This window comes from Xiphophorus maculatus, chromosome 4 (assembly GCF_002775205.1).
Source record: "Xiphophorus maculatus strain JP 163 A chromosome 4, X_maculatus-5.0-male, whole genome shotgun sequence".
Taxonomy (NCBI): Eukaryota; Metazoa; Chordata; class Actinopteri; order Cyprinodontiformes; family Poeciliidae; genus Xiphophorus; species Xiphophorus maculatus.
In genome coordinates, this window is record NC_036446.1 from 20950583 (window position 1) to 21072478 (window position 121896).

At 37.1% G+C, this 121896-nt stretch overlaps 5 protein-coding genes across 12 annotated transcripts; 4 read left to right on the plus strand and 1 right to left on the minus strand.

The window, feature by feature from the left end:
• Positions 1-5324: 5324 nt before the first annotated feature.
• LOC102233157 (ephrin type-A receptor 6) lies at positions 5325-58143 on the plus strand. The gene is made up of 20 exons (XM_023332982.1): positions 5325-5506; positions 14436-14500; positions 24095-24223; positions 24711-24860; positions 24948-25109; positions 25220-25448; positions 33302-33424; positions 34596-34940; positions 46261-46385; positions 46551-46713; positions 48315-48420; positions 49483-49550; positions 53910-54035; positions 54688-54873; positions 55101-55162; positions 55276-55485; positions 55574-55723; positions 55838-56031; positions 56650-56799; positions 57361-58143. The coding sequence occupies exons 1-20, from the start codon at positions 5428-5430 to the stop codon at positions 57473-57475; spliced, it is 2937 nt and encodes a 978-aa protein (XP_023188750.1). The 5' UTR covers positions 5325-5427; the 3' UTR covers positions 57476-58143.
• Positions 58144-59028: 885 nt separating this feature from the next.
• On the plus strand, positions 59029-64739 carry LOC102233419 (ADP-ribosylation factor-like protein 6). Its single transcript, XM_005806746.2, has 8 exons — positions 59029-59234; positions 60492-60640; positions 60888-60949; positions 61105-61173; positions 61248-61342; positions 61668-61797; positions 62019-62074; positions 63703-64739. The coding sequence occupies exons 2-8, from the start codon at positions 60521-60523 to the stop codon at positions 63726-63728; spliced, it is 558 nt and encodes a 185-aa protein (XP_005806803.1). The 5' UTR covers positions 59029-59234; positions 60492-60520; the 3' UTR covers positions 63729-64739.
• A 3069-nt stretch (positions 64740-67808) lies between these two features.
• LOC102233675 (high-affinity choline transporter 1-like) lies at positions 67809-74738 on the plus strand. Its single transcript, XM_005806747.3, has 9 exons — positions 67809-68084; positions 68765-68990; positions 69237-69350; positions 69638-69793; positions 69912-70060; positions 70256-70399; positions 70867-71020; positions 72527-72744; positions 72839-74738. The coding sequence occupies exons 2-9, from the start codon at positions 68807-68809 to the stop codon at positions 73508-73510; spliced, it is 1791 nt and encodes a 596-aa protein (XP_005806804.1). The 5' UTR covers positions 67809-68084; positions 68765-68806; the 3' UTR covers positions 73511-74738.
• Positions 74739-83856: 9118 nt separating this feature from the next.
• On the plus strand, positions 83857-85305 carry LOC102217280 (BTB/POZ domain-containing protein KCTD12-like). The gene has a single exon (XM_005806768.2). It carries the CDS (start codon positions 83926-83928, stop codon positions 84712-84714), a length of 789 nt encoding a protein of 262 aa, XP_005806825.1. The 5' UTR covers positions 83857-83925; the 3' UTR covers positions 84715-85305.
• Positions 85306-98639: 13334 nt separating this feature from the next.
• Positions 98640-121158, minus strand: LOC102217534 (LIM domain only protein 7-like). 8 transcript variants are annotated; one of them, XM_023332842.1, is made up of 32 exons: positions 121038-121158; positions 120768-120868; positions 118312-118382; positions 117883-117952; positions 116516-116622; positions 116132-116162; positions 115644-115757; positions 115378-115543; positions 114188-114329; positions 111304-111363; positions 110242-110410; positions 109792-109940; positions 109504-109657; positions 108798-109427; positions 107375-107656; positions 105346-105460; positions 104554-104715; positions 104242-104417; positions 104088-104151; positions 103953-104012; positions 103373-103408; positions 102737-102762; positions 102506-102613; positions 102342-102425; positions 101270-101457; positions 101063-101107; positions 100760-100812; positions 100514-100691; positions 100242-100430; positions 100028-100136; positions 99337-99439; positions 98640-99131 (listed from the first exon to the last, which is right to left on the minus strand). In XM_023332842.1, the coding sequence occupies exons 2-32, from the start codon at positions 120834-120836 to the stop codon at positions 99112-99114; spliced, it is 3930 nt and encodes a 1309-aa protein (XP_023188610.1). In that variant the 5' UTR covers positions 120837-120868; positions 121038-121158; the 3' UTR covers positions 98640-99111. The 8 variants fall into 8 exon arrangements, with proteins under 8 accessions (XP_023188610.1, XP_014327149.1, XP_023188615.1 ...); XM_014471663.2 differs by lacking the exon at positions 103373-103408; XM_023332847.1 differs by lacking the exon at positions 100028-100136.
• Between the last annotated feature and the right edge of the window lie 738 nt (positions 121159-121896).

Below are 121896 nucleotides of genomic sequence, written 5' to 3' on the forward strand. Positions count from 1 at the left end.
CTTATAAGGCAAACACACACACGCACACACACACACACACACACACACAATGTTAGCCTTTTCTAACGCTCAACTAAGCTCAGCTTGGGGAGTAAATATTTGTGCAGTGCGAGCTCTAGACTGTGGAAGGTTCCTCACCTCAGCAGTGTGCCACCATATCATGAAATATTCAGAAAGAGGAGGGTGGGAGCAAGGAGAGATGGAAAGGGAAGAGTTGAAAAGAGAAGAGAATGAGAGGAGGAGGAGGAGGAGAGAGGTCACATAACAGGACAAGGCAGATAAGTTAGTGGCTGGGTGACTCTAAAAACAGCAGAAGATATGAAGGGCGATTTGTGCTGAGAAAGAGAAGAGAAACAGAGACGTTCAGGAAGTTAGAGGGATGAACAACAGAGCTGAAGGCTAATGAGATACAGAAAGGAAAGATGCTACAGAGTGTGACAGGATGAAGAAATGATCAAAAAGGAAGATAGGACAAATGTGGATGGCAAGCAAAGATTGGGATCGACAAGGCAAACTACATTAGGAACAATCAGGCATGTTTGTCTGACAAAATCTGTGTTGTCCCACAGCAATTTGAGTAAATTGACTAGAGCAACGATGCTCCGAAGCTCTTAATGGTCCCAGTCAGTCTGCAAGTGGAGAGTGATAATCCCTGCCCGTGGCTTAATGAGGGTTTATTCTTCACAGGTCATACAATCCTGTGATGCTGGAAGATCACAGGACTGTATTTATTATTTGTCTGCTGCAGCCACTTACTTATACCTACAACTTCAAAAGACCTAAGTGCATTTCAAAGTATTCTGCTCTGTGTAATAGTCAGGTTTTAACCAGGCTTTTAAAGTCAGGAGCAACCATGACAATTAGTTGCTACGTAGGTATAGATTTGAAATATTTCTTTTTTTTTTTTTTTTTAGTTTTTCAAAGGTCTTAGGTTAATTTATCCATTTGATTATTTATTGTGTGATTTTGTGTGTACCTTCTCTGGTCCAGTGTTTGTACCACTGCACAGCAATTTGTATTACACCTGACTGTATGAAAAATAAAATCGCTGAGATTGGGGACAATCTTAATAATGTGACACACACGCATTATTTTTGATATGACTGACTTAAATTGTAGAGAAAAGGACTTACCCTTCTTTCAAATGTTGTCTTATATTTTAGCAGGAGTTACAAAACTATTGTTAATGAGGTTAATATCCTTAAAAGCTCTAGTTAACTTTCCTTCATAAGAGTTCCTCAGCAGTGATCAATGACAGTGACATTACTTAATCATATCCTTTCAAGGATGATTAAGACCTAAAGCTACACATTATTCAATTCAATCTCTATTACGTTTTGAAAACACCCGCAGTGCAGCCAATAGCAAGATGTTAATCATTTACATTTAATTTAACTTTTAATCTTTCTGCGGGCATATTTTTGTCAAATATGACTTATTGTAAGAAATGGTATCTGTAATGCTTTTGCTTGAAGATACGAGATTGTGTGCTATTTTTAAAAGAGAAAAAAAAGTTAGTTTAAATGTTACTAATGTTACTAATGTTGCAGAAAAAGTAAAGAATGAAATAATGTGAAAATATAAAGATTACAGCCATGTTGAAAAAGTACATTTTCTCTCAATCTTAGGATAACATGTAAGGTGTATAAGTCTTACCAGGCTCTAAAAAAAAACCTAACTTCAAGTGCATAAAACCACACACTAATGATTACAGCTATTTATTAAACAACAAGCAAGCTCAACTAAAACACTTGTGAAAAAATGGTGTACGTTTTTTTAAACATTCACTTCAAATTTCAATTTGTAGCAAAAAGATTCAGACAGGTGTTGCATGTATATTGAAATAGTAAAAAAAAGGGAAATTTATTTTGTAGCAATCACCTCAAAAGTTCAACAACTCTATTTCACTGCTCTCTGCTATAATACATTATGCACAACAAGATTAGGGGAACCTGATACTAACAGTATACAATCAGTGATTTATTTATCTGTGTGTGTGTGATAATATGACATGATTAAATTTCAATTTTCAACCAGTTTAATGTTTCAAGAATGAAGCTAAAAGCTGAACATAAAGCCTGGTTAGGTTGGTTATGTTTGGGATTAAACAATGTCATTTTCACAGACTGAATGATTAGTTGCAGTTAAAATGATAAATGGTATTTCAGCATAAATCCCCACTTTGTTTTATAAACATTTTTATAACGCATCTTTGCCCCATAGCTAGAAATAATTCACTGGAAAAACTACAAATACTCTACAGTGTTTCTCAGAACCTTTCAGGGCATTATCAGGGCATTGTGCTTTAAACAATGCCACGTCTACGACAAATAGACGGCGCTTAAAGATCAAAAATAGTACAAACACATCTGCAGAAACTGTTCTCCTTTCTCTTTCTGTTGCAGAAATAGATCCACTGTTGACCACAGGAATCAATAGCCTTTTACTTGGAGTTTTTCAAACAGTCAAAATGATTCTATAGAGGGAGAAAGATGAAACAGAAAGAAGAATATTAAACAAAAAACAGGTCTCTGGGTTAATTATATTTGCACTATCGAGATATAGTTTTATATGAAGAGAATGTTTGATATAGACATGAAAGATTTAACATAATCCCTTAAAACCTGAAGTGGGAAACTGTAATTTAGTTAGCCAACTCAAATATTTGCAAGTGGAGCACATACAGCTGCAATCTTTGGCAACTGTCACTGGAAGGAGAGTGAATGTAATACATACTGATAATTTTAGGGAAATCTTTTAGTCTTATTTAAACAAAGAATTTTCTCTATTCCACTGAGGTTAGAGTGAAACTTGCAGAGGCAAAGCAGCTTGAAGGTCGATGTAACTGTCCTTGGTGCTGAAGCAGATTCTGTTCCCACTGAATGACATGGAGAGAAGAGGAGGGATTGTTTTATCTGAAAATCTCCATTGAGCTGTGTACAGGGCTGTGTCGAAACTAGAGATGTACAGAAACAGGGTGGCATGACGGTGGGAATATTTCGCTTAATTGTGCTATTAATTTTAACCTTAAGATTATTGTGAAGAGAAGCCAAGAGTTCAAATGGCATTCACAAAGCGTCTCAATAGCCACTGCACAAAGATGCATCCAGGACACGAGCTACAACCGTCATGTCAAACCACTTCTGAACTACAGACAACATCAGAAACATCTTAACTGAGATAAGGAGGAAAGAAAAGATTGAACTACTGCTCAGTGATCCAACTTAATCTTTTCAGATGAAAGTAGATTTTCAGTTTTTGTTGTAAAATCCAGGTGTGGAGCGGAGAGAAACAGAATTGAAGTTGCTTGAGACCCAATGAGAAGCTTCCACTGTTAGTGAGGATTTGGGAAGCCTGCTGGTTTTGGTCAACTAATGTCCAAAGTAGGACATTTTGATTTATTATTTTTAATCTTTTGATTGATTTCACTATTCAGCTCTAATTTTTTAGATGCAAATTGGCAAATAAATATTGTCAAGTAGTGTTTAAATAAAATATTCTAGATTATTTATAATTCCATCCAAGGAGTATTTTGTCATGGTGATTTTGCTCACACTGGAACTGTGATGATGACTGTGATATATTGCATAGCTATATTTGGAACGGTTTTATCAACCATCAAGGAACTGCATATGTGAATTAGCTATAGTTTCCTGGTGCAACACTTCAATTGGTGATATTTATGTTTGGGTTTTAGATAGCCCCTGTTTAAATAAAGCCAAAGTTCAAGTTCAGGCAGAAAAAGCAGCTCATGCGGGATTTTTTTTAATTTTTTTTTTTTTTTTTTTGAGTTTCATAATGATTAGAATAGGTTTGTGATTATATGTTTGCTTTCATCTAAAATGGCTAAATTGTCAACAACCACAGATAAAGGTCAATGCAAAGCCTGACACAAAACCAAGAAATCCATTTAATTTCTCTTTTTATGTCTTTGACCTTTATTTAACCAGGAATCCCACTGAGACTCAACATTTCTGCCTTTTCTTTATTTTTTATAAACTCACCAAGATAGCAATGCAGCAGCTTGACTTCAACAAGAAGCCAAGAAAAACCTTGCCAAGTATATGTTATGTTTGTTTTCTTTCGTGAATTCTTTGTGATTGAGCTTTTCCCAACTTCAGAGCAACCAGCAATTTCACCCCCCTCTCAGCCAAACAGACGGAGAGTGACTAATGTGACCCCAAGCACCTTATCAGCTGAGCTCTTACTTTGGAGTCCAAAAGGTCACTGCATCTCCTCCCTGACTGGGGATCTCAGTTGACTTTTATAAAGAGCCACCTCTGGTATTGCGAAAGCTTGTGGGGTAATCAGCCAGGACTGTTGAAGAGAAGATAAAAACTGGTCTTTGTTTCGACTAATCCTTAAACAAAACTCAAAAATGGAGTTCGTTTCCCCACTGCTCTGTGTGCACCCTGAACCCACCGTGGAATTAGTTGCAACCCATCTGCCTCGTCTGCCTCCCTTCCTCTTCCACCACCACAAATAGAAAGTGCCCCAGACACATTACTATTCCTACAACATAATTCAATGCAGGTAAAACCCAGAGCACAGGCTTGATATGTCAGTGTAATAACGGCTTCATATCCCCCCCCCCCCCCCCCACCCTTCATCTCTGCAGCCGCTGTGCCCTGTTCAAATCAATAACCCCGCAGACTTTCCCTCTGATGGAAACAACGCGTTTTCAGCGACGAACAGTGAGAAATATCGCTAAGGACAAATTATTTTTGCACGTCTGGACTTGGCTCCAGAATCTCTGGCTGTGGAGTGAGAGGGGGGGGGGTTGTTAGCCTGCGCAGGAGCATTTCTCCCTTCCTGAGAAGAGAGAGGGAGAGAGAGAGAGAGAGAGAGAGAGAGAGAGAGAGAGAGAGAGAGAGAGAGAGAGAGAGAGAGAGAGAAAGAAAGAGAGTGAGAGAAAGAGAGAGAGAGAGAGAGATGCAAGAATTGATACAGAGTCACAGCGAGGGATGCACTGGCCGAAAGTGAGGCGGAAAGTCCGGATTTTCCCCCCTTCATGTCTTCCAATTTATAACATATTTTGAAATAATAATAATAATAATAATAATAAAACAAATTAGTAAAGTGACTCTTCATAGCCTTTGTTGACCAACTCTAGAGTGTTTTTCTTAGGTTTAAATTAATCTGTTTTTATAACTTACTGCAACTCAAGCAGCCATTTTTGCACTTATTTTTTTTTTGGGAGGGTCATTTGTCAGGGGAATCCGGGATGCCCGACAGAAGAAGAAGAAGAAGAAGACAAGTCCTGTGGATTCAGCCGTGACTTCCCGACTCTGGATATTGGAAAGCTATTTTCACCCCGCTCTTTATGAAACCCCCATTTCATACTCCATTTCAACTTTTCATTTCGTGGATCTATTCGGGAGATTGTGCGACGGTGTAGTTCAAAGCGCGCTTGTGTCTGACTCAACGATGCGCTCCGCTGGGAAATACTGCGTGTTTCTCCTCCTGCTTAAAAGTGTCCTGGCGGACCCGGGAGCCTCTAACCAAGGTGAGTGGTGCCGTGCAACAACAGCGCACTCAGAGCGAGGCTGTAAGCCAGATGTAACCATTTAAAGTAATTAAAGACTTTTCAACTATGCGCAGACACGTCAAAATAGAAGTAGACTCCAGAGTCTCGATCACGAATCGGGACTCTGTCATGCAACAAAGCATGGAGTGCCGCAGAAATACAAATATCTGCACCCTGGTGGAACACGTGCTTTGTTATTATTAAATGCAATGTTTGTCTAATTTCGGTTTATCTCAGTTTTATTTTATGTATTTTTTGTAGTATTTCCCCGGAATTAATAAACAAACAAACAAAAAAGCAATTACAGTCTCAGCTCACAAAATAGACCAGGATAATGTAAAAACACTGATACATTATCAGAATAATCAAATCAGACGTACTCCTTCACCTCCACAGTCTGAGAGCAGTAAACATCCCCACTGCAATAGGGGCCACTGAATGCTACAGTAGATGTAAGCCTCTGGCAAACTCTGTCAGCTGGTGCTGTGGAGGTGCATCTGTCTGCCTCCTGATGAGTTCATAGAGAGTATAAAAATATCAGAGGTTTCTCCCAGTCTGAAGAGGATTGCTCATACATGAAGACACACCATCTGACTCTTTTTTTACTTCATTATGTTTGCCTACTTTTGACAAAATTCACTTGAGCAATCTCTCACCCGCCTCCCCTGCTGTCTCGTGGATGTAGCTTGTGCAGCTGCATATGCATGAGAAACACAGGACATAATAATGTTATCCCTCCTCACCCGCAGCGTCACACGGGCAAAAAAAGTTGCCGTAATGTAATCTGTTCTCGACATCTTCCACTTTGCACATTTCCGAGGGTGAGTTCAGCATTCCTCCTTTGAATGCCTAATTTTTAGGACACACATTTTCCAAGACGACATGAGCCTTCTCACTACAGCCAAATGTCAAAGTCTCTTTTACTTGTTTTCTTTTTTTCTTGTGAGTGTATGTGTATTTTCCCACCAGGACGCCTGTCTGCCGGTGACAGGTTGGAAGAAGAGCAGGTACACTCAGGGGAAACTTGAAAAAAAAAAAAAAAAAGACAACGTGAGATGTTTAAAATGAAGTGAGAAAGAGTCAATATGTGCCACTTAGCTTTGTGATGGATGTGATTTCCTCCTCGTGATTTGAGGAGTTGAGGGAGGAGAATCATTTGTTTTTATATAACCGGTTATTTATAGGTGGTTTAGATTTTTGAGGTCAGGAACACTTTAGGTGGTTTTACCGTGTATAAATAAATGTTGAACCTGAAATTGTCTTTGTAATAATAGCAGCCTACTTCAAGGTCAAGATGGGACATTTGAAAACACACTCATTTCTGGAGTTTATGTTATTATGTCAAACCAGTATAAATAGGTCACACATCCCTTTGCTTCTGCACATTTGAAATATTGGCTTTAAGAGCGTGATCTAACGCAGCATATTCTGGCTAAAAAGTTTGTTTTCATTAATCAAGTCTCCGTAATGCCGAACCACAGAAAAGCAGTTTTTTATAGTTATGCAACAGATCCATTAAGCATTTACTACTGGTCTGCTCAAGTCACCTACCTGTTCTAAGGGCTTTTCGCCGTGTTTTTGCATTGTACTGCAAATGGACTCTTAAAAAGCATTTTGTCAGCGGGGATGGTTCTGAGTGTCTTTGTGTTTAAACGACGTTGTCTAAAAGCCCATGGTTCTGGCCTTAAACATTGGTAGACCTCATTGTTATTCATAAATGTTGACCCAAAGTTCATTTCCCCTCTACAGCACTCCACGCATTTCGGTATAAGATTAAAAAAAAGGCTGCATAGCCACAACACAAGTTTTTTGCATTGTTATTTTGTTAACGACAAACAACTCACAGCGTATTTCAGCTAAGACGCTCAACCTTTCATGTTCTAAGCCCTTTCAGTCATTCTCTTTTACATTTGCAGAACAGCACTGCAGTCATCTCTAATTAATTTTTACATGATAATAATTGACATCTTCTGTTTCTAAAGGTTAGCATTTTATTCATGGATTTCCCCTATTTCTGATCGTTTGGGTTTATGACGCAGAAAATAGACATCTGCGATGACTCTGAAAGGCTCCTGAGGGACCCAGTGTCTTGAAATTCACTCCTTTTAAACTTTTTCACATTTTATTAGAACACTTCACTTTATTTTATTGAGATTGTATGTGAAAGACCAAGAAAGAACTGTAATTAGTGTGGTCTATGATTGGTCCACTCTTGTGTTAATCCTTTGTAGAATCAACTTTTCCTTATAGGTTCAGTTCTTTTGGGGTTTGTCTCTGCCAGGTTAGCATTTTAACAAACACAAATCTTTGTCTTTTACAGCTCAGTTTCAGTCAAACTGGATGAAAAGTTCATGTAGGTCTAGAACTTGACTGTCTTATTTTATCACATAGTTATGGTGTTATCTAAAGCCTTCAATCGTTGCTCTGACTTTATGTTAAAGGTTCATATTTTACTGTCTTTCATAAACTTAAACACTAATATATTTTCTCTTCCAAGATTACATCATAGACCAACTCCCCTGTCTCTGCTGCAAGGGATGACATGATGCAGCCACTACCATGTTTCACTGACTGACTAGAGTTCAAGCTGATGCTTAGTGTTTCTTTACCCCCATGGCATTTGGCGTGAATCTTGTGCAGCTTTTCTATTCAAGCAGCTTTAACCGGTCCGGTTCTGTTCCAGTCCATCCCAGCCAGATTCATTACTATCCTCAGGGCTAGGAGATGCCAAACCAGAACATGCTCTTGATTGACAATAAACTTCATTTGATGACTGACCATTGATTTATGTCCCTGCAAACTCCAAACAACATTTCAGCCACTGCATTGCATTGGCGGACATGCCATCTGCCATCAGAGAGCTGCTCAGTGTGGAGGAGCGTAATTATGAGTTTAATCTTAAGCAGCGCCAGGAACAAATGCGTCAACTTTTGCAGCAGAATGACTGTGATTTCAAAGCCCTGCAAGCAGCACTTCTCTCTGAACAACAGGCGTGCAACGGAGAAGTGAGGAACTGTGCAGCTCCGGCCAACTTTCTGTCAGATTTATAATTTTGCTCCTACCAGTGTGAAACTCAGGAACTACATAATATTAGTTTGGTGTGCAGTTTGGATTTCACCTGACAGTGCTTGGTAAAATAGTTTTTTTTCCACAACACTATTCTTTGGAATTTTCTTTGAAGTAAAGTTCATTTATGAATATTGGCTTACATCTTTTGACATTGTATAAATCAAAGGTTGCATGTTGAAAAACAATAAAGTGCTGCAGCCTGGATATATTTATATCTACAGCAACATAATCAACTAATCTGAATTGTTTTCAATATGTTTGAGCCATCACTGAACTTCTTTTGGGCAAGCTGATAATGTTTGGTTTGCTGAGTGTTGCTGCTAAGATCATCAACTAATAGACCAAAACTCCTGCGTGATCCCGACCCGCCGAAATTACACGCCCACAGTAGTGAGGAACAGAATATAACGGAGATGCTCAGAACTGGGACCAAACCAGACATTAACTGGTTAGAGTGAGATTTGACAATGGAGAAGCAACTTTAATCTGACAAGTTCCCATTTTCCCACATCCGATGTGTCCCCTACATGGCCGTTGTTACAGCTTTCCTCTCAACGTTGGCTCACTTCCTGCCTCTCTTCTGTAAAGGTCATATTTATGAACTGCATGATTAATAGTTGTCCTGCAATCAGATTCTCCCACCTGAGCTTTAGATCTGTGGAGCTCAACCAGTTACCATTGGGCTCTTGATGTCTTTAATTAATGTCCAATCTGTTGGTTTGGGTGGACATTCATGCATAAGTAGGTTTACAAATATGTTTTATTCTTTCCATTTTCTAGTTATAGACTGAACATTGATCAGTGAGATAATCAAAGATTTGTATATTGTTTGAACATCTAAACCTGCTTTAAACTTACATTGTTTAAGTCACAGCTTGACCTCTGACCTGGGTGTGTGCTTGGTGTGCTCTTTTGTCTTGACGATGCCTTATGTTTACCCATGTTCTCCAACAATAGAGTGTAATTAAGTGAGACGCAGGTGGATTGTCATTTAGATGACATCTGAAAGCATTTGGTTGTGCTGGATTTTATTAGTAAAATGACTGAATACTCATCTACTCCACAATTTTCATATTTTTAGTTTTTATTTCACTTCAAAACTGAGGTCTATATCAAATTACAATGAAACAAGTTGGAGATTGCTGTTACAACATGCCAAAATGTGACGTTGTGCAGGAATGTGAATACTTCTGCAAGTCACTGTACACAGCTTAACTGACTAAAAGATGTTGCCTTAAATAAAAAATAAATAAAACTGAAGACCTGATGCGTAAGTCAAAAAGTCTTCAGGTCCTTAGTTTGTCTCTTAATAGTGTAACCCACTTCACATGGGAACTTTTCCTTCTGGCTCAGCCTGTGGCTCAGTGTTCAGCCGCTACACTTCAGTTAGTTTTAACACCTCAAAAATAAAACCTTCAATATGTATAAAGACTCACCTTACAGCTTGTGGTTAGAGGTGTGACGTTGTAAACACTGCAGATATGTTCTTCATCGCTGATTTGGGGGAAAGAGTTTTCTTTTAATAAGCGTTGTGTTAATCAGTCAGAAAATAAAATGATAAGGGGATTTTGAAATTTTCAAAACATTACCTTTGTCTTGACTTGTGACGTTTTAGGTTTCCCTTGCTGTTAAGCTTAGAAAGTAAAGAGTATTTCCTAAAGTTACAAAAAAAAAAACTAAATCCAGTTATATATCCGTAGACTGCTCAGGTTAAAACATGCACTCCAAACTCATTACCATACTTTTTGATTGACTACTTCCAGCAGAGTCCCACTGCTGCAGAACAGCAAACAAAACACAGATCAAATTATTTGAACCTGTTTTACTTAAAAAAGTTGTGTTTAAAAAATATAAAATGCATGAGAGGCTGTCGTTGCCTGTTGTTTTTTTAATTGTGTAAAACAATGTGTTAAAGGAATTTCTGTAATTTATCACTTCCTGTCAGCTCTTTTTAAAAAAGCTTATTCTTATAAACTCATGAAGCTAAGCTCATTTTAAATGCACATGTAATATTTCATAATTTAACCACTTACAAGTCTTATACTTATTTTAATAAGTATAAGACTTTACTTATACTTATTACAAAAACTAATCGTGTTTTTTTTGTTGATCACATCCTAAATTATGTTGACACTTAATTGAATATAGCACCAATAAAATACAAATATAAAAAAAATGTGTTTTTATATTTGTATGCAAATTGGTGATGTAATAATTGTGTGCACTAAATGGTGGTAACGTTCTGCATATGTGTATGTGTAGAATATACATGAAGAGGCATTATACATACATGATGCCACCTGGTTGGTTTAAATACAAATTCAAGACAATCATCTATAAGGGATTAAACCAATTTAGATAACTTTTCTGGATCTGTTCTTTAGCTGTTTACATCATACATCACCTGCATGAGGTAGATTCTTTATGAGGATACAACATGTCTACTGGAAAACAACATGAAGCAAGACAGTGTTAATTTTGAAAGTAATTTGGTCAGACACAAAATGTTTTATTTTTATATTCTGCTCATTACCAGCTGTAAAAATTAGGGAGAATAAATGTGAAGCCAATCAGAATCAATTAAACTTGGGAGTCTGTTTATATAAATGCTTTTATATGAATTCATAGGACTGTTTCTACTGTTTCACTTTGTGATTTAATAACAGTAACAGACAATGGGGTGATAATTTACAGGCAGGTAGAGGCAATGTAAAATATGTGGCCATTGACAAACTACCACCAAAATGAAATATCCAGTGAATCAGAAAATATTTTGACTATGAGGATTTAATCTACAAGCTCACGCTGGACATCCCAGTACATCCTGTTGTACGTCCAAGAGTAAAAGATTTTTTGAGCATACCACTGTTTCCAAAACACTCAGTAAACCTCTGAAGAGACAGTAGCAGAAACTTATTCTTCCAGATAAAATACTCAGACGAAACTAACGTGACCCAGCCTCTTGCTGTATTGTGTGTCTGTGATCACTTTAAAAAGTCTGTGCATTATATGTACCACTTCAGTCTTGCTTCATTGTTTCTTGGCTCCATAGATATTTTCTGTATTAAATAATTTTCTGACTGCATTGTTGTGCAAGTATATTGGTATATATTTGAGTAGGAAAAGGATGTACAAAGAGAATAAGTGGAAAAATTTGCTACTGTCAAACATGTCATGGGACATTGCTCCTGATTATGAAAGATTGTTCTAATTTGGTCAAGAAATCAATATGATTGTGTCTCTCTGTCTGTCTCTCCCTCCCCTGTCTCTCTTTTTGTCCTCCTTTCAACATAGGGAAGGAAATCTTATTATTATTCACTACTTAATTACCAGCAGGGAATTCAGGTTAAGTGAAGTCTCTGTAAATACTAAAGTGGTTAATTTAGTCTCTCACTGCATTTATCTTCTCTGGTTATCTGGGCGGTTCTTAAAACAGCCCGGCCCCCATTAAAGAATCTGGGTTTGCCAAAGTCTGTGGTGCACCGGAGCGACGGGTCATCTGAAGATGTGACTCTTTGGTCTATAATGTCGACCACTGAAGTGGGACATACTTTATTGATAGAGATTGTAATTAACTGGCTGTGGGGAGACAAAGGAAATTGCACATTCATCACATCAAATTGGCTCAGGGGGCTTATAGCACGGGCCCTATAATGGTTCTCCTCATGCCGGAGCCGTGACCAGAGTGCAGACAGCTACAGGCGTTATGTTTGTATGTACGCCATGCCATTTTGGATTCAAGAGAACAGACGCTAGTTAACATGCTCATGCGAAAACACCGGCAGGCATTAATACTGAGATCAGACTCTGCTGTTTGTGCCTTTTTGAAATGATCAGCGTGTCAGATTAGCTTTGAGAGGCATGAATTATTGGCATGGCTGTACGGTGGTTAATGATGCCACCCCAGAGCACCAACTGATGTTCGTGTTTGTGATCACAGCGTCATGAATAAAAGCAAGACACAAGGTAAGCCTGTAGCTGTGGGGCTTTAATATGCACTCACAACAGGTAAAGGCACACCCACAGGTGTGATTTAATGGATTAATTTTCCCAACTGGCGGGTAATACTGTCACACAGATTTGTTAGATGCTAAACAAAGCCAATCTCCTTTTTTATTATTATAGCACACTACACCTAATTGTCCTTCTATGGGTTATCAATGAAATCAATAAAAATAATGTCAGATATCATTAATAAGCGTTTTTTTTATCTTCAAGCGTAAATTTTTTGTCATATTTTTTGTTTTTCTCTAATCAAAATCACCAGTGTAATTAGATTATGTTGCAGGAACCCACTGCTTTTAGTTCATTCTCAAGTTTGACACATTTTTCTGCCTCTTCCATCTCATGAAACAATCTACAGTCAAACTTTGACATGAGTATTATTTATTTTTAAATGTTTTAATCTAATCTGTTTAATAGTCTTTGCCTAGTATCTTCATTATGGCTTAAAATGATATATTAATTTATAATTTATCATCTGTTAAGTGTTTAATTTATATTTTTTCTTTGCTCTGTTGTACCAAAGTCTTTGCATCTCTTCTATCTGTAGTAAATTCAAATTAAGTCACAACTTGGTGCTTACATTGTAATTAGAAAGAGGTTTTGCATGAGTTTTAAAGATTCATTTAAAGGTGAAGAGCTGGCAGGTTTATAGAAGGTTTGGATATTTGACAATAACTATAGTTGGTCAAAACTATGTATTCTTTGTAAAACATTTAAAGCTTTAGTGGAATTAGCTTTTTTATTTCAGGGTACCTTCATTTACTAAAAACATATGTTTGTTTGATTAGCTTGTAATTGTAAATGTGTTAATCCATCTCTTAATGCAGTAACACTTTAACTAGACTCAAACTCTCAGTGGCACTACATGGTAAAAAAAGAGAAAAGAAGAAACTACTCTGCATCTGTACTTTCTTTGTTGATTAGGACAGATTATGCCAAATCCTGACAGAAATTGTGACTCGTTCACATGTGTTTATGTCTTTTGTTAGTGTTTAATGTAGCAAAAAGAGCAAAATTCTTTTTCCCACCTTATGAAAAAAAAGATTAGACTAGAGGTACTTTACTTGTCACAAATGACAGCTGTTAAATATCGCTTTGTGACAGAACCAAACTTCTGTTTTCTGTTCACTGTGTGAAAGCTGCCACTCGTCAACACACTGGAGCTCTCTTTACTAGTTTTTAAACGCACATCTCTTCCTGCTAAGGTGAAGACTGGCTTAATGCAAGCGTATAATCCCAGAATGTCAGCCTGAGATTTTAGACATAAACTAATCACTTTTCTTCACTACCAGAAAAAGCTGTAAAAGGGTTGTGTTTATTTTTTATATTATTTGCAATTGCTTCCATTTTTCACAGTGGAAACCTCTGTATTTTCTTAATTTGACTTTTATTGTCTCTCTAGTGCTTCTGTCTGTCCCCGGTATTTCTGTATTGTTTGTTTTTGATATGTTGCAAAAAAAAAAAGCTTGACCTTTGAAAAGGAAAGTACTAATTTTGTAAGCTTCAGCCAGAAAGAGGATAGATCTGTGTTAGAGTTGTCCTGGACTTCCTTGAAAGCTGTTATTTCATAGGTGGTTGAATCTGTTAAGAGCTTTTCAGCTTATGTAAGCTTCTCATTGACAGCTTGATAACTACTGTGTGCTCTCTTCCTCTTTTGTCACCTTCATTTCTCCCCTTCCTTAAATTCACTGTACAACCTCTCTTGCACTTACTCTATTCTCTTTTACGTTGCCCACTGTCATTTTGTCTTCTTACTCGGTTGTTCTTCTGCTCCACCAACACATCTCCCCTATTTTGCTTTGCGTTTCTCCCCTCACCTCTTTTCTATCTGCAGTGGTTTTACTGGACACCACAACAGTACTGGGAGAACTGGATTGGAAGACGTTTCCAGTTAATGGGGTGAGTGAAATTACCTCTCAGAGTTTTTCTATCATTTTTTTTTTCTTTGGACTGAACAAGAAAAAATCTTTAAAAATATAAAGATAAATACGGCAATCAAGATTAGTACTGAACATGCCAACACTTATTTAATTTCTGTCTCGTGAAGCTTGATTCAAACCAGATGTTCAAGTTTATTAGTAGTTACAGACTAGAGCAATACATGGGATAATCTTCCTCATATGAAATATTTTAAAGCTATTATTTTTTTTAAAAAGTATTTTCTACTATAAATTATCTGGAGATCTTGAATGGTGTTCTAGGTTCAACATCATTGTTACCTTTATATTAGGAATCTACATTTCTCTATTCATTCTTCTATTAGGGTCTCAATATTGTCACTTCCACATGCCAAAAGACATGATGTCCTTATCTCTAAACTTAGCTGTTGTTATACATCAGAGAAAATGTATATCACATTATCATTGATACGTTGTGGTGATGCCATTCCTCCTCTAAACATGGCGCGTACACTGAGATACGAAAAGCTAAATTCTGGTCTCATCTGACCCCGACGTTATTTTTCCTGTATTTTACAGGTTTGTCCAAAGGTTTTGTCACAAACGTTTATTGAAGTTTAACATAAACTTCAACATGCTTTTTCTTCAGCAGTGGAGTCTTGTGAAAAACTGTCTCTATCCCTGCTAACACCGGTGCTAAAGGATGACTTTAAGGCTGTTCTTTTAAAATGGAAACATAGCTTATCTTTGTTAAATAGACTATATACCATGCTGGTGTTTGGAATCTGGGCCCTGACCTTTTCAGCATAAGTGAACACGAAGCACAGGACAGCAGGGAGTGAAGAGTAACAGCACTAATTTCCCCCGAGGGAAAGGCAGACTCAGAATCCGGGATGGATGTGGGGCTTTTGAATGTCTTTGTGAACCGTGAGCAGAGAGCAGCAGCCGCACACGAGCTTTCAGTTCAGGTGTGTTGCAGATTCCATGTTATAAATGCAGTGGTGTTGTGTTATTTCTTGCCTGACTTGAAGAAGTCCCAAGTGGGGTGTCCGCAGATATTAAGTGCTTTATTAAAATTGGTGTGCTCCTTTTCTTCTTCTTGTGCCTTAGCTGGGACATGCTCTGCCTTGGGCTTTGGGGTTTTCATGCCTCCCCACCGAGCCTTTCATATTTTTAGGGGACAGTGGGAGTATAAAAGCAGGTGATGGCTTGTGTGTGTGTATTTCTATAAACTTTGGTGTTTACCTGAATGTCCGCAATGTGCTGAGCGCAGCACAAAAAGGCAGCCTGTTCCCCTGGCATCCTTTCTTTTGAAGTTGATGCTACTGTCCGCGGAGTTGATGTGCTTTGTGAAGTTTTCTGCTTCTTGGGTTTTGATTTTGACCCAGCTGTCATCTTGTATCTGCACCACTAGCTGGTTGTTGTTTCCCTAGAGAACTGCACGTTGTTTTCACTTCCCCTAAAGTTAGAGGGTGGTGGCATAAAAAATTGTTGATTAAAGCATATTTTGTATTTGTGTAAGCAGCATGTGCTTGAAAATATATTAGGAAGAGAAACAAAAGTAAGTAGATGTCATAGAAATCTTAATTATAGCCAGGTGTTTGATGTTGAGCATGCTAATTAGTCAGGTGAATGCAGTTTTATTTAAAACTCATTTAAACAAAGCTTGATTTTCCAAAAGATATGAGCGCACACAATATTTTTGCCCCATGATCTAGAAATACTACAGCACTAATAGGGGTGTAATTTTACATGCTTTCATTCCAAAAAAAATTCTTCCTGTGTTTGGTCTCCGCATGTACCAAACAAGTAGAGTGTGGTTTATGAAAACATTCAAAATGTTTATGTGTGGAACTAAAGGCACAATCCCACATTCTGTAGTGCAGCTTTAAAAAGTGACACAAAACCAGGGCAGAGAGACGACTTCCAGCTATCACTAAACTCCGCTGTTAGAGAATGTTATAGTTTCTCATGCAATTACAGATAAAAAATGTGGAAAGTCAAAACATAGAGTACCTCACTATACATATTTTTCAACAGCAATAATATATTTTGGCTCACTCTGCACTTTTTCTCTTGAAACAGCATCCAGCTGAATGTAAACTTCACTAGTAAATCAGCTAATGTCCAAATTCAGCTGCCTGCAGTATTCACACAGTCCTTAACGCTGCACAGCATAAGAGGCAACAACACATAGGTCCCTTTGTCCAGAAGAGAATTCCCAACACTGAAGTATTACTTTAAAACCAAAGAACATGCCTAATTGGTTATTGTGTACAATTTTAAAGATGCACGTGTAATTTTTTTCTAAACATGTGGATGTACTTTCTCAATGCAAAGCGTAGACTCTTAGCAGCTATGTCACCTAATCACATTGCAGCAAAATTACACACATTTGAAGTGAGGGACGAGAGTATTTAGCAGCGTGATTAAATGGTCTGTGTAAGTAGCACACTTAGTTCAGATCATAAAAGCAATATTTACAAAAATTGGAAGTACCTAGCATAAAACATAGCATGTTTGTTGATTTGATCAAATTGCCAACTTTACCTGAATTCACACCACATAATCTATACCACTGACATAAAAATGCTGATTTCCCCTCATACCGGAACAGACTTAAACGTATACAAATCTCTAGATTTGTACCTTTTTTTGTACATTGTAGACTAGATGATGATGAGGTAGAGTTAATCATTTTACCTCATGAAAAGCTTTTGCTGCAAATGTGCACTAAGGGCTGCCAGTCCTTTTGATTGATGGCTGCTAACAATCATATTATTTCCTCACCAAAAGGATTACGATTAAAGTTTTTACAAGTCAATTGTGCACAATTGTCCAAATGTGTAGCTGAGTGCACAGCACCCTATTATAATTTCTGCAGTGAAATAAAGTTAATAAAAGCAGTATTTGGCCACCAACAAGCTTTACAGGAGTGAATGCACATATAGGTTGTTTTGACTTCCCTCGTGGTGGAGTGGGCCACTTTCTGAAGATTGACATCATATGCAAAGGGCCAATAACTATAATCATTGACAGATTTGTTTCAACGATTAACCACAACATGTTAACTTTATTCTATGTTAATCTTTTTCTGCTTGGGGAGGCTCTTTGGAGACAGACTTGATAAGATAAAAATCCAGTTTTAGTTTGAGATGACAGACAATTTGGAACCATGTTTGTGACTTTACAAACTTTTCCAAAAGAAAAGAACACTTTTTTTTGAGGTGGCTGATAACAAACTAGGTTGAATTTATGTGGTAATTTTTGTAGCATTAAAACAATTAAATGCCCTCAAGAAAATAGCCCATTTTTTCCTCCTCAAAACACCTGAAATACAGAAGCATTGAGGATGTGCAGGTAAAAACTAATAGTAATACCTTAAGATTTAGATTAGAACACGCAAGACAGTATAAAACCACTCATGCATTTTCTATATTTACCTATTCACCGCAATTTTTTGATCGGGATGGTGCTAATCTAATGTGGTCAGATGGAAAAGGTGTGGAGTAGACACTGGACAAACTACAAGACCTCTACAGGGCGACATGCTGACGTATGGCACATCACTCACAAACATACTCTGTATTTGAACAGAGCATCTCTTTACTACAAGAAAACAGAAAATAAAACCAGTAAAAATCCAACATAAACAACTAGGAGAACACAAAAAATCTCTGAAATCATGTGACATTAAACTAAGCACTTCTTTTAGGTACAGCAAGTCTAGTCCATAACTCTCTTTGTTATCAAGTATAAAATAAAAATTTGCTTTAAATATAAGTAAAAATGTTAAATCAGGCTTAAAAAGCAAAGCAAACACATTCTCACTTGTATATCTGCTTTTATAGAAGCAAGGGCAATGTTAATATGTTGTACAAGCATAACTGAAAGAGCTAGTAAAATATCCAGAGATTAAACTAATTTGATTGTATCATATTATAATAAGCCTAAAGGGAAACAGAAAAAAAATCTGTGAAGTTCATTCTTACAAATATTTCACCTGGGACTGAGAAACCATAGCAACAGCAGTGATTTTTTTGTGTGGTTTTTTTGACAATCTGTACAGTCTAACACAAAGTAATATGTGTGTGAGAGAGAGTTTTGGGGTAAATGTTGGTGTTTTTAATCTTTTATTAAAAGCTTAATAAATCAATTAAGCAAGACCAATAAACACAAACATGTTTTGTAGATCTTTTAAAAGTGAAAACTCCTCTACGGACGAATCTACTTGTTTCTCTATAAACAGACTTTATTGCAGTGGGGACCAACAAGAGCATTAAGTGATTGAAGAAAAGCACAGCACGATGCCACCCAGATTCATATCAAATCAATAATTCATCAAAACTACACAGATTTAATGATATTTCCATAACAACTACTCTCTTTCTTCCCTTTAGTCTGATGAAGACAAATTGCTTTGTTTTAATCAAAAGCTCAAAACCTCTGCAAAGGGATGAGAGCCCCCACCTTTGTTGCTCAAGCAACGCAGCATGTCCGCATTATTGGTTGGATGGTGTGTGTGTATATATGCGTCTCTAATTTTCTCAACATCCAAATGTCTTAATATGAAATATTTAAACCCTTACAGGAATGTCTCCAAAAATGTTGAATTTTTTTAAATTACTTTTCCCGTTTCTTTATGTCCCCTTCTTGTTGTTGTTGTTGTCTTTGATGATGTTGTGTTAAAGAGCAACAACAGCAGATTAAGATGTTCCACAATACCGTTAATCTGAGAATGGGTGAAGATGACTGTAGACATGTTTTAGCTCAACAGCACAAAACATTTTAGCGTTCTGCTGCAGTGATGTGCAGACAGATCTGCAGTGGTAGATAATGAGTTTGTGCCACTGAGCATTTATGTGGGAACACACAAAAAAACAGGAATCCAAACACACCTTAAGGACTTAATTCTTGCTAGATACATCACGGTTTTTAAATTCTGGATTCTGTGATTGACAAGAGACAAACAAAAACGTCTGATCATCTGTGACTATGAACACAACTTTATCAACAGCCTCGACTTAAATCCTGACTGTGAACCTAGAGACATTTTGTTGCATAGCGTCATTGAACACATGGGTCTCCCTCATGTCTGATGTGGTTCTTAGCAGTGTCCTTAGGAATCTGTGAGACAAAGTTGCATCTGAACTTTAATAACTTTAGACAGAATAAATTCAGTGGCTGTCAAAGGCACCCGTCAGAAACTGAGAATATAGACCTTATACTGCTGGTAAACATGATGAAAGAAAAAAAAAATGTATTTGTAGGAATGTCTGAACATCTCTGCACAATGATGTGGCTTTGCGCATCAAGAAGTCAAGGAGAGAATCTGAAGGAAAGTTATTCAGGAGGTGATATAAGATGTGTATGTTACCTAAGATGTTAAGTGCCCTTTCTGGAGTCCTGGTTATAACATTAGGATTTATTGTATACACACAATGTGCTGTTTGATCCTTGTCTAGTTGGTTTAGTTATTGTCTTTTTTCTGCCAGTCCATCTTAATATTAAAATTAACAAAACAGAACCAAATAAGTGCTATACATGAACAAATCAAGGTTTATAAATTCAATGAGCAAGACTGAGAAATGCATAAGCTTTTCAAAAACATCACTTGGCATGGTCACGACATTACGCAATCTGTAATTCTTTGTATAGGTATGACAGAAAGACAAATAATCAAATGTTTGAAAAAAGCCCGATAAGCTGCGTTCCCAAGGACTTTTGTCTCAAGGTTGTACGTCTTATACAGAAGTTAAAAAACTAAAAAAACCCTGAACAATGCAAAGTTATGATGGAAACCGAGCTGCATCGCAAAACAGCTTTTCCTATTTTCAACTTTTTGAACCCTTAAGTTTTTTTTTAATTCTCTGAGACTTATGTGTTTTGACTAACTGTTGTATTATTTTTCACCCTTCTTCGAAAAATGAATGCGAACAGTAAAATTAATTACTGTGCTGCAAGCATGAATAAATCTAGTATGGTCTTGAAAATATTTCAAATGAATAACCACAAGACAACACAAGCATGGGTACAGAAAGCGTCCTTACGGTAGTTTTGATCTTAGATTCGTGTTTTGTGATGAACTCAAATGGAACAATCACAAGTTAAGTTTCAGTGTTTCATCACATTACCAATGCAAAGTAACCTGTAGGAATGAAAGTCTCAAAATATTGTACTGAACCATCCTATTGCAACATTATTACGAGCCTCTGTACATTAATTTGTTCTCCTCTTGCTCTTAAAATCTGTGCTACTGTCTGCTGAGCTTGTTACTAATAGTCAAAGCGATTAGTAAGCGCAGATCTGATCGCTTCTTAGAGTCTGAGCTGCAGCTCATCTTTCATACTCATCGCATTTGTTTTATCTGCTCGGAACCATGTTTCATCCCAGGGGTACATTTTCAAAGGCTGGGGCAAATGCAGTGACAAATCACCATTTTTGCTTGTTTGTATGCATCATGGAACTCTAATTACTTAATGCTGATCATATGCAAAACAATTCTTTTTAGATCCTCAGTTTTCTTTTCAAGTTCTCCAAAGGAGGCACTGAAATGAGAGAATAGGCTCCTCTTACATAAAACATGGGAGCTGTGCAATGAGGCCCGATTCGGTTTTATTATTTCTATTTGACATTTAATTTTATTCAGTAAATGCATCCTGGTATTGTAAAAAACAATAACAATGTTTTTTAATATGGAATATGAAAGTAGATAAAGTAAAGTTGAAATAATGAAAAATCTATCACTGGATGAATTGGTACAAATCATGACAGACTGATAAAATGTCAGGCTTCAATCAGTCATCCTCAAATAGTTTTTGTTATATTAGCTGCATTCTTGCTTATGAACAAATTAAAAGCTAAAGTAACACTGCTAATGTCACAGCAACACTTTTAACGCCTGTAATCTAATCATCTCTCTAACACTTTTAATTATTTGTAATCAGGACAAATCACTCAGTTTTAACCCGAGTTTCATGCAATTCCCTTTTAGTTGCTGTCACTCCACTTCCCAAAGACACTTGTTAAAAAAGTTTGGTATTTTTGACCTTCTGGTGACTTTATTTTCATGCAACAGTGGTAATACAGAAAATGACAAAGAATGCTCCAGTTAGTTATTACAAACTGCTTATGTATTTTTTGTATATTGTATATTTTGATTATTTCCTAAACCTTATTAAGATCTTTTGTATTTAAGCTGCCAATATATACATGTTTTTATTTTAGAGTTTGAATTTCTGAAATACAAGCGGTAACTTAAGTTTTCCAGTAACTTTTGTTTAAGACACTGCTGAAAATAAATGTAACTATAACAGGTCCAAATCAGTTTGTCTCCATATTTTTCATTGTAGTGTTCCACATTTGTCCCTGAGAACACGTATGTTTTTTGAAAACGTAAACAAACCATTTTACAGAGCAAAATGACAAAATTGCAAAAGTATGAAATGGTGAACTGGCATAAAGACCAGATTCCTTCTAAAACAGCTTACATCCCTGCAGGCATCAGATTATTTAGTGAGGGGAAAAACAGTTGAGTTAAACACATTTGATGCATTTTTAATGGTTTGAATTAATGAATTGTATATAAAGGGTGTATTCATGCAGAAAATATTGTGAAGCATGAACGCTGCAAAACCAACCATACTCTTATTTTTAAGTTAACACCACAAAGAACTGCACATAATTACAGTCTAACAAGTTTACTAAGCATTATTAAGGGACAGGAACAGCATTGTTAGATGACCAAAGGACCAAGTGAAAGAGAAAATGAGTATGATTGATTAATCATTTGGCCTGGGGGTGTCACATAGAGATAATTTACATAGCTTAATTAATATAAGATTAATTGCTTTTGGTGCACTCCAGTCAAGGTTAAAGTGTTATTCAATAATTTATAATTGAGAACACTCTACCTCAGTTGTTTAATTTCCTGTTTGATTCTCAGAGTCTCCGTGCTCAGCTTTAAATATTGTCTTTTAATTTATTTTGAGGCTATGATAAACTGATATTAGTCATATTTTAAAATTTACCTGAGGTACTCTGTATGTATCTTTTATGGCTTACTGTATTTTTAATAATTTTCTCTCCTTCTACATCCATGATTGGCTGAATGCCTGATCACTGAAATTTACAGGAAATTTTATTACATAAAAATATGTAGATGTTTTTTATTTTAATAAGCTTTAATAGATTAGGGAAATTTGCTGGGCATAAATTCCCATAAATTCTGGTATTTCTTTTTTATTGAATATATTGTGAATGCATCCTTGTCATCCATGACAACACAGTATAAGATTTGATCACTGTAATTTTCATTTTGATGAAATAAGGTTTAGTCATTCAGAGGAAAAACTAACTTATTTATATCTTATGGATTGCAGACTGTGAATGGTATAAGTGAGAAATTAAGGAATTGATCAAATTCTCCCATATTTTGTAAGCTTGTAATGGAACCCTAAAGCCCATCTGACAACATGAATAAAACCATCTTGGAGAAACATTTCCCCAGCTTTTATTTAAAATACCTTAAGTTGTACTAACAAAACCACATTTTACAATTTTATTTATGTAAATTTATTCTGCATATGTATGTACAGTATATGTGTGTTATGTTGCTATGTTGGTCAAAGCATGGAAGTGAAAATGATTTTGTGGGACACCAGGCGTTGTTACATCTTTAAAGTCTGTGTGTTGCTGTTCATAAACACCCCCAGATAGAAGGTGTGTGTGTGTTGGTGTAGCAGGAACAAACTGTCAGGTGGTGGTTACTTTCCCCATCTCATCACGCTGATTCTTTTTTTCAAAGACTTAAAGGTACGATAAATAAAATGTTTCACGGCTTCAGGGTTGGGATAGTGGATGGGTGAGCTTCCTCAAACAGATCATGAGTTTATAACATGTCCAACACAGAAACCCCTCTTCCCTCCACAGGTTAATTTGAGTCACCAATTAATCTAATTAACCATGCTTGATGATCTGTGGAGGAACACCGACTGAAAATGCCCTGAGAAAAATGTTGCAGTGTAGACTTCACTCTGTAGGCTATGAAAGTAAATACAAATAGTAAAGCGTTTAAGTTGCATACAAAAAGATTTTTAGCTTGAAATTAAAATATAATTCCCCTTAAAATGTGTTTAAAATTGAATTCCAGAAACTTAAAGTTGCATGAAAACTGTCATTGTGATGTTTAATATTGCCATTCGTTCTCCGCAAATAGAAACAAAAACATCTTCATACAGCTGGACATTATTGCTCAAAAGTCTTGGGTACAAAAAGCGAATGTTCTTGAGCAATAATGTTCTGTACAAGTGGCACAATATCAGCTGCTGTATTTCTAATGGATGAGTCTTGCCGATGTTTCAGGGCTTTTCGAGCTCTGATTGTCTAAGAGGAGAAAACAAATGAGTTTGAATGTTTGATGTTTAATTGAAAACTTTAGCAAAACTGATTCATGCTCTCAATTTTCATGATTTTCTGTATGTATGAATATTAAATATATAAAAGTTATGTTGAACATTTAAGAAGACTCACAAGTTGAACATTGCATTAACTACTTACAGTATATGTGTCTGTTTTGTCTGATGCTTGTCTGCAGTGGGATGCCATCACAGAAATGGATGAACAGAACAGACCCATTCACACCTTTCAGGTTTGCCATGTGATGGAGCCAAACCAGAACAACTGGTTGCGATCCGGATGGATCCAGCGACAAGCTGCTCAGCGGGTCTGGACCATATTGCTACGCTAGACATTTTCTTGTGAAATCCATTTGGAATCAAGTTATGCAAGAGCAGGGTTTTGCTTGTCACAGCTTAGACAGAGGACATGTCTTAATCCCCGGAGGGAATTTACTTTTTGACATCTCGTACAAGAAAAATGATGGGCAAATTTTAGAATAAGAAAATGTTGCTCTTGAAAGAATGCTGCATCAAAATAAGTAGGAGCGTGGATATTATTGTAGACTTTCGAGTGCTTCCTATTTGTTTTGCACATTTATAAAATTAAATAATTGTCTCCCGAGATGTTTGCGCACAGTTAATTATTGCACTGTTTATGCCAACATTCTAAATGCAGCCAATTAAATAGTAGAATTACAGGAAGCCAAATCTGTTCTTGAGCCAAAGCAGACATGTTTACCCAAACTAAAATGATGAAAAAGATGCTCACAAATTATTATTATTTTTTCTGTTTCTGAAAACGTTTCTACTCAGGTATATGTAGAGCTACGTTTCACACTAAGAGACTGTAACTCCATTCCCTGGGTGTCTGGCACGTGTAAGGAAACCTTCAACCTCTTTTATCTGCAGACGGATGAACCGCTTCCTGGAGGAACGCGGTTTCGCCCTACTGACTATGCCAAGGTTAGCTGATTAACAATGTTATATTTCTAAGGTACACTGCTGTCATATCTGAAAACCAAGCACAAAGTATTTGTTGTTGGATTTAAGGTGGACACTATTGCAGCAGATGAAAGCTTCACACAGACAGATCTTGGAGATCGTGTACTTCGTCTCAATACAGAGGTCAGGGAGGTGGGGCCCGTGACAAAGAAGGGCTTCTACTTAGCATTTCAAGACGTAGGGGCTTGTATTGCCCTTGTCTCTGTCAAGGTCTGTTGAACTGGACTGTGTGACATTTATTTGCATAAGTGACTCTCATCAAATTTTCCAATGATTGTCAAATCCCTCTCAAAAATTCAATTTGTGCTGTTTTGCTTAAGGTGTTCTACAAACGCTGCCCATCGACTTTAAGAAACCTGGCAGCATTTCCTGACACCGTGCCACACATGGACTCATCTTCTCTAGTGGAAGTGAGAGGGACTTGTGTGGAGAACGCAGAGGAAAGGGACACGCCCAAACTTTACTGTGGCGCTGACGGAGACTGGCTTGTCCCATTGGGTCGCTGCATCTGTAGCATTGGCCATGAGGAGCTGGACGACCACTGCCGAGGTAAGGAGTTGCATTTTGCGCTCTTCTGAAATCGTTTGCGATCATTTCAGAGCAGTTCAATTTTTAAACAGTATGCAAAACTGTAAACAGAAGGAAACTAATGAGAAAGGAAAGCCTTACATCACACTATCAGGTCTTCAGAGCCCTTTTGGAAATTAGGAGAAGTGGGAGCTCATAGTCTCCCCTCATCTGAGATTAGGCACCCTTCCTTGTGTGTTCCTTTCAATCCAAATTTCTGTTTATTTCATTTTTCATCATCTTCCCTCCTTACTTGTCCACTTTGTTTACTCTTCATTTTCCCCCTTTGTTATAATTGTCCTTCAGTTGCTCCTTGATGAGTCAAACTCTCACAAGTTTCCTTCAGGAGATAAACACTATAACACACACCATTACTTTAGCAGGAACCAGTTAGAATTCAATGTACACACAGACGTCCACATGTAAAAAGCGGTGATGAACGCCACAACGTTTCAGCAAATGGCTTTTTAGGGTGCTTGTTCTCTAATGAGTACTCTCAGCATCACCTGAAAGTAGCGCATTATGAACTGAACACATTAATGAAAAGTTAAAGAAACCATTTGCTTGTTCCAGATAGTCTTTTGGCCTGGTTTTTCATTTCGACTGTGCAGCCAGACTGGGAGCTAGCTGGCTAATTGCCTTCATTTGTTAGTTTCACAGATAATTTAGCTTGCACCTAGTCTTTTCTAAAACTCCCCCATCCCCCTCTTTCATCCCTGCCTGACTCTTGTAATTAAGGCAGTAGCTAAATTGAGCCACACTGCGTGATTACAATTACAGTGCCCTCCCTGTTTCTTACTGCATTTCTGCAGACTTACAGCAGTCTCGGCTGGCTGGGGTGAAATTCATGTTGTACCCCTGTGGAGATGTAGTTGCTCAGGGTCTTGCAGCTCAAACACTCATTAGTAGCTGATATGTAGGACAGTCTGTAATATCTTCTTTATTTGCTCCTCGGGTGTAATTTTTCTTCTTATCTTCGTCTCTTTTATCTGCTTTTTATTTATCTTTTCACTCACTTTCACACTCAATCATACCAAGTTAAACAATGCTGAAGTCTGTCAGGAGAGATTACCAGTGAGACGGCGGCTTAGAAGCAGCCGTCTCATGAAGTCTCCTGTATACGTCCCAAATCTATGCTCTCCCTGTTCACTCTTTTGCTGACAGTGGTGGCTTCTCCTGATAGTTCAGTAGTTGCAACACCCTAGGCTGTCTTAGCAGCTATATGCCCGTAAATTGTGCAGTTGTGACCCACTTAGCTCTGTGAAAACAATGTGACAGATACCTCAGGCAATTGCTGAAGTGTTGTCAGTATACACTGCAAAGCTGACTTATGTTTATAGTGATAAACTGTACTTTCCAAAAATTATTTACTTTTTTGCCCCAGATGGATGTAACGGCAAAATAAATGGTCAGTTTTCATTAAAACCATAGTTGGTTGATTTAAGTTTAATAAATTAAACTGCTGGTGTCATTCCAACAACTTTCAGATGTTTCCTTTCTCCTACATACTTGCATTAAATGGCTGAAGTGCCTCACTAGCATGTAGTTTAGCTCTACAGAGCTCTGCTAATGAGCCAATATTGGAGCCAGATGTGCTGAAGCAGAGAGATATCTTGATGATCCTTTTCCACAGCCTCTGCTCTACCTGGCTCCATTCTACCCGACCTGCTTAGCGAGCGTTTTGCTTTTACACTCTCTGCTCTGGAGAGGGGCCTGCCGGAGATGAGTATGTACTTTATTGTCACGTAAACTTACTGCTGTTCACTGATTGGCCGTGGAGGGATGGTCAGATGTAGAAGCAAAGAGAGAAGAAACTCCTTTATTTAAAAATGCTCCAAGAGTCTTGTTTCTGGTTCAAAACAAGACAGCAGCCCCTCAAAATGTGATAAAGCATGAAAAAAGGTGTCACTTTTGAAAAATAAAAATGTGTATTTGTTCACATCTTCATAAAAATGTGTAAACATTATTTATACCTATCACAAGAATCGGTGATTTACAATTTGTCTTTGATTGTGAGCTGTAAGTCCCTGCCATTACCATGTCACCTTGTTTACCTCCTCCACAGATTCAGCACAGAATTCAAAATGTTAACATTACTTCCAATAAGAAAAATGTTAGTTAAATAAATTAAAAGATTAAAAGATAAGATATAAGCCTCAAAAGCTTTTCAACACCTGAGTAAAGGACCATTTTAGATCATTGTTCATTTTGCTGAAAAACCTCAGAAATATGCACGTGCTCAAAGGAAACACATTTTTCCTAACGGATCTTAGTTCTCATATTTCACTACACTACGGTCACAATCAGAGTTTTTTTTTTTTACTGAATTCTGTTATTTGTCTGAACAATATTTATTAAAGTATTCAATAACCAATATATTTAAAAAAATCTGTTGTGGAATTTGCAAACAGCATCCTCCAACTCACTGTAATTAGTCAAAAGGACGTGTGTGTAGTAACAACACAGCATGGCCCTATGATCAATTATTTACTGCCTTAACGGTTTATGTCCAATCTTTTTTTTTTCTTCTTTGGATGAATAATTTCTATATTCCTGTCAGGGCCTATGCTGTTATAAAGATATGCACTTCAACAGTAGTTGCAGGAAGTTTAGGCGTGAACTTTCGATGACTTCTGCTTTCTCCTCGTTTTCATTTTGGAACACGGCTTCAAAGGGTGCTGTGATCAAAGCTGTCTGAGAGGCAGCATGGGGAAAAAAGCAAAAGAGGGAGAGAGGGAGCGAGAGGATGAGAGAGTCAGAGAGAGAATAGGGAAAACCCCAACGCTCTCAAATATAAGCAGAACTCGGCACTAACATGTCCATCTTTCCCTCCCAGCTGCCTAAACAAAGGCGTTGGGGCTTATCAAACTTGGCTTTCCACCCCAACAGCATTCTACCAGACTGTTCTGACATCTCAATCATGCACTTTATTATTCTATTGCTTTCCTTCAGTGTCAGTCACAAGAGGATTACTCAGAGATAGGCTGGTTATATCATGACCTAGATAAGGCAACATCATAGAGCTGATTCTATTTGTTCCACATCCTTTCGTCACAGCACAACATTCAAAAGGATGCAGCGAAATACATTCAAAAGGATGCAGCGAAATACATTCAAAAGGATGCAGCGAAATGCGGGGGGAAGCTAATAGAGATGTCTTTTCAAATTCCATTTGAATCAGCGCAGATACTCTGCAAAAAATCAAAAACCCACCAGTTGCATACGAGACCAGACCAAGCAGAGACATTCTGATGTTTTGGGATTAAACATAGCAGTTCTGAGCTTCTGTATCTTGATTGTAATTCATACGTGTGCCTGATAGATATCCTGTTAATGTTCATTTAATGGTATTTGATTTGAGGGTGACACAATAAAATGTGTATATTTTGGCCTAAAATTGAATACATAGAAGGCATACAATGCTGCCTTCTGATCTTAAATTTAAGGTCAAATGGAATAGGAAATGAGGGAATCGATAAGGTCTTGGTTATGTTTGAGCTGCTGTGCCCCTCTTAGGTCCATTAAGGATTGTTTACTCGGGCCTGTAACTCAGCACAGGCAGGCAACCTAGAACATATCTCATTCTGTGTGAACTTCCCATCTGCATATCAAAGCTGAGAGACCAGGCAGGGTAAACATACTCTCTGGCACCATCTGTTTCTGACAACGTAAAGCCAAGAGACAGCTTATAACCTTGGACGGTAAACTCAAAATTACCTACAATGCATTCTTGATAAATACACAACTGATGTTCTTTGATGGACCACTTCTTTGCAGGGTGACCTGCTGAAACTGAAGTTTTAGTAGAAATACTCAAGCTGTAGTCAAAAGATGAGCTTGATGACTGTGTAATCCTTCCTATTTTTATTTATGTTGATTCCTCATTAAAAGGGAAAGAATTAGCAGATTTTTTTATTTGTGGAGGAAAATGAAGTTTTTTTTGCATCCTGGAATGTGTTTTAAAATTAAGCACCAGAGAAAATTAGTTGTTGATTTCATCATGTGCAGAAAAAAGAAGCTTGAGGTCAGCAGATCTGGAGCAAATGAGATTCCACAAGCTTTAGCATAAATTCAAACCTAATTTACCAACATTTATTGTTACAAGATGTGGATGTAGAGCAGAGCTTATATGGCTTTTACTTCATCTAGACTTTTATTTGCAACAGAATGACAAAACAGTCAGAATGAACACCAACATCTGGGGATGTGTCTGAGTGTTTCATGGAATGTTTCCCAGTGTTTTGTTAACATTTGTTGATGAGAAATTAATTCTGTGGAGACACCTTCTTGGCAACATTTTCTGGCAGAGTTTCAATCATCTTTACTGACTGACAAGTTCTATAAAAAATATGAATATGGCTAGGCGTGCAAGAAAGCTCTAAACAAGATACGTGATTTTTAAAATCATGTGTGGTGTCAGAAAAATAGTCCTCTTTGTTTTTTCAGCCCATTTAATCAGCAGTGGTTTCTTTTGTTTCATGCCAATATTTGTTAGATGTATAAAGAAGTACATGTCTTATCAACTGCATTAAAAATAATTTTCAATACTTGCAATTATGTTTCTCGTATGTCTTTTGGCTAAACGTTCAGCTAAAAATGTTGATTTCTTATACAGTTTCTCTCACACATCTTGTGAATTTATATACACAATTCATTATACAGTACACTGTGAGTACAGACATGTTGATCAAAATGAGTCACAGTGGTCCAAATATTCTGCCTCTTCAGTCAGATACCTTGATGCTTTCTTTGTGACAGTGGAGCCTGATTCTGTGCGTTGCTTTTTCCTGAGTGTGGAGAATAGTTTGCACAACCTGAGTTTTCCAGTCCATACCTCCAAGGAGTTTGAGTTCCTGGTACTTTGGTCTGCATCATGTTTCAGAGAACTCATTCAGTCAAAATATAACTTATTTTGATTAACGTTAGTTTGTATTATTGCACTACTTTGAGGAGGTAAAGCTTGTGATTTTATAATGGTTTGTTTAGAAGTTATTGGTTCTGGAGGTAAGAATTTGTCTAGCTTTAAAACTAACTGAGCCCAAACAATGATACCTTACTTGAACTCTTTTAAAATATTTTTGTAGCTTCTTTTCCATTTTTAGTTAAATAACTGACATATGCAAGTCTCAATAGATGGATGAAAGAAGTATTTTTAAAAAAAGTTTTGTTCTTTGTGTATGTGTACTCGAAGTTCTGCAATAAACAAGCTACTGATGGTGCTTGACTGTGAAAACTGCTTCTTCCTTCTTCATGCTTAAGTGTTGGTCTGATTCCAGACCCTTCGTTTGTTCATTTGTGCTTTTCTTGTATTATCCAGAGGTGGTGTTCATCGGCTTGCTATGGGGTGCTTTGTTTTTTTTTTTTTCACAGAGATGGTTAGTGCTTAGATCAGCTGAAGGCACACTGTGTGGACTGTCCCCCAAGGGAACAAGGATAAATTTCTGTTCCTGTGACCCCGTACATGAAGCAGCTGTAGAAAATAAATCAATGGATGTTTTTAAACCATAGATTTGATCTTCTGGATGAATGTGTATGTTAGGATTACGCCCAAAAATATAAAATCTACAGTGATTCAAAGTTTCAGTACTAATTACTCAGGGTGGATTTTACTGTAATTTCCATTATAATAGCTACCTACTTCATATCAGGGGAGGGGGGACAGCTGGAGATATTTTAGTACTGTTTGTTAACTTATGGAAGGTAAAAGGAGATTGACTAAATCCAGGAGCCATACCTCCCATAAAAAGCTCGTTACTATGTCACTTAGTTGTTTTCCAATTTTTGAATCTGGTTTTACTAAATTGCACCTTGAGATTTAAACCTAAGGCGGATGTTTTGTGTCATTTTCCACAAGTTGACATTGTAAAATGCAACACATTTAAGATTTTGGATTTTAGATTTGTACATTTGATTCTGAGGCAATCTGTGCCTCACCAGTCATGAAAATCATAATGCAAGATTTGCCTAAGGTCCCACATCACTCTTCCATTACATTTAGAGTTCTTTGTTGTTTATTCAACCAGCTACAAAACGGTTTACTACACAGACCTTGCTTGACGTCCTGGAATTCAGAAAGACAAGGAAAGTGTAGATTTACACAAATGATAAATCTTTTTGGGGTAATTTCTAAATCATTGTTCAAAAGGTTCTACATGTCTAAGAAAAGACTAAGCCTACTCCTCTCTGATTACAGGAAATAAATTAGGACGTCCAGGAACAACTTAGGAATCACCAAATGTCAAAGCTGCCATGAGCAAAAAGCTGCTGGAGCACCACTGTCTAGGTTTAGACTGTGCACAAAGTCATTTTCAAGTTCATGCTGATTGTATGTCTACTTCTGAACAAAGCTGGATTGTAGATATTGCACACATCAGTTATTTTCTAACCATCAAATCTTATTAATTGCCTGTATTTTGTTGTATTTTATTTAGCTTCAATTTAACATGTAAATTTTAATTAGAAGTTTCTTGCATAACACACAAGATGTGTCTGGATTAATGAATATATGTGAGGCAGAGTGAGAGAAAACAATTCATGTGACCCGCACCCTGTTTTCTGGGTGTTAATGGTTTTGCTCTATCATTTCGTTTCCTGTCCAGTAGCAGGCATATGTACTCGCTAATTTTGTAATTGTTATCCTTCCCAGGAGCATACAATGTTTTCCCATGCAAATCGTCCTGAAAAATAAATTCCCAGAAATTAAATAACCACTGTTATTGCTTTACTTTTCATTCAAGGAAGTTAGGTAAGATAGGAGTAAATGTGTAATGGCTATTTCCATCTTCTGATAAGTTTTGAAAAAAAAGGCAACAGAGAGTAAAGCAGGGAGGCAAATGGAAGAGGAAATGTATTGGAAGAAAGATGACAAACAAGAAAAGGTGAAAACGGAATAGCTACATATGAAATATTGAAAATATAGAAAATATTGACAGAAAAATAGAAATGGAAAGGTAGAATTTTAATTTGGAAATTCAACAGCCGAGCTGTTTAAGGATGAAAATTTGAGAATACCTTGGCCATCTGATAGAACTAAACATCTATCAGATGTTCAGCTGTAATTATTTTTATTTGCTTTAGTATTTTAATAGCACTCAGTTATAAATGGACTTTCTTTGACTGTTTTCAAAGTATTCTCAGTGTGAAAAATCTTGTAATCCAATTTAATGAAAATAAATGAGCTCCTCACAGCCATCATTATTACTATTCAAACTTGGTCTGTGGCTTTTGATCTGCCATTTGTCATCATTGTTATTGTATTTTTTTTACACAGTTCACGGGGTTTCATCAATTCAGTACATCAATTCAGTGTGTAGCGGTAAAGAGTCAACATACAAAGCTCTTGATTCGAAAGAGTGTTGATAAAGAAATATGATAAGAAACCTGCACTTTCATTACACCTAAGCAGTGCCACGGGCTGATAATAGGGAAATATGAGCTGAATGAAATCGTTGGTACATGCAGCTAAAATGAGCTTCCCTGGAGATGAGTAGGAAATCCAGAGGTTGTAGGTGTCTTAACAATCTCATAGTGTCTTTGTTTTCTTTTCACTTCAAAACATGTTAGTGAACTGTGAATTGAATTTTGAACAGAACCTTACAAGCACAGCTTCAAAAATCCGAATGTGATGAAAATGAGCCATGAGTTTCACGTTCTGAAATGAGTGACAAAAAGTTTGGAAGCTTTAAAAAAAAGATAAAAATTTTTGGAGCTGCGCTTGTACAGCTTTGTGCCATTATCTAGGTGAGCAAATAAGTAGGTGCTCTTCAACCACGGTACTTTACCTTTGGATGCTAAATTTTCCCAACCGTTTTGTTTTGTCTTTTTCTGCTCTCCAGCTTGTAAACCTGGCTACTTCAAGGCGTTTGCTGGGAACACTAAATGCTCCAAATGCCCTCAGCACAGCTCCAGCCATGACCAGGCTGCCACAATCTGTCACTGCGATAAAGGCTTCTACAGAGGTATCAAAGATCCTTCATCAATGGCCTGTACCAGTAAGTAGAACTATAAATGAAGGAAACATTTCAAGTTGCAGCCATTTTAGTTTTTAGAAGGGAACAGAGAATCCCACAGACGGGTAAAGATAGCATCCACAGTATGAATCCAGAAGGTTGGATTTTCCCTTGGATATCTCAAGTTTACATTTTATGAACTATGATATATTTTATTGTATTTTCAATATATTTTTCATTTTCTGTTATCAGTGGTCATCATGATCTCATTAACTTTTGCTATAATCAGGACTGTGGGAATCCATTTCCCTACTGTAGTCATTTGCATGTTAATGTATCCTCCTTCCTACAGTAGCCACATTTATGTATATCCTTATAAACACTTTAAGCTTTCTTATCATACTCACTTGACATTGAAGGGGCAGTATTATGTAAAATCAAATTTTTTGAGCTTTACATGACATTATAAAGTTTTTTTCTCATCATAAACATACCTGGGGTGTTGTCTTGATTCTTTAATCCATGTTTGAGAAATCCTTTAATCTCCAGTGGCGGACATTTGGCTGCGCAAAATGAGCGGTGCAACCACTCCAAGGCAGCGCTTCAACGAAGCTGCAGTTTCCAAGCTTTGAGCAATGTTTTAATTCATTTAAAATCTTATTTCATTCTAACTTGTGATCCTCAGTTTAAACATGGTTTTACGGTGATTTTCATTACAGTCTAAGTTGTATTTTTTTGGTTTCAAAAGCAGTTAAAAACAAAGTACTCCATAACAGGCATGGAAATTTCAGATATTTGTGTGCGAGAGATTGACAAGTTGGATGCTAGAACAAAACATTTAAAACTCTGTGAAAACCTACCACCCACACAACTTCACACAGACATTTAAGGACATGCTCACAAAACTTCACATTTCTTTGCCAAATGATATCATGGACAGCTTTGGAAGCTAAAATAAAGACGAGGAGCGGCTGATTTCTATCCAGGACCAAAGATATATTTATCCTCAACAACCTACACTCTCATTGCACATTATTTGCCTAAGTTTTCAGCAACACTCACTGCCCCCCCACTTGTCATATGAGGAGCGAATTTAGGATAAGGTTTTTGTTTAAAAAAATATGTTTTATTTTTATTTTTATATGAATTCCTGTGTTCTACTGTTTGCGCTTCTCTTCAGGGCCCCCATCAGCTCCAAGAAATCTGATCTCGCTAATCAATGACACTGCTCTCTTCTTGCAATGGATGCCTCCAATCAACACAGGAGGAAGAAGCGACATCACCTACAACGTTCTGTGCCAACGATGTGATGGTGGTGATGTTGGTGTGAGCCAATGTGAGCCATGTGAACCAGACCTGAGATTTATCCCCCGACCGCTCGGTATAACCGGTACCTCTGTGGCAATACTGGATTATGCGATGCATACCAATTATACCTTCCACGTTGAAGCTGTGAATGGCGTCTCTGGACTGGGTGTGGCTCCGCGATCACTGGCAAATGTTACCGTCAATACACACCAAGTCGGTGAGTGAGCTGTTGTCGCAAAATCGCATATTCTGAGAATAAAGCTCTCATCAAAGCGCTTTTGAATATTTTACAGACTTCATGTTTTGAGTAGGGTTAGGGTTAAATTTGAATGATGTAAACACACTGCTGCATTCTTGTATGTGATTATTCTTATGTACTTTATTTATAAGATGTGTGAATAATTGGAAACTATCTTTAAACTGAAGTTGGTTTTACTTCTGGGATGCCCAGCAATTGGTGGGTCACTGGTTCAATTCCCACCCTGTTTGCCTCTGCTGTTGTGCCCTGGGACAAGATATTTACCACCTTGGCTGCTGGTGTTGGTCAGAAGAACCAATGGTGCAACATGGCTGCCTCGTTTCTGTCGGTCTGCCCCAGAGTGATTGTGGCTACTATGTAGTAGCTTACCATCATCTGTGTGTGAATGGGAATGACTGATTTCTTTGTAAATGGTCTTTGAGGTTCCTGAAAAGTGCTATACAAGTCGGAAGTCATTTTATTTTATAAAATTATTACACATTGTGTCTTTTGTATCGCATGTTATGATCTCAATCATAGTTCCTCTTTTTGACTTTTTTCTGCAGTTTGGTTTTGTGCAGTTTATTTTAAAGAAGTCTTCCACCTTTACATTTCAGCACATTTTGGATGGTAGTCTATTACTTTAAACCATAATAACTAGGTGCGAACAAATTTTTCTATTTGTGTATGCACCTGTATGTCCAGCATTTGTTTCATCAGAGACAGACAAGTTACTGTTTTCTAAATGAGGTGGAAGTAAAGGGTCAAAAGCACATGCATATTTTTATGCAAGCCAAAATCACAGCGCCATTTAGTGTCCTGGCATAACAACTACACCAGGTTCAAGGTCAGATGACTCTGAAACGTCAACATCTGAAAATACTGGCAGTTCCCAGACAGCAGTCTCATCACATAAGTTCTGGGAAAATGTGAGCCTAAAAACAAATCCTTGTTTTTAGGCTCACAATGTCATAACAACTATTTTCTTACTACGAAAACAATGGTATAAGTAGAACTTCCTGTGCCCTAGCATGAATGTGCAAAAGGTAAAGTTCAGACTAAGAATGAGGGAGAGACGGTGAAGAGGTATTTGGTTAATTTGCTTGCAATAGTCCCAGTGGGTTATCCTGCCTGTCCAGCCATGTGGAGACAGATTAAAAATTTTCCAGATTTTCAGGCGAGAGTTTTTAATTGCTGAAACTGATTTAAAACAGTTTCTTGTTTTAGGTACTTTATATACAGATGCCTTCACAAAGTTAAATTTCATGCACTAGATTTACTTAAACTTTGCTTTTCTTTTTTGGGTCAATACTGAATTGGCCTTTAATTACTTTGTGCGTATTAATATGTAAATGTATGTGCTTCATTATGATTCATACTTAAATAATGTTCAGTTTGCAGCTCGTAGTGATACACTAGAAAATTAGCAGTTTTGCTTCCTGAGCACCGTGCTCCCACTTGACCAGCCTTGTAGTCCAACTTAATGAGTCAATGTGTGACGCATACTTGTGACCCTCGAAGAGCTGACAGAGCCTCTCTGAGCTGAACCTAATTCTAATTAGCAGAACCCAGCTGACCTGAAGTCTGCTGCGCCACGGGTTCACAAGGGATCATTGTCTTGGACTTGAATGAGCAAAAATAAAAACACCTGAGGTCTAACCTCAAACTTAAATTTCAAGGGCAGAAATACTGAAGGAATAGCTGATTAATAAAGTCAAAATGAAGGTGGAATGGGGTAGGTTAATACATTATTCCAGTGTATTTGTTTTCCCCTAGCAGCATATTACAATCTGATCAGTTCTCCATTTGCACCAAAAATGTATACAGTACATCTGTGATAAATCCTATGACTGTCTTGTAACAGATCATATGAATTTCCTCATATTTAGCCTGTTGTTTTTTAATAACACACCTTATAAGGATGACAAATGTCTCCAGTGGTGGAATACAATCTGATACTATTATTATTATTATTATTATTAATAACGATAATAATAATAATAATAATAATAATAATAATAATAATAATAATAATAATAATAATAATAATAATAATAATAATAATAATAATAATAATAATAATAATAAATTTTCCAGTAATAAGTAGTGATGCCTCTTTAATATCATACGTTGGCATGTGTGTTTTCATTTTTTCCGGGAGAATGTTTTATTTTGTATTCTTTAAAACGTTAATTTGTGACATTTGATGCAATTCTCCTAACTTATTAAGCTCTAATGATGGAAGTGATTATTAGCGCCAGGCAACAATAGAAACCACCCACTGAATGTGTTATTTTCCAATGAGGAACACTCACACCACAGTGAGCCTCTAGTGGGACAAAATAATTTTTCAGACTCACAGTGTAATTTCTTCTCTCATATGCTGTGAGAAGCTTACTATGAATAATAAATGCCTGAAGAACATCCACCTCTTGTACATTGATCCCGTTCATCAGGGTTTTATTATGCAGCTATAGCCATGTGGTCTCTGAGGATGGAGTCAAGTATATACTGTATATATAGATATAGATATACACATATCTATATCTATAGATAGATAGATAGATAGATAGATAGATAGATAGATAGATAGATAGATAGATAGATAGATAGATAGATAGATAGATAGATAGATAGATAGATAGATAGATAGATAGATAGATAGATAGATAGATAGATAGATAGATAGATAGATAGATAGATAGATAGATAGATAGATAGATTGTGCAACATTCAAAGCTTTTATGTTTTAAACTCAATGTAGATCCTATAATTATATTTCTTACAATGCTTCAGAGCTTTCACTCTAAGTATACTCACCAATATCAGTCATATCTTATAGTTAATGTTGTAATAAATAGCTACAATAATCATTAGTGCTTTCAAAATCAAGCTTTAGCTTGTTGCTGTGACTTTGGATTGCAATTTGTGGCAGTGCGTTTCGTTTTTCCTTCAGTTTTATTCACTATGCTGGCTTGAGCTTTTCATGACCCCACAGATGTGTTTTGCTTGTCAGCCCTCTTTGTTCATAGACTCTTTGGTGCCACGATGTCAATGTCAGATTGCCTCTGGCCAAGTTTTCACCTTTCCACATAAAACAGTCTTTTACAAAAATAAATAAATAAACATTGTCCATGCATATGGATTGAACCATTGAAAAGTCCAATTTATACAAAATTAACTTAACTTTATATAGAGTGAAAATGATTTGTTTTCTTTTTCTGAAAGTTTAATTTAGTTTAGTTTAGTTTAGTCCTCTGGCAACTTTGACAAGTAAACTATAAACAACTGACATCCCTGTTGTCTCTTAAGGGAGAGAAATCTTCCATTATTCTGCAGGAACAGTGATCTTGATCAGAACGTTCAAATGCACAATGCAGGTCTGAAAGGGTCCAAAACAAACAAAAAATAACTCTGAGTTTTTCAGTTTAATTTAATCCTGTTTCTTTCCAGTCTATTCTAATTCAATATTACGACCCAAAACAATCCGAGTTATAATCTAATTCAGTTCAGTACTGCCAGTTTCAATAAATCAGTGGTTATAAAACACGAGTTTGTGAAATAGTTGTGTGTATGAAGAAAAGAACAGACAGCACTTCAACTTTACTTTGAGCTTTTTTGATGTCACATTGGCATAAACCACATTACCATTTTAGTCTCCTTGTATTGCTTCCAGTTGTCTACTGAGAAGTACCTCTGTAATTTTTAGAAGAGTTTGAGAAAATATTTTTTTTTTAACTGAAATTTGGCCTCCAAAACTTCAGAATACCAGTAACTGCACCTTATAGTTTATTGAGCAAATGGGAAAATAAACCTAAATAAATAATTAATAAAATAAATAAAGCCATGTTTCAATTGTCAGTGAATGCATGTTGTTGAACGAGTAACATTGCAGCACAGTGTGCCATTCAGTTGTTATACCATTAGTAAGTTCCTACTGGCAGGGAAAATGCGATCCTTCAGGACTTTATTAGTACAATCTCAGAAAGCCATTGGACCTGTTTGTTCCAAAACATGCATCATCAGTTTATGTTGTAGCAATTTCACTAAAGGAATCCATAGCAATATCCATAAGTGGAAAAGTGGAGGATTTTGCTGTTATGTGACTCAAGTAAGATGCTTTGCAAGTAATTAAGTCATTATATTTTTAAATAGAAATTTGACCAATTGGAAAAATATTGTTTTGTTTTTTTTCACTGTCATGAATTAAGCCTCTGGACATATTTAGATTGTGTTTTCATATAGTAAAAGCTAATCGTAAGATTTTTTCTAATAATTTATTGTCATGTTTACCCAACTTTCATTTATCCAGCCGTGTAGGTTTTAATTAAATTGCTTGACTAAGCTGATGTAGAGTCCACTGGTGCTAACATAATACCAGGTTTTGTAACCGTATCTCTACCTAATTGCCTTCTAGTGCATAGAGAACAATAATTTATAAATCTGTTTTTAGAGTAGATATGCTGCAAAACATTCATCTTTCTGTAAAAGCAGATGTCGGCCGTATGTGTGTCACCACATTCCAGTCTCCCTGGCAAAAGCTGCTAGACTGATGGGAGGATGTCAGAATGCAAAGTAATCTCCACAGAGGAGAACAGGCAGTCTGTGGGGATGTTCCTATTAGGATGTTTAGGCTGGATTAAGTTGTCAAACTGCTTTTCTTCAGCAGACATACTGTATGCATGCACAACGAGGCACATATGTAAACAAACAAGATTCATAAAAATGACATTTGCACACAATTACCACCTACAGATATGCATATTGTTTTCCAAAGATTTTTTCAGTGCCATCTTTGGATTCTAGCATTTTCCTCCTCCTAACAAGATGCACTTTTTTTTTTTCTTGTGGCTTTAAATCTTGTTCTTTAAACCCGATTAACAAAATTTGCATATAATCACTACAATTATTATTTTCATTGTTTAACTTTAGATCTCTAAAGCTAAAGCTCTTCATATCATATTGTAGGTAATCCATCATACAAAATACATAATTTGATATTTTGGATTTTGTAGACTAATCAGATTAAAGTCATCTCTGTTAAGCTACTAATTCTCAACAGACTTTACAAGCTGCTTGTGCATCTGTGGCTGCATAGCTAGTTTTATGGTGAGCCAAGATTCTTCCCGGCCAATGATGGTCAGCTGTCATCCTGACGTTTCTCAAAGTAGTGGCGCAGCGCTGGGAGAGCTGGATGATCTCTCTATTTATGAAGACTGAGCTGCGCTCTGCCCAGAACACGCTGTGGGCTAGTTGTTGCTCAGCAGAGCATTTGTCACTGAAGATTCCTCCCACTTATTTCACTGCAGCGCTCTTTGAAGAAGCATAGAGAAGTGAGTGCAAATTGGTGCAAGGGGTTTGCTGCACAGATCAGAAATGTGCAGCACCAACAGGAATTCACCAACATAGCCTCCCTCTGTATGAAGCATATCAGAACAAATATGATCTAGTTTGTTGTGCATTTGTGTTCACCCCCCTTTACTCTCATATCTCTGAATATAATAGAGTGCAAACAATTACTTTCCTGAATCACATTAGTAGTAAAGTTGTTCTGGGAAAGCCTCCATGGTTTGTTACAGAATATTAGTGAACAAACAACATAATTAAGATAAAAAAAAAGACTGGAACACTATTGGTCTCTTTTATGCCTTTAGAGAGGAATGTCCAGAAAAAAAGCCATGCTTGTTTCAGGTATGTTTAAAGATTGTACAAGACCCAGCAGGAATTTCAAAGATAGTCTCCTGATCACATGAGACCAAAATAAATCTTTCTGAGCAAATGGAAATCACTAAGACTAACATTGGACTTTGCCTTGAGCACAGCATCCTCACAAAGAAGCACAGTGGTGGTAGCATCATGCTGGGGTATGCTTTTATTCAGCAGCAACAGGAAATGTGGTTGGAATTATTGGGAAAGTAGATGAAGCTAAAACCAGGCAATTCTATAAGTTAACATGTTACAGGCTGCAAAAAGACCTGAGAAAACAACACAGCAATAATGCACTACACACAGGCAGATGTACAATAGAACAGTTTAATTTAGAGGATATATGTGCTGGGTCCATAGGGAAAGTGGCAAAGGTTGAACACTGATGTTCACAGACAGCATCTGTTCAGTTGCTGAGTGTGATCTATTTTGTAAAGAAGAGTAATTAAAAACTTTGTGTCTAAATGTGTAAAAATGGTAAAGAAATAACCCAAATAACTTGCAGCTGTAATTGCAGCAAAAGTTGGCTCCAAAGTCTTTACACTAAAGCATTTAAAACCTACAGCTCCCACACCTCACAGAGATGTAAAAACCAGGTTATTTTTCTTCCATATAGTGTATTATTGTGGTCTATCTCAAAAATTGCAACAAAATACATTGACATTGGAATATGAATACTTTTTAAAGGCATTGTATATTTTTAGCGTAAATAATATAAAAACTGTTGCGTAAATGCACTGTTACCAGGATGAAGTTTTAAAGTTTTATACTTTTTTATTTAGATTATTTATCTAGAAGAACATACTAGACTCTAACCATAAGTGTACGAAACCATGCAAGAGAACCCACCTGTATTTGTTTATTAAACTAAAGCAAAGCCAAAATGGAGATGCAGTAAAAACCTGAGAATACCTTTGCTGCTTCCATCTCATTTAAAATGCTAAGCAGCAGCCAAGTTGTGCTAATGAAAGCAATTCATTTATCGTTAGCAGCTCTAAAACCGTCTATTAAACTAGACATTTTGTCTGGAGTGAATAAATGTGTTTTAGAGCAATGCCAGGAAGGATGGGCATCAGCACTGATCTAAGAGAAGCATTGATTCTGTCTGTCAATCTGTTAAAAGTTATAAGGCCTTTTTCAAACATTTTGAAGTCCATCGTTCTACAGTGAAACAGCATCATTCACAAGTGGAAAAAATTTCAGGAAAGTTGTCAACCTTAACGTTACTGTGCCTTGTGAAAGTATTCACCCCTTGCCATTTTGTGTGTTAAAGTATAATGCATCTGCATTATATACAGTATTCTAGGTTGGTGAATTGAAATGAAAAATACAAACACATGAAAATTGTTTTAATGAAATAATTGTAAATTGTCATATGCTTATGTATTCACCCCTTTTCCTATGAAGTCTCTTAAAAGTTCTGGTGCAACCAATTAACTTAAGAAGTCACATGCTTAGTGAACTAAGATCCACCTGTGTGCAATCTAAGTGTCACGTGATCTTCGGTAAATACACACCTTTTCTAAAAGACCCCAAATGTTGCAACGCCATCACTAACCAAACAACACCGTGAAGACCAAAGACATCTAAAAACAAGCCAGGGACATAGTTGTTCAGAAGTAATATAAGGTTTAGGTTTTAAAAATCATATCTAAATCTATGATGGTCCGCAGATTATCGCAGATTTAGATATCACAAATCCATTAGATATCATAATACCACAAATTCCATTATCGTCAAATGTATGGTGGAAGGTGCTTTGGTCAGATGAGACCAAAATTACATTTTTCAGCTACCAAGAAAACTGTTTGGTGCAAAGTCAACACATCTCATCATCCCAAGAAAACCATTGTCACAATGAGACATGGTGGTGACAGAATCATGCTGTGGGGACATTTTTCAGCAGCAGGCACTGGGAAACCATTCAGATTCAAGGGGAAGATGAATATCCTTGATAAAAAAAACGGTTTCAGTCTGTTCGTGATTTAAGCTTTGGATGAAGGTTCATCTTCCAACATGGCAGTGACCCTCAGATGCTGCCACAGTAACACTTAAGTGGGAAACATGTAAATGTATTGGAGAGGCCTACTCAAAGCACAGACTATAATCAAATTGAGAACCAGTGGTCAGACTTGAAGAATGCTGTTCACCAGTGGAAACCGTTTAACTTGAAGGAGCAGTGTGACTTTGAGGAATGGGGATAAATCGCAGTGGTAAGATGCGGCGAACTCATTGAGAATTATTCAGAAACTTGCAGCTGTAATCGCTGCAAACTGCAGCTCTAAAAAGTACCAAATTTAGGGGGGTGAATAGATATGCACGTGAAAGTTTTCAGTTATTTTGTCCTATTTGTTATTTGCTTTACAATAGAAAAATTACATGTTCAAAATTGTCTGCATGTTCTGTAAAAGAACAAAAGCTTTATGTCTGTGACACTCAGTGAATGTTTGGTTTGAGCCATATATGCCTTCATTACAGTAATGATTTGGGCTTGTTTAGTAGCACCTGAATCAAGTTTTAGGACACTTTCCAAACGACTGACTCTTTTCTAATGTTGGATTATGCAAACAGTGAAATGTTGTAAAGTAGATGTGAGATTCCATGTGAGATTCATAATTTCATACAGAAAACAAGACATACTTTTTATTTTCCTTTTGTTTAATAAACAAGTCCAGTGTGCAATCTCACATGTTAAGTTAGGTTTATATATTTTCAGTGCATGGTGAAAATCTGCTCAGTTTTATTATGATCTGATGCATAAAACTTTAGAAATGATAAAGTGTGACTGTACATGCATAATGCATCTAATTTATTCTTAGCAAATTATCTTGACTTGTAAACTTTATTGCTCTGCTGCTCCCATTAGAGTGATCTATCCTTTTGTAGAACAACTGGTCTCGTGAACGTTTTCCACTGTTTTGGTGTCCTGATTCAGTGGAGGATTCTCACTCTATGCTTTTCCCCCCGTTCCCTTCAGTTGATTCTCCTCTGTTTTCACCCCCATGCTCTGGGAAAAAAAACAAAAAAAAAACTGTCTTCTATTTTTATGCTCAGATGCTGGGGAGATGCAACCTCATGGGATTTTTTGCAGCTCTCCCTGTTCACTCATTCGCTCTCTCCTCTTGGCTTCCTTTCCTTCGTTTTCTTCATCTTGTTTAGCATCTGCTAAGGTTTAACCCATTTTCACATGTTTTCAGATTTTCTATTACTTTAGGCTGAGAGTTCTGTAAATAAATTAAAGCAATTTTCCTAGAGAATCTCATAGATGGAGGTACCTTGAAAGGCGATTGCTTTGAGCCAAACTAAAATAGGCTATTGCATAAGAAGGTATGGTTTTTTTTTTTTCAAATATTCAAATTTGTTTTTTTAATCTTGATGCACATAAAGAATTTTTTTCTGTTGGATTTGAGCCTAAATAATAAACTGTGCCAAAAGCATGCTGAGAAAATCTTGCATAGCAATGTCCCTTATATGGTTTACGTACAGTATGTCTTTTGTGGCTTTAACAGCTACTAACAACTAATTTTCTATTCTTATTCAAAGTTTCTGAGCGCTACTGAGTTTAAGATATTTTTCAACAGATCCTTTCAAATCACAAGAATTAATCTCATATTATTTCATGCAAGAAGTCCCTGAAGGCCTTAGAGCCCAAGCATTATGCATCTCCATCACAAAAGCTGACAAACTGTCACCACGTAAAGAAAAGCCTCCTTTCTGCATGTGGATGTTCTGCCTCTGTGGGTTAAAGTTAACCCTTTATATTCCCTGCTAAAGTTTTATGGATTTCCTAGGCAATGCAGAAGTAAAAACATTCAGTGTTTCATTTTCAAGAATTTGAAACGTGAAATTATAAAATAAACAGAGTGGACAAGACTATATATTTTCATTTAACTGAAAACCAGAATTTGGTCACAGAACTGCAAACTGAATTTGTTTGCTTTCGAACTTTGAGTCATGAAACAAATGTTTTTTTTATTATTATTATTCTTTTACTTTTGTCAATAATAGCAGCAATACTGGTCAAAAGAGTTGGTGCTTTTGACAGAATGTGATCCTGTTGTCATGAATACCAATTAGAGCAATGTAGCATTTTCACCTCATGATTAGCTGAAACCAAATATTTTCATACACTGTGTGAAAAATATAACCTTTTTCTCTGTGTCTGACTTTATATAGAACTAAATTCTTCTTAATTCAAGTCTGTTAGGATTAAGAAAATTATTTATTTATTTTCCATATATCAGAATGGGAGAGACTTCTTATTCAGTTTTATTTTTTACTTGCAACAAAACACCCCCACAACATAATGCCTCCAATCCCCTTCTTTAGGATGGTTTCTTAGGGATACACAAGCCTGTCTCCTAAAATGTAGGTATTCTCCTCAGAATACATTTGTAAGCTTTAATCTGACTTTTGAACCATTACTCTTTTGGAGAAATTGTTGTGGCATTTAGTAAATAGAAATAATTTTGGTATCTTTAATTGGCTGAAAATAGCTCCAGTCTGTTTTAATGTCAGACATTGAGGGTAAAAAAAAAAGGTTTATGTAACCTTTTAAAGCTTATAAATAAAAATATGTTTTCGACTGTATGAAACCAGACTTGTAACAAAAGTCAGAATTTCTGTGTGCTTATATGAAAAACTGATATTTTTGCAAGTGTCAGCATTCGATTCCTGCTTTCGGCGAGCTCCACTTCTCCTCTGCTGCTTTTTTAAATGTGAGTGTTTGAGCTGCTGAACTGTGAAGTGTTCTGTCTGAGCCGAGAAAATCTTGGCTTCACGACAAGATGGGAAAGTTGGGTCTGCAACACAAGCACGAGTGAATGAATGTAGCGACGTGTCGCAGTCTTTGAGAGACCTGTCCACTCTGAGTCTGCGGCCATCTGTCTGGACCAGGTTATCTGCTTCTCTGAGCGTGAGAACCCTTTAGGAAACAAGTCTGGTCCTGAATTAGTATTCCAGTGATAATCCTTCAAACAGTAAGCTCAGCAACAGAGCTCTATTAGTTTGTTGAATCTTACCGCACCAGCTCTGAGGATAATTGGTGGTAAATATTTGAACTTCTGATTGATGATTTGATCATGTTTGTAGAATCCTTTTGCACAAATTCAAAGGTGATGCAACCATTTTCAACAGCACGTATGTGTGGTGATAGGGAAAAAAAGACTGAATAATCTGCACATTATACAAGCGTTTGGTGGTAAAATAAGTGCTTGTTCATCTTTTTTACTTTTAGGTTTTCTTGAAATCTGGTAAATTGCTTTGAAGTTGTTACATCATTTTATAAAGATTTTCTTCTACAAGTTTTGAAGTGACGATCTACAGGACCCGGCATTTCCCAAAATCACTACTTTATCTTCTTGTTGTGCTATTTTAGCTCTTAGAAGTTTTGAAAGGTTTTGTTTAGTGAGTGACACTGTGTTCTGATGACTTGAACTCTTTTAGGTCATTAGTTTCTATAGTCTGCTGTTCTTCTTAAGAAGGACTCTTCTTGAGTCAGCTCCAAACAGACTAAGGAGCATTTCTTCAGTTTTTTTGTCTTTCATGTAATATTTCAATTCTCTAAATTCCCTTCTTTTCTGCTTTGACTTAGGTCCTGCTTTCGTGGGAATAGTAAGGAAAGACTGGGCCACCCACAACAGCATCGCCCTCTCCTGGTCAGAAGTAGAACAGCCGCCTTCAGACATTGTGGACTATGAAGTCAAATACTATGAAAAGGTAAAATTATTAAATATCAGTAATACTTTATTACTTTTATCGTCTGATTTTAAAAATATTCAGATAAAAAATTATGTGTCTTGGTCTCTGATAACAAGCAGGAGAACAACCCAGTTATCTAATTCTTGTTTAGCATTTACTCATTATCTGTTCACGCCCGTCCAGGAGCAGGAGCAACTGAGCTACTCGTCAACCCGGACCAAATCCACCAGAGTGGTGGTCACAGGCCTCAGACCCTCGACTGTTTACGTCTTTCATGTGCGGGCTCGCACTTCAGCCGGCTACACAGCTTACAGCCCCAACTTTGAGTTTGCAACTGCACCTGAGGGTATGAGGGTGAATGTTGGAGTTTGTGTTCATAAAGGCTCGGTCTGAGGTAGAAAGATGGCATGTTTTCAAGTCACAAGCTTTTCAAGCAATCCATTGGATGCTCAAATCATTATCATCAGCTAAATCCTTACAGAAATTTGTGGTCTTTCTTTGCCGCAGATCAATAAAACTAATTACTGTTGTTCAGCTGTGAGCTATACCACAAGCTCAAAACTTCTTCAAATCTGCTTTTGATTTCATTAGAAATATAATATAATACAACATAATATAATAATATAATGTAATATGACTCTTCAGAAGTTTAAACAATAAACTCAAACATATAATTTTGGAGATTTTCATATTTGTTTTTATATAAATTTTTTTTACACCAATTGTCTGCAAAACCTATTTCTAGCAACCGCATCTGAAGATTTTTCTTTATGTTAATTGTAAGATTACCCTTTGGTGTATGTTATTTGCTGTTGCAGCCCCTCCTCAGGGAAGTGATCAAATCAATGCAATGATCTACAAACTGTACTGCTATCTATCATAGGCAGATCACCCTAAATTGACAGAAGCTACCTTGAGAATTTCTGTCAACAACTGCAGCTGAATTAAAGATCAGCTGGGATCCACCAGCATAGATACAAATAAAAGTAGAACCTCTAGGGGCGTGCTATGGTGGCGCAGGGGGTTAGCACGCCCCACGTTTGGAGGCCTTAGTCCTCGACGCAGACGTCGCGGGTTCGACTCCCGGTCCCGACGACCTTTGCCGCATGTCTTCCCCCCTCTCCTCACCCTCCTTCCTGTCTGCCTACTGTCGAAAAAATACGAGCCACTAGCGCCGCAAAAATTCTTCGGAGGAAGAAAAAAAAAATAGAAACTCTAGAAAGAAGAAGACAGCCTGGATATGTACAAGTAAAGCTCAAAAAATGCGAACATTGTGAAAGATGTGGGCTATGCACTGAAGGTTGAGTGGAAGGAAAAAAAGTCATACAAAATGGTTCACCAGTAACGGCAATAACCATCTGGACTCGTACTGAGTTCCCCTTAAGAGCCATTCAAGAATGTTGAGGAGCTTTACAAGGGAACATCAGAGATATCGTACAGGGGCTAAGGAGAAAAAGGGCTGCACTGAAGCTGAGTGGTCCAAAGTTTTCTTTTCAGATGAAAGGAAAGTTGGCGTTGCATTTGGAAATCAAGGTCTCATTTGGAGAGAGAGTGGAGAGGCACAGAATCCATGTTGCTTAAAGTCCAGTGTGAGGTTTCCACAGATAGTGATGGTTCTAGTTGCCATAACATCTACTGGTGTTGGTTCACTTTTTTTTTCTTTTCTGAAATGACACTTGTGTTTAAAATATCCAATTGTAATTGGTCTTATTTATTACTCAAATTATCTAAGACTTTTTGAATATTGGGTTTTTATTATAAGCTACAAGGTTATGAAATATCTCAGTTTAGGTGTAAATAAATCAACACTATATTTAACTTTCACTTCCTGAAATAAGTGACAAAATTTTAATAAATTTCATGATATTTCCATTTTTTGTGTGTTGTGCTTGAAAACGGCTTGATCATTTTTCCATCATCATCTTTTACTTTCCTTTCTTTCTGTAGATTCAGACATTGCTGATCAGGGTCAGGTTCTGGTCGTTGTCACAGCTTCTGTTGGCGGCTTCTCCCTCCTGGTCATCCTTACTCTCTTCCTCCTCATCACAGGACGGTGAGGCTTCTTCGTTTTCTTTCTGCACCGACTGCTCACACATTTGCCGTTCTGCACAAACACCATTCCTTCTCCAACTCTACAAAGTAATGCTTCAGAAATCTGTTAATGGACTCTTCTTTTTTTTGCCACTGAGCAGATACTCTTATTTTCCAAATGGCTGAACCCATTTTCTGCCTAATTACCCAGCATGTAACACACGTACCAGCAGTTTGCTCCATTCCATTAACCTCCACAGGTTTGCCCAGGCTGTTGTCGTCTCTTCACCTCTCGTTAACAGGGATTTACCTTTAGTAGCTCATGTTAAAAAAAACCTGTAAAAATTAACAAAAAAATAAATAAATCACAGCTGTAGTTCTAATAATTATCTGCTCAGTTTACCTCTGGGCAGTGATGTAAACTGAAACTATCTGAGCTCAGAAAATTGTTGTCCTTCACAAATGGTGTGGCTATTTTTTAATATGCTAACCTTTGTTCCTGACTGTAGTCACTAAAATTTCCATTCCAATTTTACTTGAATTTCATTGTATTTGAGTGGTAAAACGTTTATGGTAACATTTCTGTTTCAGTGCATATTACTAACCAGATAGGAATGAAAATTGTTTTGTTGCACTTTGTACTCTGGGAGAGATGCAGTACCAGCTTTTATGAGTACGTGTCAGAAAATGTATTGCATGAAAATGACCTTTACAATCCATTATATTTGACCTGTATTTAAGCATCAGTGACTCAATAAAAGTATGTAAAACTATTTACATATATGGTCACAGCAATAATAAAAAGTCCTGCTGCATTTTAAATCATGACATTTTCAAAGAGCAAGCTTCCACTTTTTCTTAAAAAAATGCCTCCTTTAGTTTTATTGCTTATTTTGTATCAATTTATACCAAATAAGGAATGTGCTATAAGTACAGATTCTAGGTAGAATGCTGGCTGTATTAGCAATTTAACTATGTGGTTCTGGAAAATCCAAAGTTCTCATTAGCAAAAACATCTCTTGAAAGTTGTTCTTATCAGATTTAGGCCAAATTACACTTTTCTTCATTTGGTTCTTCTGTGCAGGTGTCAGGGGTACATTAAAGCCAGGATGAAGTCAGAGGATAAAAGAACTCGTTTCCACAGTGGACATGGTACTGTATATAAAGTTGTGTTTTTTTCTCTCTCTTTTTCCCTTGCACAAATGTGTTTTTTATTCTTAGTTTGCCTCACACTGGTTAGTATAGTAACCAGAACCTTTAATTTCCACATAAATTTGTGCAAGAGACTCTAGTTTGGAAAAGATGCATTCTTTATCTTTTCAATTTAAAAGCAGGTGCTCTTATTTGCACTCTCAAATATTTTACTCGTCTCTCTCAAACGTCTGTCCTCTCATTAAAAAACCATGTTTGCTTGCAAATTTGTCCTGTCTTTCTGGACTCGTACTGAGTTCCTCATGCATACATATTCTTTCTTACTGCTTTCCTCCTGTTCTTCACACTCAAACATGCCCTCCTCAGATTTAACCTAGGCAGGGCTTGATACAATCAATGTCATGTGGCTGTATAAACACCCCAAAGAAGACAGTGGTGTCTCAGGTCTACCATTTTGGTCCCACAGACCCAATTTGCACTGTCAAAGAACCCAGACTGTTACTCTGCCTGGTTGTCCCAACTAACAGAATGACAGCATGAAGGTAACATCACTTATTTTGTTTGGATGTTCCTGTGACAGAGCTCACAACAGCAAACTGACTGAATTTGGGTGCTTTGTACTGATGACTGTGGACACTTACTCATGAGAAAAATATTTATGTTTTAAATATTTTTATATTTACATAAAAAAACTATATGCGCAATATTTTCAATTAAAGAATACTGAATGGTGTTGTTTTAAATTTCCATCTAAATGGAGGAATGGAGGTTTGTCTGTCCCACCTGTAAAGACAATTTGTAAAAGATCACGTTGAAATTCTGCAACAAAAGATGGGTTTGTTGAAGTTGTTAAAAAGGTCTATATTTAAATGAATATTTACATGCAAATATTACCAGTTATACAATCAAAGTTATTTAATTATGTAGCATAAACATCCCAAAGAAGGCAGTGATGTCTTAGTCACCACTACAAATGTGCAATACTTGTGCATTTTTATATGAGGATATGGATTTGAGAGAGATATTTACAATATCTGAGTGCGGAAATGGAAATGTTGCTGTTAGATTTAACATGCAATGAAAGCTTATATCCTTTAATACATGTTGTCTTTATTTATCTTTGTTTTCTGTTTGTTGAAACATAAGTAAACCAGAAATATATATTTTAAGTCACTCTGAAGCCACAATCCCTTCTTTCATGCATCACTTGTTGGAAAAAGTTAAAATATTGAAAAGAAATACAACGGTTGTTTGGAGCTGGGTGACATTTTAGTTGAAAGGATTTTTGAGGTAGCATTGACAACTAAGGAGAAAAGGATACAGACAGTCTCAAAAGACTTGAAGGAATTACTGCTTACAAGAATAACTAAACTGAATTTATTCAGAATCCTTGAGAAAATGCCTAAATTTCTCAAACATCATTCACGTAATTTCAAGTGATAATCAGAATAATATCTCTAAAGATTCCCAATAACAATAGATTGAAGCAGGGGTTGATTAGCTCTAAGAAGGCTGGCAACATAAGTTGATATGTGAGTCTTGGCATACAAATTGAGAAAGACATGTTGCTTTATAGTTTGAGAAAGCTAAGTGACTGAAGAAGAAAGAGAATTGATCAGCAGCTGTCTTTGTTCACCTTATAGAATCAGAGAAAAATCTGAGGAAAAAAGAAATCTGCTTTCCGAAAGTGAAGGAACACATTAGCAAAATGGGCAAATGACCAAAGGATACATCAGATGAACAGTAGTAGTTGTGTAGAAAGACTGAACAAATCCAACTCACTTTCAGATTGTCGCAAAGTGGAGTTTAAAATATTATATAATGAAATGTAAATTACATCAGCTGTAGTATGTGCCTTGTATGGTTAATTTAGAAGCATATCCAAGAAAACTGCAATGAGACACATCTGCTTTGGAGAGCTTTTGTCTTTTTCCTACCTTTCAAACATCATAGTAAACTCCTTTTATTGGATTTTTACAAAATACGCTCTTTCCTTTGAGAATTGCTGCACTGGCCATATTATGGGGCTAAAATTACAGATAACTGAGAGTTATTGATTTCCCTGAAGGAACAATGTATCTTTCTTTGGGAACTAAGTGATCCTCCGTGTTATACTGAAACCATTTGTGCCGTGGATTTTCAATTTGATTCCATCGGGGGGGCTAGTCAGGCTCTTGAGAAAGCTGTTCTGTCTTGTTTGGGCCGGATGGCGAGATATTTGATTGATCTGAAACAAACAAGCAGGACAGTGAAGATTAATACTACAACACAGGGAATTAACCAATATATTCACAGATCTGCTGTGCTGTTGCATTAACCTACCACAGTTTCTGTTTGAGCTTGCGATTATTGTCTGTGTTCAGTTTTTCTTCTCTTAATGAATAAAGACTGTTTTTTTTACTGTTTTTTTTTCTTCTTGGTTGACGATGATTCCAAAGATTAAAGTTATCTAAATTTATTCACTAATTTGTTAATTGCATAGTGTTGAGGCCTTTCATCAAGTATTGCACATTTATGATTTTGCCTCCAGTAGGTTATGTAGGCTGATTTAGATTCAGTTTGGCACATTAAACATACATTGTTGAAGGCAAACATTTTATTTGTTGTATGGTTATGCTTTCTTTTGCAGTTGGCACTTTGAATTTCTCAAAGAATAAAACACAAATTATAAAACATGACATATAATTTATTAGATACTTTTATATCATTTTATTTAAGCTATTGCTTACAAGTCTGAGTTAAACAGTAATACCAAAATTGATTTATTTTGTTTCATAATTGCTAAATGTTTTTGCAAGTAGATACTTTTTTAATTTGATGAAAACATAATTATCATATTTAAAGAATAAAGTCTTTGACAATAAAGAAATATGTTTTGATTGCATTTTGTTTATGTTGTGAAATTCAACCAAGAAATTAAGTATCGTAATATAAATTCTTGTGATAAATTAGATCTATGCTAACCTACTGTGATGTGCTGCGACCTGTCCAGGGTGTAGCCCATTGCCCAATGACTGCTGGATAGGCGCAACGATAGACAGTGGATGGATGGATAGCTCTATGTTAAACTACATTTAGCTCAGAAAGTAGAATGATATTGTTTCCATTTATTTGCTGAAATCCCTGAAAGAATTTAATGTTATTTTGATAACTGTAATTCTTGCCTTCCCTGGTATTTCCTTGCTTGTTCTTTCCTGTTGTTTTTACTGGAGGCTCAGTCAGGCAGGTAGTGCCAGCAGGCTCAACAAACTAGTAAAAAACAGCTTCTTCTACTTATTCTTCTACAGACACCCCAGAGGCAGAGGTGCAATTCAGACTCCAGACTTGAGTCTGTCTCAAACAAAGCTTTCAACTTTCTGCAATGTGAGCTGACAAAGCTATAAAGTACATATTGTCCCAACCTCTCCTGCTAGAGGTGTCCCATGGTCTCCTTCCAGTTAGCGTTTGTGCCAGTCATCATCTACCCTGCTCTGCAGCAACATCCCAAGGCTCGCCCAAACAGCAGGTTGCTGGAGTCTGGCTGCCTCTAGTATTGGGGTTATAACTTTGGGGATTTTTCTCACCTTCATACTTCATATTTATTCCACAGTTGTTTTTTTTTTCCATTTCTTGACAGAAATACAGCAAAGTTAAAAGATAATAGAAACAAGTACTCCACCAGTTATTGGCTTACAAATTTCTTTGGGACTTTCCCTGACAGCATTTGAAAAAAGATGTCTAGGTTGAAAAAGCCTTGTCTCTTAAGAAAAAATAGCCCACATATAATGAGCAGCTATGAGCTGCTATAAGCCAATCTTTGAGAAGTTTTCTACTTCATAATTTGAAAGTTGTTGGGAGATCTTAAGGTTCAAGATTTGGCACATACTGCTCAGAGTGATTAAAAAATATATATTTTGAAACTAACCCAAGGCTCAAAACAGGGAGACAGAGTCAAATTAAAAGATATGTATCTATAAGATTTAAAAAAGTAATTTAAGTGTACAAATTTGTGATAGTTACTATATATATTTTCATGTGCAGACAGACCAAAGCAAATGACAAACTCTAGTGGAAAGAGGACACTAAAGAAGCTCATGATGTATAAATATCAATATCAAAAGTACATGTACTGAAACAGTATCAGAAAACAATTGCTTGTCAGCTTGTGATTTAAACACACATTTACAGATTGATTAAGGAATGAAATATGATGTGCAGCTCATGTAAGTGGTTCTGTGTTATTACAGAATCTCTCTACTTTGCATGTATATATTGCGTAGTTTTTTCATACCAACATTTCCATGATAAACATCCACAGAAAGTTTGAAAGAAATATCTAATATCATGTTGTAATGTTCATGTATGTCTTTTATGCATCAGTCCCATTTTCTGGAATAAAGACGTACGTGGATCCAGACACATATGAAGACCCGACACAGGCTGTGGAAGAATTCGCAAAGGAGATAGACCCTTCATACATATGCATTGACAGAGTGATTGGTGCTGGTGAGATTATTACTAATCCTTATCAGTAGATTGCTACAATTTGTGAACTTCTACACAGTGCCTGGAAGTGTGGTGTCACCTTAAATTAGGTGCTGTTTTCTAAAAATATTACACAAGTCTGCCTCAGCTGTCTCAGTTATTGTTATTGGGCACTTGAGAAAGAGACATGATCTCATTTTATGTCAAGGAAGATAGTAAAAATTAATGATTAATACTATAAACATGTCATTGAAGGTTTTTATGGGGTCTAATTGTAGCTGTTTTTAAGGAAATTTATGGTTTTGTGACTTAGACATGAAAAGTTGAAACTGCGGACTGCAATCAACACCTTTCATTAAACTGAACAGATGGACTAAATACCAAGGGTTTCTGCCATTTGATGATTTCCTGTCACACAGTCTCCATCTAGTGGACAAGAAGCGCAATTACCAATATTCAGGATAAAGTCGAAATGAGAAAGTTCTGTTACAGTTTTACATGAAATGTTTAATATTCAAATATTCAAATATTTTTTTATTACCCTATTATGTAAAGTTGTGTCTGCTAAAGCTCAATATACAGAGTTCATTAATACCATAAGGAAAATAACTGTAATACATTACTAAAGAGTCTGATACAGTACACAGGAGTTAGTCTTGATTTGTTTTAACAGGTGAGTTTGGAGAGGTGTGTAGTGGGCGCCTGCGTATTCCTGGAAGAAAGGACGTTGCTGTGGCAATAAAGACCCTTAAAGGTGGCTATATGGAAGAGCAGAGACGGGAGTTTCTGCGCGAGGCCTCCATCATAGGACAGTTCAACAACTCTAACATCATCAGGCTGGAGGGAGTTGTCACTAAGAGTGAGCTGAATTCATTTTTTTTGTGTAAAACCATTGTGTTTTATTTTTATTCTTAAAAACAATGGTTTTATTATCTTCTGGTATTTTACATATCTTACAGACAGTCCACTTATGTTTATTTGTAATTACCTTTCAATAGAGGCTCGTTTTCAAAATCCAATCCCCTTTTGTTTCCTTCATGCATCTTTCAAATCGTTTTACACAAGTACTTTTCTCCATTCTCTCAGGTAGACCAGTGATGATAGTAGTGGAATACATGGAAAATGGAGCACTTGACGCTTTCCTGCGGGTATTGAGTTTTTTTATTATTCAGATATTTATTTGTACATCATCATAGTGTAAAGAAAAAAACACTCACTTATTTATCTTGTTTTCTCTGTTGTCTGCATCTCCAAACTCCAGACCCGTGAGGGCCAGTTCACTGTGCTCCAGCTGATTGGCATGCTGCGAGGCATTGCAGTCGGCATGTCATACCTTTCAGACATGGGCTACGTTCACAGAGACCTGGCTGCTCGCAACATCTTGGTGGATGAAAACTTGGTGTGTAAAGTGTCAGATTTTGGCATGTCTAGGATCCTTGAAGATGACTCTGAATCCGCTTACACAGCTACAGTGAGTGTGGAAATGGCAGCTCAAAAATAATTTTATGGTTAAACAAACTCTGAGCGTCAAAGGATGATTCTGTGTTACTTTGAATCAGGGAGGAAAAATACCAATACGCTGGACAGCACCAGAGGCTATTGCTTATGGAAAGTTTTCTTCAGCTAGTGACATATGGAGCTATGCCATTGTTATGTGGGAAGTGATGTCATATGGTGAAAGGCCCTACTGGGAAATGTCCAATCAAGATGTAAGTTTCTATTTACATACAATCAATAAAAGCTGCAAGATTATCAAACTGATGTCATTTTAAGAATAAAAAAAATCTAATCCAGTAGTTGTTTTTTGCTGACATTTCTCTTAGGTTATTTTATCAATTGAAGAAGGGTATCGTCTGCCAGCACCAATTGGCTGTCCTGTGACCCTACACCAGTTGATGCTGCACTGCTGGCAGAAGGAGTACAGCCAACGCCCAAGCTTTAACGATGTGGTTTCTTTCCTTGACAAACTCATAATTAATCCCAGTAGTATGCTGACTCTGGTCAATGACGCTCTAAGGTAAATGTCAGTTTATTATAAATGTCTGTGCCTGAGTTCAAACCACAAACAAAGACGGAGTACTACGACAATACTAAGAAAGAAAGAAAAAAATAAATTACGAGAATAAAGTCATAACATTTTGAGAATAAAGTTATAATATTATGAGAATAAGGTTGTATTATGAGAATAAAAGTCATAATATTACAAGAATAAAGTCATATGTGAATAAAGTGGAGATAATATGAGAATAATGTCATAATATTTTATATATAATATAATAAAGTATAAAGTCATAATAATGTCATAATACTATGACTTTATTCTTGTAATATTTTTTTTCTTAGCATAGCCCTAAGAGCAAAAATTACAATTACACTTTTACAAAAAGTAGTTATTTTTCAGTTTGTTTTTGTTCTTTATTAATAATAATTGGAATATATTTTCAGAAGTGAAATAATGAAAAATACAGTACATCCTTTACCTCAAAGTGAAAGAAGAGTAGCATTTCTGAAGCGTATTTATTTATTTATTTTAAAATCATTTTGCACTATTAACCAGCCAAATAAAATCAACCATTCAGTTTGTTGGCATGCCAACTTGACGTTGTATCAGCTAATATGCTGTTTGTCTTCTCAGTTTTTCAGACTCTCCTGAGGAGATGCCAGACTACCCTCTTTTCATCTCTATCGGCGACTGGCTAGACTCCATCAAAATGAGCCAGTATAAGAGCAACTTCCTTGCAGCAGGATACACTACATTGGATTCTATTGCAACTATGAGTATAGAGTAAGTGGAGCTAAATTATAAAGAGTGATGCTACACACAAATAGAATAAAAAATTGCATTAAACTCAAAGAGAAATGGGAACACTGTCAAAGCATTGCATCAAGAACTGTGAGGATTGTGCAAAGTGATGTATATGAGAAGGCATGTAGTTGATACAAAAGGTTAAAGAAGGATGCTAGTGGTTTTTGTCATGCCAAACAAATGTATGGAGGTCTGGTTTGAGTTCACATTAAAAGCAGCTAAATATACAACTTCATAACATGTTCAGGATCCTTAATATTTTTATATAAAATTTTATTTTGATGTTTGTTTTTGTTCACCCTTGTCCCCATGACACCCTTGACAAGGGTGAACAGAAAATGGATGGATGGATGGATGGATGGATGGATGGATGGATGGATGTTTGTTTTTATTACACCACTCCTGCTATACTAAATATGTAAACATTTTAGACCTACCTTTCTTCAAAGTTCCTTGATTTCAGCTCTTAAAGTTCAGGTTTCTGTCCAAGCAAAGGTTTTGTCTTATGCTCTTATTTAAAATTCTCCTTCTCCTCTTCAGAGACATCAAACGCATTGGAGTCTGTTTGATTGGCCACCAGAGGAGAATCATAAGCAGCATACAGTCTCTTCGACTGCAACTTCATCACATCCATCAGAGTGGATTTCAAGTTTGAGACCATGTCACACAACCAGACTGTGTTTTTACACATCCAGCTGCCGATCCTTGGCATCGTCATCCAACCAATTGCACAAACACTGGACTGTTAGGTGTTGCCAGTACTACATGCTGCTCATGAGGGAGGGGTCTTGGTACTAGACCCATGGCTGCCCAGATAAGTTGCACTCATAATCCCAACTGTCATCTCTTCGGACAGCTTCCACAACAATCAACCTCTGTCAGCATTGGCCAAACCAGGTCTTTTTATTATCTCAGCAAGTACTAGCATTCACTTGAATTTAGGACTTCATGTCTCTAGTGTCTATTCAAGTGTTCACCAATACCTCTTATCTTTCCGAGTGACAATCCAATGGTTTCTATTGACTTTGAAAGGTGTCAAGTCAGTTACCTCATGACCAGGGAAGATGAGGAGAGGATATATACCATCTGGTGATGTATGAGAAACAATGTGGTTCTAAGATATCCAACTGGTTTTAAACAAAAAAAATTCCACAATGATTTTTGAACTGAAGACCACTGAATGTCAAACGTTTTTTTTTTTTTTTTTTAGAAATGTATGTTCTCTCCTCATGATAATGCAGTATGTCTTGTACAAAAAAAGTCTTGTGAAAGTCGTATGTTTTATTCTGTAAGTTTCTTCCTTAATAAACAACTATATTTTAATGCTGCTTTTTGCTCAAACTCTAAAAAACATCTTTGTGCCACGCTGGCTTTGTGGTTAATGCACAACAATAAACGGGAAACTTTAAGCACCTGTAGACGATCATCTTCATGTGAACAGTCTCCAAGGCATGAAATCTTATCAGGTATGTAAACAGACACTTGAAGGTCATATGGTGATAAGTACATGGTCATAGTCCTTTTTTGCTTATTGATCACATGGTGCAATCTGTTTTTGACTAGATGTAAAATCATTTCATATTTTAAATATTTTCATCTCAAACAAACAGGCGGGTAAAAGATGAAAATCAGGACAGGATGCATAAATTTCACCCAATATCACTCTCTTCTCAATTTGTTTTAAATCTTGATTTACATGGACATTTTAACCTTACGAGAAACTCGTTTCTGTATGCCATGAAAACAGGTTTGGTTAGTAATGTTACTAATTTTATTATAATAAAGTATATTTTAACAACAATTAAATCACATTGCAGAACCCCTGCTCTAACCCTACCACCACCCCACACGAACATCGAGACTAGTAGTCATACAATTTTAATTCACTTTTCATTTTTTTATTTTGTGTAATTTAGTCCTAGCTGACAACAGAAGTGGAAAATTGCATATTTTCCAAGTTTTAGATATGTGCTTTGTAGGCTTTTTAAAAATAACAAACGGGCAATAAATAATAACACTCAATTTGCTCCTTTACAGTCATTACGATTAAAGGTTTTAAATTGTGGGTTTCCCAAACATCACTGCACCTCTATCCATAGATGTGATTACGCCGCTATCAATGTAATCACAGCAGAGTAGACCAATCGTTGCCGAGCAACACAATGACCAATTACGGCAGACCCCTGTGCGGCTGACGTAGAAAACCAGTACGTGCTTTCCGTTGCCCCGGTGATCCAACCTAGCGGCAAGACAGTGGTCTCCCAGCAACGTAGTGTAAATGTCCAGTTATATTTTTATTCCAGGTAGTATTAGAGAGCATCAGAGAAATGAATGAAACATCAGTTAGTTAAATACAAAGACTGGGACTGCACTAGCTGACCCAATACTAGCAACATAGCACGGGCGATTTACAGGTAAGTTACAGCTCTACTTAACAATCTGCGACAGGATAATACGGGCTAAAGTTAGCGATATCGTAGCTAGGCTAACAGCGGTGTTGGTATTAGCTACAATTGCATAACTACATTTGGCTTATTTAGAGTGCAAAGATATTGTGAACTTTTTGTAGGAAGACCACGGAAAGCACTGTTTATGTCGCATTGAAATGATTGAAGTAGTTAACTTTCAAACAGCTAACGGTTAGCAGTGGCTTGCTAGCGACTATCTTAACAGATTAAATAGCTGTTAGCGTGTAGTAAATGCGACCAAATCTGGGTAGAGCCACCAAACACCTATGTGTGTAGATAATGCTCTTATATTCTTTTTTTAATTACTAATATAATCATAATTACATATAGATTTAATACAATTGTGTGCTAAATGTTAGTTTGATGTTCATAGAAAATAAAGTGGTTGCTATTTAAAATTCCTTGTACATTCATTATTAATCAAAGCTTTATTTTGCTCTGCATGATATGTTTTGTGAAAGATTCTTAGCACCATGAACATATTTTCTGAATGGGTCAGCTAATATGAGGGATATGGACTACTGAACGTAACAGTACCAGAGATTTCTCGTTTTTTAGTTAATTTCTATTCCACATTGATCTTTGCTCTGTTTTAGGATACACTGGGCTTTTCTAAACGTAAAGGAGGCTGTAGTTTTCCTTAAAACATTTTAGCTAGCATCCAGATCAGTGTGATGCATCTTTTTTTGCACTTGCACAGTACATGTTAATTTTAGTCAGAGCTGGTTGCAGGTGTCATTGATTGTAATATCAAAATTAGACAACTTCCATTCTTAAAGTGTGACTGGATGAATGTAGTCGTCGAGTAGCCGTAATGAATGGAAAGGCCCTATATTAATTAATTTTGGTAGTTGAATAGGACTCTTATAAAGTAGTGAATATAATATGCTATAATATTAGTAGCCAAGGATCCACGTTCTTCAAAGCATTAATATATTTAGCCTGTTGGATGGACGTTACCCACCTACATCTTATTTAAATCTCATTGTTTGAGATACTAAAGGTCACAAGAGGGGAAGGCGCATAATGGTAGCTGAAAACAAAAAAGAGAAGAGAAAAATATGAGTTCATTAAAACTCATATCATCATTGCAGCTGGGAAAGTGTGATCAACTTGTGTCTATTACAGATTTCTTTTCTGTTCCTTACCTCTTCTTATTTGTAATTTTAACCTACTGACTTTTAATTTTTTTTTTCATTGAAGGCTCACAGCCGATGGTTGCTTGCTAGCCAATGGGACTATTTGACAAGTTGGTCGGATGGCTGGGCTTAAAGAAGGAGGTGAATGTTCTCTGCCTGGGCCTGGACAACAGTGGCAAAACCACCATCATCAACAAACTCAAGCCTTCCAATGTAAGTTAATGATCTAGTGAAATGTGTGCACTTGTTGTATTTAATACAGCTCGCACAGACATATGCTGTGCATGTTCTTTTTGTGTTTTAAATGTGCTGTCCTGTAGTTATGTTGATCTGCTGTTGGACAACATTATTTACAATGGAATTAAGTAAAAAACAAAAATCCTTTCTTACATGACAATAAAATGAACATTGCCTGTGTGAGCCTGCCTTTGAGCCATTCCTGAAAGTCTTTTTCTTTTAGGCCCAGGTGCAAGACATTGTTCCAACAATTGGCTTCAGTATAGAGAAGTTCAAGACATCCAGGTAGATACTTAATGCCATATAGTAAAAATGTAATGTGTTATTGTTTTACCACCTTGTTTTAATTTGAACATTTCATCTAGTCATAGAATATTTGCTCCTTGTGATAACTTTTAGGTTTCCAACTTTATTTGTTTTATTTTTTTTCTATTCTCCAGTCTTTCATTTACCGTCTTTGATATGTCCGGTCAAGGCAGATACAGGAATCTTTGGGAACATTACTACAAGTGAGTGCACACATACAATCTTTTGCCTTTTTGGTGATTATACATGCATTTTATTCCCATTACTCTCTTCTCAGGGAAGGGCAGGCTATAATATTTGTCATTGATAGTGCAGACAAGCTAAGAATGGTTGTAGCCAAAGAAGAATTGGACACATTATTAAATCATCCCGGTAAGCTCTTTCTTATTTGTCTACACAGTTTTTTATATTGTTCTGTGTCTAAACCATGCAAATACAAATGCAGATTTTTGGTTTATATTTTATAAAAAGATACAAACATCAATGACTCCAAACCCATTTTATGTTTCTTTGTATGTATGTGTGTGTGGATGGAAAACAAAGTATTCCACGAGTGAGAAACACAGTGAACCACTTTGCAGAACACATACTAAGCGATATTGTGTCAAATATTAAGCAATAGTGTCAAAATATTGTTCTTTTTTATTCAGCATCACAACTGTGGGTTGTTTACACTTTACTCACCGTTTTGCTGCAGATATTAAACACAGGAGGATCCCCATCCTTTTCTTTGCTAACAAAATGGATGTCAGAGATGCTCTGTCTTCTGTCAAGGTCTCACAGCTGCTCTGTTTGGAGAACATCAAAGACAAGCCCTGGTACATCTGGTATGAACAGATTAAAACTCTTTGAAGTACTTGTCTCATAAACTGTACTCTACTAATAATAATCTAACATAACTATTAAACCACAGGACTGTAGTCATAGATATTTGTAACATTTTTTGGGATTTCTTAAAAGTGTTTTTTTTTTTTTTTCTGCATGGTTGGTAGAAATGCCTGGGTGGCTGCAGGTTTTTGCTTTTCAGAACAAATTTGTTGTTTTCCAGTGCCACTGATGCTATCAGAGGAGACGGTTTACAAGAAGGAGTCGACTGGCTGCAAGGTAAGAGACCTAATGTGCATAATTGAAGACTAAAATGCTGTATGATTGTTTTTTCCCCCTAGATTAATATGAAGTTTACTTTACTATCTACTTTATTCTTACATGATTACTTTTTAGCCAATTTGAGACCAGAATAGCATTCAAAATCTAATAAAGTAGCAAAAACACACATTTGGTCATATTCCACGTTTTTGTTTTTTGTTTTTTAGACTTTGTTGAAGTTTTAAAATATCGAATCTGATTTTACCCAGTGGCTAACGTTTGGCTGTGACAATGAGCGGGGAGTAAGGCCACGGCATATTTTCCAGCAATAAAGTGTCTTGTACATTTTTCTTGCTCCAACTTTAATTCCTCAAAATTTGAACGTTTGACCAATAAAAACTGAATGGCTTTGTTCACATCCTCTGTTGTCATTACCAAACTACAGTCACAACTCCTCCTTCTGTTTTCTTGATTGGTAAGGTTAAAACACAACCGGAGAAATCCAGGTCAATGGGAGAAATCCCAGTGGATCACTGAAGGCAGATGATAATTAAGTAGAATTGCATAGAAAGGCAATGGTCAGGCTAATTAGGCTCCAAAGCTGAGGAAAAACTTCTCACAGCTGGTTTTCATACACAGAACAGAGTTAGAAAGTTTGGGAAGTGCTTTTATTTATTTGGTTAATTAATATACCAGACTGCCAATTTATTCGAAGCAGCTGTTGTAATATCAAATTAACCCACCGCTACTGTTATTGCCTATTTTCTAATGTAACTGCAGCTGTTCAGATTAGTTTCCTATCCACAGTAATACTCCAGTTTTACTTTTTCCAACCTAGTTAGAGTTCTGTTAAGAAATGGTTATAATATCAGGTTAAGTAGGTGGAGTGGTTGTGGGTTGAGGAAGAGATAAAACAATGAGACATTTAGTTCTAACCTGAATAACAGGGAGCAGTCATGTGAATGAGGATTATTACACCATTTTTGTCTTATCATTTATTGAAGTGTCTTTGTTTCTGCCATTTCCTCATTGCTATCTTGACCTATAGATATCTAAAATTTCAAGATGTCTTTATTTCTTAACAAGACAGAGTTATTTCTCCAAAGCATGTTCATAACAAATATGTTTCATTGTCCAAGAATGTCCATGTCTTTTTTTCTGTTATGTTTAATGCCCTCATTCAAATCCTCCCATAGATCAAATTATACAGTGAGTACTGGTTGCTTTTTAATACTACTTTTGTTGAATTGTATTTGTTTAGGATTTATAACTGGTTCCCTTTCCTATGTTGTTGTATCCTAAGTACATGAGTTTACATGAAGCAATGTATTTAAGCTAGAAACCTAATAGTATCAAACAATTTGATCTTAGTCTTCTTGGCTCTTGCTAATAGGAAATCCATGAAGGGATTGTGGTACCTGAAGAGTATCGTTACTGAAATGAATATTACTTAAACACATAGATATTATTTTATGCAGTACATTCAGCAATAGATTTAAATTAAACCCACCATGTAAACTCTTCATCCTGACCCATCTTTGTCCAGTTTTCCTTTGGTAATTCTGAGAATTCAAAGAAACAGCTGACTGTTATTAAAATACATATGTGTTACATTTTGCTGAATAACCATTTTCCTCCTTTTCTAGATCAAATCAAAACAATGAAAACATGAGCGCATGAGGAGCAACCACCAGAATAACACCAGGATTCACAGATATTTTTTTAAATAATTGTTTTGCTGTTTTTGAGGCACCACTTGAAGCAGATGCTGTTTCTGATGATATATCAGTGTTAAAACAAACAAAAAAATGCAAATGTCCAAAAGGCAAGTGGACCAGAGTTTCACTTGGTTAGAGAAGTGCACAAAAAGCAACAGGTGAACGTGGTAAATGCTTCCTATAAAATGTTTAAGATTTGTTAAGATGCATTGTTGTTTGGGTAAATTTTACTTCATTGTAAAATTATTGGGAATCAGAAGAAGAAAGAGGCAAAATGTGTTCAGATCCCTGCCTTTTTCAAAACTACATTGGCTGTTTTGTGCTTACACTAATAACAGGCATTTTGTCCTCACTTCACATAATTTAGAATGGAGCTCTGCTCAATTTTAAGCAAAGTTTCTCTACGATAATAAACCAAAAAATAAATAAAAAATGAAAAAGAAATTGTAACAAATTTACCTATTTTAAAGAAAATATAATACATGTGTAATAATACCAATTGTAATGTGCCCTTTTAAATACAACATAGTTAGCTGTAATGGTCACATACAAATATTAAGTTGGTATATATACAGATGTGAAATAAGTAGGTGAAAACTGCAAATATAAGTCAAAATGAGTCTCTACAAAGCTAAATTCCAGCCACTGTTCTTTTTGGCTTGATTCCATTTCTACTGAACAAGATGTAATCATTCAAAAAGGCTGCTTTCAGTTCACTCTCAGTACTTCAATGAATCAAAGGCAGACCAGAAAGCATAAAATTACAGTCTATACAAAAGATAGTTTTTTTTGTTGTTTGTTTTTTTAAGGCTTTGATCTTTTTATATAGACTGACCTAGAGCTTACCATAAAAGCAGCTTGTTTTGTCCATGTTAGCGTAGGCTACTTCAGCCCTGCTTTCTAAAAATGTTTTCTGTGTTTTTAAGCCTTTTTTGGTTAGAATTAATCAGTATTGGATGGATGGATGGATGGATGGATGGATGGATGGGTGGGTGGGTGGGTGGGTAGAAAAGCTTAACAGCTAAGCTCATAGATTTAAAAGTGGCAGCTACAAAGGCTTTAGGTTGCATTTATTTCTGAGAAATAACCTGACTTTAATGCACTAAATTAAAATCAACACATTTCTTTATTTTAATCATTTATCTATGCTCTGTCAAAGGTTTGTGAATTGTGGCTAAATAAGGTTTAGCAGCAAAAGCCAAACAGAAACAGAAACAACTTTTTCTATCATCATTTTTAATGTTGCCCTCCTGCAACAACTCAGAAAGTAACTGTTCCAAAAGCAAGACTTTATTTAACTAATTACAGCTTGTGGTCTGTCAAAGATGTTTTCCTTAATGTGAATGACATGTAACTAAAATGGTGCAGATGGAGGTAGCTGTTTCAGTAACAATCATATCGAAGAGTTACTGAGGTATTTGTAAAACATAATGGTAGATGTGAAGTAGCTCGTACTTGTATAGCTAATAAAGTTCAGAGAACCCCAAAGCTCTTCACCCATCCTCACAGACATAGAACAAAACCTATTAACAAAACCTTGTCAATTTGTTTAGATAGTTAGGGAATATATGCTAAAAAGTCTGTGATATTTGTCAGGAAAGCATAGCAAAATATGTTGTAATTTATGTTAGTTATTTAAAATGTTATATCTGACCCTCTGATGCTGTTTTTGTTGTGAAAACCTGGAGCATGTTAGTCTCATACATCAGCAGGCAATGTTTTTTCTTCAGCGCTTCATCTGTGAAACAACCAAATCAAGAAAACTCCTGCTTACTATAACAGTGGAAACCATGTGGATTTGGAATATTTCTGTGATTGTAAAATATCTTGACTTGCTGTGAGGAGTTTAGTCAGTATCTTGTAGAGATCTCAGATCATTTCTGAAGGTCAGCTGTCCTTGATTAATAATGTTTTATATTTTAAACTGATATCATTTCTAGATTATTTGCTGAAACTGCATTTTTGCAAAGGCCTGTTTCTATTCTATTCTATTCCATTCTGTGTTTTAATTTTCAAATAATAAATTTCGTGGAAATCCAACATTTCTTCATGTTCAGGTGTAATGTTCATATATCAGATGTTATCCCAAATCTTGCGTCTCTTTCCGTCTCTCTTCCTTCCTTTTATTCAGGCTTTTTTTTTTAGAGATCTTGTGGAGCTGCCAGCAACAGCTGCTCATTAAACCTCCAGTCCTATGACTCCGAACAAATTATTTGGTTGAATGTAATCAGTGAAGTTACAGATGTTGAAAAGTTTTCTATGAACATAATATAATTTTTTTTGTTTTACAATAGTTGTGCTCAGAAATGCACTAGGCATTTACATTATATCTAATGGGATTCTTAATATAAACAAATCACACGAATGCCAAAGCTAAGATTCAGTGTTTGATTTAAAAGTGCCTCCAGGTTCTGCATCAACCATCTGTCCAACAGGCAGTTAGCAGATTTTCCAGCTGTCTGCTGGATCTTTTATTTTTTGGCATAAATATTTCCCAGAATCATTCAGCTCTCAAAAGTTGTCGCATTTAATTTTATTTTGATCCAAAAGCTGGTTTGTATGTAACGCATGTAATGTTAGTAATAGATTTTAAATATGTGGCCATACAAAAGCATATAATGTAGTTTGCCAGTGCAGAATGTTTTATTACTGTGCGTATTAACTGCTAACTAGAAACATGAGTTAAGGCTTCATTTCAATAGTTTTGGAATTAGTGACAAACTTTACGAAAAGCTTAATATTTATAAACATATAGCTCAAATCTATTTTTTATCATCTACATTAATATTTTTGTTGTAAAAGCTTTGATCTAAATGTCCATGTGTAATATAGATTTTAATTATGCATAAAAGCAATATGAAATATCAACATAGATGTCCTGTATCATCACTCCCACATACAGGGTGGGCCATAAGTTTCCATACATAGAAAAAATAAACATTTTATATTGGACAACTGTTTTTATTTTTGTGGGACTCTGTGTAATCGCTGCACGTCTTGGACCACTTTGTGGTTGATCTGCAACATTTCCAGTTTTCTGAAACTTGGAAATAAGTTTTCCCACAGTGTCGTGTGTGATGCTCGTTCGTTTTCTGTTAAAGTTTCGTGCAACCATGCGACTGCTTCCCGATCCAGCCATCAGTATAATTTTTATTCTTTGCTCTTTTGTCAAACGCATCTTCTTGGGTATCTGAAATATAAAATAAATATACATGTTACATTCTCCTATGTATTTAAACTTATGGCCCACCCTGTATAACCTGTTCTACATATTTTGGTCTCTCTCCATGGTGCTGAATCGCTCTGTTTGACTTCTAAGACAGTCCTGCTCATTTGCCACCATTTACCATGACGAATAAGCATCTTCTCCAAGACAGTTTTCCTTTTCTCCTGTTGCTGTGTGTATGTGTGTAAGGATTTTTAAAAAGTCAGATTGTATCATTAAACCTCACTGCATGCTCGGGACCCTTCCTAATTGGATGCCTGCCAGTTTCGACAAGTCTTGTTCAGATAAACGGAGTGCAAGTTGAAGTGGCCATTAAGTAGACGCAGCTCAAAGATATATATCCTGAAGGGAAGAGGCAGACACACACTTAAGACTGGTCTAATTGCTTAAATGTGGGGAGTGTTTTATCCACGATTTCGTTTGATCACAGGAAAAAAAAAAGAAGAAATAGAATTTTTCTCCTTGAGAAGGTGTTCGTAATTCCTGGCTATATGTTTTAATAATATCATATTCATCCCTCCAGAGTTTCTTGATGGTGTGTTCTCAGCATCCTTCAGATGAACAAAGGAAAGCAAATAGTGTTACTGACTAACAGAAGGTAATCTGAACTGTGTTGCTTACGAGTTGTTTGCACTGAGTATAAAGAAGTAGCATCAGAAGCGGACAAAACAAAAATCCTTCACAAATTTGTAATTATTCGAAGCGTGATGCGACGCGTTTAACAACCTTCTTTTCGTGACCCATCCGGTGAGTAAAAAAAAAAAAAAAAAAGAGTGTTATAAGAGGGTAAAGGAATTTCGGCCCTCTTCCAGTAACATCAGCCGGGACATCGTGACGTTTTTTGTTTTTTTTTTCCTGGTGCTCATTAAGAGGGACGGGTGGTTTCTCTGACGCGTGTCTCGGTCCTCTGACGGCATCTGCCCCCTTTATAAGCCTCAGCAAGTCACCCGAGAGACCCCCACCGCCGCTTCGCTTTACAGTTGCCCACCGTTCAAAGAGGGACGCGTATTTCAATGCTGCTGGAACTGTGATGCTCGTTTTCTTTGCTCATCTGCCCACACGCATGACTCTGGAAAGACTTTTGGTAAGTTCTGGAGTCCTTTATATATGGAAAAGAAACTAAGAAAGAAAGACACAAACAAGGGATCTTTCTATCATAATTTGTGCTTCTTTGGATTTAGTATTTCTGTGCGTAATAGGGCTTTTACGCACACACATCCTCCACAAAGAGCCAAATGAAATTAACAAAAAGAACATGACTTATTTAACAGAGCAAAAATGTAGTAATGCGGAGTTAATTGTTTTGTTTAAATATAGTTTATATTAGATTTTTTGGGGGGTCGGGGGGGATTAATTGAATCTTTCAGTTATTTGTATTTGGAATTTGTACCAACAAGAAAAAAACTAATATTCAAGGTTTCTTATGAAAACATTTCCGTCCTATTTGTAATGATAGGATCACCAAATTTTATGAGTAATTTTACAAGATATATCAAAGTTCAATTTAATATTTAAATCCATGTAATTTGCGTAGTGGTTAAAGAAAATTATTTATTGGTCTTTCTCAGACCCGTATTTATTTTTCAACCAGGTTTCAGCGTGTCTGGTCAGTATTTCAAATCGAACCAAAAAGAAAAAAAAAAACAAAACACAACAACCAAAAAAACGAACTGTGTTACAAACCCCAAACTACGTTGATAATTCACTTGCCACAAACACAAAGGCGCGCATAACATCATAACTATGTTTTCTGCTCCTCTGCAGGTCTTCATGTCCTCCCGTTCCTAGCAGAAGACCACTGCGACAATGACCATCCATGCAGAGGGGCTTGTGGCTATCGCGGTCTTCTATCTCCTCATTCTGTTCGTGGGCATCTGGGCGGCATGGAAGAACAAACACTCCGGGGAGGCAGAGGGCACCGACCGCAGCGAAACCATCATGGTCGGAGGGAGAGACATCGGACTATTTGTCGGTGGATTCACAATGACAGGTGGAGTTTGTGTTAACTAAACACTAAAACTGGCTTGTTGTGTTAGTTCTGGTATATATTTTTAAAGAGCGACTTTTTTCGATGTAAACTTTATTTGAATTGTATAAAAAAAAATGTAACATTTTGTTTTTAGTTTATACTAGAATTATTCCTTACCTTTGAGAGATAATTTTTTTATTATTATTTTCCGGTCCAAAATAATTGTAATTTAAGTTACGTTCAGTGACGTGCTTGTGCAATTTGCAGCGACCTGGGTGGGTGGAGGATACATCAATGGCACAGCTGAGTATGTGTATCTTCCCGACTACGGCTTGGCTTGGGCTCAAGCCCCATTTGGATATGCTCTCAGTCTGGTTGTTGGTGAGTTTTCTTAAGTAGTATATTGTTCTTAAATGGCAAAATGTATTATGTGGAAGGAATACAAACCAAAGCACTACTTTATAGGCTAAACATGTTATTAGAATAAGAGTTTTAGACTGACTGTCTCAAGTGCTCTTCTGTTCACCTTTCAGTGGTAACATTTAAATACATATCAAGTAATAATAAAGTAATAATTTTTATTTCATTGAGATCCATTTTTTGTTTAGAATCTTTGAAGACATGGGCTCTGAAATGTATTTCCATCAAGTTCTCCCTCTTTATCCCAGGTGGTCTTTTCTTTGCTAAGCCCATGCGCTCCAGGGGTTATGTCACCATGCTGGACCCGTTCCAGCAACTTTATGGGAAACGCATGGGTGGTCTTCTCTTCATACCTGCATTCATGGGTGAGATTTTTTGGTCTGCTGCCATCCTGTCCGCCCTCGGTAAGTCCACGTGTTTTGCACACAGCAGAACAAAAATGTTCTTGGAAATACCTCAAAATGTATCTGAATTTCTGACACTACAAGGGCTGTGATGTCCTTTGACCTGCTCTTGACCTAGGTGCTACTCTGAGTGTCATTGTGGACATCAACATCAAGATGTCAGTGGTTATCTCTGCACTCATAGCAATCTTCTACACCCTGGTTGGAGGACTGTACTCTGTGGCCTACACGGATGTGGTGCAGCTGTTTTGTATCTTTATTGGCCTTGTAAGTTCAGGACTTGTATTTGATTAATGTTATGCATTGGTCAATCTCTCTCAGAATTATAGACAGAAATGGACAGAAATGCATTGATGTTAAGTTCATGTTTCCCTAGAAAGAAATTCAATGTGTTTTAAAACTCTTCTGTTCCTAGTTTGTGTTGTTTTTCCTGTGTATTTACTGACGTCTGTTTGCTTGCAGTGGATCAGCGTCCCTTTTGCTTTGACTAATGCTGCGGTGTCAGACATCACCGTCACTGCAGTGAAGAGGGTTTATCAGTCGCCGTGGAGAGGCAGCATCAAGAAGGAAGACACCTGGATGTGGGTTGACAACTTCTGTCTTCTGGTACTGTCTCTACATGTTTGTTCGTCTCACAATATTAGACCTTAAAACTCCGGAATACAGGCAAAATGATTTTATCAACAACTTTGTTTAATGTGTTGATTAATCTTGTTGGGTTTAGCTTAAAAGTAGATGAACTTAATTGACTTTATTCATTTGTTAATCTAGAAGTTATTCAGTAAATACATTTGTTACATTGTTAGACACTTGGCCAAGTAAAGAATTAATTAATTCCAACACAATCATTCCCTTATGAAATTACTTAATTGTTCCTTTACACTTAAGAAATCTGCTCTGTCCTCCCCTCCATATTTTGAACTTTAAATACCGTCTCTCAGCATATTCATTTTCTCTTTCTTTTAAAATCTACAGAACAGGATGAATTTGTGACTTTGGTGCTTTCAGATTCAGATTTCACAATCCTGGACCTGATTTTAAATATGTTTTTCCTGGTGGTCATTATGCTGCAGATGCTGGGAGGAATACCTTGGCAAGTGTATTTCCAAAGGGTGTTATCTGCCTCCTCCGCCACCTATGCACAGGTTCTCTCTTTCCTGGCCGCGTTTGGATGCCTTGTCATGGCCGTGCCCTCCGTTCTCATCGGAGCCATTGGGGCCTCCACAGGTTAGAGACATCCACATACACACTCTCTGGTTGTGTTCACCTGTGTGTTTGTTTTGCTGGGGAAGGCTCTGGGTGGGTTCTTGTTGCCCTTAGATCTAAGAAAACCTGGTAAATAGCAGCTGGTTCACCTCATCCATAATGAAGCAGCAATCCGTTTAATAACCGTGCTGGATTGTAAATATTGCATTAGAGCGAGGCAAGGGACCAAATTAGTGCTGTGATCTCCAGATTTTTAGGTGTCAGATTCTTCCACGGAGAAGTGATGACACAAATGTGTTCTATCATGTTCTATGAATTTGCTCAAGATGTGCAGCTTAATGCCATAAGACGGCCCAAATAGAAACAACCAAAATAAAGAAAGATGAACAGACAAACGTAATGTTCTGCTGCGTCCAGATTCGACCCTTCACACACGTTGGTATCCCAATATGTTCCTTGTTTTCACAACCCTAACATGTATTCATATTTTATTGCAATAACAATCTTACACAGAAAAAAATCTTGCAGTTAAAAATGTAATAGTTTTTTTGCAACAAAATTAATTGTATAGCACAACTGTGCAAAGGCACAGAGAATGCAGGAGTTGCTAAGTTTCTACAGAGTCAATAACTACTGGTCTTCAAACCTCATGTGGCTCTCAGATTGGCTTGAGGTCTTAGCCTGCAGAGCTTTATGGTTTGGTTTTTGTCTCTACAGCACCAAGCCACACATTCCCAAATCCGATGCAAAATGTTTGATTCAGTGGGGTAAAGTACCAACAGGCTCTTCAGCAATAGATACATGTTGTCTGGAGAGATGTATCTGACATTTAGGATCATTTTATCCTTTCATCTTTGGGACCGGTTTGGTCCCCTTTCATTTCAATCATCACTGCACTTCAGTTCACAAAACAAGAGCTGTCAAGACATGCCAGACTGAGTTTGGTTTCAGTGAACTCCACAGATTCCAGACCATAACCCAAAAGAAAATTTTTAGGATGAATAAATGTCCAGAATGTAAGCTAGGTGTTCTTGTCCAGCATCAGTGTTTGACCTTAGAAATGATCAGACAGCATTTAGCATCATTTCACAGGCATCTAAGACCCTGAACAATCTTATTTAATCTTATAAAAAATCTGTTTTGAGCTGAAGAGAAATAAACATAAGAGAGGAACTGGGCTCTGCATCATTTAGAGAGATTGTACTAAGAAGAATGGTACATATCTTTCTCTACATGCTCAAACCATGTGTCTGATATTCTGCTAAAAGTAAATATTGTAATGGGATTTTTTTTCCCATCTCAACACATATACTGAAATATAATTCTGGATTTCACCAAACTGTTCAATAAGAGATTACTGCAGTAGATTGTCTCTACCAGGGATAAAGGATGTTTTAGATTGTATACTGAAAATGCATTAAATTAAATTATAATTTTAAATAAGTTTGTTCCTGTTTTTTAATCTACAAAAATTGAAACAGAGCATGTCTTTGTCCATTAGAACTAATGATTATTTTTCTTACTCAGACTGGAACATGACCAGTTATGGTGGTGAAGCTCCTAAAGACAAAGATGAAGCAGCAATGATTCTCCCCATTGTGCTGCAGCACCTTTGTCCGCCATTTGTTTCTTTCTTCGGTTTGGGCGCTGTGTCTGCCGCTGTCATGTCCTCTGCAGACTCCTCCATTCTGTCTGCAAGCTCCATGTTTGCAAGAAACATCTACCAGCTTGCCTTCAGACAGTCAGTAAGTTCAGGAACATAAACAAGGATTTCGTTACTAATTGCCTCTTTCTGAAGTTGTCTATCTAGTTGCTTATGTCTATTTTCTGTCTTCCAAGGCATCCGACCGTGAAATTGTGTGGGTGATGCGAATCACAATCTTTGTATTTGGCGGCCTTGCCACTCTGATGGCCCTGGGCGCTGGCACGGTTTATGGCCTCTGGTACCTGAGCTCAGATCTGGTTTATGTCATCATCTTCCCGCAGCTCCTCAGCGTGCTCTTCGTCAAAGGTACAAACACGTACGGCTCGGTGGCTGCGTACATGTTTGGCCTGGTGCTGCGCATAGGCGGGGGTGAGCCCTACCTGCACCTGCCTCCTTTCATTTATTACCCAGGCTGGACGACCGAGCAGCGGAAGCACCAGGACTCAGACGAAATGGAGGAAATTATCATACAGAGGTTCCCCTTTAAGACTGTCTCTATGTTGGCCTCCTTTTTCGGCAACTTTGTTTTCTCTTACCTGGCGAAGTACTTGTTCGAGAGCGGAAAGATTTCATACAAATATGACTTTCTGGATGCCGTGGTGTCCAGCCGCAGTGGGGAAATAATGGATAAAACTACTCTTGTTACCCGAGGCAACAACATCGGGCTGTCGGAGTTAGCGCCTGTCAAACCGCGGCTGAGTGTGACCTTGGCAGCCGCCTTTACCCGCCGTGACACGCTGCCAGAGGAAACAGTTGAAGAGGAAGAGGAAGAGTCCAGCCCTGACTTCTCACATAACGAAGAATAATAAAACCTGGATTTCATAAAAATGTAAAGACAGAATACCTGACTGAACTGGCAGGAGGCCAAGAGACAAGAAGAAAATATCCTCTTTCTGGACTTTAAAGTACTCGGACATCCCACTTAATTGGATAAGAGCCACATGTCAGGATATTAGACTCTAATTATAGCCGCTTTCTGATTATCACACCTACATATTTAAATATATACATAGAAAGCACTTATACATTGTCACCTTGCATACCTCATGCCTTTTTAACTGGGTTAGAGGTATATGATAAGTCCAATTTATTTGACTATTCAACACTAAAGAAAAGAAAGTCTTCAGATTTCTGTTTATCATCCAAAATAATGTAAAACAATTGACAAATAATATCTTTTAATAATTTTGAAGAATTGACAGCACAACTACTGTTTGGAAGGGAATTAATAAAAAGCAATAAGATATACAACTTCACACACATGCAGCAATTGCAATGTAACCTGATGATAACTATAGCAGTAGAATAGATCAGCTGTAGGTAATTATGAAAAAATGCATCTATTCTTCAATATGTCAGTGGTTCACGGTGAAATCTGAAGCTGGTGATTTAAAAAGGAAGTGTTTCTTTGAATAGAAACACCACTATATTTCCTATTATTATTTTATGCTTTTACTAAAGAATAAACAGTGATTTGAAAAAAATGCAATGAAGTGAATCAAAAATATCCAAGCAGAAATTATTATAGTTGGCTGAAGCATTTGCTTTTGCTCTCATTAATGTTGGCCGTAGAAACAGTTTAGTCAAAAAAAAAAAAAGGTTGGTGTTTTAAATGAACTTGTATTCAACTGCCTTAAAGATGCTCCTAAAAGAGATGTTTTGCTTTCATTGTTCTGACCAGATTCATGAGACACTGGAGTAAGAAAGACTTTACAATGAATGTAAAATCTGCAGAAGATCTGGTTTAAATTAAATGGGACACTTCTTCTCCTTCTTCATGTTGCAGAGCGTTGTGTTTGCAGGCTCTGACTTACCTTCTGCCGGTTACTTGTTTTTGCAGAAGCAATGAATAGATTATTTTCTTGTGACATGTGTATTTGTATACATGCTGTATAAGGGTAAAACATATATAAGAGTAACAATTATTGCTGTTTGAATTATCCATATGCGACAAAAAAAAACATTCATTATAAATGTTTATTTATTTTTGATGTGATACAAAATAATAAAGACTCAAAAGAGTGAAGATGACGATAAAATATGCCAAAGTAAATTCTTTGTAGCTGCTTTTATTGGTCTATGATTTATAAAAAAAACAAACAAACAAACAAACAAAACAGAGACCATCTGCATTTTTGATCCTTTTGAAAAACCAAATTAACTGAAAAAGTCCAAGACTCACCATATTTTTATTTAATGTGTGCATAGTGTATTTGTTGTTGGTATATCCTGACGAGGTTGTGATAAAAAAGTTTCAGAACTCCTTGTTAATATATAAAGTTTAAATCTTCTTCTTAAAAGCAAAGGGAAAGTTGTAGAATGTTTTTGACAGAAAGTTTCCAAAACATGTAAATTTTCTGTAAAAACCTTCTTGTTAAAAAAAAGACAAATACTGACTCAAATGGCCAAATACCTAAGGTAAAGGCTTATTTTAAATTCTTTGATTTCATTCAACAATATTTAGAAAAATGTCAAACATTTGCATAATTGCTGATGTGTCTTGGAATCCAGGAAATCTTCAGGCTTGATGGGAAGCTCAACTAACAGAATGCACCCAAGTCTTTATGCCATAACGGTGTATTTAATCTAAACCAAAGATGTTAACCTCAGACTCAGTTTTGCAAAACAGAACTTCTTCACATATTTTATTTTGTTGCTTTCTGATTGAATCATCTCTCTCAAGCGTCACCTAATGTTGTTTGTGTTTATCTTTAGGTCTAAAGTTGATAGATATAAGGCTTGATTTCCAGTAGTGCCAATTACCTTGGTCTTTTAAAATCTGTATTTTCATTTTTTTTTTCCTGTTCAAAACGGGACAAATATGTTGTTCCAAGCTCTTTCATGTCTGTTGGGCCGTTCAGCGAGTAGGACTGAGGAAGACTACATGTCGAAAGACGTGACTAAAATTACAATCGCATGGCTTGCATCTTTGTCCCCCTCCTTGTCCACAGTAAAAGACAGTATCTTAAAATAGCTCTCCTTGCTGCTTATTTACTTTAAGTGCTGTACTCTCTCTGGCTTTGGACAAGGGGAGGAGCCAGGGAGGGTTGGGTGGGGTCGCTGTTGCTCAGGCAGGGAAAATGGATGAAAGGCGGAGGCAAGAAGCCCACCAACGACCATTTTCATGGAATTCGCCAACCTGGATGCAAGGAAATGACGCAAGTCTTTGACGCATTCCCTGAGTCTCCTCCCCCATAGTCATTGACCTCTTTGATGTCCTTGAGAACTTAGACCAATCCCATAAAAAGGAGAGATGGTGGGGGGGGGGAGATTCCTGCCTCCATTCAGAGAAAGTGACTCTCAGAGCACTCATGATAATTAACAATTATGAAACTAAACTGTCGCTTGTCCAACAGGCGATCCATTTTTCTTTAGCGCTTCACAGAAGGAGAGGAGACTGATGGGGGATGGTTTGTGTGGAGCGTTTAGATACAAACCAAAACATTTTTTGCTACAGCCACAGTTATGTTCATAATATCCTACAATGTTATTGTATTTTATGTGGGCAAAATACTTTAAAATGTTGGATTTAGTAATGGGGAGGGTAAGGTTCTTGTAAAAACATCCTATGTATCACTTTTCAGTCAGGCTTGAAGATGGTCAGATATCTGAAAATCAAAAGAAGCTCAAGGAGGGGTCAAACTGAGTCAAACTGAGCAGGCGGCATGATTAGAGAAATTAAATGAAAGCACGTTTCTTTGCTGTGCATGATCTGACCCTGTCTTTCCTAATTTGTTACAGTCCTTTTTTCTTCCATAAAAATGAAAAGAAAGGGATTTCTGTGATGAGATTACCAGCAGTGGATGATACATTTAGGTAAACATCTGATGTGTTGTAACTGGAGATGACTTTGGAGAGATGGCTCGAGGCAAACTGAATGTCCAGGTAGCAAAGCATGGATTATTGTGATGAGCATGCAGTTTTAGTTGGACTGTAAAAGTTTTGAAGCAGATTACAATTTTGTATGGACTGATCTATGCACTAAGATAGCCACACTTGTCAAGAAAAGCTAATTTGTTTAAAGTTTAAATCATTGGGCTTCACTAAATTGTTCCTGAGATCATACTTTAGTTTCACAATCATGTTCTATTTATCAATAACATAACACTTAACTCACCAAGTATAAAATTGTAGTCCATTAAGTTTCCCGAGTTCTGAACAGCAAAGGTTCAACATGTTGTGTTTATAGTTATAACTAAATGGGACTGCATTCAAACCACTGGGTGTGGTCTCTGCATCTCCTTTCAGGACAATGCGTCACAAGACCTTCCATATCTCAAATAAGGATAAGGAACAATGATCATGTTGGCAGGTTTCTATTTATGTCTTTCATAAGTAATGTCCCCTGTAATTTAATTGGAAGTCAGGTCAATGAAAGATTGGGAAAGGGTGAGGAAGCAGGAGAGGTAAAAAATAAAAATAAAAATGTAAAAATGTGCCTCCATCTTATATTGATGTAAATGAGAGCAAAAATTGTCTTTTGGGATGAATGTGCAGCTTTTTAATAGTATACATGGTGTTGGACACCCACACACACATACATTGCGATAATGTCATGCCTGATTGTTTCCCATATATCTCTCTATCTCCTCCATTAGTCCCTTCAAGGAGCAGAGGAGCATCTACAGCAAAACGAACACAGCGACTTCTGAAATCAAATCAGCCAGGGGAACCTGATTATAGAGCAGCCTTGCTCCACTCGGGTCGGCTGCAGGTGCACACAGTCTGGAGCTCACCACAGGAACGAGACAGGCTTCTAACAATCTGCAAGTTCAGTAATTCTTAATAAGTCAGAGCTGTGAATCAGCTTCACTCAGGATCACTGACACTTTGTCAGTGATGTCACCTCCAGTAGGTGGTTGCGAATACTTTTTTTTATTGTATTATGGTCAGTATGTGGATAATGGATAAAAGAAACAAACCAAAAGAAAATCTTAATGTAGATGATCACTGTGTTATGTGGAGATTCCTGTCAAAGTTACATCAATGCAAATGTCCACTTTAAGAGATTATTCCAGTGTGTTGTGTTAAGATGAGCTGATTTATTTGACCTCTCAGTCATCTATTATTTCAACTGATTTGAGTAGGCACATAAACAAAAGTGATGTAAGTCCAACACACTGCTGTCTGTTGTTTTGGGTTTCCAGTTAGATTTGCCATTAATTCTTTATTATTATTTTTCGGAAACTCTATAGTAAAATTGTAGGGTAAGTCTTTACAGTTTTACAGCTGTTCTAAGTTTGGAAGAAGAATATAAGATTCAGACCAACAGCATCACAGATCCATACATTTAAATCTATTTATGGCAATTTTTCAACTATGGCAAATGTTGAAACATATGGCATAGTTGCCATATGTCAAACACTGAACAACATTCAGTGTTTGTTGTGGAAAAAAAGCTCAATCTGAATTTCAGCTGATCAAAAACTGTGGTTCTAGTTTGTGACAGCATGATTGAAAATACTTTTTTCCTGTCATGTCTTTCTAACAAAATAGTGTCTAAAGGTTACTATGGAGACTCAGTGACCCCAACATACCACTCATTCTTGCGGTTATCTTAGCTCTAACTATAAGTGGATTGGGTGGGATTTTTATCTACCCATCATGATCTCTGGCAAAATAAACAGGGGTCCTCATCTGGCCTCTTTCTCATAATTCCAGTTATTTTAAGTATCGCTTACACTGTAATGAATCCAAATTTGGGGAAGTTGCTATTTTTGTAGCCATTCCCTGACTTATGAAGATGAAGACACGTTTGCCATGACTGACTGCCAGTTTCTATTTTTCAACTTAAAGAGTGTTAGGAGAAGCAGATCTCTATTTCACACTGATTTGGTACCACAGGGAAACAAAGTCAGGAGTTTTGAATAAAAAATGCTGACACATGAATTATCTTAAAAATCAAAGTATTAATCCTAAAAGTGCTTCTTTTTTTTACATGTTTTTTCTAGGAATTATAGCAAATGTAAAATTGCAACACCAATAATTTTGGGTTAATGTGTTTTGTTGTTTATTTAATCTGAGATCATTATCTTTCAAAAAAGTATAATCCATTTTTAAGCATTTAGCGGATTTTAATTTGCATGTATAATTGTGGATTGTTGACATCTGCATAAAATACCATTCATGTCAAATGGTTTTTGGTTTTGCAGTACAGTTTGTCTTCTTTGAAACATGTTATTGAGGAAAGTAAATCACTGAAATATTATTGGTTTGACAGTCTTTGGATTTACACGAAACAGGAAAAAAGACTAAATCTGTCCAAAAACATCTGAAGTTTCCCAGTATTCCTCTACTTTAAATGCAGTAGTGTTGCCCTGCTTTGCAGCATGTCTGTAAAGCAGGGCCATCTCTTTTATTAACACAGAAAGGAGGATAGTGCCTTGGATGGACTGTCATTTTTCTTATACCATTGAAAATCAGTGGAGAGAATAATCGAGCGGCCATGTACACACTCCTTTACACACACTTAGGAAAGCACACATTATCCCCAGAGGACCTGCTCACCCTCTGAATGAAGCCGCTAAGAAAAGCAGGGTGGATCGGCCGCTGTGAAGCGGTCACATACACACAGCTACTCCGAAGGTCCCTGATGAGGAGGCTGATAGGGAGTGACAAAAGGAAGGAAGATGGACCATTTGAAACAATAAACCTTATATTTTACGTAGTTTTCAGCTGGTAATCATGAACCTTTAGAACATTTTTAAGATGAAAGCCAAGGCCCAAGTGGACTTAAATGACAATTGTCATTTCATCTACTCCATTTAATTAGCTAATGTAAAATTAAAGTGTAGAACAGAAGAACTGTAGGGAAGTGCAGGTGAAGTAACAAAGGACAAAGACTTGGGGAAATGCTCAAAGGGTCATTTTACCTCTTAGCTCATCCCGACGTACATAAGCTTTGAGCCACGCCCAGTCTTACTTTGCACAATGTGTGTGCATTTACGTGTGTGTATTTGAGTGTCTTTTGGATCACAATCAGAGTCCCGGTTGAGTCTGAGCCAGAAGGTCCATTAGGGCTGATTGAAGAGCACAGATGTAACCCTGAGAAGAGGTGACAAGAACGCTCTCTACCGTGCTTTCTCTCTCACTCTGCCTAACACACTCACCCAAAGACACAAAGCAATGTCCACTCTCATAAAGAATGAGTTCAAATGGGTCAACAAACAGCTACGTCATGTGAAAGACCCACATAAGCAGCGGTCACGTGATCAGTTTGTGTGCACGCACATGCAATGTTTCAGGTAAGAGTTGTGAAGAAAATTACATATTTGTGATGCTTTAAAACTTTTTCTCAGTCAGAGCACAGTAGTTTATTCAGTTCAGATACAGGATAATGATTTAAAATCAACATTATTCTGAAGTGGAGACTGACATGTTTCCTTTCTGCAGAAATAAAATGCAACTGCTAGATCAGAGGTGGGCAATATGGCAGAAATAGTATCATAATAGAGTCTTATAGTGAAATTGTCCTGATTTTATTACAATTTCTTGACATCAAATATAGATTTTAAAGAAAGTAATTGTCAGGTTCAACCTTAAAACACATTGACAAAAAGAAGAGAGAGACAAATAAATTGGATTTTACTTGCGAGGAGAGCAAGAGGAGGGTCTGATTTTCACAGTCTCCAAACTCGCTCTAAAAATCCTCTCTTGCTTCTCCTCCTTTTATTGATCATTGGGGAAACCCTGGTTACACAGACAAGTTACCAGATGATGAAGGAGGGAGGGGCAGATAAAAAACTCAACTGCTAACACACAGTCATAAATCTTTTCTATACAATGAATCTCCTGTCTTAATGCATGTGAGGTCTCAGGCAGTTCTCATGTCCCTATAGGTCATAACCGTTGACCTTTAGCCTTTAGGTGTTTTACTAAGAGCAGCTCTTAGTTATGGCTCCAGAGTGACTGGTATCTGCTTCCAATCTGGCACGCTTATCAGTTTCCTGCAGACATCTCTCACAAAAACACACATAGGAGAAGTAAATAAAGGAATCTCACAGTTCTTAAAGTTAATGATGAGTATATATGGGAAAAAAGATATTTACAGTTCTAACACTAATAGAGCTTTTATACCAAGGGACATTTCTGAAATTATTAGTCTGAAATGTACATATGATATTTGAAGCTCAAGAGGAAAATGTATGTCAATACAAAGTCCTAATATGGGTAGAAATAGAAACTTGTGTGTTTATAGGATTTCTCACCTAAAAAATAAAATTTTTCAAACAAATACTAAAACAGTGAGGACTTATTGCTCCTTATGGGGCCCAAAGCCCAGAACCCATTACAAGAAAATTAAAGCCATTTTGGAGTTAGGTTTTGGACGAAGGCATGAATTGATTTTAGGTTAGGTTTAAGGTTTAGCATGTACTAGTAATGGTTAGGAATAAGGAGTAAGTTAGGCCATATAAATGAATGATAAATGAATGGAAGTCAATGCAAAGTCCGTATGAAGATTAAAAAAAATGGCATAATGTGTATGTAAATCAAACTTTAAAAATCTAAAGCTCAATTAAAGACCATTGGGCTGGTTACATGAGCTGTTGAATCCCAGAAATGACAGCCATTAGAGATAGAGACAGACAGAACTTTCTTATGAGGTCCATGGATAAGTTGAAACTTTCCTTCCTTTCCTTCAGGAGGTGGCTAAGTTTTACAACCTCTTTCATCTAATTATCTTGTTTCAGCCTGCAATAAAAAGGCCACATCTGATCAAAAATGACACTTCCAAGAGATTAAGACTGGCCAAAGGAAACTTTTTTGATCTTGAGGTGCAGGTAGAGGGTCTGGAAGTTTTACTTTCTTTAATCACTTTGTGCCTGTTTTCAGACATTACTGCAACTAACTTTTTGTTTTGCTATTCACTTAGAGAATGACAGAGTGTCATGGTAAGTCCATTTAATATCTCCCACAAGCCCTACAGGAAATATGTGGAAGAAGATGTTCTGGGTAATTGAGGCCAATATTAAACACACAATCAGAACAGTGAAACAATGCTGCTGGTAGTGTCAGGGTCCATCAGCTCATTAGCACCAGATGTACTCAGTGTAGCTGCCACATGAGCAGACCCCCCTGGAGCTGCAGCCCACCATGAGGAAGCCAGCAGGACCAGAGAAGCTGGTCAAAGTTATTGGGAGAATATCTGTTAAAATCAAGAAAAGCCTTAAGGCTGGTATGGGGGTTTACTTTCCAGCAGAACAACTCTAAAACAGAATAAGCTAGAGCCAGTTCATATCCAAGCAAATTCAGGCGTTTTAATGTCTCAGTTGTTAATATTGTCTGCTCACAGACATGCTATGTGAATATGATTAAGGTTATTTTGCAAAATGGACTGTGCAAAAATGTCAGTGTTGAGATGCCCAGCTACACTAGACATTTACTGAAATTGCAGCAAAAAGTGGTAATATGACACATTGGGTCAGAGGGGCTACATAAAAATGCACAAAACACTTTCAGGTTAGTTTAAAAACATTTGAACTAAATATTGTTTCACTTCCACTAAAACTATTTTGCACTACTTTGTGTTTGTCTATCAAACAATAGTCCAATAAAACACACTGATGTGAAAGGGTGTAATCTTACAATATGTAAAAAGGTGAAATAAGTACAAATTATTTTAACAGTTTTGTTTTTTTACTGTACATTTAAAAAAACGTATTAGCATAAAGCCACTTTAAAGTAGTGCTTCCAAACTTGTAAAATGTCACCAATCGCAACATCAGCAGATAATGCCGCCAGAAGACAAACAAAATGCTTCTTTGGATTCTGTCCACTAGATGTCAGTGTAACCCAGATAAAGTGGACCAGGACATCGCCAGAAAAAAATAACTCAATATTTATGAAGACTGAACAACTCAAAAACTTTCTTGCGATGGAAAAGATGAACATTTGAAAATGTATTTTGTTTTCCTTTTGCTTAAAATATATCCACTAAAAATTTAACAGTCAACTTTTTCTGTCTATTATGTTAACCTTTTGCGTCAATACTAAATTAGAAATAAATGACCGATGTCTTCTTCAATCTCATGCTCACGTCTTTACCGACTTCACTTACTTTTTTTAGTGCTGCTAAGGAATCGTTGTTCTGTATCAGTAAAACTTGTTTCAAGATGGATGCTTTTTCCTTTTTTTTTATCTCTGAAGAACGTGCAGAAAAATCTTTGCATATCTAACATCTGACATGTGGACCAACTACATATTTTGTTCAAAAATTTTGAAGATGATGCCATTGGCTGAGAATCTGGCATTCAGTTGTAAATCTTACTTGGGAAATGAACACATAGCTTTCTGTACTGCAAGTTTAGATCATGGATTGAAAAGGAGAATTTAGCTTAATTATACCTTAGGCCTTGGAAAGCTGAAAACAAGCCAATGTTAAGGATTTTTGTGGTTTTTGTACCATTTCCTCTTTTTAGGTTTTTTGGAAACATAGTGGTAACATGAGCTTTCTATATGCCATCTTTTACAGTTTAGCATTTTGAAAAAAGCACATTTACAGTAGGCTATTTTAGAAAAGTTGGGGAAAAATAAACTATGTAGTGTCACACTGTGCTCATTGATGTCCACTTTATAATCATTTTTAAACACTTGAGATGAAAGATTAAATGTTATGTCTGTTTGGGTGAGGTTCTTGAAAGATTCAGAACCAAAATATGAACAAATTCCCCTGATGGGTTTCATGTAATATGATCAAAAGTTTCAGTTGTGTTATGAGACTTCTGCTAAATGGTTCAAGGAATGGCCTTTGCAACAATACAGACCTTAGGAATTACAGCAGACATGACCCAGTTTATGTCTTACCATAAAGATGTTACAGCAAGCAACAAAAATGTCTATAAATCAGCTGCATGCAAAAATCACAAATCTTTATTCTGGGAGGATTGACTCATACATTTGCAAATCTAGATAATTGATCTTTCGGTTTGTTTATAACTTAAAGACTGCGACACGGAGAAAAGCTCCTAAGTGCTGCTGAGAATTACATATGAAACATATGAAAAATAACGTTGAGGATTACAGACGACCCCTGAATGCAGCAGGATTTTTTTCACTGAGCTTTCCACTAAACAGTTAATGTCTCTGCTGGCCGTCCTTCTCCTCCTCCTCTTCCTCCCACACAGCCTCAGCCACTATAAACATTACTGTACTCTGAAGATCCTCCCCAATTATCCGTCCTGAGGTCAGCAACTTGGGACCCTGTAGGGAGAGGGAGGCAGAGATGGCTCAAAGTTCAACTTTCCCTGAAGTAGTGGAGCTCAACGTGGGTGGTCAGGTGTATGTGACCCGTTTCGAGACTCTCACCGCGGTGCCCAGATCGCTCCTGTGGACCAAGTTCACCCAATGCACTCCAGCCGACCTGCCTAAAGACAGCAAGGGCCGCTTCTTCTTTGACCGGGACGGCTTTCTGTTCCGCTACATTCTGGATTACTTACGGGACTCGGAGCTTTTTCTGCCGGAGTTTTTCAAAGAGAGGAAGAGGCTGCAGAAAGAGGCGGACTTTTTCCAGCTACCGGAGCTGTCGAGGCGGCTGGCGGTGGCCAGTAAAGACAGCTCCTCCGCGGAGGACAGCGGGGAGCCGGAGGAGGCTGAACTCACCAGCCCGGTCACCTCCTCCTCCTCATCGGATAGACCCCTGCGCTCTCCGGGGGGAAACTCCGGCTACATCACCATCGGGTACAGAGGCACCTACACCATCGGCAGAGACATCCAGGCGGACGCCAAATTCCGCAGGGTTGCCAGGATAACAGTGTGCGGAAAGATCTCTCTGGCCAAGGAGGTTTTCGGGGAAACCCTGAATGAGAGCCGCGACCCGGACCGGCCCCCGGACAAATACACGGCCCGCTACTACCTGAAGTATAACTTTTTAGAGCAAGCGTTTGACCGGCTGGCGGAGACTGGCTTCCACATGGTGGCCTGCAACTCCACCGGGACTTGCTCTTACGGCAGCAACGACCCATCGGAGGACAAACTGTGGACCAGCTACACTGAGTACGTCTTCTGCCGATGAGCTGGTGGACCCCGCAGACTACCGACAGCTTTGGGAGAAATAACAAAGCTGTTATTACATACAGTAACAGAAAGTTAATTAACATAATACCAGTGCCAACTTTGCCTTTAGATTCAGGTTCTTGGTCTGCAGATGAGGGTCAGTCAGATTCTCTGCGGCAAGAAACTTCAAACTCCTTCATAAATCTCTCCACTACAAGCAACGACAAGCGTGACTTTTCAGATAATATCACTGGGTTATTTTTATGGCTTTTAGAGAAGCTGCTTTGTTCTTAAATCCATGACAAGTTTTCTCCCCAGAGTGGCAGAAATGTTAGGAACTACCCCAGCATTCTCATTGTCCGTGTTTTACTCTGTAATGTCGCTGTGGAGATGCTTGAGGAACATACATACATGTGCACTGTATTCAGTCTGGGTTTTCACTTGTATGCTATCAAGTCTTACATGTTGTGTGTTGCCTTATTACATTTTTGTTTCCTATTGTTCCATGTTGCTTTTTATGACACTTTGATATGTTTTCTTTTGTGCTTTGAGATCATGTAAAGTTATTTTATTCAAAACACAGCAAATAAAGTGTGACACTTTAACACTATCTGCCATATTGTTGTTCTTACTCCTCCTTCCAAAAAAATATCAAGAACTCAGGTTATGTTTGGAAATTGAGTAGAAAATGTCAAATATTTTCAACTTCATTTTGATATTTTATGCTGATGACAACTCGATACATGCCGTCAGAAAAAAAAATACATATTTTAGGACAGAAACTGATTTTTAAATACTGAAATTTCAGCCTTTTGGAAGGTAGGTCTATGTACTGCATAGTATACGAGTTCAGTACTTGGTCTGGACTCCTTTTGCGTGACTCACTGCAGAATAGAGATTATCACCCTGTTTCCCAGGTTGGTTTATTTTCAGCCTTAGGTTTGTTTACATTGTTGGACCTGGTGTCTTCTTCTTCAGGAAGTACTCCACAGATTCTCAGTCCGGATCCCAAATCAATATCGGCCTGACATGAATGTGTGTGGCAGCTCTTAAAGCACCAACTCCAGCCACAGTTTATTCTTTGTGAATCATTACCAAATACTTGAATGGATGAATTGTATCCCAGTTGCTTCCACTCAACTTTCCATTAATAGTTTTTAATAAAGCCCTCTGAACAACCAACTTCTCTAACAAACCCTCTGTTGAGGGTCTCACTATCTGTATATTGGACATCAGTCAGCTAAACAGTTAAACAGTCCCCCCCTGATTAGTTCAAGTTGTGTTTCTGTATTTATAATCATTGTGTTATGAGATTATAAAAATGTTTTATTAGGGGAAAATGACTAATGTATTTTCCATTAGTTGAAAGCCATAATCAACTAAATTAAGTGAAATAATCATATAGAATACTCAGTCATAAACATGAGTCATTTTATTAATTATTGAAATACATTAAGTCTTCTGTGCCATTCCAATCTACTGAGGTGAACCGACTGTATCATCATCTGTTCCTTTAAAAACAGTCAGATCCTTTTTACTCCTACGCTGATCTATTCATCCCTCATCTTTTTTTCCCTGCAACCAAGAAAAACAACAATTTCATGCACAGAGGTAAGTAATCAGTGACCACTAATGCCAGCTGAGCATTTGCTGAAATATTGGCTGAAATAAATTAAAGGCACAACGGTTTTGTAGCAGCCAACGGTTGAAAGGTCAAGAAGAAAGGAAGTTAGAGTGACTGTTTTGGATCTAGATATAAATAATCTGGCAAAGAATCATCCGTGTTTGTGTTTCCTGTGTTTCACTTACATTTCAAATCAGCTGCTAAATGGTGAAATTGTTTTAACTGAAAAGCTTTTTTTTTTATGATCTTTTTGCACACTTAGCAGAATTTAAACCAAGCTCAGAAAAATGCCCCGGTAGCTTCTCCCAATCAAGGCTCATTGAATTCAAGTGATTCATATTGAATGTCCACATAAAGCTAACATTACATCAACTTGCTGGAAAAAGAGAACTTGGTTGCTGTTTTTCAAAAGCAGCATAACACAGAAGTCTTTTTTATCTCCCCTGGGCAGGGAAGCGAAGGGGGAGGAGGAGGAGAGGGACTACTCTTTGGCTGACAAGTACAGTAATCAAATGTTTTTTCTCTTGTGGGATCCTGGGGCAGAAATCCAAGCTGTCCCAGGATCAAGTCTAATACAAAAAAGGATTTGTGTGTGAGAGTGAACGTAAATACAAACGTGCAATAAAAATATATATTAGAGAAGCTGCAGAGTGAATCATTCACAGAGAAGCATTTGAAGCTGCCGTTGTAAAATACATTGTTTTTAAAGACGGCCCATGTTCCCTAAATTTCTGGCACACCAACACACACCCTTACTTTACTTTACCAACCCTCATGCACATTTACAGTACCGAGAAGCTTCAAAGACTGACATGTCTAAAGAAGAGACTTTCTCTATCTGCTGTGAGCTGATGCTGCCATCTGGACAGGAAAAAGGAAGGATGGACCGCAACTCTTCCCCCAATGTCAGCTCCAGAAACAGGATATAGTACACTCTATTTTCTACTAGATAGAAGAAAAAAAAAAAACAAGGCTAAGCATGTTTTCTCTAAATTTGAATATACTATGGAAAAAAAATCATAGTTAAACCTGTCTTAGAAATGTTTGATTGTTCTAAATCTAGTCATAAATGCTGGTTAAAATATTTCAAAGGCTTAATTTCCTTGGTTTAAATTTTCCTGTTTTCTTCTTATGCTCACATGAAGCAATAGAGTTTCTCCCACAATCACATTTTCTGTCCCCTGTGAAAGAGATTTGTGTCGCTGCCGATAAAACACCTCCCAAGCACATTTCACTCACTGCATGCTATTTTCTCTTTTGAAGAAAACTCTTATCACCAAATGCTATTAATGTTCTCGCACATATACACATGCACACACACACTTCTGCGTACACAAAGCGCAGGAGGGAGACAGAAGAAGGGAGCCAAATTAGCCAAATTACAGAGCTGCAGATAACGCCAGCCTGCTGGCCTTCTTTATATCAGCAGTGTGCTAAATCCTTCACACTTTCCCTCCCAGTCTCCATCTAGAGCACATGGTGACCTGCTTGTGTTCAACTCTGTTTGCATTTTTTAATTCCAACTCCTTCAGCATACAGACTCAGCATGCTGTTCACACAGAGAGGTGCACATGAATAAATAATTCAAGCTCTGTTTGTCTTTGTATAGATCAGGTGTGTGGGAGCAGAAGAGAAACTAGGATGAATGCTGGATGTGAAAACATTCTTTCATTTCATCTAAAATGGCCTTTTCACAGTCAAACGTTTTTGGTTAATGTCAACTGTATAGTTGCTGTTTTACAAATAAGTTAATCAAATTAAAACAGGCATAGTTTTCCGCTTTTTTTGTTTTATTTTACAAGCCAAAGCCTCACAACACCAGCACAACAAGTTCAATGTTGTACATGACACTTTCAATTGTGTGACACAGCAAAAGAGTACTTAATGTAACATAAAGCTGTATTTAAGAGAGAAAAAATAAACTATTTCTTGAAGTTTTGTTTTCTTGTGAAGTGGTTAATCTGACAATTTACCTACTCTCAAAAGTGGTTCAGAAAGTATTCAGATCTCAAACAACTGAACATTTTGTCTCAGTAATACGTTTCAATATAAAGCATAAAGGAGTGCCCAGGTCTCGTCCTCCAGTCCTCCCACCCTTCAACTTGTAGCTGTTACTCAGCTCTGCAGAGCTAAAGAGCCATTCATTTGATCCAGGTGTGTAGGAGAAATGATCCATCTAAAAGTTTCTGGGTGGTAGCTCTTGAGGACTGGACTTGGACACCCCTGACAAGTCCAGTCCTCAAGAAAAGTAAGACACCAAAGTAACACAAGTAACACACCAAAAGTAAAAAAAAACAAAATAAAACACAGAGAAAGTTTGATTCACCCAACTTATGGTTGATTGTATTAATAAGCTACTTTAACAGTCCTCAGGATGTTTGGATTCAAGGTCCTCGAGATAGAGCTAGTTTATCTAAAGCGAGCATTAATTAAACTAATAGGTTCTTCTACCCATATTTGTTTTTTTTTTCTTCTCTCAAGTTTCTGTCACCGTTTTCCTTATCTTGTCACATATGCTGCTCTGTCTAAAAATACTTTTTACGTGGGCGTAAAACGAAAAGTTGTTGTGAAATATCAAGTCTCGTAATGTTTGAAAAATGTGTCTATATATTTATGTTGCCTAGTTACACATCTTACATATTCATTGGGAGGAAAAGTGAAAATAGTGCAACTCTTTAAACAAATGTGATCATTTCAGCACAAGCGTAGTCAAATCCCAACACAATAATGTGTCTATATAACACATTTTGTGTTAAATTTGACAGCTACTGTGCTAATTATTCAAACTGCTATGTTAAAATTATTCAGCACAAATACTGTTGCTTTACACAGAACATGCATGCATGTCCTTAGCATACAGGTTAGTATAGGCACTAGTCACACGTTTGTCTTGATTTTTAAGTCTTCATTTTCAAGGATTTCCTGCTGAAAGTTCATGGCTACACTCAGTCTGTGAGTGCCCTAGAAGGACAGATTATTAACTTCAACTAGAAATCCAACTTCTGTTGCTTTGGATATCTGGCAAATCATCATGAAGGAAACTTCATCAGTGCAGACAGAACACTGGCATAACATGGCATATCAGGAGACTGAGTAAATCTATCATTTGCTATGATAGATATAAATATCATGACGTTTCTGATTTGTGACAACCTAGAGAACTTTTCATCATGTATATAAAGTGTGTGGCAGATCTGACAATCGGAGATTGCATCCATTTGCTACTGTACCAGATGTTTAGAACAGTGATACTTGAGTCTCTCTGGATACTCCAGCTTCCTCCCACAGTCCAAAACCAGGACTGTTGGGTGAACCCCTCTCTATGTTAGAATTGTAATTTAAATTAGGAATGAGTGCATGACTGTGTATGTCAATGTTGCCCTGTGATAGACAGGTGACCTGTCCAGACTGTAACCTGCCTCTCACCCAATAACCACTAGAAAGGGGCACTACCTTCCTTGTATATAAAAAAGTTGTATTTAATTTTCTTCTATTTATTATTGATGTCAGTAGTTAAAGGGGGTTAACTCTGAATTGAATTGAATCTCAGACAGGAACAGAGAAGACATGTGATGTTGAAACATGTTCTTGGCCCACAACCATTCGAAGATCTGCTGTTGTGAGAAAGCAGGAAAAACTACTCTTGGTACATCTTGGTCTTCAGCCAAAGTCGTCTTTTTTCCAACCACTGCAATCTTGACATCTCATTTGCTCAACTTCATTCATGTATGCTCACTCAAGGCAGGAAATTAGCTCAACATGCTCATTCATTTCTGTTTATTTAAGGCTCAAAATGCAACTATTTATTGAAAATCATGAGAACTTAGTTATGAAATGTGATTGAATGCAAAGTATGACCCTTCAGTTTAATTTAGAGTGCCGGGAAAAAGTATTTGCTCTTTTAGAGATTTCATCTGGTTTTGAGTGCCGTCACTCTGAAACTGTTCAGATCATCAAACTGATTATAATATTGAACATAGTTAATCAGAGTAACTACAGAAAACATTTTTTAAATGATTTAAATCAAGGTAAGAAGATATCCAAACCAACTAGGTCCCTGGAAAATGACAATGGTCCCCCTTGTTAAATTATGTCTTGCAATTAAAGTATATTTTGTAGGAAGCTGAGCTTAATTTTCCGAGCTAAACCCATGCCTGATCATCAAAGCAACACTTCAGAAAAAGATTCAGAGAACATTAGAAAAACAAGGATTGTGAGCCATCGGTCCAGAAAAGTTTACAAAACTATTTCTAACACTTTGAGACTACAGAGGCTCACAGTAAGAGCCATAAATCTCAACTGTAGAAAACATCCAAAAGTTTCATCCAGTGGTGAAACTTCCCAAGAAAGGCTGACCAAAAGCACTCCAAGAGAGCAGCAACGATTTGACGAGAAAGTCAGAAAACAACCCAGATGAGCGAGAAAGATAGACTGGCTGAAACAGCCCCAGATGGCAGAGCTCCAAGGTGAAAGTCACAGCTAACCACGAAGAGCATGAACTCCTATTTACCAAAACACATCGACAATCCCCATGACATTAGAGAACATTTTCTGTAGACTGATGAGACAAAAGTGGACCTTTCTGGAAGACATGCGTCTCATTACATCTGACCTAAAACAGAAAGACCATCATGCAGTGCAAGACTTTAAGGGTCTTTGCTTTCTCAAGACCTGGATGACTTTCCATAAGTGTTAGAAAAAAAACAAATATTCGCTCCATCAGAAAATCTTGACAAACTTTTCAGCTATTAGGAACTAAAGCCCCATCACACTTTGGTCTGCAGCAGGACGAGGATCCAAAGAATAGTAGCAATTCACCATAATTAAAACATTGACCAACATCTTGATGTGCAACGATGGCACTTGACAAATGTAATGTTTACTGCTTTTCTCAGTTTTGACTGTGTGATGTCTTCTATGACTTTGAAATTTTATGATGTGAAGCGCTTCGAATGGTAAACCTTGTTACAGAAATGTGATAAATAAACCTGATTGATAGAATGACGAAGAAAATTAATTTTGGAGTGCCACAATCAGAGTCTCAACTTAAATACGACATATACTGTAGTATTAACCATATTGAAACCCTCCAGCATGGGGGAATTAAAACATTTCCCCAAAGGATAGTGTGCTTGTCTCATTTCTTAAAATTCAGATTTTGACAAATCACTGTAGTCAAAAAGTAAAAAAAAAAAAAAAAGAAATACAAAATACGTTGAAGGTTAGCAAAGACATACATAAAAAACAAACAAAAACTGTTTGCCACCCAGATTTATTCTAGTGACAGATATATTTTGGAGATCTTCTCAGTAGTTATCCAATAGTTGGTCATCAGAGATACTTTGAAATGGAAAACATGATCCACTTTACTTCTTGTAAAGCCTTTTAAAAAGATATTTGTCCTGATTCCAGAGTAAACACTTCACTGTTTGATTAAAGCATGACAAGAGTCTCGTCTTGCCTAATGCAAAGCACACATTCTGTAGCATCACGGTGCAGGCCGACAGTGCTTGGTTACCACCTGAACACATAACAGTTTGTGTTTCCAAGCAATCAAAGTATTATTGCTGATTTTAAATCATTAACACTTCTTAGAACTGTGCACTACTAAAAACTAACTCTCCATATGAGTGCCTGTTTTGCTATTGTGAAAAGTTATGCATCGTTAAATTGTTCTAGTTCTGCAAATTGTACCGACATCTTCATAAGAAAACAAGCTCCCTCCATTCCTCTTGTCTAAACCCACCTATGGATTAGAAATCTCACAAAACCCTGTTTTTTTTTTTTTTAACGTCACAATACATCATTCTTGTGAGCTGTGACACTCTGGGATTTCAGTTGTTGGCATCTGTGACACATTTCACTGACTTTTTTACAGACTGGCTCATGTGTTACAGTCAGAGTGGTTTGCTGGTATAATTTCCTGGTCTTAAACCAGAAATGACAGATTATCTAGCCAGTACATGTTTGTGTTAGACAAAAGGAATTCAGTGAATGTACAGAGGCAGAATATAATAACACATTCCAGCTAAAACCCAATTCTCTATGGAAAACTGACCATAATGTAGCTTGTTTCACATTAAAACCCACCAAGATAATTTTTTGCATTCATAGGTTCATCAGTTAATAAAGGAGTAAACAGTGATGAGGCGAAATAGCTAAAAATGTCAAATTGTAATTTTCTGATTGTCATCTTTATTGCTTTGACTGACAAAAGCAAACACAATTTGGAAACACTTGAAAACTGCATGACATACTAGCAGCCAGGAGTAGCTATAAACTGGGAACCTCGACTCGCTGTCTCTCTCCTGCAAGGACTTTACTTCGACATCTGACCAAAAAGCTTTTTTCTGTCTGCTGTGGTTTTAGTTGTTGTTGAGGGAGCACGTAAATGTCGCCAGTCTCTGCTGAGCTGCTCTCAGCGCCCAGCAGCAGACCGGAGATTGGTGCAGCTCCCAGTGACAAAGCTGAGCCTTGCACTGAGCCGGTGTACTAAAAGGTAAAAGGCTGCCAGCATCAATCAGCGGCAGGGAATAGAGAGGAAGAGAGGGAGCATCCTCCTCCCCTGCTGTTGCGGCAGCAGGCTTCCTTTCACAAGAAGTGCAGCTCCTTTCTCCCTCCCTCTCAAGACTGTTTAAAAGAGCAAGAAGTGAAATACCCAATTCAAAGTCCCATCAATGAGCCATCTTATCCTCATTGAGTGTGAGTGGGCCTATAGGACTTTGACTAATGTCACATTAATTTCAGCTGTTATATGATGTCGTGAATTATAAGTATGTACTTTGTTCAACATATTTCAAAGGAAAAACGGCTCCCATCAGAAAAGGACCCTGGATGTTAGACAGGATTCATACTCCTGGTTCATTGCCGGAGTGCAATTGCCTTTTAAATATTGGTGTTTAGCATAAGCTTTCAGGAATATAAAGACAATATGCCATGTTGGGTTTTGTGAATTTATTCAATAGTAAGAGTTGATTCAAAATGTATGTACAGACTTTTATGAATAAAGTAAAAAAAATAAATAAATAAATAAATGTCCCTGAAGAACAAAACGGTGATGTAAAGAATCAAAGATACATTTTGATAGAGCAAGATGGCGAGAGATTGTTCAATCTCTAGATGAGCCTTCTTGTACTCTTACACATTTCGTCTGTTTTTAATCAAACAAGAGGCTCTGGTCAAGTTTAATATGAATATATTAACTTGATCAGAGTTTAATATATTTTAACATGAAAGGACAAACTGTAACCTTCAAATAATGAGTGCATTAATGACAGTGGGGTAGGTGAGCCATCCATACCAACTCAGTTATTAGCCTCACAGTTGACCAGTTTTCACCAGTCGTACCCATGCCTGATGAAAGCCAAACTTGGAGGATCAAGAAATATTACAACCTCTCTGAAGCAAAAACAAATTAAAAAAATGAAATAAATAAATCTATAAAAGTGTCACATCACACTGTGTCACAAAGAAAGTCGAAAACGTGAGAAACTAACTTACTGGCACCTATTCATTTGGTTACAACACCGTTTAAGGTATAAAAATACAGTGCGATTCATTATCCAGAGATGAAGATGAAGGGGGAAAAAAAAACTTGCCATTGTATCAAACTATCCCATGAATGACCCAATAAAATATACTGCTGTCTCAAACATGTCACTGAAGAACATGGAACGATATCTAAATCTAATTTACTTAAAGTTAGGGATTCTGTAGCATGACAATGATCTACAGCACAACACAAAGAAAACTTCTGAATGGCCTAAAAACAAAACAAACAAAAAAGGTCGAGGAGAGGCACAGTCTGTCTATACAGACAAATGCAAATAAAAATACTGTTGTTGCTGCTACCAAGAGTGGCGCAAGGTTGACTTGGATACCATTCCACTCATAAATATAATCTAAAAGCTACATTTTGTAATTTATGATAAAATTGTCAGATATTACAAATTTGTCAGTTTCATGTAACAGAAGGAATGAGTGAAAGAAGCACTTCGGTGCCAATACGGAGATTTATGAAAAGCTGTTGCCGTTTTTATTTTTTTTTTTGCAAAATGTTAGAGGTATTCCAAGATGTCTTTCTAGGGTATTTTATTATGTTAAAGAATCAGGACATAAGTTAGAAGCATTCAATTCAGAGGTGCAGATAACTGTCAGAGCCTATATAGATAAACAGCAGTTACTTTGTCTGGCTTAACAGCAGCTACTCCATAAAAACATCACAATACTGGATGGATTTCTACTTTTGGAAAGACATCAAATGATTCGAGTCAACATGCAAAACGAGGCACCGCTCAGCTAAGCACATTTAAAGGACATAAACCATCCAAGCCTGGCCACAGTACAGCCTCAGTGAGCCAACTGAAGGTTTTGAAAAGTACTCCACTTCTCTAACCTGGAAATAAACACTAAACTTCAGATTCAGTTATGATCACAACTCAAGTGAGGATTCATAACACATTCCACATTAGCCTGTCTATTTTTTTCTGGAGCTAGGAGTGTTTTGGGCTCTGGTTAATGTTAGTGATGTTTCCCTTGCACGACACGGATAGCTGCAAGGCAAAGCCCCGCCTATTTTTTCTTCCTAGGACAGCCACATGTTGGTTCATGAATCAAGAGATGAATGATAGGCATGGTTTCAACCACATTCACGGTTTTAAACTGTTCTCTCATGTCATCATACTTTTCTTTCATAAGCAGAGCAAAGTCAAAAAGCCACATTGGTAGCATTTTTATATCAAACTGCTTTCCCTTTCATTCTGCAGCCCATGCACACATGATCAAAGTCTGGTGCTAAAATCTCTTAGGAAATCTTTGAATGGATTGTGAGAAAGTCAAAAAGAAGACGCTTCTGACTAAAATTTACTGCAAAGCTGCCCATGATAAAATCAACCCAAAATGAGGTTTCTTCACAGACATGGATAAGAGGTTTGACAGAAGTCTGCATTGCTCGTGGCCAGTCACACAAAGAAGTTCTCACATTAGAGTTAAGGACAAACTTTCTACATATGAAAAAAAAAATAAACATTTTTCATCTAGTAAACAACTTTAGGGCATCTCTAAGGGTCTCCTGTGTAAAATAACCAAGTTGAACTGCCTTATACCCAAAGGAAGAAATGAGTTTTAAACATTTTTCAGATTCTTCAGTGAAGATCAAGGTCAAGATTTTCCACTCAGCAACAGAAACCCTTAGAAAATACATACTTCCATATATATCCCAGCACTTCAAACCACTTGAAAGATTCAAATACACTACTGGCTGGCTACTGCTTGGAGTTTCCTCCATAACTAAAGAGATTTGATGTTGCATGTGGTTGTCAGCCTTTAACTAAGCGTTTCAGGATAATTTTGTTTTCCCAAGCAGTAAAGATATTTATATTCTTGTGAACTAAAGGGCAAATGAACATCTGACAAGTCAATGGAAAATGTAATGATGATTTAATATATAAACAGGATAAAAAGATTTAGGTTGAGTGGGAAAGACCAGCCATTACACTGTAAGGAATGTTTGATACTGCGGCTCTGTAAACAGCGTCCCACACAATCGTTCAGTTTCTTTCAGCTCAAGTTAAATATAAACAAATGCCTTTTAGCCCCGTGGAACCTGCAGATTTAGTTTGCCCTTCTACCGTTTCCACCTTACTTCACTTGTGGTATTTAAATAGGTCATGCTGGATCTGCCCTGCCAAACAGATGGAGGATGTCACAAACTGAAATGTTTCCACTGTGCCTTTGGGGAAGTGAACTCTCTCTTACAAAAGACCAGGGACACAGTGAACCGTAAAATAATGATTAGGCAAGGGGCGATGAAAGTTATACAATTAAAACTGCCTCTTGCCTATGACCTAGATGTACCTTTGTAAAAAATATTCTCCAAGCTGTTTTCCCCTCCGTCTATATGTCAAATTGTGGCAGAGTGAAAGCAAAGCCAGCTGGGTGAGACGAAGTGGGAAGTTCTGTGTAATTTACCACAGATGTGTACATTTGCATGAACAACTTCCTCATCGAGACAAAAATACTGCTGTAAAGGCCTCCTTTGTGCACTTCCAGTACCGAGTGTCCTTGTATAATTACCACACTGGGGTAAATTAGTCCCCAGCATCCAACATCACCTGTAAATATGAAGTTGAATTACAAATGGATGAACGTAACCCTCCTGTTATGTTCCGGGTCAAATTGACCCGTTTTAAAGTTTAAAATTTATTTTAAAATAGTTGGAAGTATTTTTTTTGCATGCAACTTTTTCTATTTGTCTTAATAGGTGCACTCTACATATAAATTGAAAATTTATTCATTTTACACATTTGTACCAACCCCTAGGTCTACTTTTTACATAGATACTGTTCGGGTCAATTTGACCCAGCAGTCAGGTTAAAGTGCAAAAAAAGATTTAAAAATGTCCATTTCTATATGTTTCCTTCCAGATATGAACCATATTTCACCACACACACACAAACAACACACCAGACATATACATGCACACGTGCACGCCCACGAACCCACTTTCTCACTACTCTTTACTTCACTAGGAAACTGTGAGAAAGCAGGTGTTCATACAACTTTTGACAGGAATCTTTTCTGTTCCCGTGGACAAACTCCACCCACACTGAGTGGACACTCAGCAGAAGTGGAAGGAAACATAAAATACTCTCTGCATGACTCATTTATCTTGATTTTAATCAGCGGGTCAATTTGACTCTGAACAGTATATGTGTCTCAAATTCAATTATAAAGATCACCCATTGAAAAAAAACAAAGTGTAATATAAAAAAATTTACCAAAGATCAATTTCAAGGAAATTATTGTTTTTTTGTGTCTATGTTTTTTTCAGTGGACGTTAAAAATGTAAATTCCATTTTTTATGTCCAAATGAGTAAATGAGCAGGTTGTCGTCATTGATCCTTAATTTCTGAGAAATAAAAAAAACATCATTGCACAAATATTGATTGAAATGGTTAGTATTGGAGTTAATAATCAGATACAAAAATGTTTTGGAGGAATTTTTTGGTCTTTGACACTATTGCATGATTAAACACTCCCCGGGTCAAATTGACCCACGAACATTTTTGAAATACCCTAGAAACAAACATAACAGGCGTGAAATTTGTTAACCAAAAACCAGATAAGTCAAGATGCAGAGAGTGCTTTAATCCAGCATGTTCCAGAAAAGCCTTTCTATGCTCAAGAGCCAAGGCAAAGAAACACTTCCTTTTTGTACTTTAATACAGCCTCAATATTTTCCTATTAATCCGTTACCCAAAATAATGTAAAACCTTTACATTTTCTCTGAAAACTTCTTAATAGAAGCCAGCTTTGAACTTATGACCAAAACCCTTATTCATCATCATAATGGAAGAGTTATGGATGCATAGTAACAATCAGAACCGTAGATCCCATTTTCAAGGGAAATGCACAACCGTTTCTAAAGTTCAAGTTTCATTGGCTTATTGTGGATTTGTACAATATTTAAGAATTATTTGTAAATTCCTGTCCTGCCATTTTACAGCTTTTCCAGTCTTAAATGCTGAAAGGAGTTTTACACTACAAACCACACACACAAAGCCTGGGTCAGGGGCAACGTACGGTTCAGGGCTTTGTTCAGGGACACTTCTATGTGTAGTGGGGGGGAAACTGGAGCAACTCAAATGGTAGATTACTGCTCTTCCTCCTGAGACACTAAAACACTGATTCATAGTCATTTCTAAAATTTTTGTTTTATAATGCTTTTGACAATTATTTCCCAATTTCCCAGAAGCAATCATGATTAGATAAGAAAATCCTTTTAGTGGAATTTAGCAGACTAAGTTATTTGCTCAATGTTTCTCTGTGCCATTTACTGATTCAGTTGAAGCTTCTTACACACACACACACACACACATCACCAAGGTAAATAAGCAGAAACTAATCTTGTAATAGTTCTTAGAAATGTTGATGCATTACACAGTATTGTTGTATATACAACAAAGTGGAAGAAAAACAAAATGGGGACACTTCTTCCCTATGTCAGGTCAGACATCTTTAGAAATTTAAGCAACTGTACATTTCCTTATTTTGGTCTAGTTTCCTTTGCTAACTTTTCACTCTTTGGTGACAAGTAATAAATCCCATTGTGCACAGATGCACCCATTAACACAAACCATGAATCCGTTTAGTAAATCACACTACAAATGGGGCACATTTCAAAGTCTTCCACTGCTTCACCAGTGATTAAATAATTTTGCAAATATTCAGAAGAAATGGACATTTCTACTAACCGCAAGACTCATTTCAAGACCAACAGCGCCACCATGTGGATATAAGACATGAAAAACTCAGATGGATTATGTTTAGTGTACTTTTATTCACATTTTTATCAAGATAACACATATCCCATCATGCACCATGTGGCCTTACATGTTAAAGTGTTACAGTATGTTGTTAAAATGTGCCACATTTGACAGCCTCTTAAATATCCGATACATTTACAGCACTGTCGGGAAAACGGTAGACACAGCACACAGACGTGATAAACAACAAAGACGTCACAAAAATCAAGTAATTAGACAGCTGTAACTCAATTCTTTAATTATATATTAAATCTACATTTTTATAATTAAGTCAGCAGGGATACAGTTGAGCCCAATGGCATCTATAAGATAAAAATCAGCTAGCAGGAATCTAATTTGGTTGTTTGTCCCAAAAACTAATAAATCTCAGTTTATTGCATAAATGATAACCAAAAAAAAAAGTACATTTGTTATGGTCACACTATTTTCCACAGTTTATTCTTGTGTCTGGGGCACAGTGTGTTGGTCACATGTGGAAGGCAGTGTCTAAAATAGAACAGAGAAAATTAGGTTTCATTTTCAAAATGACACTGCTCTACAGGATTATTCTTTTCTTTACAGAAAGAAAATTAATCTCGAAGACCGAATATTTCTTATATACGCTTCTGTATATAAGCTGTGAGGTTTTTTATTTTCCTTATCTTGGGTGAATCAGTCAGGGTCAGTCAGTCTTGCAAAGTCCAACACTCACACTTCAGTTGGAAATAGCAGTAGTCACAGTAGGGCTTCCTGTTTCGGATGCGAACCTGGACTCCAGTTTCTGTTCCTCCGATGTGTCGGTGGCAGCCCACACACTGAGAGAATGGAGAAGTGAGAAATGGATCAGAGTTGATTTAAGATTCCAGCTGATGTGTAACGTCTCAAATTCACTTCAAACTGTCCACCACCTTAGCACAAAGCAGATTGTTGTTTCTGTATGAACCTTACAGAAATGCATGTTTGTCTGGGAACTCTCAACAGCAGAAAGTTAAGTTATTTTACATCTACTTTCTAATGAACCACTGTCGTCAAAATCCCATGCCAGTGAGAATGTTAACAATTGGCACCTAAGAGCGAAGCATGACAGAGTAGTGTTGTCACCCAATCGGCTAATAAATGTGCTTAAAATAGAAACTGGAGCAGAAAGAGCACATCTCACCACTTCTGGGAGAGCAGACACCAATCCAGATGCTTTAAAGATCAAACCTCAGAAATCTTCATGCAGGCAAAGCATAATTAAAACAGACTAAACAGAACTTCTTCTGACCTTATTGGAAAGAAAAATAAAAAACCCTTCCCAATGCAAGCATCAAAAAAAGAAAGCAGGAAGTGTTTCTGGTGGCAATTATTTAAAGCAAATAAGGGCTTTATGACCACACCCTAACCAGGTCATGACCTCTCACCTGGAAACAGGTCAGGTGGAAACAGAGACTAAGGGCATCTATGACCATGGCTGCCCCACTACCCAGGGCACGCTCACACATACAGCAAGTCCTCCTGCCACTGATCATCCTGGGGCGCCACATGTTAATAGTGTAAAGCAATCATGTGGGAAGAAGATTGAGAAAAACTCTTGCACACAAAAAAAGTTGGAAAATACATCTATGAATTGTGTACCTGGCATGATGAGAGGACTCCATGTTTGCATTTCTCTGAAATGATATTGATCCAGTGCTGTAGCGTGTGGAGGCATTCCTACTCTGATAATTGTAAACTGCAGCAGCTGAATTGGGGCGAGGGTAAGTAAATGTTGCAGCAGAATCTGGGGCCTGATGCAAAATATCCAGGTTGTCTAGAGACTCATATCTGTGGCAGGTTACAAAAAAACAAACATTTAATAAAAAGACAGCCTATATGCGATATGAGCTTATAGCCTATTTTTGAGTTACCTCTTCATGAACGTGCCAACCTCAATTGGCTCCTTGTGAAAACTGCCACTGCGTTGACGTATCCAGCTGTTGTCAGTCAGAAGCTGAGTCCTTTTCTTCATCTCCTCCAAAATCTGCAGTCTCTCTCTCTCAGCCTTTGACATAGTCAGTGCTCTTCCCTTCCTTGGATCAACTAAACCTATTCAAATTTTTTAGTTAGCCCAGTGCATTATTAGAGGAAAATAATCGAGAGTAGGGTAAGCTAACCTCTTGTTTGTCTGTATGGTCCAGATAGAGATGGAGTTGACATGGACATTGCCCTGTTAGAAAAATGAAAAAGTAATTTCTAAATTCAACTCCACTTTTTTGCCAGAAGTTTACTCATTTTTTATTGTACTTGATCTTAAAAAAAATTATACAATCAAATTAAGCCAAGCCGATTCTTTATTACAACTTAAAAGGAAAAAACCTGCAGCAAAAGCAATTAAAGTTACATAAATTAAAGCAAATATCAGTTGGATGAAGCCAGAGTACAATAATAAATGGAAACTGAGCTAAGCTTGTTCAGACCTGTGCGCATGGGACAGCTGAGCAAAACCATGGGAGCCCTCAGCCCTGATGTTCGGCATTAGGAGCAAAAATAGGCCCAGCCAAAGCACAAGATGACCCAGCAGCAATGAAAGAGGGGGGAAAAAAACAAACATCTTAGATCATGCAATATGTGTACTTCATAAACTCTTGAGCCCACAAGAACCCTTGGAAAAAAAGCTGGTTTACCAATCTTTTTCAGTATTCCTGTTATTCTGCATTCTGTGTGCATCATTGGAACGTTTTAGTTCTGCATCTTTTCCATCATCTCTGTTGAGGTTCAGCTTCTCATCTTTTGTTTCTTTCGTCAGTCCATTCACACAAAGCTGTGAACTGACAAACTTCTCGCGGCCACTCGCCTGCTCAGCTGTGTTCTCCTATAAACATGAAAATATACCTTGTAGATGAAGTGCATCAATTGATTTTGATTCTCTGAATTGTGTTCAGAGAATCGTAAAACCGCTGTGGTGCTTGTAATTTATGATCTCAAAAGCCACAAATTTTAAGTCACATCTTTTCATTGGTTTAAAACAGGGGTCTCAAACTCCAGTCCTCGAGGGCCGCAGTCCTGCAACTTTTAGATGCACCACACCTGAACAGAATAATTAGGTCATTAAGGCTCTGGAAAACTGATCTACACAAGGAGGAGGTCATTAAGTCATTTCATTCCAGTGTTTTGTACCTGTGGCCCTCGAGGCCTGGAGTTTGAGACCCCTGGTTTAAAATAAGACTTATGTTTCAGATGTTTTTTGTTCAGTGATAAACAGCATAAGGTGGTGAAACTCTACCCCACACCTCCATTCCAGCTTTTGGGAGGAAAAGATTGAAAAATTATAAAGACCCAAGTCACCCATTTTTCTAAACATTTTTCATGGACATATCTACCTGTAGTAGCACAACTATTGAAACGAGAATCTCACACCAGCATATGCCAACTTGTAATATTGGAAGAAGGGGAAATTTATTTAAATAAGGTAATATATAGGCATGCCAGGAAGCTTGGGACTAAATTCCATTTAGTGGAAATAGTTACTCTATATGATTGTGGGGGGAGAGGGAATCCCCCCTCGATCAAAAAGAAATTTCTTCATTTTAGATGAGAGAAAGTTTAATATTTTTGTTTCTTTTTAGTGCATAAAAATGACATCTATTGGATCTTGCAAAACAAAAAAAAGCCCTCCTAACTCAGAGTGATGGTATAGTGAGAGTATACAGCTTTGATTTTTATAAAAACACAAATTACACTACATCAAGACAATACCTTCAGCATCCCCCCTTCTATTGCAGCCCGTTGTGCCCTTTGCCACTCTGCCTCCAGCCTCTCTTGATCTCGCTGGTATTGCTCCTAAAGGATAAAAACACATGCAGTTTTTCTTCACCTTCACTAAACTACTTGCGTTATCCTGACTGCATACCAGCATTTACCTGTAGGAGGCGTTCTTGCTCTTCCTGCCACTTCTCCTGACGCCTACGATCCTCCTCCCGGTCCCAAGACCAACTGGATGAGGATGGGTTAAGGGAGGGCACCTGAATCTAGAATTGAACAAATGTATTGTTTCTAATTACCTGGAATTTTACATAAACTACGCATAAATCAAATCTGGCCATCCCAATAATAAATAAAAAATAACACCTTCATGAAGTTCAGTAACTTACATCAGATATTGCCGATTCTGAGCCTCCTGCATGAGAGTATCGGAGATCAGCAAAAACACCACACATTTATTTCAGATAGCAAAAGCAAGTAGAGCATTATATTCAGTAGATTGAACAGACACCACATGAACTGGGGATACATTAAGGCTGCTGAATTTATATTTTACACTGCATACACTCCCTTTGTTACTCCCTTAGGCTGCATCTAAGGCACACATTCAAAATGAAAACAGAACAGTTTTCTTTGTGCTGCAGTGACTTTTGAAGGCCAAAACACAAACATGGACTCTAAAGAAAATAGAAGATTTTTTTTTCTTTATGTACATCTTTACCAGGAGAAATGTGTGAAATAACTTGTTCCAAGTTAACTGGACCCAAATCATGAACGCACGGTTGCTTTTAAATCAGCACACTGATGTTTCCCCAGCCCAACATGGCACAGTGAAAACACTCAAATAGAGACTGTTCAAGCACAGAACAAAAACGGCAAAAAATAAAGGCATTCATCTGTCATTCTGACAAATTCCAAACCATTTGGTTTACTTGCTGATGCTCAACAAATGGCGGCTTTGCAGACTTTAGCATCCAGCAAGCTGCTCAAAACAAACATGAACTCCACACAGAGCAAACATTTACCACACAAGTAAACTGATGAGCTGATTCCTGCAAAGCCTGGGGAGAGAAGCCATTGCAGAAGAAATGTCAGGTAAAGCAACAACCACATAAGATGGCCACATGGTCAGTTTACATAACCAGAATCTGGCCATAAAAAACATGGAACATTTTTTCATTTAATGTGAAATAAAGCTACAGAACACTCACTACAGCATCTACGAGTCAACATATCCTGTAAGACTCATTAGCAGGTTATTTTATATAAAGAGGACAGGACCAGTGGTACCAGTCCTGTGGTCATTGGGTTGCATCAAGTGCAAAGACCTGAACAATTTTACTTCAATTTGCATTAACTTTTTCATAAGTAAATATATTAAAGTTCTCCAAATCGAAACTTTACATTTTTTGCAATGACTCTTAAAGATTTGAAAGCAAATTGTGTAAATCCATCTTTAAGCCTGACATGTTAGTCCATTTAGCCATTAACGTACACAAACAGCAGTGGAGTGTATTTTTTGTGCAGAAAGTTTAAAAGCTAAACAAGCAAAGCAAAGGCCTTCCAGGCTGTGATACAAGAAGCCTTTAGTAATACTAGCGTTACCTTTCTGTGTGAAAAATTCTGTCCTCTTTTTCTGATTTTCTGTAGTTATACTATTGTTTTCTACATGGAAAGAAAGAGTGAATTATATAGGGAACAATCTGTCTGCCTGTAAAATAGTTTGTGTAGAAAATCTACCTTTACGTCCGACATTAGTGGCATTGCCAGAGAACAGCGCACCGATGGCCTTCTCTTGGGTTTCCTGGAGCGATGAAAAAATCTTTTACAGCAAGTAAAAAATAACAGGAAGGTTTAGGGTCTAAATTGTGGGAGATTTTAACAATAGACTCACATCGTCTGTCTGCCCATTAAATTGGGATTCTTGTGTGTCTGTCATTTCTGTAGAGGCTGCATTGTTGGCATGGTGATTGGAGCGACCTATTAAAACAGGTGCTGCAGAAGTCAGGTTGAGGGTCAACATGCTCTGTCCTGGCCGGTTTAGATTACTTCCTTTATTCATGCTCCAATCTGAAATCCCCCCACCCCCCCAAAAAAACAACAATAAGCGGCCATAAAAACAAATCTCTTGGAAACAAATGCAATACAGAAATCACAATTTCTTGTAGGAATCAAAATATTAATTACTACTGCTGGCATATTTTACCCTTGATACCATAACGCCGAATGTCCATGGTTAGACTGCCGGTTTGCAGGGAGGATGCCATTTTATCCTTCCATTGACTGTAGGTCATGTATGCAAGTGCAACACCGTCAACTGCCACAACCTCATCATCCACACACAGCTGGCAGTGCTCCGCTGGACTGCCTGCAGGATGAATGACATCAGGAAAATGAGTGAAAGAATGAACAAAATACATGAGATGACTTTGTAATGCCCATTAATAAATATTTTGACTATAAAGGGAAACGGAAGCTGTAGCAGCTTCCTACTCCTTTAAGTTGACAAGTAGGCAGGAAAGCCAAACTACAAAGCAACAAGTAAATGACACCTGGGTTGCATCTTAATTATTCATGAAGGAGCTTTAAAATCAGGAGATACATTTTGAAATTTTTCACAGAAAGCTGTATATCTGCTGAGGGAAGAGTTGCAACACACCGATTATCAGAATCTGCCATTTTTAACATTTTGGAAAATAAATACTGAAAGCTACTCTTTCAGCAATATTATATTTTGCCCCAAATTGACCCAGAAATTTCCCAACACGGTGAAAATGTTTTCTCAATCCTGAGATCTGACTAAAGCAGTTACGTTCAGCTTGGTCTTAAAAAACTATTGTGCAATCAAGCTGAGAAGGAAATAAGGAATTCGCTAAACTCAATGTAGAATCTGTCATGCCCCAAACTCCAAATCTAATCTGAAAATCATTTGACTCCAACTGTAATGTATTACTCTGGCAATAATTTAACAAGGCACAATAGATTTAAAATGCCTTACCTGGTTGAATAGATTTTATTTTTACTCCTGTGGAGTCCCACTGAGTTTGGAAGCCAAAGTCTGGTACACTGTTCGGTTTAAGAGTCAAGCTCACTCTCATGTCACTGTGATCAACCTACAAACACACATACACACATGTACGTACGTAGGTAAAGGTGACACCCTGTGATCCAGTGTCCTGCGCTTCCAGGTAGAAATAAGAAACCTGCTACATAAGTGTAGTAATGGATACCCTGAACACCAAATTTGTTTTTGGTGCTCCCCCCCTGTACTTAAGCACCATGTCTATAAATTTGATTTATGCTAACATTGCATTACCAAGAAATGTTTGCTAAGCCAACATTTACTCTAATGATGAAGGAAAATATATATACATATGCCAAAAACAAATCTGACAAGATTAAAGTCAAGCCAACCAATAACAGTGTTTTAAGAAATTGATCTGAACAAATTTAACAACCTAATTAGCCTTTATTTAAGATAATGTGCTTTAATATACTGCTACTACAAAAACTCAGCTCAAGCATAACTTGTTAATGATGAATCCCTTCCTTCAAGGGTCTAGAGGTAGTAAGTTAATTATAAATTGTAATTCACTGGATCCCCAAACCTCTATAGGCCTTAAAAATATGCAGCTTATGTGAAAGCAAAGAACAGTGGAAGATTAAATATTATACTGATACATTGCTTTTAAGGCTCAATGCACAAACTCATCCAGGGTAGATAAGAATACTGAGCAGCATCCTTTGGTGGAAAAACACTAAACATAAATAAGGCAGTAAAGGTACAGATGAGAAGTATTTCTGCCTCTGACAGTTTAGCTACAGAATTTCTCTTGAAATTATCGGGCATCTGCAATGATGTTAAAATCCAAATGAGCCTACAGGAGGTTAAATAAATCTCAGATAATGTCTTAAGATGCTGAAATGTGTTTATTAAAAAATAAATAAAAGTAAGGCGCCTCGAGATAAACAGTTTGTGGACATAATTATCCACTTAGGTGCCATTAAACTATAACAGTCAGGGAGGCACAGCAAGAATTAAAAGAACTGCTGTCAAGTTTTCAGTGTTTAACAGCATTTCTCTGCAAACACACAGGCAAAGATGCCATTTATAGAGTGCACTAGCTGTCCAAATTTAAAATGACATTAACTCTGCCTTTAAGCTCTACAGATTTAAATGCAATTTAACTTCTTTATGCTCAATTGAACTTTTGTCCAAGGTTTGAAGACATTAAATTATTTTAAACAATTAATCATATTCATTTTAGGATACTTTACAGCAAGAATCACTTTTTTTATTTTTTTAAATGGAGCAAAAGTTCTATCACCAAGAGCACACTATTAGCACTGCATGTATGCAATTAATATAAGAGTATGTTTTTAGTATCAAAAATTAAGAGCACTACTTACATAAGAATTGCATTATGAATGTAAATGAATTGCAGTGGTATGGCAAATAATTACTCAAGCCTTTTTTGTTCACCTAAAAATCCCAAAATTACAAAAGAAAAAAAGTTCTCAACTCCAAAGTTGAAAAGATGTCGTTTCTTTTTTACTTAAAAAAAAAACAACAACAAAAAACCATCTAATTGATCTAATTTGACTCAATTACTAACTGAATAAATTTGTACCTCAAACATGTAAACCTCAGCATCACAACCTCACAAGTTTCCTTTAAAAAAATATTTTGGTAGGTTGCATTTTTGATACATCATGCTTTAGTGGGCTGCAAAATTTTATTTGGGTGTGATGCACTTATACTTGCTCAAACATTTTTGCCATGTTCATTTACCATTTCATTTTAGTGCCATTTTTATCCAGACAGTACTTCACAGAGAATTGTGTAATTAAATTAAAGTTGCACCTACTGAGTCATCATTACTCCAACTTGTAAAAAGAATCTAAAGACACCTCAACATTAACTCAACATTACTAAGCCCTGACTTGTTAATTAATTAATTTTATATTTTCAGTGTCGACTGCATGCTGAAGTACATTTGACTTTGTACTAAAATAATACAACATACCTTTGACAGGTCAGCACTGGCATTATACGCAAGAACCAAGCTTTTGTTGTGGCGAGATTGTTGTTTTGCAGAAGGTTGAGGTTGTATGTGGGTGGAGGGCTGACTGTTCACTTCCTCTTTCTGTGCGGTAGCAGTCTGCCTCACCTGGTTGGACTTCTTCTGCCTAATTGAGGCCTGGTACTGACCCCTCAGGTGAGCTGCCGCAGTCTGTCTTTTAAGAGATGGTCTGGTGAACGAGGAATGTGAATCCTCAGTGTTTGACATCAAACTATGACCATCAACCTAGAGATAAAAACATGATCACAGCGGATCGGGTACATATTATCAGACTATGTCAAACCATTTTTGATTATGTAAAAAAAACAAAAAACAAAACAAAGTAATTGCAATGAATACTACTAAGGTCTCATGAGCTATAGCAGAAACAGTGCAAACTGCTCTTATGAAACAAAATTTCAATCATTTGAATGATTTAAAAAAAAAAACATATTCCAGGTTATTTTTACTTCATGCAATAAATCAACTGGTTGACAAAATACATTTTCTTTGCCGATGCCAAGCACGTTGTTCTGCTACAGACTCGTTTGATGTTCTTGGATAACTGAAGTTTAAGAAACCAATCTATGGCAATACAACTATTTATGCAATAAATTGGGGCGTCAAGCAGTGGGTTGAAGAATCGAACACAACAACAACAGCCTGGCACCTCAAGCTGGTCACCAGCTTCACCACACACTTTAGAGGGATGGCATCCAATTCTTGAACTGACTGTCAGCCAGTCTGGTTATGTTCGCCACACAACAGCTTATCCAGGCTGATCCCACAAATGTTTAGTGGAATTTAAGTCAGGACTGCAGGTGGATTATTCAATTTCTCCCTTCCCAAAGTGTGGAAATGGTGTGTAATAAATCTCGCTGTGTATTGACACAGGTATGGACATCTTGGCAGATGGTCCATAAAGAGAAGCGATATAAGATTGCTACCAATTGTGCAAGTTTATCTTGACATCCTCTCTGCATTGACATTGCCTACAATAAAGACGAGCCTAATTTTCCAGTGGGAAGATGTCTTCCCAAACCATCACACTGCCTCCATCAAAAGCTGCTTGGACCTTAAAGCGATTTAGTAGGTTTTTCACAGACAAATCCACAGTCTGCTCTACTCAACACACCAATGCATTTCCTAATGTATCTGGGACCATTTAAAAGGGAAATGAACAGGCTTTCCTGTGGTACAGGAACTAACAACATCATTTTTACAAATGTAATTGACATTTGTAAAACATTTTCTCTTGGGTTTATTGGTGAGTTTATTAAGTTAAGAGCACATTCATTAGCTTTATGCCAAGTATAAAACTAATACTGTAAATCCATCTAAAGAAAAACAATTTAATTTTTCAGGGTTTTTGAAATCGTGAACTCACTTTGTATTGTCTTGGTAGTGAGTGTCTGGATGGCTTTGTCCCAAAAGGTCTGGCTGTGATTGCAGAAGAGCGATGAGTGGAACCCTCAGACCGACGGTACCCACGAGGAAGGCTGGCAGAACTGGACCATGTTGTACTTCTGGACAAATACTTTGAGACCCCTGCAGACTCCTGCTGACAGGTTACTCCATCCTCAGGTGAATCAATGATTTGGGGAGTTTCTTGAGATTTCTTGATCGGATTCGCCAGATCCTCTGTTACAGTAACTCCTGATTGATCAGCTACATCTGGATAACAAATTCTCCCTTTTGGCTCAGTGCTGAAGGAATGTTTGTACAAAGCAGCGTTGCAGCTTCTCGTGGATTCTTTGCTATCAAATAGTCCTGGTGTTGTGAATGTCGCAAGAGAGGAGTTCTGGTATGGCAGAACACACTCTGGTTGTGTTTGCTCAGATGTGGAAAGAAAGCTAAACTGGTTGCCCAGAGATTTTACTTGGGTTTGAGTGGAGAAAGTTTGGTATAGAGAAGGGGTGGTAACTCTGTCTCTTCCATATGCAGCCAAAGAGGCAAAGTAAGTTTCCTCTCCTCTGATGGACCCGCCAGATTCAGGCTTGCCTCCAAGTTGAGACTCCTGCATAGACATGTTGAAATAGGTTGTAATAGATTTTAAGATCAAAGATAAAAATAGAAGCTCTCTGTAATCTCACCCGAGAATGGCTTTGAGAGCTGAAAGCTGCTTCAGTAGTGTAGCTGCGGGTCAAAATAACTTTAGTATGTGGTCTGAGATCAGAGCTCAGAGGTTTGGATGGAGAAACAGAGTAAGGACGGGGAGAGGAGCTGTGTCGCCATGGCGACTGGTCTCTGAATTAAAAAGTAGAATGAAAATAAGGGATCAAAAGCATGAATTTGCATTTAGTTTATATAAAGCTCAATGTCATTGCAATGTAATTGACAATTAGACAATATTTCTTACTGCATATATAGCATTCACATACCTCTTTATGGGCCCTCCTGGTGCTTCATTACCATCAGAATTGGTTAAAGTCCCATTGGTCAAATGGTTGAAGACATGATCCCTTTCAAATGACCTCCTGTACAGTTCAGGCTTTGAGCTCTTGCGTCGATTCTTCCACCTCGTCAAATCCTGAACCAAACACCACATTTGCTGCATGCAATCAACCACAATTTCATTGTGACCAGTATTTTATGAAAACTTCAGTGCCCTCATTGCACCATTTTTTGGCAAGGCCACATTTAAGTTAGCCTAGTCTCTGAATAGGTTGACAAGTCTTGTTGGGAAACCAACATAAGAATATTCTTACTTCCATGCAACCTTTCAAACATCCAACAGTTCTATTTACCCAGCATATGAAAAGAAAACTACACAGTAAAATACATTCAATGGCTACTAAAGACCTGATTATGAATTGTCGAATTTGACTTACATCCTGCCACTGAGCTTCGCTGTCCCTGGCACCTATGCTGTATTTTCTTTCAATTTCTAGATTCCAGTCCCTCGGCAGGCTGGTGTCTTGGCCTTTATCAGAAATGGCATTTCCATTTGAAACTTTACGCGCAGGATACACCATAGGGATGTCACTGAGGGATTTGCTCCTGGTTCAGAAAGACAAAAAGAAAAAGAGTCTGAAATATTAATGACAAAAAAAAACATTGGTTGTCATGCTGGCCATGAACAGCTGGAAGGTTTCAGAAAATGTTCACTGTTGTACTTGAGACAAATTTCAGTATTTTACAAAGACTTAGATGTTTAGACAATGTTTCCTGTAATGTTTCAGAGTGTATATGAAATCTAATTTTCTAAAAGGCCGTTTGCCTTTTTTGTATTTCTGGCCCACTACATTACATAAACAAGTTTGCTACTGAATAAGAAGTGACCAACATGATGCAGCAGAGCAAGAATAATGCAATTTTATTACACAACAATAAGCATGGGCACAACAAACATATTCAACAGCCGCTCTTAAAAAACAGATCGCATTCATTCCAGCTGTAAAAACATTTTGAGCATACAAACGTCACACAAATCAGTAGCAAAGTGCAAGCAAAGGAGGAGCATGCCAGTCAAAAACTGCAGGCGCTTAACAGATGCTGCCATCTGCATAACACAACAAACATAACTTATACAGTAACAAGTTATGGCATGGCTGTAGAAAACAGAGGATGTCAGATGCAAGATCTAAATAAGTTACAGCAGCATTTAGCAGGTGGTGTAATCAAAACAGCAGTGCAAGTTTATAGGAGAAAGCGAGACTGATTACAAGCAATTCTGAAGTCTGGCATAAATCCTGCTGTCAATTCTCTGTCTGGAAAATTAACAGCAAGGATGTAAACCCAACACTTCATCTTATGAAGAGGCAAATAAAATTTGCAACTAAATGCCGCTGGCAAGGCACAACAGAGACAAAAAACGTATCCAGATGAAGCGGCAATAAAATCTGAAAACAAATGGGCATGGTTGTGTCTATACAACCATAATTATAACTCACCAAATCCAACCAGGGTTGACCTGAACTGGTGTCTCAGGCCTGATTTGGGTTTGATACGCTCTACAGAACCAGAAAGAAGATTAGTGAAGACCAATTTGCACCCAGATAGTTACCCACTGTAACGACTTATGAAAAGAGGCTTAAAGGGCAAGTTGTACACACCACATGTTTAGAATGCAAATAAAGCCAAAATATGATGAAAAAAAATGAGCCAGTTTAATATATTGTGTAAATATTATTCTGAGTTTTTTAACCCACATTTTATTTCCACGCAACAGCAAACTGGAGAACAGTGCTGACATAAAGGTGTTAGTTTTAACATGTTTCTGTTATGGCTAAACAGAAGAGGCAATGCATGATTCATGTTCAATGGTTATTAACAAATGACTACATCATCAACATGCTGGTAAAACTTCCTCATCAGTTACATAGAGAGCAAAAGTCACAGAATATCACAAAATGCAGCACAACACAATCATAGTCCAATCTTTAATGTGCTACACAATATTAAGTTAGTATGTCAAAGCTGAACCCGGATGTTTAATGTAGTATGCAATTAGGGATGGGTGTGAATCCGAGTCGAAGCTCAGGTTTGAAAAAGTTTGTCTTCATTGACATTCAGACGCTTTCCAGAAATGGCAGAGACATCATCCACCATAGCAGGTGTCAGACGCTGGGAAGTGTTGTCCAACTCTTCAGCAAAAGCTAAAGCTTTCCTGCTACAAACAAACAAAAGAAATTGCATGAAATGATTTTAAAACAATTAATAGCAGATGAAAACCAATTGCATCAAATATAATTTCCAGAGCACGTTTGTTTAGGCTATATCCACAGTTTTGCTTCTGTTTGGCAAATTACTGATGATCTGCAAGTATGGCAAACACTTTAGCATAAGGGATTATATCAGCATGAAAAAGAAAAGGTTAAATACAGCTTCACGCTCTATCACAACAGATTAATTTAATCCGAATACCCTTCAAAAGGTAGCAATACTTGTTAATGCAAAGTCATTATCAAGGAAAACCATATACCTCAAACAGTCAAACATATACCTTTGGCAAGGTATATGTTTGACTGTATTTTAATGGGATTTTATATGCCAGATAAACAAAGTAATAATTGTAAAACAAATGGAAAAGTACAATGTATTTTAGAAGATACAAGATGTGTGGCATGCAACTTCCCATCACTGCAATTACAGCTGCAAGTTGGTATGGCTAAATATTTTATAACTCTCTTTGCAAAATAGCTCAAGCACAGATTGTGATGATTAAACATTTAAATATCCAAAACATCCAAAAACATTATTTTCACTTCTAAATTCTGTAAAATTTTGTGCTGGTCTGTTATATGAAATCCCAATGAAATACACTCAAATGCATTGTTGCAATATTAACAATTGAAGAGCAAGATGTAAGCATACTGTTCTAGAACCTGAGTAGTACTGAAATATAGCTCAAGCTATCAATTTAAAATAAAAACAGACCTTAGGGCAAGCATTTTACGATACCAGGGTCGTTTCTGTGAGCCCAGGTGGATCCTATGGATGTGAATCTCCTCTTCAGGTGTCCAGTATCGAGGCAAGAAGCGATCATAATAGGGATTGGATGAGGTCTGATGTAAAGTCTGCTTCAGTCTTCGCAAATACAAATCATCATGGACAGGGTCTGCTTCGCTAAAATGATCTTCCGAGCCATCCTCGTTTTGAGCTTGAAGAGAAACTTGTTCACTCTCATTCTCAGCCGGATACCCGGAGAAGTGTGGTTGTTGGGACAATACGGTATCTACATCACTGCAGTAAAGAGTAGAATACCCAAGACTGATCAGAGTGCTAGAGTCTTCCCAAGGTCACACCATGTTAGGAAATGTCAGGAGATGGCAATGTTAGACTTACGCAATGCTTTTCAACCTTGAGAGTTCTTGTGAGTTTTAGTTTAGCAATTCCAGTTAAGGAAAGCTCAGACACATAGCAGGTGTTAAGGAAAATATATTAATTACATACAAGTTGTGAGAACATGCAGCATCCCTGTGCAGCTGATTTAAATGTACAGCAGTCAGAAAGTGTTAAAAAGTACTATAGATTTACTTAACAGGTTTTCACAATATTCAATGTATACAGAGTTATTTTACTTGTGGTTAATATTTTGGAAATCTGTAATTTGTAAAACAATTACAACTAGTGGCTTAAGTATTAGATAGCAGTTTTGATAAAACTGTTAAAAAAAAGGTTTACCCTACCCATGACAAGTAACCATAGGTAGTACTTACCTATGGTTACCTGTAACCATAGGTAGTACTTACCTATGGTTACCTGTAACCATAGGTAAGCACCATAGTGCTTACTGAAATTTTATTTTCAGTAAGCACCAAAAATAAAATTTAAATGTTTTCATTCAGTGTGTTTCATTCAATAAGCTAATAATTTATAAAACGGGTTAGGGAAAATCGCTTGTTATCCCTTTTATTTGCAATTCTATGTGTTGAGAAGCTCCAGCGGTTTTCCCTGTTATGGTCAATGTTGTGTACAGTTGAATGAAGACAAATTAGTGTATATACATATTGACCTCGCATCAAATATTTGATGAAAACTTTTTTTTCCAGTTTTTTTTCCTCTTTACTTATAATTTACTTCAACAGAACCAAACAAGGATGAAGACTCAATTACAACCATTACAAGATCAAATATCCACATATGGTTAAACTATTGCATCAATCCCAATACCACAACTTTAAATATGCTGTTAAAACAGAAAATCCAGTATTGGTAGTGAAGAGGAATGCAAATAACAGTAGGCTGTTCTCTTGTGCAAGGTCAGCTATAGATAAGCAAGTTTTTAGCAGTGTGTAAACTTTCTGTTAGAAGCAGCAAACACATTGACATTACCTTGGGATTTGGCCCACCATGCACTCTTCCCGTTCCTGTTTTCTACGAAGCGGTGGTGGGAAATGTCCTTTGTCCAGGTGGGCTGAGACCTTCGTGCTGTCCATCTTGTACACTTGCTCTGCTTCAGCGTTACTTTCAAAATCTGGAGATTTTACACACAAAAATTATCCAAATGAAAATACAGTTAAAAGTTGATAAAGCAAAATGTTTGGTGAAGAAAACCAAAAAGTTTTTTAAAGCTGAAAACAAACAGGCAGAAGACCATGAAGAAGAGGGAAACCTTTGGAGGAGAACTGTGTTCACACAGCCTCTGGGGTGCATTAATCAAATAATTATACTGCCTTCCATTACACAAACTTTTATCACCAGAGTGTTGAACTTGTCACTATGCAACACTGACGTACGCCGATCCAGACAGCCACATGCAGATCATTTTTTTATACTGAATTAAAAAGGCAGCAGTTGGGTAACTAAATGTGTAAATTAACACAGTGTATCATATTTTTCAAATGTACATTAAAATGTTGGCAACATCATGAATTGCATTTAAAAAATAACCTTAAAAAGGTTCTGTTTGCACAGTGAAATGCCATGACAAAGCCAGGAACAAGTTGCCAGAGAAGAAATGGAGAAAAAAAAACAAAAAAAAAAAAAAAGACAGCCATTTAAGTTTCAGGGTTAGGGAAAACCACAGATTAACTGCATCTAATAGCTGTGACACCAAAATAAAATTTGCATCTGGATTTCTGAAAGAAAACAGTCAACATGTTGTATTTAAGCATTGTTTGATTCCACTAAAGTTCAGGGTTTACAAAACACACCAGGACAAACACTCTCAAGACAGAATCTCACAAACCTTATTAGAAAATGGCACAAAAACTGAAAATTTCTGAATATATGCGTTTCTTAGTAGAGAGGCTGGACAAAAGCTCACTTTTGTCTGCACACCTTCAGAGTCATACCTGTTAAAGCCATTTTCTCACTAATCTTGTTTGCAGAGAGCCAAAATTCAAATTGCCATATCTGTCTTTTTTATGCATTTGACATTAGAGAGGTTAGGATCCACTTTTTTCTGAATCTGTAAATAAACTCAAAACTCCACCCAAACTTGCATAATATAATTCATGTGACATTGCAGGAATGGAATGCAACTTATCGATGAGGGCATTCAATGGAGTACAAATACGTGCCTTCTTCATTTAGGCGGACGGCTTGGGGATCCACACACTCAAAGCCATCCACTGAATTTCCTCTATCATAATTCTGTCTTGTTTGCAGACTTTGCTCTCCCTCCGAGTAATGGCACTCCTTGTAAACCCCATCTTTCACAGATGTATTACTGCCTTCTTCTAGAGCCTGGTTTTAGAAAGGACAAGGTTACTATGGACCAGGGGGTCTTAAAAAAAAAAGCTGACAGAAATATCAAAAACACCCTACAGTTGAACAAGCAGCTTACCTTGGACAAGGCCAATCCTAAAAGCCCCTCAAAAGCCTTGAAATTTAGCTGAGGACCACTGTAGTATGTGTCAAACTGAGCCTTGCGACCCAGCCAGTATATTGTGATAAGAACCTAAAAAGGTAGACATTTGAAAACACAGTGAGCCACACATGACAACTGACATCTCATCTGCAGTTCTGCAGGGACGTTTGTTTGCCCATTAAGGTATAAAAAAAATCAACAGTTCAGCCTGAAAAATGCAAATAAAAAAAACTACATTCAAGACATTTCTAACATTAACACTAGTATTTCTGAATCAGTAGCTGCATCCAGTGCAAATATAGTACGAGCTGTAACTGGTGGACCAACTTCATGTGCAGGCAGTTAAATTTACAGGGAGTATGTTTTGAGAAGCACCACAATTGATTTTCAAGTTTTGTCACTTACAAATATTACCAATTAACAAAAAACATTCAAACTGAAAAGTAGAATAAATGTAAACTTACATTCTTCAGCCTTCTCTGGCTTTCATCACGCCTAGAAACAAATTATATTTACACAGACTTCAAAGATATGAAAAAACAGCTGAAAGACACCAATGCCTCTCATTTGCAACTTGTACTAATCAGCTACTTATCAGGTTTTTATTGAGAACAGGGTATCAACATCCACAAATGAAAAGTTAGGCAGCCATAGCGCCAGTCATTATCAATGCAAAGTAGCCCTCTATTTACCTTCTGAGCACATCGGTTGTAAAAATGCTAATGCTGAAAGAACCGAATGTAGCCATAGACGAACCTTTAGACTGCAATTAATTGCAGGACTATGCAGGGAAGAGAGTTACAAAGTACTGCTTTGAAAGAAGTGAAATTCTTCAAAAACAACTTCACCTGAGTGTCACCCGAGTGGAAAGATCCTGAAGGTCACCAGGATGGAACAGCTGGGACTCATTTAGTCCAAGTTTTCCACAGGCTTTCAGAAAAACATTCACATTATCCTGAAATAATAATAATTAAAAAAAAACATCAAATTAAAAAAGAGGTAGAACTTACTTTGGTCAACTTGTTTGTTCAGTCACCAACTGAGACAAGTATCAATGCAAAAGCAAAATAAAAGAAAAAAATGTTTAATTCAGTCAGTAAAAGAAGGCTGCAATTAAAAGAAAAAAAAAATCTAGTAATTTGAAGAATGCCATTTCCATCTAAACTTAAGTACATAAGAAACATGTCATATTAATGGGCCAATGATGCAACAGGAAATTTCTGTGAATCAACTGCTTTACAGAGGATAGACCTTGTGATCTCTTTTACACCTGCATGTGCTTTCCATTACAGGATACACTTTTTTGAGCATCTTTAAGGCTCTCAATAGGAAGTTTGAGGGAGCTTTTTCAGTCCTTGCACCAACATTATCAAATAGTCTGTATAAACCAGGCAGATGTCATTAAGACAAAGCTAAACCCTTGTTTGTTGAATATTGTGTATAACCTTTGAATTGTCTGTTCATCTGTATCCATTTTGCATCTTCACTGTTTTAATTCAACAATATTAAATCAATTCCAAACAGTTTAAGACACTTTAAAATAGTAAAAAAGATTAAATCTTCACATAGTGTTGCATGTTATAGCATGCTGGTGCTTTTAGTGACTGGTGAAGTTAAACTGAATTTAAGAGACATTCAATCTGCAATCACTTAATTTACTCATTTTAAAGTGGAAAATAACAAATTGACATCTGTCACATAAACAACCATCATGTTAACAACATTATAAAGATTGAAACATGCAGTCCATCAGTGAGGTCTCTAAAGCTGTGAAAGCCACAGGGAGATCTCTGATGTATCTGTAGATTACTCCACAACCACCTCTCCTGCATCAATTGTTATGGTCTGGCAGTTTGTTGGCCTCTGTTGAAAGGGTGAAATTGATATTTCTATGCTTTTGCTTTGGGCAGTTATGGCAATCACACTTGTATTGAGGCTGCCTGGAGCCAAAACAAGCAGCCTCAAAACAAACAAACAAAAAAATCCCCATTTGTATTGATGGCTAATGAAACTTAACATATTCCTGTTCGATTACTGCTTCAAAATGCAGTTTCAGGTACATTCAGATTTTTTTTTTTTAAAAAGTCCCTCAACAGGAAAACCACACAACTTGACAACACTTCCTGGCTGGCAGGTGCTTCTTTTTTTGTGCAATTTGATCATATTCACACTGACACTTGCACCAGATGGCTGAAGTGTGAAGTCTAACACTTACCAGGCCAGCAATGGGCGTGGAAAGTCTGTTCATCCGTTTGATAATCCCAGGTTTCAACTGGTTGATTAAGCTTTGGAAAGACAAATAGCAAAGAGAAATGTATTGCAGATCCGAATAATGTTTACCAATAACCAAGTCTGACCTTCGACTACAATTAAAAGGAAAAGAAAATCTGATTGGACAGCTTAACACTTATAAAAAGTAAATGAAATTGGATGCTTCATGTCACAAAAGACTAAGTTTATGCATTTTAAAATCCAAAGTGAGCCAAATCCTAATTTTAGTAAAAAGTAAAACTTAACTTGCAATGTCCATTTACACAACCAAATTGTTGATATCCATGATAATTACATTTCCATTTCAAGAATTAGGTTAAAGTGAATACCTCAGATATGAGTTACAATAATCCACTCGAGCATCAATACTTACTCACAAAGCAGAACTCCATTTTCTAGGGCAGAACGGAAGTCGCTGCAGCCAAAAGATTTTCCAGTCACCTCCTAATTGTAGAAGAAACAAAAGCATTCAAATTTAGTGAAAACAGCATTTTGTTTTCCACAACATGTAATCCTCAATAATCTATTGGACTATTAATGAGTGTACAAATATAAACACAATACTGTCACTTTTTGCTTCATTGATACAACTACTTGTTCAGATGATTGTCAGAAAGCAGAACTTGAACAGGCGTTGCTCCACACACAGGGAAAAGTAAACTACATCGTACATTTTAAAAAAAGTACATTAAAACTCAAATCCAGCATATCTGAAGATTTTAACTTTACTGCAAATTTGCAAGAATGATTCTATGGTAAGGAAACATGTAGGCAACGCAGACATTTCCAATGTTGAAGTTTTTTTTATTTTTTTATGTACATATAGCAAACTGGCTCAAAATGTGCCAGTAAAATCGTCCATAATGCATATGATCATGCATTACCAAAATAACTTCAAATAAATAAGTCAGAGACAAGGAATTTCAGAGACCAAATCTACACTCTAAATTTAAAAGATACATATAGTTGTCAGTCAAAAACTATATGAAATCTACTGTCAATGATAAAAAGAAAAAAAAATCTTCTCTAATCTCAATTTAAAGCTGAAATAGAGTACAAGAAAATCTGTAGAACAAAATATTTCAAGTTACATAATCAATAGTGCCAACACATTCAAAATGTTTAAGTAAAAAAATAAATACATTTAAAAAATGCTGTGATTTCAAAGGGCAGGGGGATGAAAAGGGTAAGGGGTGTTTTCATAATGAGGACATAAAAATGGGCCTATTAAAGTCTGCCTCTATAACTAACAGAGGGCCCCCAAAAGGCTGCTTCTCTCACTAATTAGTCCCCCCACAGGAATCCACAATCCCAATTCATTTATAGCTGAACCGGCTACTGCGTAGAGTGCGAATGTTTCTCAGCAGAGTCAGACAAAACAATGCAGTGCAAGGTCAATGCAGAAAGACACAATGAGCCACTGTGGGGCACGTTAATCTCACATTTCAGTAAGAGTCCACAAAATAAAAAAAAAACAACAACTGTGTAGAAGAACTTCTCAAACTATAGTTCATTTGATTGGTTTCTGCAATCCTCAAAGAGTAATACAGTAAATATTTGTCTTTAAATTTGCTCTGATACTAGCTTAAGCTTTTCAATGTGCTATAAAAACTAATATTTTTACACAGAAATAATTAAAAGGTCATTATTGAAGTTGCCCAGAGAGGTCACTGCGAGAACTGTCAATCTAATAGGAGTAGGTTACTCAGGCTCACAAGGTGAATTTGCTTCAGCTTCACTCAATGCCAAATGATCCACGGTATGTTGATGCATTCACATTGACCAATAAGCACTAAGCAAACATCCACATGGAGCTGGAACCATAAAACAGCAACATACAGACACTGGAAGCTTATCTTGCAGCACAGCATATTAGCGAGACCACATTTACATTGTGACTTGACACAAAAAGAATGCATGACAATTTGCTATTTGAAAATCTGCACACTTTGCTTCACTGCAGTCTACCACACACACACACACACACAGCTCATCATTGTTCGGCATCCTTTCATCTGTCAGTGCAGGCCAAAAGACGAGTAAAATTGGCACGGGCTTCCTGCCAAGAGAGCTCGGGACAAAATTCTCATAATGATCTACTCAGACACAAGTGACATTAATGGTCCCATTTACAGTTGATTGACATTCAGCACCCACAACCCACATGTTATGACTTGGGAATTATGGTTTACAAAATGAATGGACACAAGTGAGGCAGAAATATCAAGGTTATGTTTTGCTGTAAAAACCACATCCTCCACCGTGCATGGCAAAGCGGGCCAACCATGTGTGGCACAATAGCGTGCAAAGATCTTTTTTATCACCTCCCTTTGCAAGTTTACCACGCTCCTCTCAGACATTATGCTGAAATTAAACCTCACATGGCATAAAGACATGTTGTTGCATATTGGCCTGTCCTATTTAAAATGTGACCAGTTATCTCTTCATTTAAATGCTGCATTCAAATTATAATTTTTTTTTATCTAAGACGGGGAGGATTTCAAACAAAGTTTTCTTTTGCAGGGAATAACTTGTGCCCGAGTTTTATCAAGGTATGCTTTGCATTTAGATAAGTCTGTAAAGCGACGCCAGGTTAAATGTAACAGTGTTAGAAAAAAAAAAGGCAGCAGCATATGAGTTAAAGGTGAGACTTAATGTCACAAACGTGCACAGGTGAATTTTAATTAATGAAATTCCTTCTCTGTTCTCACTGTAGGTTTAGATAACTTTGGACCCAAGTATACTTGTAAAAGATAGAGAGAGAAAAATATTAAGTTATTAAGTTTCAGCAGTAAATAGACAGTTAACGTGTGATGTAAGTGGACCGACCTCAATCCAGCGCCGAGCCTCGGTGAAGGCGTCTTTACAGCTGACGCTGCTCTGCTGGCGCCACTCCATCTTAATATTCAGAACAAGCGAAAGGTGCAGCTCTAATTGAAGGGCAAAACAGGCAACATTTCATTAGTTATGGAGCGCGGCCATCATCGAGCATACAACCCGCAGCAAGCATTTTAACCAAGTCCAATTAACGACACCAAACATGAGTCGAAGTCGCAACACAGAATTGGGGAAAAAGTTAAATGAGAAATGAACCGCTACCTGAGGAAGTCTCTCTGGTTAACCTGGGCCACGGTTAAATGCTCACCGGCCAAAGTTCCCTGATAATTGATGTCCAGTTTAATACTGGAGACACTTCCACTGACTTTCCCTCTGTGACAAGTTTCAGTCATTAAGTGAGGCTGACAGGAAAGTCTCCGCCCACCAAAAAACTTCAAGCAAAGTTTTTGAAGGGAAGTCCCACCACGAGGAAGAAAAGTTTGCCGACCCCCTAGCGGTCGGTTGGTGCATAACATCAAGGTCAGAGATGATTTGTGTGGCACCTAGTAAGCGTCCCGTCATTGGAGCAAATGGGACTTGGGGTTTTTGTTTTGTTTTGCTTTGCACAGTCATAATACCAAAAACGGGTGTTGGACTGTAATTTTTTAACATAGACAGTCCAACAGTGTAAGTAGTCTGTTAATTGGAGGGTTCAGTGTGTACCAGAGACTGACTGTCCCAGTTCTGAATGCTAGACTGGTGGATCAGAGCAACTCCAAATGTGCCACTATCTAAGTTACCACATTTATATATATTTATTTTTGTGTTTTTTATATGTATATCTTTGCCCCTAAAGGTAAAATTTGTAATTCTCTTTTACACTTTAGGTTATGCTGTGCTATCTGGTTGCAACAGCAAAATAGTAAAGACATGAACATTTTAGTGACCTGCCTGTTTGAAACTATACTTACTTCTATCTTTGAGACATTTGCATTTTGCATAATCAATGACAAACCTCCTGTAACATGCCCCATTTCACAATCTTCTAATTGTTGGTTGTTATGGGTTGATTCATGAATCGAGTATGAGCTCACAGCTAGCAATTGGGTTTTGAAAATAAAAGTCACGAAATTCCATCAAT

Excerpts from the sequence above, each read along its gene's own strand:
- LOC102233157 (XM_023332982.1), top strand. The coding sequence starts at position 5,428 with ATGCGCTCCGCTGGGAAATACTGCGTGTTTCTCCTCCTGCTTAAAAGT. Across the intron at positions 48,421-49,482 it reads TTCCTCCTCATCACAGGACG|GTGTCAGGGGTACATTAAAG; the intron begins GTGAGGCTTCTT and ends TCTTCTGTGCAG. Across the intron at positions 54,036-54,687 it reads TGACAGAGTGATTGGTGCTG|GTGAGTTTGGAGAGGTGTGT; the intron begins GTGAGATTATTA and ends TTGTTTTAACAG.
- LOC102233419 (XM_005806746.2), top strand. The coding sequence starts at position 60,521 with ATGGGACTATTTGACAAGTTGGTCGGATGGCTGGGCTTAAAGAAGGAG. Across the intron at positions 61,343-61,667 it reads CACATTATTAAATCATCCCG|ATATTAAACACAGGAGGATC; the intron begins GTAAGCTCTTTC and ends GTTTTGCTGCAG. Across the intron at positions 62,075-63,702 it reads AGGAGTCGACTGGCTGCAAG|ATCAAATCAAAACAATGAAA; the intron begins GTAAGAGACCTA and ends CTCCTTTTCTAG.
- LOC102233675 (XM_005806747.3), top strand. The coding sequence starts at position 68,807 with ATGACCATCCATGCAGAGGGGCTTGTGGCTATCGCGGTCTTCTATCTC. Across the intron at positions 69,794-69,911 it reads TGCCATCCTGTCCGCCCTCG|GTGCTACTCTGAGTGTCATT; the intron begins GTAAGTCCACGT and ends CTCTTGACCTAG. Across the intron at positions 72,745-72,838 it reads AGCTTGCCTTCAGACAGTCA|GCATCCGACCGTGAAATTGT; the intron begins GTAAGTTCAGGA and ends CTGTCTTCCAAG.
- LOC102217280 (XM_005806768.2), top strand. The coding sequence starts at position 83,926 with ATGGCTCAAAGTTCAACTTTCCCTGAAGTAGTGGAGCTCAACGTGGGT.
- LOC102217534 (XM_023332841.1), bottom strand. The coding sequence starts at position 120,836 with ATGGAGTGGCGCCAGCAGAGCAGCGTCAGCTGTAAAGACGCCTTCACC. Across the intron at positions 115,544-115,643 it reads TAGGATTGGCCTTGTCCAAG|GCTCTAGAAGAAGGCAGTAA; the intron begins GTAAGCTGCTTG and ends TTCTAAAACCAG. Across the intron at positions 104,152-104,241 it reads TTAATGGGCAGACAGACGAT|GAAACCCAAGAGAAGGCCAT; the intron begins GTGAGTCTATTG and ends TCATCGCTCCAG.